Source organism: Anas platyrhynchos, chromosome 3 (assembly GCF_047663525.1).
Source record: "Anas platyrhynchos isolate ZD024472 breed Pekin duck chromosome 3, IASCAAS_PekinDuck_T2T, whole genome shotgun sequence".
Lineage (NCBI taxonomy): Eukaryota > Metazoa > Chordata > Aves > Anseriformes > Anatidae > Anas > Anas platyrhynchos.
The window spans coordinates 1,035,026-1,179,204 of NC_092589.1; the positions used below are offsets into that span (position 1 = coordinate 1,035,026).

Sequence of the window (144,179 nt, forward strand, 5' to 3'; positions counted from 1 at the left end):
TGAGAAAAGTTAGACTTGGAGCACTGTGTTCAGCAGTTCTGGGCTCCCCAGTACAAAAAAGACAGGGGTCTCCTGGAAAGAGTCCAGCGGAGGGCAACAAAGACGATAATGGGGCCTGGAGCATCTCCCCTGTGAGGAAAGGCTGAGAGACCCGGGGCTGTTCAGCCTGGAGAAAAGACTGAGAGGGGATCTCCTCAATGTGTATAAATATCTGAGATGTGGTGGACAGAGGGATTTGGCTAACCTCTTTTCAGTGGTTTGTGGGGACAGGACAAGGGGCAATGGCCACAAAATGGAGCCCAGGAAGCTCCGCACCAACATGTGAAAGAACTTCTTCACGGTGAGGGTGACGGAGCACTGGGACAGGCAGCCCAGGGAGGTTGTGGAGTCCCCTTCTCTGGAGATATTCAAGGCCCATCTGGATGCCTACCTGGGCAACCTGCTCTAAGGAACCTGCTTTGGCAGGGGAGTTGGACCCGATGATCTCTGGAGGTCCCTTCCAACCCCTACAATTCTAACAAAAAGGACTGGTTCATATTCATACTGGTGCCACAGTGGTGGAAGACGCTTATTAGACTGGCCTAGAAACCTGAAGTAATGTGCTCAGGAGTGCTAGCTAGTATCCCAAAAACTCAGCCCTGTAGAATGCAGTCACGGGAGAAAGATGACAATGCACTTACAACAGATTAGGAAAAAAGCTAGGAAGCAGAAATGGATATTTTTATGGTGTACTCTTTTGAGCACCTCAGAAGTTCTTGTCACCTGTCTTGTCTGTGATTCCTCAACTTCATGTTCATTATATAAAGGATTTCTCAAAAAGTCATTTTAGAGAACAAGAAAAGCAAACCATATACACAATCCCATTAAAAATGTCAAGCACAGATAAAAAACATCATACGATGGGTGAACAATGTCTGACAGGTAGGGCTCAGAGGGTTATGTTAAATGGGGCTACATCAGGCTGGTGGCTGGTCACCAGTGGGGTCCCCCAGGGCTCCGTTTTAGGGCCAGTTCTTTTCAATGCTTTTATAAACAATTTGGATGTAGGACTAGAAGGTGTTTTGAGCAAATTTGCTGATGACACTAAACTTGAAGTTGTTGGCTGTTGAGGGTGGAAAGGCCTTGCAGAGAGATCTGGACAGATTTGTTATAAATGGCTCAGGATTCAAATTAGGATTAAATAAAAAAATAGGATTTATTAAAAGAATATAAAGGAATAGAGGTAAGCAAACAGCGCTGGGTGCACCGGGAGTCTCCGCTCCACCAGGACGCACACCAGTTACATCAAGCAGCTGATTTTTATGCACCTAGACTAATACATATTCATTACTACTTCTAAAAAAATAGATTATTATAATTAGCTTCCGGGGTCCAGTCCCTCCTACTGGAGCATGCGCATCAGTCTCCTCTGGGGGTCTCTAGGGGTCTTTCATGCTGAAGGCTCGTAGTCTTCCTCTCACCCTTTGTACTCACTCGGCACCATTCCAAGTTTATGGAACACTCTCTACAGGTCTTGTCTCCCAGCCGTCCTTCAGCTTCTTTTTCCTTCCTCTTAATCTCTTGGCCCCCCTGGCCAGATACCAAAGATCCGCATAGTATCCCATAACAGTCACTAGTTGTTATCAGTTGTTCTGAAACTCCCAGACATCAAACACAAACAGCTTTCTTATTTGACGCTTCACGAGTAATTAAAACTTTCTTCCCCAGCCATTCACAGACACATCTATAGCAGTGTTAAGTTAATCTCGAAGAAGACAGGAAAAAAAGGCTGTAACTGTTAGAAATAGAAGTCCGGAATAACAAAAGCAAACAGGTTCATAAATTTAAGGAGTGTTTTCTGAAGACCTGATAAATTGACTAGAATGAGGGGGAGACTGGGACACACTGCATCTGTGGTTCAAGAATTAAATTGCCAGTGCAGGACCCAGAGGCAGACAGGATTCAAACAGAATTGTTCTTTATGGACACGAATTGTTAACACATTCCTCACAATGCTCATCTTCTGTTGGTGATGTATGAATCTGAGTAACAGGTACTTTTGGCTGCAGGAGCTGTGTTCACAACTCTTACTGCTTGGAGCAGACTGCACAGAGAGTTGCACTAACAGCCTGCTAGTGATATGCAGATCAGAAAGTTGGGAAACTGGGTCATTTATGGGAGCTGTCAATCCATGCCATGATGGTGTTGCAACTTGGATTATTGAGGGCTCTTTTTGTAACAGAGTTACTTACTTCCTTGACACATTAGTGAAAGTCTTCTCTCAAGACTATGGCTCTTGCTAATACATGACACAAATGGAAACAATTTCAAATACTTGCCAGCAGGCTTTGCTTCCTTTTACCTTCATGCGGATTTTTCCTGTAGCCTATGTAGTAGGGAATATTGTGTTCAGATAAATAGGGTTTGGGCAACAGGCTGTTATTTACTTCCAATATTTTACCGCACTTCAAAACTCTTACTTGAAAACTACTGTAGAAGTTGAAATGATGCTTCAGGTCATAGTTTGATCTGTGGAATTATGAAACTCCTTGTGGTATTTGATTAAGGAGGCATTGGGGAGGCATTGGGGAGGCAAGGACAATCCCCAGACAAGGACTGTATATCTCGAAACAAGACGCTGCAACTCATGATAAGGAAGCGGCAGACGGACAGAGAAACAAATGGAAGGACTATAAATCTCAAAACTGGACATTGGAATTTGTTATAAAGGTACAACAAATGGAAGAATTAGCAACAACCAGCGCTTGCAATTAAGAAACATGCCAGCTCAGCAGATTCCTGACCAAAGGTGAAAAGTACACTGTGAGGAAGACTCGGGGTCTTCCTCCCAAAGACCCCTGCCCACATCCCAAAGACCCCTGCCCACAATTCTTGGGAGGCTCTATGCAGGTGCAAGGTGCCAAAAGGCTAATTAGCATGAGAAGCGAGGGAAGGGGGGGATAGGTAAGGAATATGTATAGGCGCTTGTAGAATATTGAGAGATTGATTGTATAAATTCAAGACTGCTTTCCGCCTTGGGTATGCACGATAGGTGGAGAGATCCCCTGTGCATCATCCAGCGCTGCAATAAAGACTATACCACTTAAAGGAATTTCGGCTTCGATCTTTGAATCATATTTGAACACTTTCTTTCTGTGATCAAAAAGCTTCCTTAAACAAAGCCTCAAGCTCAATTACACCAGTGTGTTTTTAATTTTCTACGGCTGGTTATTTCTATAGCAATACAGAATAACACTGCTCATAATTCCTGAGGTGGGGGGAACTATACCAGCCTCTGAAAGGGTGCTAGCAAGCACCTCTAATTAGCTGAAAGCTTTTGAGGTATCAGCCCATTGTTTTTTCAGGGAGGGGGGGAATGGGAGCCATACTTTGAAACTGAAGTGCTAGGTGCTTAATAAAATGGGTCTGCCAGAATTGTAGGTGTGGTGCTAAAATATGAAGCCTGGCATGGTGGTAGGCCTTGGTGAATCACTGGATCCATCTTTAGGTGTTGCAGAAGTGGGATAATTTGATCCTGCTGTAATATGAATAGTATTGAAATGTCCTACCAACTGAATTAGCAATGTTAACAACTATCTGCGACTCAACTAGAAAATAACCTGCAATCTCATGTATTTGCAATTCACTTTATAAACTCATTGCCATCCATGATGATGATGATGATGTAGAAACACCGAATTCAGGAATAAGGTTTTGTAAATTGATATCATGTTGTCACTATAGTATTTCAGTGAATTGGAACAGCAGAATTCCATGGGTAGTACTTGTTAAATGTACTTGTCAGCTGGGCTCTTAATTGCATGCCAACTACGATAAGACAACAAAGGTATACTTACTGGTGTATTTATATTGGTGTATTTATAGACGAAAGAAGGGAGTTTGCAGCCACTTTATGTACCTGTGTAGAGGTTCAGCTACGTGTAATTGTTTTCAGATTGTATGTGCAAAAAGAAGGATTTGGCAGCATTAGCCACTGCTGCCACTGTACAAATAAAGACTGTTGTGCCGTTGTACTGTTTACATTAACTATAAATACACCACAGTAGAGAGAGACTAGAAATTCCAAGCTTTTACTGAAGAGTCATACTATAGTTCTTTTTTTTTTTTTCTTAAGCCAAGCACAGCAGGGAGTCTGCAGACAAAACTTTGAGTGTTGTCTGCTTTAGAGCAACATCCAGCATCATAAGTTCTTGTGGAACATGACTGAGCACTTTTATCTGGTGCTTTTTCTTGCTGTAAAGATGCACCTGTAATCTTTTCTCTGAGCTTCAAGTTTCAACATATTTCGTGTCCAGCTAGTAAGAGCATGAAGTCTCTCAACTTTAACTAATTTCCTCAGCTGGTTAACTATATAGTTATTTAGCATTAAAATATTTGTCAATGTATGCACACGTGTGCATATGTGCACAGTCTTGTCTGCACAAAGATCCAAATGTATCCTGTTCTGTCATTTAAAGAGTGACAAATATGAATTACTTATGATGTAGATATGATTGACCTGTATTTTCTAGATACATAGTTGTGGTCTGATCAGCTAATCTGAATATCAGCATCAAGTAGATTCACAGCTCAATGGCCGTTTTCTCCTAAGATGACCAGCTTCATTTTCTCTTCTTTTGAGAGAAATGGAGTTGAGTAACTTTGTGTGACGAGAATGCTCTTTTCTGTAACCTTTTTGTCTCCTGTAAACTTAAGAGTAGAGCATGGTTCTTTCATCTCTGAAAAGTGAAATGACATATTCCTTTTAAATCATTATTTTGGGGAATGGTCTCTGCCATGCTATTGTTGCATGTTGACATACCTGAGTATATATGGAGCACCTATACAATTTTGGACTGGAGAAATTCTGGAGTTAAGTGGTAAAGAGAGCCTGTGGAAACTTCTGCAGAGTCTCATGTTCTTTTGTAATAGTACTTAATAAGGAACAGATTTGTAGGTTATCTAAGCAGATAACTCAAGAACTTGTTTCAAACTCTAAAGATTCCTTTTGAACAGCAATTTCAAGAAGTATGTATTATCTCACTACACCTCTGTCATAATATGTCAGCATATCTAGATGTCTGTTTTCTATGAAATTTGTAATCAGAGATGGATATCATCACTTTCAATACTCTGCTAATTGACCAAACTCTGCATGGAAAAACTGCAGTTGGACAAACATAGATATACCCAGGATCTATCTTTAATGCTAGGTAAATGATTTGATCTTTAGAATGGTGTCCCAGGGATGTACATGTTGCTTTTAGCTACAGGCAACAACAGAAGGCATAAGTGTTGCTTAGTTCCGTCTCCCCCCAGCGTATCCTCTGTGTCTTGCTGTAAGAACAGGTGAACTTGATGTTTGTGGACGGTACCAGCTGAAATGCTGGGTTCACCTCCCTGTGGAGAAAACTGCTTGCTGAATCTCCAGTGCATTGCAAACAAAATTAAACTTCTTGTAAAAGAAGAGATAAGGCTGCTTACCCCAAACTGGAGCTTGCGTATGTGTATTATCTACTTCATTTTTAAATTGTGTTTGTCAGGCTCTGGGGATGGCATCTGAAATAGTTTTTAAGCACTAAATTATTCTATTCTATTCTATTGTGTCTTTTTCCACCCAGAACATGAAGACCAGCTTCTTTTAGAGCCACCTTTTTTCCACGAAATCTCTCAAGAGCGAATGTATTAGCCTAAAATGTGTTTGGTAGATTGTTGTTGTTTTTTTTTTTTTTTATGTAATTCTTCTTTAGTTACCTAAGGTAATACAGTGTAGTCAGTTACAATATAAATAAATTATACTGTATCTTTTTGATTTCTCCCTCATTCCCCCAATTCCAGCCCTGTCTTATGCTTTTTGAGCCAAAAAAAAAACACTTCTATGGTTTAATGATATGAATTATTGCTTGTTTGATCAAACAATGTTTTCATTCTACCTTCTGTGCTACTTTCCCAGGAAACTGATAATTAAAAGAAGCCAGCTCAGTAGAATTTCAGACATGGCAGTGGAATCTGCTCTAATCAGTTCAGTCCCTACCACTGCATCTCGTTTTGCCTTACTACAACTGGAAAGTGATACTGATTCAGAGCCTGGAAAAGGCAGAAGTGGCCGACGTGCTGGTAAATCTCTAGCTTCAGAGTGTAGATCTACAAATGTGAAGAAAAGAGAGAAAAGAAGAAAAAACAGAGAACAGCAGCAGAGTGAGGCCAATGATGTAAAGGGATTGTATTTTCAACAGTGAGTAAGGTTGTTGTCTCATCAAGAGTTTTTGCTGTCCCTGAAAAGTCATTGGTTTTGGTTTTCCCTGTGAAAGAAGAACTACTTAATCGCAGATTACATCTTTACATTGTCCTGTCTTCTGTTTCTGAGAAGTACTTGCATGCTTTAGGGAACTGAAGCTGGAAATACACCCTTTTGTTTCAGTCATTTCACAGCTTAGCTTTCTAAATGTCTCTTTGTTTATCAAGTCTTTAGGGTGGAGTAAGCTCTGTGCACTTACAAATTGCTAAAGCAGTGTTCCATGTCATGAATGGGACCGACTCGGTCTTATCTGTTGTTTTTCATATACAAATCGGACAGAATCCGTTCGCGTTTTGCTCCTTGAGCTCTGTCGGCATTGTGTCTACAGATGTGTCTGTGTGTGGACGTGTGCCTGGGCACTCCCGGCGGCTGCTGGGCCAGCAGCTGCGAGCAGTTGTGAGCGTGGCTCGCCTACTTGGAGACCGCTTGTGTTTGAGGGAAAACTCAGCCTTTACCGCTGAGCTCCACCGGAGCCGTGAGGAGACGCTCTCCTCCATGACGAGCGCGGCGATGGAAGCCGCATTTCGCACCCCTGCTTTGACCACAAGCAGACGGCCCCCTCCACCCTCCCCAGGACTCGAGGGCGAGCTGTGCGCGTCCGTGGGGGCCGGGGGCTGCCCCCCGGTGTCCCCTCACACCCACCCCTCAACCCCCGCTCCGCCCGCGCCCTCCTGCCGCGGGGGGCCGCTGTGCGCGGCGGGGCGGCGCCGCCGAAGGTTGCGGCCGTTGCCTAGCGAGGCGCTGTCACCAGCAGCGCGGGCGGCCCAGGCGCGGCCCGCCGGCCCCTCAGCCCGCCCGGAGGCTGCCTCCCGCCGCCCGGAGCAGGTTTGGAGCGGGGAGCGACGGGGCCGGGGCCGGGGCTGGGGCTGGGGGGAGCCGCCCCACAGCGCCGCTGAGCCGGCATTTTGCTTGGTGTTTGTTTGAGGAAGTAGGAAATGGGATCTCTCCCCTCCTCCGCCCCTCCCCTCCCGCGACTGGTTTGGGTGTCATTTTGGGAGGGGGGGGGAGTCAGTAAGTTTTCAGTATCTGCTCGTGATTGCCGTGCCCTTTCTGAAATGAGCAGGATTTCAGGCTCTTGCAAAGCCTCCTTGACTGAGAATCAGCAAGAGAAGAGCAGAAGATGTGTTTGGGATCCGGCAGCATTTGATACCCATCGAGGCTTTGGAGTGTTTCTGGTAGACATTTGTAAAGAAATCCTATTCGATGCTTCTTCTTGTGCTTCAGAATTAATCCGTGGGGGGCAGTATAAGGAGCCATGGTTGCTGAAATATATAACTAATAAAAAATAGTTCCATATGGGCATAAACAGACGGATTAAAATCAGAGGAATGCTTGGTGTGTAGTAATCACAACTATTTAAAATCATACCCCCCATGTAAGCAACACGACAGCTTTCTGTGCTTCTGAAATTCTAAATACTTGGCCCTTGTAAGCAGAAGATGGCTTTCAAGCACGTGTGTGTCTATAGGTATTAATTCCGGATAAAAAGGTTTTTTTGAATAATTTCTGTTGCCTATGCATCGGTACTGTAGCAGTGAGAAAATAAGGTTCATTGTAAGTCTATGCTTTATCAAGAGTTCATTAACAAGATCTTACAATATTGTTGCTTCATCCGGCAGTATAACGTCCAAACAGAAAGTCTGACCACTTTCAGACCAAAGGTTAAGTCTGCTAGCTTAGAAGGTAATAGAAGCAAAATTAGTTTCTGCACTGGTTTAACAGTTGTTAACATATCTGCTTTTTTATCACAGTTCCTTTCCAGGGTGTAATGTTGCTTATGTGCATCACTCTTCATGCTGATAAATATTTTAAATTACAAACAAACTTTGATTATCATACTTATCCACTTATCCAAAGCATAGAGAAGCATAACTAGAAACATGGGAAAATGATATGCATAAAAGCAACAGACAAATGCAGCAAGCATAATTTAGGTGATTTAAAATGTAAGGATTTGGACCTAAGAAATATTCTGCCAAAAGTCTGTAAAAGTTGGTTTTATTATTTACTGAACTATAAAATACAAAGTTTAGAAATGTAAATTTTGCACAGTGCAGATGACACACGATGTGAAAGTAAGCAAGTCACTATCACATTCCTTCAGAGACTGATGACGTCTAGTTGCATGATAAATGTGCCTTAGGGAGGCTGTGGTAAGCTCTCATAGGACTAACATGAAGATCAGTGTTTGCCTTGTGGCCAGCAGGTGTTGGAATAATTCGTTAAGTTTTCCTTTAAGAGCACTGTGTAAAAACAATAAGGCTATGCAAAGGAATAGTAAATGTTGTGAAATAAAAGGAAGCTGATTATGCTAGGTGAAAGGCCACAATCTCCTTTAAGCACCTGCAAGAACAACTGCAAAAATGCTGATGTTTATAAAGTAGCCTGCTGGGACTATAATGAAGATGTCAAAACCTCAGGCAGGCAGCCTTTCTTTAGTCCCCTTAAACCATCTGTGGATAATGTGTGGAGGGGGGGATGATCTCAGAAACCATGTAATCACAAATTTCGTGTCTTTTAGTCTCTTAAAACAAATATAAAAACAAAGATCAAAGCCACCATCTAGACTGTGCTGATTGACTTTTTGAAGAACAGCCCAAAGCTAGCATAAGCAAGCACTCAGAGTTCTAAACAATCAGTATCAAAAAAGACTAAACAAGAACATGTTTATCTACCAAATATCTTCTTGTATCCTTTTTCTGTTTAAATCTTCAGCCAGCTGGACATTCAATTTATTGAAAGCATGCCTTCATTTACTAAGAACATGAGTATATTCTTATGGATATGAAAATATATATTTATAGACAAAGTAGAGAGAAAATACATATTAAGCTGTACATAAAATGAGGCAAATGGCTGAGAAAATATGTACTCAGGCAATGCATCAGCTGGTTATCTTTATTTTTTCTTTTTTTTCTTTCTTTTTTTTTTTTTTAAATGGGAAGTTTTTATTACAACTTATTACATAGCTTGTAAAGTAATGTAAAATCTCTGATGTAAAGTCTTATATTTCATATTGAAATGCAAAGAACCTGGAATTAAAACTACCACTTAAAGATGATATTTTTATGGAAACTTGAATCCTATCACTGTTTTTGATTCGAAGTGTTCTGAATCATTATTTCTCATAATTACATGCAAATTAACATCTCATATGAACACATGGATTTCTATTTTATTTCATTAAGAGACAGAAAATAGCAATCACAAACAAAAAGTAACTGAACTCTTTCCAAAGTCTGAAAGTCTACAGACAAAATTTGCTTTGGTCTTTCAATAACCCAAGCACTTGCCCAAATTTTTAATCTTTCTGGATCCTGCTTCTCTGCAAGTCTTCCAATGTTTTTGCTAGACATAGCCTGATTTCATATGGCAATAAATATTTAAAACAAGAACAGACCCAAAAGCACAGATTTCCTGCAACAGACACCGAGATTTAACTCTTAGTTTTTCACTAATCCAGGAGCTCCAATCGTCAAAAATAATTTACAGCCTTTTTTGTCTTGGTCCCTCATTAGCTATGCTAAATGTCCTTGGCATCAAGAAATGAAGTAGCCATTTGCTCACTGTAGTATCCTTTGAATGGCTGTAAACCAGTAACATCAGGAAAGGTACTGCTTTGCCTCATTAGATTTATTGAACTAGCAGGGAACCATTCTGTTGCATGACTGAAGTCACTATTTGACTAAGTAAACATTTAATGTATTTTAACTAATGTTTCATGCCTACTCACAGCTTACAACTATTGCAACTATATATTTCAGCCATTTTCCTTTTTTTTCCATAACTGCCTCTGATTTTCTTCAGTCTAAACAAGACAAACTATAAAAAGGTCTTGCTCTGCCAAACTGCCAACCTGCATTGGTAATTTACATATTAATAATTACATACATAAAAGAGTAAAGCATTACTTAGCACAATTCATTAACAAAAAGAAGTTTGCATGTTGCCAGAGTTGAACATCACACAAGAATTGCAAGACCTGTCGCCTTTACATTAATATGCAATGCAGGACTTCAGCAGGTGCTCTACCTCCTGAAATCATTTTCATGAACAATTCGTCATGAAAAGTACTCTGATGGAAATATAATTTGCAATAGAGACCAGTGAAAAAATCAGATGTTGTCTCTGGCAACTGTACCAAAATTTCCAGTCACTTGTATGGGTCAAAAAAAAACTTAAATCCAGTTCCATACCCTCACGTCAAATAAAAAGATAAACTTATTAAGTACTATCCATAAGGATATGAGTGTTTTTATCTGCTTTTCATGAAAAACAAAGAAAGAAAAACACACGCACCCTATCCCAAAGTATCACCTCTCCTAAGGCTTGAAATTTGCTTTTAATTGAAGTTTTAACACATCTGTGCTCCATTCCTACCTCATCTCTGTGTGCCAATGGTGTCCATACAGAAATACATACTTCATAAGAGAAAAAGAAAGATGATGACAGTTCCCTTGATCAATTTTTAGCAGGCTCCTCTAGGCAGCTGTAGCTTTAATCCCAGAGTCAGAAATTAAGACTAAATCTGTGAAGAAGTGCATTAAACAAATTTCACCCACTATGAGGGTGGTGAGGCAGTGGCACAGGCTGCCCAGAGGAGCTGTGGGTGCCCCATCCCTGGCAGTGCCCAAGGCCAGGCTGGATGGGACTTTGAGCAACCTGGTCTGGTGGGAGGTGTCCCTGCCCATGGCAGAAGGGGTGGAACCAGGTGGTTTTAAGGGCCCTTCCAATCCAAACCATTCTGTGATTCTATGAATTGTTGGAACTGTACTGTAGCATTCCAGCCAAGCTTTGTGTACTGGGTACACATGGTAAAGGTTTGGCTGCAGGGGTGAGCAGAGCCCAGCAGCTGCCTCATGTCAGAGCAGAGCTAGCTCTGGCCGGCTCCAAAAGGTTCTGGCTGCTGGCCAGAGCTGAGCCAGAAAGTTTAAATCACGAATTTAAACTTTCCACTTACCACAGCAAACTTCTATGTATGTCACCTCTTGGTTGCTTAGATCTCTTCCTGATGCACAGTAGCGCAAGGCTCAATTTTAAAAAGTCCCTTATTAGGAAACCAGGATGAATGTGACAAGGAGGGAACAGTTTATCACTTCATTCTTTCTCTAACTATCTCCCATTCTTCACTTCTAGGGCAGGACGCTCAATTCACTATAAGCAGTAAAAAAAAAAAAAAAAGGCAACAGGCTGTAGCCACCAGGAAAAAAACAGCTATGATGGAAAGCCTTCAAGGTAAATCATTAGCTCCTAGGCCTTTTTAAGTCCAGTCAACTGATCTCGTCATAAAATGAAGATGAAAGACATGGTCAATACAAATTCAGAGAATGGTAGAACAATCTGTTTCTTCAGACACAGAACGTCTGCATCCAGCTAGTTTGCAAGTAATCCATTGTGCACAGGAGGATCAGGTGGAGCAGTCAGTTTACTGCAATACCACTTTTCTCAACTTATAACTTTGTAAGTGCCTTGTTTTATCTCTGCTTGTCAAGCCTTTTGTACCAGGTATGTTTTTGTACCGTGCCTTCTGCCTATTCAGGAGAAAGCAGAATGATAAGGACAATATGCTTGCTTGCCTACTGCATGCTACAGTAGACAAATCATGGAAACCTTAAACATGGAAGTTAAAATTTTCATGAACGTCTTAAAAACAATAATAGCAAACTTCTTTAATAGTTGCTATGATCAATCTAAGCACAACTTTTAATTTCCAGACCACTTGTTTTCAATTTTTCATTTCTAGACTATGTCTTTCTAACTGTGGGATGGGAAGTGGACAATAAAATTAAAAAGAATCATGGATGGATTGAAGATAAATTAATACTGATGAAGATATATTTTTATTAACAGGCTGTGAGCTGTGTCTATTTTCAGATTAAAGTTTGCTATAAAAATACGAAGCCAGCATAAGTTTAAAGCCTTCAAATATATTTTGGGTATTTGCATAATTACACTTGCAAATTAAAATTCCACTATTAAATACATATATATACAAGCACACCTTTTTATTACTTTTTTTTTTTTAATGGATTGGCACTGGACATTTTCTGTAACAAATCTTTAAATGACGTTTAGATGTAGAGCTTAGTGATATGGTTTAGTGGAGGACTTGTTAGTGTTAGGTCAGAGGTTGGAATAGGTGATACTGGAGTCCTCTTCCAACCTAGATGATTCTGTGATTTTGTAAAATATGAATGACCGTGATTTTACCACACTTATTACAAACAATTAAATATCATGCCAAGTTTATTACATCAAGGCACATATCTTTGTTGAAGAAGATAACCACAATGCAATTTTAACATTTAAATGATAGTACCCAGCACCTCAATTAACCTAGTGCTCATGGCACTGAAAGGAAAAAAAAAAGACAAAGAACTCCATATGCATCTGCACATTTCTTAGCAAACAGCAAATTAATTCTGAGTGAGCAGTTTTGAAGTTAGATACATCATGCATTTGTGTCTCTTGGTAAGAAGTCAGTTTCTCTCGTATGCACGGTTGAGCTACAAAATAAGGAATTACCAAGCACCTGACCTGTTGTATGTCCACACAGATATGGAAATCAAGCTGAATTGTTTGCAGTTTCTATCTTTTCTAGAAACCCTAACAGAACGCAATGAGGATAACACAGGTTTAATTCCTATTTTCCAGACAAATGGCAGTCCTCCCTCTAACATAGTCTATACTTACGGGTTTAGCTTTAGACAAGTGTACTTCAGAGAACTGAAAGGATTGGCCATCTTAATGGTAACAAAGGAATTTCTCAGAATTACTGACCACAGAGATTCATAGGAGCAAAGAGTAAGAAAAGATTTTGTAAAGGTTTGTGTACTCTAGGAGACCACAATCTCTTTGTCCCCTCGCCCCCCCCACCGCTATAGCCAGAATTGCAAATGGCTCTGTAAATGTTATGGAGAGCTTTTCTGAAATCAATTCTAATAGCTTTGAATATAACTATAATCAGATTTTGTTTAAAGCTCTTGATATGTTCTTTGCACAGGATGGCTATCGGGCACATATAATTGAACATTATATAATAAAGAAAAAATACATTGGCTTTTTGTTCTAGGCACTAGTTTCCATGGACTACTTCTCATTGTATATTACCATTTTCATAAAAGCAGCTCCAAACAGTTGCAAAGACTTATATATGTAGTCATTTTTTTGCAACGCCCACAAGCTTTAACATTTCAGTTGTTCAGAATCTTACTGGCCTATGCCCCTTTCCCCAACAAAGGAAATAAGGGCACAAAAATAATTTCTCTTCTTGTTTTCTAATGTCTTAGAACAACACATATTCTACCTACACCTGAAGAGGCAACAAGTCACCAAATTTCAGGAAGCATAAAGCATTTAAGCAGGGAAGTCATGCATACACTATTTGGCATGTGTGAAAACCATTCAATTTCAAACATTCTTATCTGTATGGAGAATTTAGGCACTTCAGCAATTCCATGCAAATGGTCCAATACTGCTTTCACCATGTTTTCTCTTAAATAATGTTAACCTCATTCATCTCCAGAATCACAAAATTGGTGCAGTTTACTAAAATTTTGAATGAATTCTCCACCTATTTCCAACACTTGCTTGGAAACAGAGCTGAGAGTGACACCTTACCAAATACGTTTCATTTAGAAAAGATTAGAAGACAAAACGTAAGTTTACTGCAAGGAAGTACATAAATTTTAAATTAGTTAGAAATATTAGTACACACAAAAAGCAATATACTATTTTGAATAAATTCCTGGTGCATTACTAAGTAACTTTAGGTAAAATAATGTTTATCTAAGAGAAACACGGAATTGCTTTACAGGCAAGGAGTAACCTAAAGAGGGGAGGCTTAGTTTAGGTATAAAGAAGAAATTATTTGCTCTGAGGGTGGAGAGGTACAGCAACAGGTTGCCCAGAGAAGCTGTGGATGCACTTACCCACAGAGAAGATGTGGAACACTTCCCCACCCCTGGAAGTATTCAAGGCCAGGCTGGATGGGTCCTTGGGCAACCTGGTCCTTGGGCACCAGGGAGGTGTCCCTGCCCTTGTCAGGGGGCTTGGAACTCAATTATCTTTAAGGTACCTTCCAAACCAAACCATTCTATGATTCTGGGATTCTCACATCCTCTTTCCTTACTACCCTTTTGGAAGTCAGTACTCTTCAGACAGCTGCAGGCCCTCTTTCAACTTACATTTCTGGGAACAAAAACAAATTTTCATGTTGAATTTATGTCTCACTTTTGAGTATTTGGGCTCCTCAGTGTTGTATTTGTAAATATTTCATTTCTCTGAGTTTGCCCTTTAAAAACCAAGGGCATTAAAGATCTCTTCCTGTTTACCCATTTAAGTTAAAGCAAATCAATGAAGAATCATAGGATCTAAAGTTCTTTTGTTTTTTCCTAAAATTTTTCTTAATCCTCAATATCAGATTTGTCATGGCAAAGAAATCAATGAAGATACTGGTTGAATGTCAGTACCTAGGCTCTTGGATTATTACTACCATTTTTTTCCCCATAATCCATATTTAGAAAGCTAAAATGTCATATATGACTAGAGTGAACACTCCTATCTACTTTTTTCCCTTTAATACTGTTAGAGAGATCTACAGTTTCCAAAAACTACCTCATCAGAAATTCCTTAGTATCTCTTCCAGACTTCACTGACTCAAGAAACAATGTTATTGACCACACATCTTAGCTTCCTTTCTATTTTCTCTGAACATCATCTTAATTTTTGTAATTACTTTCGTTAGTTAACCTATAGAGCTGGGGTTCAAGCAGATCAAGTTCCTATGTCTAGACATATGTTCCTATGTCTATGAGACTTCCCCCATTCCACACGAACACCTCTATAGTGGCATGCTGACCACAACTAATTAATAATCAAATCCATTCTTCAATGGAGTTACATATCTGGTTATCCCTATTATCAGTATTTATATCTTCCTTTTTCCCTTGCCACTTCTCCTATTACTCTTTTGCTATTTTTACTACATTTGCCATTTTCTTTTTTTAATTCTTCTTAAGTACTAAGTTAGTTTAAAAGAATTCATTACTTCTTCCGAAGTCTCATTTTTGACACTTTCTTTTACTATTTTTCCACTCTCAATTTGAAGATTACACTATTGCAGTGGAATCTATCCATCATGAAGAGCTTGATTTCGTTGAATGTTACCTTGTAGTCAGGTATTCTAAATGAATCTTGAAGTGATTTTTGTTTCTTTTTTAACTTTTATTTATTTATTTATTTATTAAGGGGATTAAAATAATTTCACCCATATAGCCCCAGCACCTTTCCTAATCTTGGGCAATTACTCGTTACAGCAAATAATTGTCATTTGTTCCAAGTACCAGTCTTTGCTAGTAGTGACATTGTTACCAGCTTACCGTCCCCCTCCATACTAGACACCCAAAATTTTCTTTTTAAGTGAAAGAATGTCCTTCTAGAGAATGGAAGTTTTTACCCTGACATCTTTTAAGGCACTGATCCTTTATTTCCGTCTTACTATTCTAATCTTACTAATTACTATTTAACCCCCAAACTACTCTTTCCCATTATGTTTTTGTTTGTTTGTTTGTTTTTTTAACATAATTTGCAAATTGCTTTCAGGAAAGCATTAAAGATAATGTTATTTCATTAATTTAAAATTAGTCAAGGTGATTCTCATGATATTTTCTGTTGTTCTTATGCACAAATTGCAAAACACAACTTTTATTAGCCTCACACTGAATTACTTAATTACAGGATGAAATCATATTCAGTAATAACAACTAAAGCACTTAGCCGTGTTCAAGAATGAAGTGAAAATCATTTAGATTCTTGCAAGTGGGTTCTCAGAGTTCCAATACATTTTTAAAGATACTTTTATATCACATAAAACGCATTCTTTTATATGATAGGACAATCCATAACAGAAGAAAATGAAGATCTTCATCCACTACAGCACTCTTTACTCTGAAAGAGAATGTCATGCTATAACCATTACAAAGAATTTCATTATTCTCTCAACCACAGCAGCCACCCAGTGGCTACTCTTTTTAATACTCAGACACGCATAAAACCAGGAATTTAGGAGATGGTCAGAACCTGCAATTTTCAGTGATAGCCTCTTGCATTAAATATTCCTTTTATGTGAAAGAGGAAATAAAGCCATCAACATTTTTTCTTTGGAAGCAGACTCTACACAAACATTCAGAAGAAGAGGAAGAAGAAAAAAACAAAGATATGGATGTAAATGTTGTGAGGCTCTTTTGTCATTACTGTTTATATATATATATATATATAAACATATATATATATATAGTGTCTGTTTGCTTTTCTTTAAATAAGAGACTGTTAATAAGAAGATATATTGTTAATAAAGTTTTAATAGGAAACTATTTCTGTGTGATAGGCTATTTTTTTTCTTTAAACTATAAATCTAGAGAGAAAAAAAAAAAGTTATTAAATGGAAAAAAAGTTATTAATGGATGTTAAAAGTATCAAGAAATTTAGACCAACAGCACTGACAGATGTTTCTGAACTACATTATAACTCGTTATGAAAGTTTTGCAACAGTTCTCAATCTTGCAGGAACATAAGAGAATTTATTTCATGCCTTATTTAAGTGTCTTTTTGCGTAGGTGCCAGAAAATGGCTTCATATCCAAAAGCTTGCCTGTTTTTTTTTTAACTGTATTGGTCTAGCTAAAAATGTTACTCTCCCTGCCATTTTTGCCTTGAAGATATCCGTAAACCTTCACAGTTTCAATATTAGTGATTATTAGACACTTTAATATTTATAAAGCAATTATATACAGCCAAAGAGGAACTTAAATAATAAAATTCATTTAAGATGACAAGAAGCATGAAGTTCTTCATCCACATTCTTATGATCTTCCAAATACTCTACTTGAAACCACTTCTTTCCATTTTCTAAGTTCCAAGTTTAACAAAATCTGTGTACATAATGTTTCAATAATGAGGAAAACCTCTATAAAATTCAAAAACTATAACAAATATAAATTATTATCAATGAATAATGCATGTTACTACCAGACAAGAAGTGACAGACGATTACAAAGAAAAGAACCAATACACTTTGTTGTAAATGGCATCGGTTTCTGCTGTGCATACCTAAGTATGTTGGAAGATATATACTTATTGTTACAGGAGTTCCCTCCAGCAATCTTAATATTTGGAAACTGCTATAGTGCACTCTCATTTCAATTGAATGAATGCCATTCTTTGATATTCCTGTATAAGAAACAGAATCAGGAATGATTCTTTGAAATATAAACTTGTGTAATAATTTTGCATTCTTTCACGTTATTACTAGCCTCTACAACTGTATTACTTGTGCTTTCAGTAAACTGATAAAAATTTTTGCCATTTCATCTATAATGATAATGATCTCTAGGAAACAAAATACATAATTAAAAAATCATAAGCTGACCTTCAATGTATGTTTGACCAAAGTCTGGAATTTCTCTTTGAACTGAATCTGATAATTGTGTTCTGTGCTAGAGACGATCACGTACAGTCAGGACTATGCTGCAGCTTCCTTGACACAAAGCTACACAGTCAGTGTCACCAGTCTTCCATCCATGTGTAGGACAAGCCCACTTTCTGCATCAAGCTGAGTGAAGGTCTACATGAAGTCTTTTAGCAGCACCTACAGATTCCTGTTTTTTTTTTTGTTTGTTTTGTTTTGTTTTTCTCTCAGAGATAGCCACTTCTTTTTGTCACATTTTCTGCTTACTTAAATTTCTTTTTCTTCTCCATCATTATTAGTCCCCAACTTCAAGATGACCCATTTATTTCTGCCCATTTTTCTTTGTAGAGGGTTCAGAACCTCTAACTGAGAACCCAGGAATCAAACATTTTGACACATCTACTTGTTGGTTTGACACCTGGAATTTGATATATAAGTTCAGGTTGAGGAACTGGTATGTTCTCCAAAGCAGACTGCAGGCAACACACAAAAAGTTAATGGAAATATGTAATTTCTTCATACATCATCCCTTCTCATGGAGGAAAGTAGTTACTAGCTTATCTTTGTTCAACTCCTTAACCTGAAACTATTTGCTCTCAATAATTTATATTTGACTTTAATTACGTTTCAGTTCTAAGTTCCAATGAATTCTGATAGACCATATTACTGAAAACATTTGCTTAGTGTTTGCATCATTTAACCAAGGCTAGGGTCGATAAATATTAGCTAGCAGTAGGCCTACAGTCCTAATTTTTATTTTTTTTTTAATTCCTTCTGCTGGACTACAGTACTACCTGAAGCTATGACTTCAGTTTTTCCACTGCAACATGCTTAGCCACTGACAGACTAGGCTGTTGTATGGATAATACCCTTGCCAGAATTTTAAACCCTGCCCAGTGAGATTCAATTTTTATTGGACATTGGAATTAATAATGAAATCAGTTCTTAACTGAATTTAGCAAATCCCAAAGACCTTAAATTCTCTAATACTTGATTTTTTATTTTCCACTTGGAGTTTCTGAAACAAAATGAGAATAATATTAATAAAGTAGTGGAAGTAAACAAAACCAAGCATTAATATTGGATTAATATTAATGATCCAATTAATGGAGCAGTTTGTCATTCACTGATGGATCATCAGATTAGCCATAAAACATGCAACATGTTACAAAGAAGGGTTCAACATATCCACTATTTAGAATAAACAACTGATGTAGTGTATGCCTCCGTACCTGATGTACGTAGTGTATAAGTGAATGAGAAATTTGGAAGAAGCAATAAAGTAGAGTGAGCCAGAGCACAAGACGGTATGAGAGATGAAGAGGGACAATGTGACTGTGTAAGAAAAAGACTTGGGCAAGCACACAAGACTAAGCATGAAGAAGCACGTGTGAGAAAGACAGAGCAAGAGAGCACGTGCCCATGACTGAACACAAAGGAGCATATAGAAGACTGACGAACAGCAAGTGAAAAGGCAAGAGCCAAGACAATGAGAGACAGCAAGTGAGCCAGAGGTAAAATGAAGAGAGTGCGTAACAGAGGGCACACGGGGGAAGGGGTGCACACCCAATGATGGCATGAGAGCACAACAGAGATACAGAGCACAAGGTCTCTTCTCTGGTATCTCTTTTAAAAATCAGCACATTATAGCATCCAGATATTTTCTCATATTAGGAAAAATCAGGCAATGTTACCCACATGAGTGATCACCACTCAAACACTGTAACTTCACATAGCATTTGGCATGAAAGGCAAATTACTGGTTTGGAAGGTGGGGGGGTTAAATCTGACAGGGAGCTAACACACACACAAGTGAAAGAGGAACTCTTCACACGCTACTTTCGTGTACAAACAAGAATTTCATCACAGTGGAGCAAAAACATATAGTAGCAATAGCACAGGTGTCCTATGATCAGCAATATCAACAATAAAACCACAATCTTACCAAAGACAGGAGAGAATATTTAAGGTTTTAAAAACAGAGTCAAAAGTTAGTAATTATTTAAAAAAAAATGACTCACCCACTCACCTAGTGCATTTTAAATTGGAGAGCAAAGTTAGGAGAAAGACAGCAGCTGTCTCTTTCACCAATTACCTGCCAGTGCTAAAGTACTACATTTGCATCCACAAAATGCAATGCAAAACTAAATTTTACTGCATTAAGAGAACTGCTTAGTCTATCGCTTCACAGTTCAGAGAAAACATAGAAGACCCAGAACAGAATCTTGATGCACTTCTGTTTTAAAATGCAAGTCCTGACAACCTGACAATGTTTCATGTAGCCCCTTTATCTCAAAAAATTTATAATAATAATAAAAATTAAAATTAAAAATCTCTCTCTCATATGAAACTTGAGCTATCCCAGAATGTATTGTTTCATTTCCAGCACACATGAAATGTAACAAGATATTGCACTTTGGTTGCCTTTTAAAAACAAAAGCACAGCAGAACTCAACATTATCCATAATCCTTTCATTCACATATTTCCTCTCACCTCTTTCATTTTTTAATCAGAGAATTGAATTATTATTGGCCTTAAAAGGCTGATACTTTACCACATCTTGCAAAGTACAAAAGCAACTTTACCTTTTCCCTGCTGCAGCCTGCCTTTTGTTCTTCTTAGATTAGTCATTTTTAAAATCTTCTCCACTGTGAAATCAAACAGGTCGCGCAGGCAGGGCGAGCAGGAAGGGAGGAGAGCAACCCCCGCCCACACGAACGCCTCTTAACGACGGTCTTTAGCTAGGCGATAATGGTCTCCACAAGGCACGGAGCGCTCTGCAGGAGGTCGGTACACACCCAGACCGACTGCCCGTTAAAGAATGCAGCGGTTCAGGTCACCGGATGCAGGGAGTGTCAGAGCCTGCTGCTGCCGTCGGCGGGAGGCAGAGACACTGCGTGCGTGAGATGTGAGCAAGTGGATGACCTGATCCGCATGGTGGCGGAGCTCAAGGAGGAGGTGGAGAGGCTGAGGGCCATCAGGGAATGTGAGCGGGAGATAGACTTCTGGAGCAACTCCCTGCAGGGCCTCAAGGAGAGGTACCGGGGTGAGACACCCCAAATGGGGGTGGACCCCCTGCCCTGTCGCCGTCGGACAGAGGGAGGGGATCTGGGAGTTGAGGAGGAGTGGAGACAGGTCCCTGCGCGACATGGCAGGCGATGCCTGTAATACACAATAAATGTTTGTTCATTGTCTTTTGTAAAAACAAGGAGTTCTGTTTGAGGAATGGGAGTTGTGAAAACTCCCTGCTGAAGTAAGGAGCTGTATAATGCTTAGCTAGACACTATGAAAATTCCTTTGCTTAATGTAACAAAAAAGAGAACCCTCTCCCCTTCTCTCCTTCTGCATCTCAGTAGCCTCTTTTGTTCAAAAAACACTGCTGCAAAGTTCATGTAACCGTCTCCTGATAAGTTGTTAAACTAGTGTATCAACACCCTGCCTCCCTGTCTCACGCTGGGCCAACATGACCAAATAAAGAAAGAAGTTGAACCACAACGCCGAGGAAGACTACGGCCTTCATCTTCACGACCACCAGAGGGACAGAGACGACCCCCTAGCAACAGTGCGCGCAGTCGCAGAACATACCCGGACGTGCTGCGTAATCCTGAAATCACCAAGATATAAAAAGGGACCCTGGGGGGGGTGAGGTGCGCGCCGTTGGCGGAGCCGAGACTCCCCGGCCGCCCAGCGCTGTTTTGCTTGCTGTTGCTTACTCAATAAATTCCTTTCTATTATTAAAGCAATGCTCTCTGAAAAATTAATTAAGAGGGAGCTTATAACAAATTTGGTGCCGTGACTCGGATGAAGGCAATCTGATTGAAAGACCTTTGGAGGGGGCGCCCCGCTGATTTCAGCGGCCTTCGCTAGGACTACTTTCATTCAAATCCTTCACCGACGAACCCTAAATTCGGCAGCAAGCAAATAAAGCCGGCAACCCCTAGTAATCTTTGTGCACGAAGACCGAACGAAGACTCAGGAGTGAGTAAGTATAGGCCGGTGATCCGTTCGGTTGGGGTTGGGTATCCTGGAGCGTAGCGTTGTGAGACGTCCAATTGCGGACAAAGCGAGTGCAGACCCCTCGGTAGTGCGGTTCCCACATCCCGCGAGGGACTGGGCCACGAAAAGGGGGAAGCGATTTGTGTGTGTGTGTGTGACGGCGCTCCAGAAGATGGGACAGAAGAAGAGTAAGCCTTCTGGTCCCATGGGCAGGGTAACGTCTGATGTTAGGTTACCCTGGGATTAATGATTAAAAATTGGCAGGATTCCCCTTTTAGGCGGGGAAGCAATAAAGTAAAAATGATACATTATTGTGTTGAAGTTTGGGGTGGTAAACAGATTCGAGGAGACCACCTTTACTGGCCTGTATTTGGGTCCTTTGAAGATTGGGTTTGCCAGGCCCTAAATATTTATGTAAACTCAAAGGAACCTTTTAGTTTGGAAGAAAGTGAATATGGACATTTGTGGATCAGCTTGGAAACTCAAGCCGATTTATATCCTCTAAAAGAAAAAGGAGGGGATGGGAGGCAGAAGAAAAACCGAGAATTAGAGATCCCAGCCCCACTGTCTCCCTATATTTCACCACCACCACCTGCAGCCCCTCCGACTCCCGGGCTTCCTAATCCGCAACCCCAGGGAGACTCTGATAGCGACTCTGACTCTAGCGTTCAGGGACCAGTGACTAGGAATATGTGGCTGTCCCCATTAACTCTGGGGACGTCCGAGATTTTAAGAAAGAGACAGGAGGAGGGTAAGCGAGCTTTAATGGCAACTGGCACAATGTTTCCAGCTGCTGAGGAATAATTCTAACTGGAATAATAATTGTACATTGTATATTGTATATATAAAAGCCGGGGCATTTTTGTTCAAGTGTTCTTTTATACATATGTTAATATGTAAATATGAAAATATAAGAACTGCCATTGAGGTGTATGTTTAAGGGAACAAAATTTTCCCAGGCATATTATCGGTTCATCAGGTTTAAATGTTCCCGGTGTAATTGTCTACAGGCAGTTAATTTCCAGTGGTCTGATTTTACTTGTGTATCTATATATTGTGGATTTTGGAGGGATTGGGATTGACTAGTAAAGAGCTTCTAGGAAAACGGTGGAATATTAACCACTGCAGATTACAATAGGAAAAGTTCAAAGCAAAGAAATCCCGAGGAAAAGCCCCCTAGGATGTATACTAACACATTGAAGGGATATAGTGGGGTAAGAGGGTACAGAGAGTAAAAGAACCCTTATTAAATATTGTAATCAGTGGTGGCCACTTTATAAACTAGAGGATGGAGCGGAGTGGCTCCTAAATGGAAGTATTAATTATAACACCATATTACAGTCAATGTTGTTTTTGTGGAAAGAAGGAAAACAGGATGAAATGTTGTATATTGATGTTGTTTCAGCATCTTGGAGGGAAAAGGTACGGAATTAAGTTGGCCCCTGACTGAGCCTTTGATGTCGGCATTAGAAAAGTAAAGGCTAGAGAAAGATAAAGGAAGTGTTAAAAGGTTTGTTGAAAGTGTTAAAGGTATTCGAAGTTGAATGAGCAGGGAAAGGTGATGTAGGCATTATCTAAGTAACAGTCTAGAAGTTTTGGTATATTTTCATATTTGCTGTGGTGTTTGTTCAGTTTCCCAAGCATCAGGGAGGGGGGAACAGCCTGCTCCACCAGGGGCCTCTCCAGCGGCCGCAGGGGGGCTTCGGCTCCAGCGCCTGGAGCGCCTCCTCCCCCTCCTTCTGCACTGACTTTGGTGTCTGCGGGGGGGGGGTTTCTCGCTCTCCCAACTGCTGTTACTTGTAAAGTATCAGGGATTAAATTAACTAATGAAACCCTAAATGTGATGGGGGTAGAAGGGACTGGGATAACAGTGCCACTTTTGGGGGATACCAAGCTGAGACTAGGGGATAAAATGATCATTGGGCAATTACTGTATGTATCCAAGGCAGGGACTAACTTGTTGGGAAGGGATTTGATGATTAAATTGGGCATTCAACTAGTAAATTGTTAGACTAGAATAACAGTGTTATTAATGGAGTGCTCTCTGGCCCTGAGAGCAAACATACATGTATATTCACCTCTGACTGGAAAGACCCTGAAATGGGTGCGGAAGCAACAATATAGGTGGACAATTTTACCTCAGGGCTATACAGGGCCACCTATCTATTTGGGTAAATTCTAAAAAAGATTTTGGAGCAATTACAACCTCCCAAGGAGGTATTAATGTTACAAATATGTGGATCATTTTAAGGAAAATCGATACTCCCTGATGGGAGAGAAATGCTGAATAAAGTGATAATGAGGCAAATATTAACTGTTTTACATCAGAAGAGTCATTGGGAGGTGCAAGCAATGTGTGATGTTGTTCTAAGAAAGCATGTCTGTGTAGGAATATATACTTTAGGGAAGCACACATGTAGAGGATGTACTACTATATGTCAAAAGGTAAATAAAAAGGCCTTCTGTAACCTATCTAGAGGGGGACGGGAGCCAGGGCTTTGACCTTTCCAAAGTATACAGGTAGACTTTACTGAGTTACTTGTTTGTCCTAATTGACCACGTGACTGAATGGGTGTAAAGCTTTACTGCAAGGATCAAAGCAGGCCTTAGAGATTGAGTGGGATTTTCACAGCCCCTGGCACCCCTCCTCTTCTGGAAAGGAAGAGTGAATGAATGGTGAAATTAAGAAACAACTAACAAAACTTGTGCTGGAAACTAAGGCTTCTTGGGTAAAATGCTTACCCCTTGCACTGTTAAACATATGGACACAGCCCAGAACTGATGTAGGAATTTCTCCTTTTGAAATGCTATATGGTATGCCCTATGACTTGGAACTGCCACTTGATCACCCTCAATTCTAATTAAGACTTGGAAAGAGACTGCTTTAACACCACGATGGGGAAGGCCCCTATGTTGTTTTGCTTACCACAGAAACGGCTATTCGAACTGCGGAGAAAGGATGGACGCATGCCAGCCGTGTGAAAGGACCAATCCGGGAAGGTAAATGGGAGGCAGCTCCAGGCCCTGACGACTTGAAGCTGACACTAAGACGGACTCGATAAGTATTTTATATTATCTGTGTATCGTGGGAAGGGGAGGAGGCCCTGTTTCAAAGGCTCCCTAGTAGGTTCCCCTGAAGAACACTGCTGCTGCCAAGAAGAACCGATACCTTGTAGTTCGCTGCAACCGAACTGACAAGCGAGGCAGAGAAGTGAAAACGGTGGGGGACTGAGGGGCCGACAATTTAGATGGGCTCCAACCACCTCCTACGATACATGGGAGTCAGTATCATCATTTTGGTCAGCTATGGGTCTGCGCATCCCCATCAGCCTTTTAAATGGAGCTTGATCAGATGGAAGGATCAATTCGTCATCCAGCAAACAACGACAGCGGGTGCTCCCAGTTTCCGCATCACATTATGTGACCTGGTGTCAGTGCAGCCATGCTTTAACCGATCAGGATTTTATTTCTGCCCAAGTTCTAACCCAGGAAAGGGGTACTGTAATTACCCGAACATGTATTATTGTGCATACTGGGGGTGTGAAACCATTGCTATGGACTGGACACTCAGGGCTGGTCGGAATAAATTCTTACAAGTGGGATATGGGCCGCAAGGTTGTAACCAACAAGCAGGTCCCCGTTACAGGTGGTGAGGGCATGGTATAGGGTATACAGGAACCTTCCATGGAAATAAAGAAATTTGCAAGGTTCTATATATAAATATAACAAACTTGGATGATACTAGCTGGGTACTAGGAAAAATGTGAGGTGTCAGATTTTACAAACACAGAACAGATAGGGGAGGACTCATACTAATGAAAAGGAGGATGCTGATAGGCCCCAGGCAGTAGGACCAAATGAGGTATTGTCAGAAAATGTCCAGGGAATCCAGCCTGCGGAAAATACTACACTTCCAACCCTCGGCAGCCCTACGAGCTCAGGTAAAGCCGAGAATGATAACATAGCTGAGAATAACATATGGGGGGGTCATGAATGCCAGCTACAAATTATTAAACAAAACAAACCCAAATGTAACAAAACACTGTTGATTATGCTTTAGTATAAGGCCTTCATATTATGATGCTATCGGGAATCCTGGGGAGCCCTCCCGCACAAACGAGAACAGCCCTCTACATTGCAGTTGGGGAAAAGACATAAGGGTAACACTAACACAAGTCACTGGAGGTGGTAGGTGTGTGTGCACGGTTCCTAGTGGGAAGTGTCACCTATGTAATACCATGGAGAATGGAAAACAATCAGCCGAGTGGTTAATCCCAGCCAACAATGCTAGGTGGGTTTGTTTGTGAGTGGGCATAACTCCTTGTCTATCACTAAAACTCTTTAATGTGTCTCGTGATTTCTGTATACAGGTGATAATTATACCAAGGATTCTATACCACCCTGAGGATTATATGTACACCCAGACACAGTGGAAAGTCATCATCTGGAAAGATGGGAACCATTCACGGCTCTAACTTTGGCCACCCTAATAATCCTGGGAGGAGCTAGAGTGGGGACCAGGGTAGCCTCATTGGTTAAACAAAATCAAGAATTTACTTCCTTATGCATTGCTGTGGACGAGGACCTGACCCAAATTGAACAATCCATCTCGGCCCTGGAAAATCTATCAGGTTGCTTTCAGAGGTAGTGTTACAAAATCGTAGGGGATTAGATTTGTTTTTTTTTTTTTTTTTTACAACAGGACGGGCTGTGTGCAGACCCGAAAGAGGAATGCTGTGTGTATGCTGATCACACTGGAGAGGTAAGAGATACAATGGCAAGACCCAGGGAAGGGTTGAAAAAAAAAAAAGGAAACGGGAGAATGAAGCCCGACAGAGCTGGTACGAATCTTGGTTTAATTATTCACCTTGGCCTACTACTTTATTATCAACAATAACAGGACCTTTGTTGTTCTTAATAATAGCACTAACTTTTGGACCATGTATTTTTAATAAATTGATTGCGATTGTAAAGGGACATTTAGAAGCGGCACATTTAATGCTCATACATGCCAGATACGAGCCAATAAGTACCAATGAAGGAATCGAGGAAACATTAGTTCTTAGTAGCCAGGCATTGCAGAGCTTCAATGAACAAAATGAGTAACTAAAAGAAAAAGGAGGGATTGTAATACACAATAAATGTTTGTTCATTGTCTTTTGTAAAAACAAGGAGTTCTGTTTGAGGAATGGGAGTTGTGAAAACTCCCTGCTGAAGTAAGGAGCTGTATAATGCTTAGCTAGACACTATGAAAATTCCTTTGCTTAATGTAACAAAAAAGAGAACCCTCTCCCCTTCTCTCCTTCTGCATCTCAGTAGCCTCTTTTGTTCAAAAAACACTGCTGCAAAGTTCATGTAACCGTCTCCTGATAAGTTGTTAAACTAGTGTATCAACACCCTGCCTCCCTGTCTCACGCTGGGCCAACATGACCAAATAAAGAAAGAAGTTGAACCACAACGCCGAGGAAGACTACGGCCTTCATCTTCACGACCACCAGAGGGACAGAGACGACCCCCTAGCAACAGTGCGCGCAGTCGCAGAACATACCCGGACGTGCTGTGTAATCCTGAAATCACCAAGATATAAAAAGGGACCCTGGGGGGGGTGAGGTGCGCGCCGTTGGCGGAGCCGAGACTCCCCGGCCGCCCAGCGCTGTTTTGCTTGCTGTTGCTTACTCAATAAATTCCTTTCTATTATTAAAGCAATGCTCTCTGAAAAATTAATTAAGAGGGAGCTTATAACAATGCCCTCCCCTTCCGGCCCCACCTTCCCAGGTGCCCTTACAAAACAGGTTTGAGGCCCTGGAGATTGAGAGACCAGCAACTGAGGAAGAGATAGAAAGTGTTCCCAGGAGGATGCCTAGGGTGAGGAGGTCGACTCTACGCATCAGGACTGCCTCCACCAAGAAAGAAAGAAGGGTGATTGTCGTGGGAGACTCTATCCTTAGGGGGACAGAGGGCCCTATTTGTCGGCCTGACCCTACCCGTAGGGAAGTCTGCTGCCTCCCTGGGGCCAGGGTCAGGGACGTTGCCAGGAAGCTCCCCAACCTGGTACGCCCCTCTGATTATTATCCTCTCCTGATAGTCCAGGCGGGCAGTGATGACATTGATGACAGAAGCCTGAAGGCTATCAAAAGAGACTTTAGGGGGCTGGGACGGTTAGTGGACGGAGCAGGAGTGCAGGTAGTATTTTCGTCCATCCCTACGTTGACAGGGAGGGGTACGGAGAGGACAAGGAAAGCCCACCTGTTAAACACATGGCTCCGGGGCTGGTGCCTACGCAGAAATCTTGGGTTTTTCGACCATGGGGCAGTTTACTCAGCACCTGGTCTGATGGCCGTAGACGGGTCCCTATCCTTTAGGGGAAAAAGGATCCTGGGCCAGGAGCTGGCGGGGCTCATTGATAGGGCTTTAAACTAGGTAAGAAGGGGGATGGGGCTGAAGCAAGGACTGTTGGGGCTGTGCCAGGGGGAGCAATGGCAAGGCCGGAGGATAAGGTAAAGGCCCAGCTGAAGTGCATCTACACCAATGCACGCAGCATGGGTAACAAACAGGAGGAGCTGGAAGCCATCGTGCAGCGGGCAGGCTACGACTTGGTTGCCATCACGGAAACGTGGTGGGACCAGTCTCATGACTGGAGTGCTGCGATGCCTGGCTATAGGCTCTTCAGAAGGGACAGGCAGCACAGAAGGGGTGGCGGTGTGGCTCTCTATATTAGAGAGTCTTTCGATGTTGTAGAACTCGAGGCTAGGAATGACAAGATCGAGTCCCTTTGGGTTAGGATCGGCAGGGACAACAAGGCTAGTGTCCTGGTCGGGGTCTGCTATAGACCGCCGAACCAGGATGAGGAGACGGATGAGGAGTTCTACAGGCAGCTGACAGAAGTTGCGAAATCGTCGGCGCTTGTACTCGTGGGGGACTTCAACTTCCCTGACATATCCTGGAAGCACAACACAGCCCAGAGGAAGCAGTCTAGGAGGTTTCTGGAGAAAGTGGAAGATAGCTTCCTGACGCAGCTGATTAGTGAACCTACCAGGGGTGGTGCCCTGCTAGACCTTCTCTTCACAAACAGAGAAGGACTGGTGGAGGATGTGATTGTCGGGAACAGTCTTGGGCAGAGTGACCACGAAATGGTGGAGTTCACTATTCTTGGCGGGGCCAGGAAGGGAACCAGTAAAACCACTGTATTGGACTTTCGGAGGGCTGACTTTGGGCTGCTCAGGACACTAGTTGGTGGAGTCCCATGGGAGGCGGTTCTGAAGGGCAGAGGGGTCCAGAAAGGCTGGGCGCTCTTTAAGAGGCAAATCCTAATGGCGCAGGAGCGGTCTATTCCCATGCGCCCAAAGATGAGCCAGCGGGGAAGAAGACCAGCCTGGCTCAACAGAGAATTGTGGCTTGAGCTTAGGAAAAAAAAGAGGGTTTATAATCTTTGGAAAATTGGGCAGGCCACTAAGGAGGACTATAAGGATGTAGCGAGGCTGTGCAGGGACAAGATTAGGAAGGCCAAAGCTCATCTGGAGCTCAAACTGGCTACTGCCGTTAAAGATAACAAAAAACGCTTTTATAAATACATCAACACCAAAAGGAGGACTAGGGAGAATCTCCATCCTTTACTGGATGCAGGGGGAAACTTAGTTACAAGAGATGAGGAAAAGGCGGAGGTGCTCAATGCCTTCTTTGCCTCAGTCTTTAGCGGCAAAACCGGTTGCTCTCTGGATACCCAGTACCCAGAACTGGTGGAAGGGGACGGGGAGCAGGATGTGGCCCTCACCATCCACGAAGAACTGGTTGGTGACCTGCTACGGCACTTGGATGTCCACAAATCGATGGGGCCGGATGGGATCCACCCAAGGGTACTGAGAGAACTGGCAGAGGAGCTGGCCAAGCCCCTATCCATCATTTATCAGCAGTCCTGGCTATCCGGGGAGGTCCCAGCTGACTGGCAGTTAGCAAATGTGACGCCCATCTACAAGAAGGGCCGGAGGGCAGACCCGGGGAACTACAGGCCGGTCAGTTTGACCTCAGTACCAGGGAAGCTCATGGAGCAGATCCTCTTGGGAGTCATCATGCGGCACTTGAAGGGCAAGCAGGTGATCAGGCCCAGCCAGCATGGGTTTATGGAAGGCAGGTCCTGCTTGACGAACCTGATCTCCTTCTACGACAAAGTGACGCGCTGGGTGGATGAGGGAAAGGCTGTGGATGTGGTCTACCTTGACTTCAGCAAGGCTTTTGACACCGTCTCCCACAGCATTCTCCTCAAGAAACTGGCTGCTCTTGGCTTGGACTGGCGCACGCTTCGTTGGGTTAGAAACTGGCTGGATAGCCGGGCCCAAAGAGTTGTGGTAAATGGAGCCAAGTCCAGTTGGAGGCCAGTCACTAGTGGCGTCCCCCAGGGCTCGGTGCTGGGGCCGGTCCTCTTTAACATCTTCATCAATGATCTGGATGACGGCACTGAGTGCACCCTCAGTAAGTTTGCAGATGACACCAAGCTAGGTGCGTGTGTCGATCTGCTCGAGGGTAGGAAGGCTCTGCAGGAGGATCTGGATAGGCTACACCGATGGGCTGAGGTCAACTGCATGAAGTTCAACAAGGCCAAGTGCCGGGTCCTGCACCTGGGGCGCAATAACCCCAAGCAGAACTACAGGCTGGGAGAGGAATGGTTGGAGAGCTGCCAGGCAGAGAAGGACCTGGGAGTGATGGTGGACAGTCGGCTGAATATGAGCCAGCAGTGTGCTCAGGTGGCCAAGAAGGCCAACGGCATCCTGGCTTGTATCAGAAACACTGTGACCAGCAGGGCTAGGGAGGTGATCGTCCCCCTGTACTCGGCTCTGGTGAGGCCGCACCTCGAGTACTGTGTTCAGTTTTGGGCCCCTCGCTACAAGAAGGACATCGAGGTGCTTGAGCGGGTCCAAAGAAGGGCGACGAAGCTGGTGAGGGGCCTGGAGAGCAAGTCCTATGAGGAGCGGCTGAAGGAGCTGGGCTTGTTCAGCCTAGAGAAGAGGAGGCTCAGGGGTGACCTTATTGCTCTGTATAAGTACATTAAAGGAGGCTGTAGCAATGTGGGGGTTGGCCTGTTCTCCCGTGTGCCTGGTGACAGGACGAGGGGGAATGGGCTAAAGTTACGCCAGGGGAGTTTTAGGTTAGATGTTAGGAAGAATTTCTTTACTGAAAGGGTTGTTAGGCACTGGAACGGGCTGCCCAGGAAGGTGGTGGAGTCACCATCCCTGGAAGTCTTCAAAAGACGTTTAGATGTAGAGCTTAGGGATATGGTTTAGTGGGGACTGTTAGTGTTAGGTTAGAGGTTGGACTCGATGATCTTGAGGTCTCTTCCAACCTAGAAATTCTGTGATTCTGTGAAATACAATTAGATAACATTTCATTTACTGGGGCTAGCATCCTTTATTATATTAACATCATGCTCAAATTTTTATTCTAAAGTTTATTTTAAAAAATCCATTATTTCTAATGATAAAAGAACATAAAGTGAAGGCATCCAGTATCTACCACACTGTGTTGGGTTTATGAGGCAAGGTTTTGGCAGAGATTGCCCTCCAGACTGTGGAGAAGACCACAGTGAAGCAGTCCTCCTGCAGACCACGGAGGCCCCTGCAGCAGTTGGTTGTGCTCTGAAAAATGCTGCTGCCCATGGAGAGCCCACACAGGTGTTTTTTTGGCAGAACTGTGGCCCAAGTTGGGCCCATGCCTGAGCAGTCTGCTGCTGGAGGACTGCACCCCACTGGAGCGTTCTTGAAGAATGGCAGCCAGGGAGAAAGGGGAACTTGTTAGGAGGAAGGAGTGACAGAGGCTACCTGTTACGAAGAGACCACAACCTCCACTGCCAGCCTCTCACACCATTCAGGGCTCAGGGTGCTGAGGTGGAAGAGTTGGGAGTGAAGTTGAGCCTGGGAAGAAGGAGCAGGTGAGGGGCAGCTGTTTTTGTTTTGTTTCTCACCACGCTTCTCTATTTTTACTTTACAATAAACTATAATAAATTTCCCCTAGTCAAGGGTTTTTTGGCCATGATGGTAATTGGTGATTTCCATGTTCTTATCACAGGTTAGGAGCTTTTCCACCCTGCCCTGTCAAGGACAGGGTGTGGGAGGCTGGAGGAGGCTAGGTGGGCACCTGGCAGTTGCCACGGTCAAGCTGTTTTACTGGTAAATAATATTCATGGTGTATTTGGGTGACCCCTGAAGAGACACTCCAGAATACAGACCCAGGTCTGTATTTCCATGAAAAATACATGCCAAAACAAGCTCATTTTAAAAATCTTACCCCCTTTGCAGAAACATACCTGTCTCTAAAGGGAAAGAGGAAAAAAACAAAGAATTAAATGAAGCATTTGCCCTGCCAATAACCATTATTTATTAATGGCAACACCTCACACATAGTCTGAATTAATCATATTGCTTACAGAGTTTGCATTTACTGCAAGGTAAGTTTTAAATTTTTATAGATGGTTAAAATACAAATGTATCCTAAATTCTCAGAAAGTTGCAAGCATAGAGGAGTAATGACTCTAAATTTCTTTACGAGCATTACGTGGGCAAAAATATATGCTGGGTTTTGACTGCGGATTGGATTCTCGTTAGAGAGAATACTTTTCTTCTTCTTTTTTTTTTTTTTTTTTTTTTTTTTTTTTTGAGCAGAATAATAAGGGTGTATTCTTATAGCTCCCTTTCTACCTCTACAATTACTTTAAAATGTTGTGAAGACTCAGCTTCTCAGCACAAGCTAAATAGGCAGTTCTTTGCCAAGATCCCTGTCCATTGTGCATTCATGAAAGCAAACATGAATGCCATTGATCCCAGCAGGAAGGCTTGCAGGCTTGACACACTCTGTGCCAAAGCAAGGGCTCTAATTAGTGATCCTTCCAGCTGGACAGTAAAGGCCTTACCCTTCCTTAGGGAATAATAAGACAGGCCATGTCTGAAGTCCCCAAGTAAGCTTTATAGAATAGGGAGCATGCAGAGAACTGCATTAAAGGCACTAAACCAGCCGACACAGGTGACCGAACAGTGAACTGTGCACTTGGCAATGAACAGAAAAATGCCTGCTACACAAGCATCATCTGGTCTTTGGTTCCTCCTGTTTGCCTGAATTACTGTCAGAATTCAAAGGACTGTAATGGATGGCGCAACTATTTAAAAGAAAGCAATAGATTTGTTGCAACAGTGATAGTTTTGAATATCTTCAAACCTTTTCTTCAAAAACAATGCTTGTTGACAATATAACATACCAATTCATAACATCACCATTCTTTGCAGAATAATGATAAAAAACTCATTAGCAGTAACAGGCTTTGAAAAATAGGCAGCATGTGTAATTTCAGCACTTCAAAACTGTTCGCAATAAAGTCACTTTTAATTATATTTCTTTATAAAGAAAAATTATCTAAAGGATTAAAAATAGAAAGTCCTTTCATAGTAAAGATTACTAGCACTAGACTGCAAACACTGTAACCAGAGAAAAGCACTTGTACATATATGCAAAGTGTACATCTAGGTTTCTGTATATAAAAGATCTTATACAACTTCTTTTATTGCATTGCTGCTTCAGAATTCTGACAACCACAATATTCAAAACGAGAGTTTCACTGAAAAAGCAGGATCTACTGAAAACAGTGGCTTATTTAAACATACTTTACATATAAGCGCATGAAATGTATAAAGAAGCATTGACATCTTGAAAGATTACAATGCCAAAAATTGCGTGAAGCTACAGTAGAAAAAAAATCCAAATGGTATATGCATATCCATTGTATACATCAATTATCTATTAACAAATTCCCAACATAGATAAATTCCTCCTCTGTTCAAAAATAAAAATAAAAAAATCATAAGTTAACACTTTTAAAAATAAACGAGAACGTACAAGTTTACACCCTTCTAATCCAACCACATTTGCTTTTTGAAAGCAAATGCAAATTCTAAAAGTGAAATATTAAAAGTATTTAAAAACGAAAATTTTTCACTTAGAATTATTATCCTACCTTGAGAACTGCAGTTTCTTTAGCCAAGCAAAATGCTTGGTCCTTCTGATGTTTGTTCCATTTTCACATCAAGTGGATATTAATTTTAACTACTAGCTTTCACTGAGAATCTTTCATTCTTGAAGAGAAATAAGAAAATTACTTATTGAAAACAAACAAGTCTCATTTCAAGATAGCAGCTTTTAGCCAATAGTTTTCTGATTTTCTACCTTTTGTTTAATACTGGTTATTCTTACTTGCCTGAAAGACTGCTACGTTTCTCTTATCAGCGACATTATTCTATTTTTTCTAAAAATAAGATTGAAAAAAGAGAGGAAGAAAGGCTGTAAACAAAAAGCTGTAGAATACAAAGGCAGTTAAAAGTTGGCTTCACAGCTCCTCAAAATAAATACTGAAGGATTATGATTCTGTAACCACAATCAGGATCTTTTTTACATCAAAGCTAGAGAAAAAGTAATGATATTAGTGCTTTGGACTCTAAATGGAACATACTGTTATTGCTGGGCAATAACTGTCCTTGTGCTGAGTGACAAAAAAAAAAGGGGAAAAGGCGCACTTCCCCTCCCACATTCCCTGTATATCTCTAAAAATAAAGGACAGGTGAATATTCAAGGTGAAAATCAATATAATTTTTAAGATAGCCAGGAAGCCTTTAAATTACCTGAAGCACATTCTGTGCTCATTTAAAGAACATTCTGTATGCAGGCTGTAGTAAGAAAAGTATCTGTAGAATTAAGCAAAAGATCAATGAACAAATTTTCAGTGTACCACAAACACAAAGAATTCATAATGTAATAGTTATAAAACAATTGACTTTATGATTGTTTAATATTATCACAGGCTCATAGAGATGTATATTCAAGGTATTATAAGGTTGCATTAAAGAAGGTCACATTAAAGTGAGGACAATAGCTCTGAATCTCAAAGGATTTGGTCTAAGAATGTATTGGAAAACGAGAGATTCATAATAGTTTTTTCAGCCTGTTTTAGCATGTTTTCTAATACCATGAAGTCTTATGACATATTTAAAGTCAGTTTAAAGCTTATTTTTCTTCATTAAGACAATAAAGTGTGTTTTTCCTACATTCATGCTATCTCTAGCACTTTGGTTTGCACTTCCGGATGCAGCCCAGCTAGTATGCATTTTCTTCTACATTCACTAATGAGGTGGTACAAAAATAAAAATAAAAATCAGGGAATAAATTAGGAGACTAAAATGCAACCTACAGTGAGATGCAATCTACAGGTGGAAAAACATAAAAATTGAGAAGTATGTCAGCGTAAATTCATAGAATCATAGAATATCCTGAGTTGGAAGGGACCCTTAAGGATCATCAAGTCCAACTCTTGACACCGCACAGGTCTACCCAAAAGTTCAGCCCATGTGACTAAGTGCACAGTCCAATCTCTTCTTAAATTCAGACAGGCTCGGTGCAGTGACCACTTCCCTGGGGAGCCTGTTCCAGTGTGCAACCACCCTCTCTGTGAAGAACCCCCTCCTGATGTCAAGCCTAAACTTCCCCTGCCTCAGCTTAACCCCGTTCCCGCGGGTCCTGTCGCTGGTGTTAATGGAGAAAAGGTCTCCTGCCTCTCGACACCCCCTTACTAGGAAGTTGTAGACTGCGATGAGGTCGATTGTTAATTGATTGTTAAGTGATTGTTATGCTCTGGTAAAAGACGTATTCAAGTGGAGAGAATATCTGTCCAGGCTTGGAGTCAATCATATGCAGTCAGTAGAACCTGGCTCAAATAACAAAACCAGTTTCTGACACTAGGTCCTTACTGCTTCAAAAATGAGCAGCTACGTTCATTTGATGCTAGACACTGCCCCTCTGGTAGTCTACCCAGGGCCTAGAAGGGACATACCTCCAATCTCTAATGACCTAATAGGTGGGCTGGCAGGAAACTGGCCATCCAGAAAATGACAGGTCCAAGTTTGAGGTTTGATAGGAAGGTTTTGAGAGCTCTCACTTTGTCACAGCCTGCCAGTTTTCTATACCCAGGAGAGAGCTCTACTCTTTTTCTTCTCATGGTTTTATTCTCCATCTGAACACATAGAAACTGGCTTCAAAGTCTCAATTCTCCCCACACTGTGATCAAATAAATGAAGTAGTATCGAGGCTCATTCTGATCTCTCCACTCTAATTTATGTACCAGAGCTCTCTAAATGGCATCTGACAGACAAACTCCCTCTGCACCCATGTCTCTGGCTGGACAGCAATTCAAATTCAAATAATAATAATAATAGTAATAATAATAATAATAAAGCTCTCTGTCTTTCCTTCCTTTTTTGAGAACTAAGCAGTTATCACAATGACAAAGAAAAATGACTGCCCTCCTTAAGACATATGCAAACAACAGATGATTGATGATTATAGAATTTGGCTTACAGAACCTTAGTAACCAGTCAGAAGAACTGCCAATGGCATATACATGTATACAATTTTACCACATGGCATCAACTTGTACCCACCTCTGACTGCCACACACCTTAAGTTAGCACCACTCAGTCTGCAGGAAGGGGCTGTTACCTGCCTTTAATGTTAAATGTTTAATGTCTAAAAAACACACTACCGTGTATAGAACTTGTTGGAAGTCTCTCACCAAACATAAGAAACTTAACTAGCTTAGCAAACGAGCCAACCTTTCAGACTTTATGTTTATCCCTACTAATGAGAGCAGTACCACCACGATGAGGCAGAGCTGAGAAGCCTGCATGTGTGGAAAGAAACCTCACTAATGTACTGCACGAGCACTAAGCTTTACATACTGCTCAACATGAGCATTAAAATAATGGTGTGCTTTGCAAGCCCTATAGTTTTTAACAAATAAAAGAATCTGAAAAGCTGAATTAGTAAGTATTTTAGGAAAGACTTAAGTGTTAAATATTCTGTATCACTGAATTAAAGCTGAAAGGTTCCCATGTTATCCACTCTAAAAATATCCACTACCCTGCTTTACAGCCTTTTGGAGGCTGTTTTCAGCTACGATGGGGGAATAGACCCCAGCTAGACCTCACACATATCAGACAAGCCTCAACTCCAATGCAAACGGAGCTGTCTGACCACCAACTAAGGCTCATGAAGTGACTAAACACTTGACAAGTGCCAAATGCTGATCTAAAATTCCAGATATAAACATGTAGGTAACATAGAGCCACCACTGTGGGCTCTTTATACATACAGCAATTACTTTTTTTTTTTTTTTTTTTTTTTTTTTTTACTAATTCACACACCGTAGCAATTACCTAAACTATAAACTTTAACTCTCCCACAATCTATTCCCTTTAGGTTTATTACTAATTTTCATTTGAAATGGAACACCTGAAGCAATAAAACTGCTAAGCATTCATATCTATCTTGAGAACAGTAGTTTCCTAAAACTACTATGAAAGAGCCCACTATATGAACTGCACTGTTCAAACCTTACACTAACCTACAGCTTTTGGGGATTTATAAAACTCCTTGCAGAAGAGAATGTGTGTTGAGGGATTTCTTGAAACAGCAAAAATCCCATGGCTTGCTGTAGCTGAGCAAACCAAGCTACCAGGGCAACTATGAGAAGTTCCCATGACAGTGTTCCCACATCGCCCAATTGAGGGATTCAGAAAAATATTGTTACCAGTAGCTGGCTTCAAGGACAAGGTCTATGTGACTGCTAATCACAAGGGGGTTGTTTTCTTGCAGGTGGGGTTGTTTTCTTGCAGTTGTTTGTCTGAGTGCTTTTGACCAATAATCTTGTGTGAAACACTGTCCACCCCTGTTAAGTTCTCTATAAAAGTTAGGCTATTCGGGCAATAAAATGGAGCATGATCTGACTCTACTGGTGTCTGTCGTGCTTTCGGCCGTGCTTCCTGCAACATATGGCGCCCGAACAGGCTGAGACCTGAACAGGACCTGAACAGACATCGCACTGGAGCAGGACATCGCAGCCGAGCACGGACATCGCAGCGGCGCCGGGGCAAACATCGCAGCGCAGCGGGACACCAGCGGCGCCGGCACATCCGAACGCAGGTAGACCAGGAGACCAGCGGCGCCGGGACCGGCGGCGCCGGGACCAGCGGCGCCGCGATCTCGCCGCGCCGTCGGGACTTCGGAGCGCCCATCCGACCGGCGCTTCAGCAGACCGGACACCGGCCCGGAAACACGGTACACAGGCCTCACGGTGAGACGCGGTACTCCCGCTGAGAGACGCGGAAAACGGTGGGACACGGGGTTTTGCGGCGAGACGTGGAGTTGCGGAGGGCCGCGGGAAACGGAGTCGCGGCGGGACGTGGAATTGCGGAGGGCCGCGGGAAATTGACGTGATCACGGTGCGATGCGGGACATCCGAGATCGAGTTGCTACGGGAGACCAGAGGCATCAGTGGACAACGGCAGCCGACCCTCACCGTGTGGCGAGTCGGCACAGAGCAGAGGGGCGGACATCAGGACCCTGCAGCCTGTCTGACGTAACCATGGAGGCAGCGGCGGCTGTGCTGCTTCTCTTTGGCATTCTTTTTATAAGAGGTTTATCTTGCAATGCAAAAAAGACTATTCGTCCCCAGATCGGTGTTATAACTATGTTTCTGGATAACATTCCGTGGGGTTGCCTCATTCTACGGACTATTAATAACGATTTAGCTCTATTGCAGGGCAGGAGTGCAGAGACGCGGATTACACTGCCAAATGACCACCAGCAGGCTCGTTCACAAACAGCTTCTAGGATTGCAGCTGGCACTGCCTGCAGCCGTATAGCAGACGTTACACTCTCTTTCCTAACTAGTAATAATGTGTCTCATCCATTTGTGGTGAATGGTCAGTGGCAAAAAGAAAAGGGGGAGAGTAAGGGGCGGCAAAGACAGAAACGGTACCAGGAGGATGCCACTGACACTGACAGCACGGGTAATAGGAGTAGTATAAGTGACATAGGTGCAGGGCGGCGGCAGGCACTGCCGCGCTGTGGGGCATTCTGCCTGCTGCTCGCCCTCACCTGCTTGTGCACTGCTGCCGACAGTGCTAGAGCAAAATGTGAAGACTGCTCAGATGGCAGTGATGAGAGTGCTTGTGTGAAGAAGACGTGTGCTGAATCTGACTTTGTGTGCAACAGTGGTCAGTGTGTGCCAAACAGATGGCAGTGTGATGGGGATCCGGACTGTGAAAATGGGTCTGATGAGATTGCTGATCTGTGTTATATGAGAACATGCCAGGTAAATGAAATCAGCTGTGGTCCTCAGTCAACCCAGTGTATCCTGGTGTCCTGGAAATGTGATGGTGAAAAAGACTGTAACAGAGATCCTGATTGCAAGGATGGAAGTGATGAAATTAACTGCCCTTCTCAGACCTGCAGGCCAGACCAGTTCAGATGTGAAGATGGGAACTGTGTCCATGGGAGTAGGCAGTGCAGTGGTGTGAGAGACTGTCTGGATGGCACTGATGAAGCAAACTGTAACGATGTTATTCAGTGCTCAGGACCTGGCAAATTCAAGTGCAGAAGTGGAGAATGCATAGATATCAATAAAGTGTGTAACCAGCAGAGAGACTGCAAGGACTGGGGTGATGAGCCCCTGAAGGAATGCAACATACATGAATGTGACTGTCCAGCTGGGTTTGAGTTTGTAGACAAGAGAAACTGTGGAGATATTGATGAATGTCAAAACCCTGGTATCTGTAGTCAAATCTGTATCAACCTGAAAGGTGGCTACAAATGTGAACGTAGCCGTGGCTATCAGGTGAATCCTGCTACAGGAACCGGGAAAGGGCCATACTGGTACAAAAACACAAATAACACCTGTGATTACAATGATGCTGTTAAGCAGGGTTTAGGGGTTTGTAGCATGGAGACAAGGGGTAACAACTACAGTGTTTGGAACAAGTGTACGGCTTTGGCCTTACCTCCTGATGTGCTTGTGATTTGTGGGGATGGGGCCTGGCAAGGCATCCCTGCAAATGCTATCAGATGTCCATGTTACTTAGATAAACTCATTGTATTTGCTCCTAGCTTGCTACAGTTGCGTGAGATCACCAGACATAAATGGGCATTGCTTGCATCGGATTGCAATGATAATGTTGAATTGTGTGGGGTTGCAGCTAGAGCGGCATTAGCAATTTCAGTGCCTGGAGTGGCATCTGCGGCCGCACGTAACAACTTAGAAAAATTGGAATGCTGGGCCGAGAGGCAAGCCTATGCCACGACAGAGATACTTGAGGAGATGTTACCAGATCAAAATAGTCTGCGACATCTGCTTTTACAGGGTCAAGCTGCTATTGACATCTTGCTTTTGGCTCAAAGGAATGGGTGTGAGGACTTTAAGGGAATGTACTGTTTAAACCTTTCTGATCATAATGAGCCAATTCACAAATCCATTACTTTCCTGAAAGAGCATATGAGAAAGATTCAGTATGGTATCAATCCTTTCAATCAATGGTTCACTGACTTGTTTGAAACAAGGTGTAGATGGTTGCTGGGTTTAGTCACAAGGGGATTAAGGATTTGGTTTATGGTGGTGGTAATCATCGTTGTGTGTTGTAAGTACAGCTATAGAGTCACTTGTAAAACTGCTGTGTCGGGCTTGGTTTGCTCAAAAGAAGAAGGGGGAATTGTTGAGGGATTTCTTGAAACAGCAAAAATCCCATGGCTTGCTGTAGCTGAGCAAACCAAGCTACCAGGGCAACTATGAGAAGTTCCCATGACAGTGTTCCCACATCGCCCAATTGAGGGATTCAGAAAAATATTGTTACCAGTAGCTGGCTTCAAGGACAAGGTCTATGTGACTGCTAATCACAAGGGGGTTGTTTTCTTGCAGGTGGGGTTGTTTTCTTGCAGTTGTTTGTCTGAGTGCTTTTGACCAATAATCTTGTGTGAAACACTGTCCACCCCTGTTAAGTTCTCTATAAAAGTTAGGCTATTCGGGCAATAAAATGGAGCATGATCTGACTCTACTGTGTGTCTGTCGTGCTTTCGGCCGTGCTTCCTGCAACAAATGTGCAGCATTTGTACACTTGGCATGGATTCTGCTATTCATTAGAAAAACTTTATAAACACTGAGTTTTTTCTGACACCACAATGATCATTCATGTACATACACATACACATGCATGCATATAAAATGGGTGAAACCTATAATGCTTAAAAATACAAAAAATTGAATGTACTTATGTGTATTCTTCATGATGTCAGCCAGGTCCTTAGAAGTATACTGACCAGTCAAAAATAACAGTATTTTTTACAGTGCTTATTAACAGTTACATCAGTACAGACTTCTAGAGAAGTTTCATGGTTAAACTTCTGACTTTAAGATCACATTTTGTTTTTTGCTTTTTTGTTTGTTTGAACTGTTCGTCTGTTCATGCTGAAATTTAAGATCTGATTTCACAAATTCAACTTTCCAGATGCCTTAAGAGCCAAGAATTAAATTCTGGATAGCCTTACTGTCCACTATATTATGCATATATTGAAACAGCCCGCCTCTTAATTAGCTGATTATACAGGGAGTTAACATCCCCTTTTTTTGCATGGAGTTACCTCATTTGGATACTCACGTTGCAGTCACATATTCCTCATGTTTCTAGCAGAAATACTTTATAGACTAGTCCATATAGGCAGCTTATAAGAAGGACTACACGAGGACCTACATGAGAAACCAGAAAATAATTTCTCTGCCATGCCATCTTGCAGGACGGAGGGGGAAGGAACCACCACCAAAAAACACTTCAGTTTCATCTCTAAAACACTGCCGCCCCCCAGAGGCAGCGTTTCGCGAGCTGCAGCTCTGTCAGCTAAAATTTGCAAAATTCGAGCAAAATTTGAGCGCCTGAGAAACATTGCTGGGCGTTTTCGCGTTAACCGGTGCAGACAGAGGTAACCGTGATAACATATAATGGAAAACCAGCCTCCGTGAGCAACATCACACCGCAGGTTAGACATGATTTGTTCCCAGGTATTGCTACCTAACCACACACGGATGGGATGGCTGCAGCTGTATTTCTGCCTCTTTGGGCCCCGGTATTAGTTATGGCAATAACGGGGTGTCACGGCGAAGAAACGTGTCCGCCCCGGGACTCGAACCCGCAACCCCCGGGTCTGGAACCGCCCCGCCCCGCCCCACTGCCCTCTGCGTGCGCACCGAGCGGGGCTGCCAGGCGCATGCGCACTGGGAGCCTCCACCCCCCCCCCCCACACCCCCTCATGGCCATGGGCGGTGGCCGCGCATGCGCAGTTGCAGCCGGGGGCAGCGCTCTGGGTGTCTGGTGCCGTGGGTGGTGTTCCCACTGGATCGGTCTGGGCAGATACACACGCAACCCCATTAACTCTTTTAGAGTAGAGCGAGGAGTTAAGCCATCACCTTAAGGCTTATTCTGTCTCGATTCGTAGAGGCTTGTTTTGTCTCTATTTTGAGTTGTAAGTGACTTTGCTACCGGCTCGGTATGCGAAGATACTTCGGAGGACACGCGTCTCTATGTAGCTGCCAGGACCCAAAACAGGCTCCGCCGGTAGGGCGAGGTAGGGGAGAGGGGGGCGTGCGCATGCGCGGTGCGTCCGCGTGAGGCCGGCCAGGCCTGTGAGGGGGGTGCGGGCGCGGCCGCCATGGGGAAGCTGAACGTGGCCGTGCTGCGGTACCTCAGCGGGCAGCAGTTCAGGGTGCTCACCGCGGTGAGACGGGACGGGACGGGGACAGGGGAAGGGAAAAGGGAAGGGAAGGGAAGGGAAGGGAAGGGAAGGGAAGGGAAGGGAAGGGAAGGGAAGGGAAGGCGCAGCTCCCCCCCTCCCCTCCCGTCCCCTCCCCGCTGATGCCGCCGACCGTTCCCTCTCGCCCCCCGGCAGGTGGAGATGGGCATGAAGAACCACGAGATCGTGCCTGGCAGCCTGGTGGCGCCCATCGCCAGCCTGAAGCACGGCGGCTGCAACAAGGTGCTGCGGGAGCTGGCCAAGCACAAGCTCCTGGCCTACGAGCGGACCAAAAGTGAGTGTGGGGCCTGCGCTGGGAGCCTCCTCCCGGCCCTCCCGGTTCTTCAGCGCCACAGAAGTGCGGTAGCTTGGTCATTCGGGTGTCCGGGGCGTTTGTGAGCCCCGTCTCGCCATGGGGCTAGCTGGGGAATGTGAACTCCTTCAGCAACAAATGGTGTTGGTGATTTCTGAAATTCATGGATTCGTTCGTCCAAATTCGTGGATAAAATAAATAATTGTTAGCTAAGGTAGTATTTAAGTTCACATAGGGATCAGCCCAAATGTGTTACAGTCTTACAGCAGACAAACTGGAGCGGACTGCAAAAGCCTTATACCTTCAGCCGGTCAGGAACGATCACTAAAGTAGTATTTATTCTGTCCCATTCTGTTAGTAGCGTTGGATTTCCTTTAGTCTTGCACTTGCATCTGGCTTTGCAAGCACAATGTGGGAGTCTTCATGAAATTCATCTCCTTTTTGTCTCCGTTTTTCAGACCATTAAGGTTTGGTTTAGGTCTTTGAAACAATCCTGAATCCTTGCCGTGTCTCCTAAGTAATCATCTTTCAAAGTAATCCTATGCAATTTGAACCATTGTCACTGCCTGCGTTACCAAGGGGCTAACAAAATGTCTGCTTTTTATCCAGTTAGTTTTCAAAAGGCTTGCACGAATTTAAACTTACTGTCAAGTTGGGTTGATACTAGCCAACAGTGAAAATACTATTTGAGTGTTGTGTACCATAAGCAGGAAAAAAAAAAAAAGAGAGACCAAAATGAAACTTCTTTTAAAAGAAACACATGCATAATATGGAATGAAATGTTGTGTAATTTATTTTTTCCTAGCTGTCCAGGGCTATCGGTTAACTAATGCAGGATATGATTACCTTGCCTTGAGAACTCTGTCTTCCCGGCAAGTCATCAGTTCTGTTGGAAACCAGATGGGTGTTGGCAAAGAATCAGGTAATTTAAAAAAGTGTTTTCAGTATATAATTTTTTTTTTAGAAGAAATGGGTCTGTATTTTTGTTAATTTGTTGGAAACTTGGTGAATTTACCTTTGGATAGTCATATCAGTTAATCTGTCAAACACCAAAATTTATGGTCACTTCAAGTTCTGTGTGAGTCTTGACTACATCTGATTTTTTTCACAAGTGTTGTTCCACTTTGACCATTTTGTACAATTCTTGGATGGTTCCTTAAAAGGTATTTTGCAAACAGGTGACAGTTGTCTTGTGACTTGCAAAGAATTTTGAAGCCTTCTGTCAAAAAGATTAACATCAAATGTTTCATCCCACCTAAAAAAAAAAAAAAGTAATATACAGTCCAAACTATTGGAGTGCTATCTTGGTTTCTCATGCTCATATGTTGATTGTAATTTGGCACAGCATGTCTTTTGTCATTAAAAAATGACGAAAAAAAAAAAAGAGGATTATTGGGGACAAATGGTAAAAATGAAACATAGCCAATTGCTAACACTGTTTTAAAGTAAGAGGTACCTTGAGTTTTCTGTCCAGTCAGGAGAAGTCTTTTCTAGTGTGCCATTAAGTTACTTCTTATCCCCTAGTCTGAAATATGTTTCAGATCAGATGGATGGTTCAACCAGATGATCTTGGAGGTCTTTTCCAACCGTAATGATTCTATGATATTCTACTAGTGGAGCAGCATAATCTCTTCACCAATGACTTGTTCTTGTTCAGATTTGTAATACATAATATACAAATTTGGTTGTCTTTTCTGTTAAAAGAAGTGTAGTAGACTTTGCTATTCCAGAAATAGCAGTTACAAGAAGTCAAGTAACCGATTTCTCACTGCACTGTTGCATTATATACCTGTCAGATACCATTTATTTCTCAGATCTGTGCTGCTGTTTTTTCTCCTAGATATTTATATTGTTGCAAATGAAGACGAGCAGCAGTTTGCAATGAAATTGCACAGGCTTGGAAGAACTTCCTTTCGCAGCCTGAAAAATAAGCGTGACTACCATAAGCACAGGCAAAAAATGTCATGGCTGTATTTATCCCGGCTAGCAGCAATGAAAGAGTTTGCCTACATGAAGGTAGGTGGTTGTTTGCACCATATTAACAACGATGTAATAGTCTGGAATGTACTTCTCAGATTATCTTCTCATCACTTCATATTTGCAGTATATGTTAGGATGTATGCTTTTTATTTGTTTTTTTTTAGTGGACTTAAAGTATACATTTCAGAGAATGACAGTGCTGATGCATTTTGTATACTTTCAAGTGACAAAATCAAACTTTGCCATGGAAGTCGTATGGAACTGAAGCAATTTCCATAAAATTTCAGGTGAAGCTGTCCAGTCATCTGAGTCTTAATAAAGGCAGTGAATAAACTATTGCCATTTCACTTAACCTTGTCTTAGGAAAGACTATATGCTAGGGAAAATTCGTGAAGTATCTACTAGTATTTTAGTCTTGTCAATTTGGATCACTTCCACAAACATAATTACAGAGTATTTGTTAGGTCTGTAAGCGATGAGTTTCAAACTGGGAGGAGAGCACACTGAGAGCAGCCCTGCAGAGAAGGACTTGGATGTTCTGGTGGATGAAAAGCTTGACATAAGCCAGAAGTATTTGTTTGCATCCCTGAAGGCCAGCAGCCTCCTGAGCTGCATCAACAGAGGAGTGGCCAGCAGGTGGAGAGAGGTGAATGTCTCCCTCTGCTCTGCCCTTGTGAGGCCCCACTTGGAGTGCTGCATCCAGGTTTGGGGCCCCCAGCACAAGAAGTATGTGGAGCTGTTAGAGTGGGCCCAGAGGAGGACCACAAAAGGTGATCAGAGGGGTGAAGCACCTCTCCTGTGAAGAAAAGCTGAGAGTCAGGGTTATTTAGCTTGGAGAAGAGAAGGCTTAAGGGAATGCTAATAGCAGCCTGCAGTACTTAAGGGGGCCTACTGGTAAGCTGGGGAGGGACTCTTTCAGGGAGTGTTGTGATAGGACAAGGAGTAACAGTTTTAAATTAAAATAATGGTAGATTGAGATTAGATACTAGGAGGAAATTCTGTGCTCAAGATGGTGAGGCACTGGCATAGGCTGCCCAGAGAAGCTGTGGATGCCCCATCCCTGGAGGTGTTCAAGGCCAGGATGGATGGGGCTTTCAGCAGCCTGGTCTAGTGGAGGTGTCCCTGCCCATGGCAGAAGGGGTGGAACCAGGTGGTCTTTAAGGTTCCTTCCAACCTGAGCCATTCTGTGAATCAAGTGAATGATTTGGTAAATATGGTTAGAGCAAGCTAACAGAGCTACAAAATACTATGGCCTACCTTTAGTTAATCTTTAATGTAGTGTAATACTGGATATTAATATTTAAGAAGAAACTTTTGCCTTACTGAGACTGAGTGTGGATTACCTGACCAGGCCAAACTGTATTTACAAGAACTGTTGAACCTTTTTCTAACACCCTATTCCCAATTATCTGCTGGTGGTTTCTTAAGCTAACAGACCAGGTACGATTCTGCTGTTTTTCTATCCCGTTGTGTTTTCCTGCCACCTGCAGGATAACTAAACTCTGGAAAATACAGAAGCATAGTTAGTAGTGAAAGTTCAGATTGCTCTTCCTCCTTAAGCACATGATTTGACTTTTACAGTTAGCAGTTGAATAATGTGTAGGATGCTGCTTCCGCAATGGTGCTTAACTGCTTATCTTATAGTTGTAGTTTGTCAGGTATGTAATGTTTTCTTAATGGTTATCTTTTATTTTTTCAATATGTTGTCTCTTTCCAGGCTTTGTATGACAGAGGATTTCCTGTTCCAAAACCTGTAGACTACAACAGGCATGCAGTTATTATGGAACTCCTTGATGGCTACCCTTAATAAGTTTGGAAGCTTGAAGTCTGTTTTACAGAAACCCTAGCAACGATAGGTTCAGTAAGACAGCAGGGATGACGTTTTTCCTTATCGTGTGAGTCAGTTCTGATCATGCTGAATAAAGCATGAATAAAGTCAGGCCCAGAACGGCTAGGGTTCTGCTTCATTATATTTGGAGAAATTGGTGAGAGAAGGAAAACTAAAAACATACTCTCTTTGTCCAAAAAGACTGGTGGAAATAGACTTTTTTTTTTTTTTTAAGTACGGAATACATCAGAGGAGCAATGTGATACAGAGGTTAGTGCTACAACCATTTTCTACACAGAAATTTTATGTTCTATATGTTATCTATTCAATGATATTCAATATTGATATATTCAGTATATCAAATATTCAGTATTGAGTTGTGTATCCTCCACGTTCTGAGCTCCAGTTCATGATCCATGTTGTGGTAAAGATTCAGGTAGGATTACAACTTGTACAGTTGCCATTGTAGAACTTCTGTGTTGATTTTTTTGGGGGGTGTTTGTTTTTTGTTTGTTTTATTTTTTATTTTATGTATTTGTGTGCATTGAACGCTGTTTTTTGCTCAAGGAAGATTACTTTTCTTCAGTTTTTCAACATCCAGAAACATGAAAAAATGTTGAATTTTGTATGTGAATGAATGGCTTGTTTTGTTTCCATAGCAGAATGCAAAATAGCTATTTGATACTCTGTATAATGTACAGTAACAAAGGTTCAGTGTAATTAATCCCAAAGTATACAGTTGAAGAGTTACATTGAAGAAGTGCCTTTGAAGACTTTATTCTATCCCGTTTCCCCGCCTTTGTTAAACAGTTCCACATCTGTCCTGTAGACAGAAAGCTTTAAAGTTACATGTGGGCATTGCAGGTGAGGCTTACCATGCTATCCCAGTTCTGCAATTTTAACTAAGCATTTCCTGAAGGAGATGCTGTACTAGATGAGAAATTATTTCAGGTGATCAGCATCTCAGAAGATACCAGTTTAGATGACTTCCAAATTCAAAGAACAAATGATATATTTTATGATACAGACCTCTGGCTATAAGAAATGTCACCAATTAATTTTGCTGTTAATATGAAAATATTCAACAGCAGCCTATTACAGAGCTGCTTGAATTCCATTGTGTTTTGTTTGTATGTGCAACTGATATGTTCTCATAACACTACAGTGTTGCATTCAGGGCAAAATATATCACAAATTAGCTGTAAATGACGGCTTCTTGACAGCTCCTGGTATAATAAGACAGCTGCCTATTTATTCTGCTTGTAAAAATAAGGTGATGTCTATTCTGCGCACTTTTGGGGCAAAACATATACTTTGCTTTTATTCTGGAGTTTATGCTGGAGTATATTCTGGAGTGCTTTAAGCTTTTTTTTTTTTTTTTTTTTTGGCTTTGCCTTATCCCCAGCTTAGTCTTGAAAACACTTTTTTGTGAGACATTTGAATGGCATTTGAATACAAGAAGACCTAAGTTACCTAAAACAATCCAGACATAAAAATTCGCTGATCCATTGTTTAAATTAGGCAGCATAACCATCGTGTTTGATAGGAGTACAAGAGACAAAGGGCTTTAGTTAAAACGAGGGATTTAACCTGGAGATAGGAGAAGCTTTCTCCCCATGAGGGCAGTGTGGTGGAGATTGCACAGTATGTTTCCATCCCTGGAAACTTTCAAGCCCGCATTGGTAGAGCTCTGATTAGTCTCATCTAATCTCAGAATTGACATAGCTATGAGCAGAGTATTGGACTAGTAACCTCTGGAGATCCCTTACGACTCAAATTGTGACCCTGTCATTCTCTCAGATGTAACTCATATGCCTTGTCTATATTTTTAAATTAATTCCTTCAGGGTTCAGGATATTTTCTTTTTTATTTAACTTTCCAGATGCCAAGTACACCACATCGAAGACCCTGCTGCTGTCTACAGTGAATTAATGGATCTAATTGTAAAACTTGGCAATCATGGTTTGATTCATGGGGATTTCAATGAATTTAATCTCATACTGGATAATGATGATCATGTCACTATGATTGATTTCCCTCAGATGATATCAACATCACATCCAAATGCTGAATGGTACGTACAAATGATGTATGCAAAATAAACCAGTTAAGTGCTGATAACAACAAATAGTCAACCATGATTTGTTTTCATAAGCCTGCTTCAAATTCTTTTTCTACTGTTTTCACCATACATTACAAATGCAATTTGTTTCATGAATGAGTAGAAATCTCCTTAGGATAAATGTGTAATTAATTGCTTCTCAGTTAATATTATTTCTTTCAATTAAGAAATGAATAGAAATAATCTGCATTTATGTATGTATACCTACACGTGTACTTTCTCACTTCGAGTCACTGATGGTTATTAATATTCAAATAAAAGGCAAGAAAGTAGAGTAAAAGTTTGTCATACCAGTAGACTTTATTTCCTTGATTATTGCATTTTTACAATTCTGTATTTTTTAAACAGGTATTTTGACAGGGATGTTAACTGCATTAAGGAGTTTTTTAAGAAATGCTTCAACTATGAGAGTGAGCTCTTCCCATCATTCCAAGATATCAGGTAAAAAATGCCAGCTGACTCGTAATTCCCCCATGTTATGGTAGTTACGTTGGTTTTCTGAGAAAAATGGATGCCTCTGAGAGATGATTTTAGAAGTGAACAGGGGGAAAAAGAGCCAATTTGAAATATTTTTGTCATTCTTACAGTAAAAAGGATCCATACTTTCTTCACTGGCAGTTACTAAAAGTGGTTTCCAAAAACTGAAGCACGTCTTAAAATCTGCTGTCTCCTTTGTCTTACCTCTTGCAGCTAGGGGAAGGAGATACATCCAAATGCCGTAAATGTTACGGTGACGCAGAATTAGTTTCTCTGACTCTTAAAACCATATTTAACAGTCCTGGGGGATCAAGTATTAACTTAGTTTTTAATTTTAAATTTAATTTTCAAAATGCTAGTACATGTGGTGACCGCCTCTTCAAATATTATCTTCAAAATTTTCCTACTGTAGCTTGTCCCTTTTGAAAAGCAAACAATTTTCTCACATATTTTAAGAGCAAAGCTGATTCAGTTAAAAGGGTTTTATATCACTCTGAGCCCTTTCTCAAAGGGGAATTGTCTGTGTGTGTGTCAACATGTCCTTCATCGTTCTGTTTGCACAAGCATAATTTAAGTATTATATTTGTTAAAATCAAATTGCTTGCTTTCAGTAAGTGCTGATTATGAAGATGGAATCATCTTGTATGAAAGTCTGGTTCTGTCAGGCTACATTCTGCTAACTACCCAAAGCCCTGCACTGTAATATGTTACCTATGTTCCAATGGAGTATACTCTTTTTGTTAATAGCATGGTAATTATAGTCTAACTGGATAGTATTTTTAATCCAAAATACAGCATAATGATTTGATATATTAAAAGAAAGCTCACTTCTATTTCTTTCAGGAGAGAGAGTTCTCTTGACATAGAGATTGCTGCCAGTGGTTATACAAAGGAAATGCAGGAAGATGATGAGCTGCTTTTCCCAGAGTGCTCTGATGAGGATGATCATACAACAGAGGAGAGGGAATTTGTAGAAGATGCTGAAAGTAACGCCAACTTCCTCAGCCAAGATAAAGAAAACAATGCAGACTTCATATATGAAGTGGTTTCTGAAAGCAGAACCTCTGAAGACTTGTTATCACAGTGAAGATGCTGAAGCCACAGAAAGTAGTGAAAATTCACAAGGACTGAGTATGTCAGAGTTGAGTTCAGCCTTAGAAAAGGTTGAAGGGCAGTCTGTGCTTTCGAAGTCCAGTGAAGATGCAGAGAGTTGTGCACTTGGTTTTTCTGAGCACAAAAGAATACCTGACAATGCTGCTGAAAATCAGACAGAGGGCAGCAGTGGTAAGGACAACGATGAATGCCCTGATCTGGTTGACTTGTCAACTTTAAATAAGGAATTGAGACCTTACAGGTAAATACTTATATTTACTGTCTAGTGGTGTGGTGAAATTTTCTTCTTTTTTCTTTATTTCTAGTAATAATGTGAGTAAAAGTTTTTTTTTATATTAAAACGCTGCTGCTGCTAAGTAGCTTTGACAAGTGAGTTTATAATTAGAGTGCTCTTTCTCAGCCTCTGCCCCTCATTCGGCTGAAATTAGCAAGAACAAGCTCTTTGGAATATATTATTCAAATATATTTTACTGAACGTCATACCATGTGGCTTTTAATGCCTTTACTGACACACTTGGAAATTCCTTCTTACCTTTAAGCTAACCCCTTCTTATATAAAATTCAAACTATTAGTTTGCAAGCTCCCCATGTACCTGAATGCATATATAAAGTTCATATACCCTGTTTTCTTTTTGAATTTTTCCTTTTTCATGAAATTCTACGCCTAGGCAATGTACAGAATCTGAATTAATCTTTTTAGTGTTCTGAAGCTTCTTTTTCTTACACTACTTTGTGTAGTATGTATGTGGCTATTGCACTATAATCCTTCCTGTCATAAAATGTGTTTTTTGAACTAGTGTTAATATTTCAAATGTAAATGTTCTTTCTGTAGTACTCAAATGTTCTGCTAGCACTTTTGATTGTATATCAAAAAACCGACTGAAACATGATGCTCACTGAATGGAATAAAACATTAATTTACATATTTTAGAAATGAAGACAGTATGGTTCATATTGCGGAGCACAGAACAAGAACTAAAAGTACGTCAGCCAGCAGTGTTGGGAGCTGTTCAACCATTCCACCGGTAATTATTACTGCTACTGTCTAGTTTACTCTGATACCATCTTAGGACGTAGCTGTTGAAGATATTTTTACAAATACGTAGTTAGCAGTAACTGTCTTTAAGTGATTACTACTATGTACATCTTTGGTTTGTAGTTCCATGTTCACAGAAAATAGGTCTGATGCTTTCTACATGTTTACAAGTGAATTATATCCAGTGCTGTACTTCATGTGTTGTTCTTTGCTCTTTCACAAAAGCTCTACTCCGGCATTAGCAACTTTAATTTCATTTCTGTTGCTAGAAATCAATTCTGTTGCCCATAATTAATGTTTTTGTATTTTAAATTTGCATGCGTGAGTAAAGATTTAACTTGGCCTTTTTTCATCTGTCTTTTTAACACATCTCTTACCACATTTCTGAAACATAGATATGAATTCATTGTAGTCATGGTGTCTTTGGCAATATGAATTTGACTTTCAGCATTACATAAATCAATACTTTGTGGCAGAATTTTACATCTTTCTTCATCCCTACTCAGTATACTATCCAGTATGGCTACCTCTATCACATTTTAAAGAGTGTGTCTAAATTTTAAATGGAAGAAAGGCCAGTTTTATGCATAAATAAATGTGTTAGGGAACAGCATGTTTGCAAGTTGTGTAAGACTTTTACAGGACTTCGTGTGAAGGAAAGAGAGACTTTTGTTAGTCATCCCTGTTCTTACTGTAGGACATGGCCTTGTGCCTTATTAAGGAGAAAAAGAATTAGCCTTGAATTATGAAATGAAGTAAAGAAGAGCTAGGATAAATGCTAGGAATCGCCTGGCTTCTGATCCATGCGATACATATTTTTTCCCTTTCAGTTTGCTAACGTAAATGTGTAGGATTTCTTTTGGAATCGCCTATAGATCCCTATTTGAAATTATATTTCTGTACACCAGTAGGTGGTAGCAGTGGTCACTCACTGTAGAAACCTTCCTGATTGTTTAGCGAACACATGTTTTTTCTGTAGGCAGACACATCGAACTTGTTAAAATATTCAAATGGCATTTAAGTACCTAATATTCTGTTCTAAAAGAAAGATAAAAGCAGAAGCAGCTTTCAAGAGATTCAGCCACATAAACATCCTGTGTCAATTTACTTTGTGTAATCTTTCCATTTATATGCTCTTACGCTAAGTAAAATGTTTCTGCCCATTGTTAAATCTTATTTGAACTTTTGAATACTAGAACTAAAGAAAGGATATGCATGATGAGCTATTTGTAACATCAGAACGTGATTGCAAAACTAAAAACACAAAAGGCACTGCAGTAAGACCCACTGAGCTGCTTAGAGCCAATGCCTGTTACTGCTTCTAGCACTTCTCTGTTGTTTATATAGCTTTCTCAATGAAGAAACACATTAAAACATAAGCAGGTTTCCAGATTAAACACACAGAAGGAATTCATATGGGCATGTATAAACAATAGCAGTAATAGCAGTAGGTGCAGTCATAGCTGGGTGACTGTGCCAAAAAGAAAGCCTTATGAGTTACAGACAATAAGCTATTCCAGACAAAATAAAATGTCTTGTTGTGCTTGTACAAATCTTTGTAGGGACTGCTGCAATTTAATTATAGGAAATAATGCAAACTATGCAAAAATTTAAATAATAAATGATAGATTTGTTTATTCATTTTGCTTACAGTCAGGCTTAGGATGATGGAGAGACTAGTGAGACTTGCATGCTGTGGTTGAGCAGTAGTATTTTGTGAATTTACATTTTTGCATAGTGAAAATATCTGGTATTTGTATTGCAAAGTTTCTTCTAGCGAGCCTTGTATGAACTGTGAAGGAAGTCATCTGTCCACTGAAGTGGGAGAAGTAGAGAAGCCTTCTTTCAGAGCTCTGCCTATAAGAAGCAGAGGATGACAATTGTCTTACTGACAGAAGAAAAACATCAGTGGCCCAGTTTAAACTAGTTCTTACCAGCTTTCCTCAGGAATTTCTTCTGGAATATTTTTAAAGAGCATTCACAGATTTAATTTCCAAAATGCTCTTGTTTAAATACTGAGTTCTGCTAAGCTTCCGAGGAAAGAAAGACAGATCTTATACTACTCTTTTTATTCACATTTTTGATAGTCAACCTGCATGTGGTAAAGCTTAGGAAACTACTATTCAGGTGAATACTATGTAATTACTACAGCATTCTTACTGAAATCAGCATTGGGTACCTGGATTTATTGACTACCTTGTATTTGCATAATTTAGTTGTATTAGTCACAGCAGTTTTTAAACAGTGCCAAAAGAATTCTTTCTGGTTCCTGACTTAACTACCAACTTACTACTTAATGTGCTGACAGTATCATAAACAAAAAACAAGGCAAGAGAAATTGGGGTAAATGCAAAAGAAATGTTACTAGATTGTGGGGTAATTTTGCACCAGCAGGTACCTCAGCTCCTCCATGCTTCTCTTAGCCCTGTCCTCAGGTGGAAAAAGGGGGAGAAAACATGATGATGTAAAAAATATTCATGGGTTGTGATAAGGACAAGGAGATCTCTCCTTGTGCTGGAGCAAACTCTCTTGGTCCTTTTTCTACTTACAAGATGTTTGTCAAATCTCCAAGCACAGGACATTATCATTTTTGCTGAAGGCATATGTTTTGCACTGAAAAGTACTGGTTCATTATGATTCCTGAATGAAAGGCACCTAAACTCTGCAAGATATCACCTAAGATGCTTTTTATTAGAGCTAACGCTAAAAGAAAAAAAAAATAGCACAGGTGATCGTACACCCCTTCAAATGCTAGAGCCCTGACCCTGACTCCAAACCACATAGCTATACTGTAGACCTTGTCTGTAGCAGAGGTTCTCCCCTTTCACTCAGTTGAGATAATTACATGATTTTCTTACAAAGAAACAACTCTGCTTGCTCAATTTCTGCTGTTGAGAAGAGGTGAAGTTCTTATTATAACTTCTTTCTGCTCTGTTAGATAAAGGCAAGACCACAGAGCAGTGGTAATCACTGGAACCAGGCGGAAGCTGCCTGCAGGCTCCTCTGTCCCAAGAAGCTGGCTGAGTTTGCCCCAGGCCAAGGGATTTGTGCAGCCCCACAGGGGGTTCTGGGGCCACACAGTATGGGCAGCACAGCACAGGGCAGGCCTGGGCAAACTCGAGTTAACCCTGGTGTGGATCACCAGCTGCTCAGCGCATGGTGGTCTTCTCGACAGGTTCACTACCACATGTTCATGTTAGTACTGAGAATACAGTATCATTATGGTAATGTTAGTACTAAATGATGTTCAAAAACTTCTGATACTGAATTGTTTATTTATTTGTAGGAACTGGTGAAAAGGAAGATAAAACGTCAGCTGACAAAACAGCAGAAGTCTGCTCTGAGGCGACGACTACAGAAAGGAGAGGCAAACGTTTATACCAAACAACGTCGAGAAAATATGCACAACATTAAGTCAAGCTTGGATGCAGCTAGTTTCTGGGGATAATTTATCATAGCTGCCACCGAACATGAGAAAACTCACAGTACATACAGCTAAAACAGTTACCTAATAACCAAGCATCCTTTTATACAGTGGAGGAAAAAGTTCTTAACGATACCGTGTATTTTTGGAAACTAATAAACATCATGCTGGTTCCTCTGGTTTTGTTTGCATGATTTTATTTTGTGTTCCTAGTTAAAAATATCGACTGTGATTTAAAATAAATTAGTAGTACTAGGTACGATCATTTAAGTACAGTATTTCCAACAGTATCTTGTTTTAGGTCAATTTTACAGTTTTTGTATAGATTAAGAATCTTCTGATGTGCAGAGGATTCCTCTTTAAAAATTTTCCTTTGTTCCTACAACATAAAATTTAAATGTGAAATTCTACCCTCAGGTTACAAACAGATATTTGTTTGATTTAATTAAAAATCAAAAGGAAATAAAAACTGATAGCTTTTAACACTCTAAAATTTCTTTTGAACCTGTACAAGGATCATCAAACAACATGATAATGTACATTCTTTGAACCAAGCAATTCTTACTTGTTTTTCCTTTCACTCCAGGATCTTGTATAGATCTTGAAAAGATCTATAGATAAGAGAAAAGGAATAAATCAGTGCTGTAGAGATCTGGCAGTCACTCAGGTTTTGAATTTGGCTGTGCAGTTACCAATAAATCTAATTCATTTAACAATTTACATAAAGTGGTGAGCATTCTGAACTTCTCTTTTTAAAAAATATTACCATGGTTTTTTTTATGTTATTTTGGGTCTCTGAAGACCTAGAAAAACAAGTATCTTGATGTATCTGTGATTTAGGTGAAGAGCCTTCCTAGAGACGTATGACATGGTAAAGCTTGTCATCAACCCATAGTTTGCAACGTTTTAAATCTTTTACTTGGCTGGGGAAATGAGGAAGTTTGGATTTGAGGTTGATTTTTTACTCACACCTGATACTATCTATATTCTACTTTACCCTAACTGAAAATCAGCTTTTAGTCTATTGAGAATTACAGCCTCTGTCCTGTCTTGCAGCATGCTCTGCTTTGAAAGTTTTCAACTTCTGTCTTTTTGCTCTTACAATAAAAAACCTAGTCTTAGCTAGCAGCGGTATACATTCTTAAAAGCATGGCAGGCCGGAGCAGAGATGTAATAGATAAGTGTTTCTTTTAGCATCAAAGCTGCAGGAAGGTCTGGTGACAGAAGTAAGGAAGTCCAATTAAATCTTAAATGTGATTGTTATCAAGGTATGTAGGGCTGTTTCCTGATGCAAATAGCTCTTTTTAGCACGGGCAGAAAAGCAGCCTAATTGAATTTAATTTTATTTCCATTTTAAATGTAAAGGGAAAAAACATATTTTTATGTTTCTACACTCTTATCTGTTAAGGGGTTGTTTCAGTGACTGCTTAATAAGATTTCAGTTGAAGCTCTTTGCATAAGATGTGCACACACTTTTTGGCTTCTAATTTAGAGCTTTTCACAGTGGGTGAGTTCTTTCTGGTGCATGACCTGAAGTCTGTCTTGGTAATGGGTTCCAAAAATATACAAAGCCTGTCCCGTTTGATTGTGCTCCATGAGAATAGAAAGGATGGAATGATGGAAATCCATGCTGTTTATTTTCAAAATGTTCCTTTAAAGCATCCATTAACTCTTTTAAAGGTATTCTAATGGATGGCTGTAAGTTATCATTTTCATTTACTCTGCCAGACGAGACTTTTCAGAGAGTAGAGTAAGTGAGGGAGTTACAGCTTAATATATCTTTATTAAGCCTTTTTTTTTTTTTTTTTTTTTTTTTTTTCAAAGCAGCAGAATTCCTGAAATATCTGAAGTCATCAAAGGTCGCCACAAAGTTTACACATGGGATGAAGTTTAGAGTTCTCTTAGAGTGAACTTGGGAAAATGCAGAGGTTAAGACAATAGCATTATTGATTATCTTAGCGAATTCACCTAGCAAGGAATGTGCGGGTAATAACAAAATGGGTTTTAAATGTTTTAGTAAACAAACACAATGTTAGTTCATTAATTTGTAAACAAAACATGAAGATAAAGAGTAGATACACCTTGTGCAATGCACACTCTATAAATGAAACAGTATGTACTGAAACTTGCAAGTGATGGAGATAAAAGGTTGCCCAGCAGTTTTCCACTGCTGCATCTTTAAAAAGAAAAAAAGAAAAAAATAATTTTTCGTTGGGAAAGACTGTACAGTAATTAAAGAACACACATCCTTACTTTGGGATTTTTTCCAAATCAAAAAGAAGACTTTACTGGAATTGAAATAAAAGTAAGCTGAACAAAGCAACTATTTTGTACAGTTTATGACTCTTACACAAATGTGTGTGACAGCAATGTATTTACATTCGTGCTTCAAGCTTTTGCCACTGCATCTGTGTTTGCCTTGATTGGAGTGCCTCTTCAGACCTCTGCATATCCCACAGGTCCTTTTAGATGTAAACAGTTTAATTCACTGGTATTTTAATACATTTATTGTATAGGGAGTAAGGAAACTGCTTTTCAGGAAACCAGATTCAAATTGGGTTAACCTAATATATCACAAGTTTAATTTTGCTAATCGGATTAATTTTCTATTTGCCATTAATATCCTTCTTCTCCAGTTACATAGTTACAGGAAGAAAAAAAAAAAAACACCATACTTTTTATCGAATTTGTTGTTTTTAAACAAGAGCCTGCATGCTGCTTTCAGGCTATCACGTTTAGTATAGCTTTACATAAGTATTTCCTTATATTTGCAATCTTTTCCATAATTTGAGGGTTTGGGTGAGCAAGAGAGTCTCTTTATTCATTTGGTATGAACCAGAGAGGTCTTTGCCTCAGCACATCGCCAATAAACCGATGAAACAAACTTCTTTCTGGTGATTAGCTTCTCTCCCTGGCCTGTAGGTGGGTGTGTTTAACAGAAGGAAGGAGTAGGAATGCGCCTGTCAGCCTGCCTTTGCAGCTAATTAGCTCAGCATACAGCAAAGATAAGCAGTCCGGGGAGGTGGACCCTGCGGAGGGTCGTGGGGTTTGAGGCAATGCCTGATTGGGAGACGTGGGGAGATTCCTCAGGAATCCAGAGTTGGTACAGGACTTGCCTGACTCAGGCATGAGGGCAGCTTGTGGCTGCTTTCTGGAAAAGCAGAGCAGAGATGGACAGAACCTTGGAGTCTCTGCAACTTGTAATTGCCCAAGTTCTGCCTCATCGAGACCCTGCCCTGGTTTTTAAAGACTGTAAGTACCAAAGATAATGATTTTATTTCCCTGATAGTGAGTGTATTTAATTCAAATGTCTGTTGTACCCAACAAATTAAGAGAGAGAAGTAATTAACATGCTTGTACATGTATTCGTGTGCATACCACAAACTATCATTATTTTATCTTGCCTATTTGAAGGCAGTGTTGCTGCTTATTTTTTAAGTTTGCATTTCAGAAAACTGATTCACAACTTTTACCTAGGATATTTAATTACATTCTAATAACATGGTAAAAACTTTACTGCTTGACAATTTTGGAAAACTTTATGCCAATTCTCTTTCTGTGGTTAGTTTGTCCTATAAATTACCTTTCTTGACTGTAGTACTGCAAAATATCAAATATTGCAATCTTAAAACATAAGATGTTTTCCTGCAAGTATATGGAATGTGATTTCCCTCCCCCCCCCCCATATCAGACTTGACTATGGATGCACTTTTTAAACCTGGCCAAAACACTTTATTCTCTCTTTCTCTCTCATTTTACAAACTATCCCTTGTGAAATGTTCTGAAGTACCTTTCAGTAGATGGCACATAATAAACTGGCCTGATGCATCCCTTGAAACAGAGTTCAATGCAACTCACATCACGGAAATAAGAGTATTTAAATTTGAATTTATGATTTGAGTGGGGCTATGCATGGAACAAAGTGCTATTTAATTAGTAATTTCTTAGAAAATACATCCACAGATTTCATACAATGGAAAAAACCCTCTTCAACAGATCAAATGAAACAATAGTTAAATTCCATTGTTCTCAGTTTTCTTCACAGGTGAATGAGATCTCTTGATGTCATGCCCCCAAATCTGGTCCTACATAAACAATTTGATTGTAAAATTAGTATTTTGCTGGGTGTCATTTCAGTCTGAATCACCTAGTCAATCATTTAACATGCAAACAATGCTGGAACAATGTTAGATTTTTAGAAGGGAGTTTTATTTATTTATTTATTTAACATTCACTTCTAATCATAATCTCCCGTGTGACCTGAGGCACACTGCAGAGACATTTATTTAATCTCCACTTCATTCTTTTGTCAACAGCTCTGTTAGAGTTAATAAAATCAGTCTCATACAGTCAACTGTTGCCTTCTAAACTTGCTGTAAAAGGAATAAAGACTTAAAGACATGGCTAGTGATGGACCTAGGGGAAAAACCCATGTACATCTGCATTAAACAACTCCACTTGCCAGATTCTTATGCTCATAGCCACACTGAAAAGTCAGAGGCTGACCCAGTAGTTCCCTGGGACTAAGTTGGATTTACTCTTGTAGAAGGATGCTACTCTTGTGTGAATGTAGCATAAGGATCTGTCCCAGAGCTTAGGAGTCTGACATCTGTTTCTCAGGCCACCCTGCAGGAGGTTTGTATGCTGCTGGGTAGGTTTGTATTACTGTTGCAGTCTTGGGACCTCGTGGAGCAGTCTGTGAATGTACACACATCACAGGAACAAAGAATTTGATCGGGGTGCAGTGTGGGGGGTGGGCTCGAGGAGAGGGGCATTCCCTTTCATAAGTTTCCACTGGTAACCAGTTCCTGCAGGTCTACTGACAAGGCTTTTATTGAAAGTGTATGTACAAGCTGCTTGGACAATGCATTTGTGACCACCCACAGATCTAAGGGAGGGAGAGATGATTAAATAGAAACAAAAGTGCGAGTGGATTCGAGTAGTTTTGTTTTTTTTTTTTCTACTTTAGATTTTCTGAGGTATGACAAGAATTTTGAAGGCATTCTAATATAAATTTAACCTATACAGGCTTGAAGTTGCTGTGAGTGTGTGCCACTAATTCTGACTGGTGACAGACATTCATAGTGCTTTGTCTGTAAGTCAGATGAGAATTTACATGCATTCTTTTTATCTTCAGCAAAAAGTCATCTTTAGATCTAGGTGGTGTCCATCTCTGACTTTTAATCAGATTTAAATACAGCAAGCAAGTATTAGACTAGAAAGAACATAGTGTCTCATGTTTCCCCATGGGACCACGTCCACATCTCTTACAAACGCATTACTTTCAGACCTTATTGGAAAGAACAAAGTAAGAATGAAGTCCATTCAGGATCTACTTTGTTGCAGCAGCATCTACCCTTTTCACAATGTGGTGTGACTCAGTATGTCAACAGGACTGAGTTTTGCTAGAGCAAGATGTCAGAGCAAGTCTGCTCATCACTGCTCAGCACCACATACACTTTTTGTTCCCATTCCAACCTAGAGGTCTTGGCTTGCACTGTCCCAACACTTTGTTCTGTTGGGAATGTCTCACAGAGGGCTTTCTTCAACAGCAGCAGGGAGAGACAAGATGTTCAAAAGTCCCTGCCCTCCTGGGTGCAGCTTGCAGGAGCAAATACAGTGAGTGGTGCTGTGCCTGCTGCAGCAGTGCTCCTTCTGGGCTAGCATCTGCCCAGCAGAGGCAGAGATGATGGGATTTGGGAAAGATGCAAGATCATGGCTGGGTGCCCTGGCAACAAGACAGCAGGGATAATTTGTTTCTCACAAGTTCCTCCCTGCCATGAGAATGCTTTATCCTTATAGTGGTAGACAATCTTTGGCAGAGAGCAGGGGTCTGAGCAAGGCCCCGTGGTGCAGGCCTGTCACCAGCCCACCGATGGGGGACGGGGAACAGTGGGCTGCAGAGGGGCTGGCAGCTCCAGCAAGAATGGGACAGGCAAAGACATGGAGGAGGAAGGCAAGAAGAAGGAGCCCAGTGCTCAACCCATGCTACTGCAAGAGTTGTGTTTGCTTTTTGGTGTGTGTGTTTCCCTGAACTGTGCGCTGTATGTAGCTTCCATCCCAGATAACATGATAAAAAGATAATGCTTTCTACCATGCAGACCTAATTAACCCCAGCACTGGTCTAATCCATATGCTGACCTTATTACGACTTCGTTTTCATATCAAAAAATATTATGGTATCAGGTAGGAGTTACGATAAAGCTTGGAAAAAAGCTAAGTACTTCCAGAAAGTCTTTTTAAGCCCTGACTTGAATTCATGGTTCCTAGATGGATTGCTACTTGGTTGGTTTGTGAACATTTAGCAAAGTGATTTTACATCAGCTGAACAGCACTGTCTCCATTTCTTTTTACTGGTAGCAACAAATCGCACGTTTTCCTTTGCACGTTTTGCCAGCAAAGATTTCAGGTCAGCAATAGATGGACAGGTTAGACTGTAGAGTTTTTAATAAGAAAGTATGTTAACTTATGGGGATCTGCCCATAATTTTTGGTAGAATCAGCCCAGCTCACTTTTCTTCATTTAACATTGAAATAGATTTGTCAGTGGGTACCATACTAGCTCTCTGATACAAGCCTTTAAATTGAAGTGCACTATAGCCAGAGTAAGTCAGTTGCCTTGGAGAAATATTACAAGATTAAAAGTTTTATCAAACAAACAGTCTTTTCCTTTCTAGATTAATGTTATTATTACTATACTATTCCTATGCGAATCAGTTATACTTCTGATTATCACAGGAGATTGACCAATTTATAATTCTTTATTGCTATATTCAGATGCTGAAATTATACCAAGGTTCTTATCATTTTCCCATGTAATGCTACATAAGAATGTAGACCAAGCCAAGCTGTTCGGCAATGATTAACAGTTGTCTTCAGACTATCAGCTTAAAAACACCTGACTTTAGTATGTCTACTCATTCTGTTCCAAGTGATAACCTGCTTACTCAATTCATAACGCTGCAGGGATTGACTTTTTGCCTCAGTCCAACGGTGGTGTCAGTGAAACCCTCCCAGTCTCTACCCTTCCTTTCCCTAGCTGCATCTAAATCTGCTGTGACTACAAACATACCAATGGTTCACAAAGCCTACACCATTCTCTGAGCTGCTTGCCTCCAACATCTTCTTCTTTCTTCCTTTACTTGGTAACATGTTCAGAATGGCTCTTGAGGAGGCCATCCAGTTCATTTATTTAATTTTATTTTGTTCTTTTTCCAAATCCTTGAAGTCTAGGAACTGTCAGTCAGTGCTGGATTTAAGGTAGCCATTGCCAATTAAAGATGTTGCTTCTCACAAGTGGAATCTCACCCCACAATCAGATCTTCTTTTCCTGAAACAACATCTTGCTACTTTTTGTGCTTTTTAAGGGTTTTAGACAGAATCACCTAGTAGTCCACTGCTAGATCAGCTCCCTCATATAGCATCCAAATCCATCATGGAGAAGGAAAAATGCCCCTGAAGTCCTCTCAGCATATTGTTGGTGTCCCAGTACATGATACTTGATAATATTTTTATATATATTTAACAATATACCTAATTTCATTAGGTTTAGTAAGGATATGGGGCTTTTTATTTTTGTACATATACATGGAGAACAGAATAGTATAGCATATGGACCAGAATATCCTAACAAAATCACTGCTAACATGCTAATACATAACATAATATATATGATAAATGCATAGTAAGATCATGGGAAAATTAATTGATATTGCCTACTCACATTTGTACCTTTTTTTTCCTAAAGCTATTATTTATATGTTTAAAAATATGCAAAATAAATCAAAAGAGAAGCAATAAAACCTTCCCTCAAAACAGCTGGATCCCACTCCAGTTGCTGCCTTTTTTTTTTTTTTTTTTCTAGAGATTTAAACAGTATCTCTTTGCTAGCCTGAGCCCAATTTAACAGCTTCCCTAAGATGTATGCATTAAGTTACAAGCCTTAATAGGCTGCAGCTGGGGAAGGGTGCACTTGTAACTTATGAACTTTGTTTAAACGATATAGTTTTACTGATTATGTGCCATGGCTTGATTTAAGACATGTAAGGGAACTTTACTAGCCTCTCACTGAAGAATCTTCTTTAATAGATTTCATATTACATATTTCTTTCATTCAAAAAGCTTGTACTTTTCTTCTGCATTCACGTATTAAATTAAATCCACGAAGGCAGTTAAAAGGACTTTTAGAAACAGCTGTTTTAAGTTTTAAAATGACAAAGTAGGTGGTTATCTTGTGTGTGTGTTCTTTATACTCCACTCTCTCGGCAGTGAGACGTTGTCAAGTATATGACTCCATTCCACTTCAGTGGCAGAGTCACTTGGCTCCCACTCCGATTTGCCCTTCCAGTCTTGGCCAAAACACCCCCCTCCCAGTTGGCCAGCCTCCTGTTTATGGCATTGTTTGTTTGCCTTGGTTGAGGTGAATGCCTAGCCAGTATTTTTAGCAGTAATTCACAGAAACCTGGAGCTATTTTTTTTCTGGCATCAATGCAGTGCAAACTTACTGACATAATCCAAGTTGGAGAGTTCTGTTTCCCACTTAGAATGATATTTAATTTGACTCACAGACTTCCTTGAGCAGAGGCAAGACAGTTGCTACTGAAAGGTGAGAAATTGTCTGGAAAACAATGTTGTGTTATAATAAATGTGTTATCATTTAATCCTCTTTCAAACACAGTTCACATCAAACTGTATTTCTGAACTCTCAAAAGAGCTCAGGGTTCATTTAGGGTAAATGCAGCTGTATAACCCACATATTTGTTGTTCCACAGAACTCGCAGCCTGTCCTAAATTCAAATATATATATATATATAAATAAATAAATAATAAAAAGTCCTTAGAGTCTAGGAAAACTTCAAGAACTCTACCAGGATTTGCACTTGGGGACAGCTTCATTTGGTACAATGCTCAGCCCCTGGGCAAGAGGCTTTTCCAGCTGAGTAAAAAGCAAAGTAGAGAAGAAAAATCATCTTCTCACCTCGTAACTAGGCATTACAGCCAGCTTCAAATAGACTGTTGTGGAACCATTAATATTCACAGATGGGAGAGTACTAAAGGAGGGTATATGGAATTCTTGCTCTTGAACTTGGTGATGCACGTACTACTATGAAACTCTAACTGAGAAAGATGTGAGGTATAAAGTGGATAAAATATTGTCTGAATGGGGTCTTGGCATTGCCTACAACAAAATCAATACTGTTAACTAATTCAGCAACTGACAGTGTACAAAATAAATTGTTTTAAAGCATGGATGATTTAATCCTGAAGAAAATTGTTTGTCATTGCATACAAATACTATAAGCATTATCTTAAAAACTCAACCACATCATAGGCATCTTTCAAAATACGAAAGTCAATTACAATAAGAATGTCCTTTCAAAATGAGACGTAAATTACAGTATTTTGCTGCATTAAACCATGAATCTTGTTGTTTCATTTATGTACTTCTGAAAATTCTCATTGTTTTCCATACTGCATTTTTAGACTTAAGCCAGTTGGATGCCAAATACTGATATACAGCATAGAGACTGAACAACATTCTGCCTGGAATGTTTAGAAATGAAGGCAAACAATGCATGTGATTGCAGGAAAAATGAATATTGAGATAATACAACATTAGTAATCATCATATTAGTAATCATTAGTTACTATCTTAGAATAGTAACTTAGTATATTTGATTGTGCATCTGATCATATGTATACATTTTTCACATCTTCCTAAACTACTACAAATCCATGTGATACATAATGAAGGAAAAAAAAATAATAGTGGCTGTTAGGCATAAATAAAATCTTTTTTTTTTTTTTTTTTTTTTTAGTAGAGAACTGTTTTCACACACACCGAATTTTTACAAGTTTAGCTGAAATTGTTTTAATTATATATTTGAAATTGATATGCTGTTTTAATTTAATGATGATAAACATACTGATTCAAGCTAAACAGTTGAGTAAAATAAAATTAATTAAATCAAAACATAAAGAATTCTTGGGGAAAAAAAAGTTTGAGGCTTTGATATCATGGCTGCATTCTGTAGTTTAACCTGATGCATCTTCATGTTCATCACTGTTTTGAGGTGCTAGTTTTGGCTAGGATTGAAAAAATCACAGCAAAAACTGCAGTGATAATTTGATGCTGCCACTACATATATACCACCAAGTATTTCCTGCTACCATCCTCACAGCTAAGCCAGGTTTTATGTTTATCCAATTCAGTACAAACCCAGGCACTTTTAATTACTTAATTACAGAGATATCCAGCTGCACTGTGGGATAGGCACATAGCTTTCATTTGACAGAAATTCTAAACAGAATAAAAATGATGCTGCTCAGCTACTGTTTCTGTGTTAGTCATACACGTATTAGTTTAATCTGTAGCAGCTACTCACTGCTTACTAGTCCTCTGGTAAAATATTGCTTTATCTGTAAAATTTGAGACAGCTTAAAGCATGTTTCAGGATTTCAGGAAAAGAAGGGAAATATATTTCTGTTGGTGTATTGCAGTGAAAGTAGATACCTCTCTATAGCTCTAAAAAGTCTTTTGAATATTAGTTTTCAGAGTGGAAACTTTCAGCCAAGTGAGAGATGCAGGCTGTCTAAATGCTGAATTACCATCGAAAGGACTCATGAACAAGAATGGAAATTAAAACAGAAATTTTACACTCTGAACTCTTAATTTCTGTAAAACTAACAACAGAAGAGAAGCAAGGATCAGACACACAGCAATTTAGGTCACTTATTGCTATCATTGGTACTAAACAGTTTAAATACCTGTTTCTTTTATAGACCACTATACCAGTATAATTTCCTCTTGGTAAGCAAAAGCACGCATGATATTTATGGGTAGTTTCCCCTCCATCAATGAGGGGCTTAGGATACTAAAATCTAGGGACTTGGACTGGACAAAAAATGATCATGCTTGGGATTTCCCTGTGCAGCTTTGCCAATTGCATTGTACATCTTCTTAGAAGACTCAGCAGTTTATTACCTACAGAATAATCGATCTCATCATGATGTGGGAGAAATCAAGCTTGATTAAAATTTATTTATTTATTGTTTTACCAAAAGTTGTATCATACAGGCTGAATGATGAGACCAGAAAGAGTACTGTGGGTTACCTACACCACCAAATTCATTATTCCTGTGGACTTTGCATTATTGTTTTTAAGGACTGCACTCTTGGACAACAGTTGTTTCAAAAACCAAAGCACTTTATGGAAACATCCTAAATCAGTGATATTCTTAAAGCTGATACTTTCTGTTGCTATCTATTTCAATACCAGTAAAGGACTGAATGTCACCAATACCATTCTCACACTGAAGCAACAGCTCCTACTGAATTGTCGTGTTTAAACTTGGAAATTTTACATTCATGAATTTTATGTTCAAATATCAGTTTTCACTTAATGGGTTTAAAATTAGATTGTTACCCAATGTGTGCATGCTCTGTGGAGCAGAAGGTCTCATAAAAAAGAAAAAAAAGAAGGAAAAAAAAAACACTCAGATGTTTACATCAGTGAGGTATTCAGCCAGAGACCAGTTTCTGAAGGTGGATTACCATTTGGAGTCCGTACTGGTAGCAGTTTCCCTGGCTAGTAGACCAGTTTTTCTCCCACATTCACCATCATTTAGAAAAGCAGAAGTCAGTTTCTGTGGTTAAGAGTTCCTCAATATTTCAGTTTTTTCTCACAGCTGCACTGAGACAGTGGTTATCCCAACGTGTTTCCTGTTACAAATACAAAATTTATTCAGATAGCTTTCTTCTTTACGGTGAAGCAATATTCCAATGCCATGAGAGTTCTGCAGCTTTAAATGCCCAAAATGCCAGAACTGGTAGGAGCCAACACTGCTGCTGCATCCGTGACACCATCCAGTGGCAGACAGCAGTGTGCTCCAAACACCCTGCCTCGCCTCCCCAGAGCTCAGACCACGCCACCCGCACTTCCTCATGGCTTGAGCACAGCAAAAAGGGAACTGGTGATGACCACACTCTGTGTGTCTGCCCTTGTCATGGCTAAATGCCAAGAAAAGCTGTTGTCTGTGAGAGCAGTGCAGCTGCCAGAAGTCAGGAAACAGGCGGTGACAATATTGGAGCTCACATTGCTCACCCTGCAGCAAACAGAGCAATGCCCTGTCCATAGATTGCATGTGAGCTACCACCAGGGTGACACTGTCTCAAAATGGATCACTTCTACATTATTCCACTACTAACAAGGTCAGACGAGATGAAGAAAGAGGAAAATTATACATGTATGAGGAAAATTATCTCTGCCACTGATTCCTGTATGCACTAATACTTGATACTGAACCAGTATCAGTACTCTGAAGGACCCATACTGCTGCCTAGGGCTTCCATATTTCCACTGGAAGGTCCAAATTAAGAAACATACTTCTTACCTTCTGAATTTAAATTTTCAAGTGAGAAATGATGAACATCATACACAGCTGTTTTTTTTTTGTTTGTTTGTTCATTTGTTTGTTTTTGCATAGTGTTGTGGTTTAACCTATTAGGCAGCTAAGCACCACGCAGCCATTTGCTTACCCTCCTCCCTCCCTCTGTGGGATGGGGGAGAGAATCAGGAAAAAGAAAAAGAAAAAAAAAAAAAAAAAGGAAAGAAAGCCTGTAGGTTGAGATAAAGACAGTTTATTTGGAGAGAGGAAAAAAAAAAAAAAAAAAAAAAGAAGAAGAAAAAAAAGGAAAATAATAATAATGATGATAAGAGTATTAATACCACTAATGTGTACAAAACAAGTGATGCACAATGCAATTGCTCACCACCTGCTGAACGATGCCCAGAAAGAAAGAAAATTATCTCTAAGCTACACATGGCTCTGTAAAAGGAGTCTAGATAAACTATACTAAAATTCTTTTTGAGTCCAAGCCGAAAAGTGTTGAGAAAACCCCAACACAGAATGTAAAACTTTGGAGTACTGGCTCAATAGTCATGATGTCAATTGGATTTCTGGTTTTCACATTTCTATTTTCACATTAGCCTGCAACTATTATCATCATAATATACAACACCTTTTTTTCCAGCTACTTCATAAAGTTTTGCAGCTGCTTTCCTTGCATGACCATGTGTTTTTGTTTTTGTTTTTGTTTTTTTTTTTTTGAGAATGGAAAAGAGGAATCTGAGTATAACATTTTCTCATGTTTGAAAGTGAGCAGCTTAATGGCTGCTGTGATATCAAAGTTCCAACACATTGACTTAATAGTACAATATTGCTGACCTGCAATTTATGTACTACAGTAGCCTGCAATCCCAGAAAGTCCAAAATTGCCACAAAATCATATTTTTCACACCAGCAGAAATAATCACAGACATTTTATTATCAATAATAAATGTATCAAGCTCATATGTCTGCATTTCTTGTGTAACACAGAAAACACTAAGATCAAGGACATGTATGCATCCTACATTCAGCATTTTTATGTCTTTGACAGTGAATGTCGTAGCAATATTGCAGGAGTTCTGGGAAAGCAAACAGAAGCAGAAGGCCGTATTCCCAAGCGAAGGCATCATTGTGTATGAATCACTGAGCTCCCTGGGCCCACCATTTGTGAGCTATGTTACCTTGCCGGGAGGAAGTTGCTTTGGTAACTTTCAGGTAAGTGTCAGCTTCCAATCTTTGCCAGGGGAATTTTATCTATTTATTTATATATTTATTCAGGAAAATTCTTTTGCCATAGAAGATACAGGACAACTACTTCTGTAACAATGAATACTACACTTGACTTTTCCAATCTCATTCTGTCCCAGCCCTCACCGACTTGAGAGACAAGGTACCTGAAGGAAAACAACACAGAGTTCTAGGAATGATTTTACCAGTCTTGTCTCTGGTTTCCAGTCATATCTACAATGAAGTGAAACATTATGAGTAACTCAAGTCAGGCCAGATATGTCCCTTCTACGTCAATAACCAAACCTGTCAAGTTAAGAACATGGAATTAATGAAAAGGAAATCCTTCTATTTTGATCTGAGTTCACTTTTTTTTTTTTTTTCTAGACCAAGAAGAACCAGCAAAAGTCGGGTGAAAAATGAAATGAAAAATGTTAAGGCCAGGCAGCTTGCTCACTGCAAGTGCTAATCTGAAAGCAGATGGAGTGCATCTTCATACACTCCATCCTGAGACACTCCACTCAACGGGCCAGACCAGCTGATGAAGTGCATTGCTGTCCTGAAGTTTCATGTGATGGGCTACTTTTAAGTCTCTTGTTTATGCTGTAGTACTCGAGGTCTATGGCAGGACCACAGCACACTCTTATTTGTCTACCCTTCTTTCTTGATCGTGTGTGGGAAAGAGAGAACGTGCAGAGGCCCTCAGCCACATGGTGCACCTGTCACTCTGTGCAGCTACATCCCTGAGCCAAAGTACCAAACTTCATGCTTGTGAAAGGACTTTACACAAACTACAGAAATCTAAAATGAAGCATCCAAACACTTACAGAAGGGTGGGCCCTCTCGATGCACCTCAACGTGGGATCCACAAGTCCTCACGTGGTTTCATCCAGCACACTTCTCTGTCCCTCCTCGCTCAACTTGCTCAGAGGCAGCTGTTACCAAGGTGCCACAGTGACATCATTCAATTCTGTTTCTGAAGTCATCACCGTAGGCCCCTGGCAGCGGCAACACAACACTCTCTCTTGCTAATGCGAATGTCTCAGAAACAAGTAGAGAAGTCCCACTCTCCCCAAGCTGACTTTAATTGGAGTAGTTCCAAAATTATTCTCTGCCCCCCTACAGCTGGGGAAGGTGTGTGAGAAATCTTTTCCTTAAGAAAGGATTACAAGCCAAAAAAAGCTTGCTTCTGATACGTTCCCCTTCCTTTTAGAGCTGTTCACCTTTGATTTCCAAGGAAGAAAAAAGAAGGTGAAATCAACAATTCTCCTCCTCCGAGTTGGGAATATGAAATAAGCCCAATTATTTAGGAAGCCTGAAAAAGGAAACTATACATTTCCTTGTTAAACACCTTGTTGCTTCTGAAAACTTTTCCAGTACTTTGCAGCTGCAGTGCTTTTCGGTGGGTGGGCAGCCGAGCTCCATCACGGCCACTCTCTCCCTCCCCCTCCTCAAAGAGAAAGGGAGAGAAAATACGAGGCAAAGGGCTCAAGGGTTGAGACAAGGACAGGGAGATCGCTCAACAAGGATCGTGATGGGCAAAGCAGACTCAGCATAGGGACACAGTAAGATTTCCTGCCTAACTACTACTACTACCAGGCTAGACAAGTGAGAACCAAAGGAAAGAAACCAAAAACACCTTCCTTCCCCCCATCTGAGCTCTTCCAGCTCCTCCCCCCGTGCAGCGCAGGGGAACAGGGGGACTGGACTGGGGGTTGTGCTCAGTCTGTAGCACTTCATCTCCACCACTCCTCGGTCCCTCTTTGCCCCTGCTCCACGTGGGCTCCTCTCCACGGGCTGCAGCTCCGGCCCGGGGCCTGCTCCTGCGGGGGCTCTCCATGGGCCGCAGCCTCCTCCAGGCCACATCCACCTGCTCCACCGGGGGCTCCTCCACCCATGGGGGGGCTGCAGTGTGGAGATCTGCTCCATGGGGGACCCATGGGCTGCAGGGGGACAGCCTGCTCCACCAGGGGCCTCTCCCTGCACAGCCCGCAGGGGAACTGCTGCTGCCTGCCTGCAGCACCTCCTGCCCTCCTGCGGCGCTCACCTGGGGGGCTGCAGGGCTGCTTCTCTCACGCTTTCACAATCCTCTCTCCCAGCTGCTGTTGCACAGCAGTATTTTCCCCCCTTCCTTAAATCTGCTCCCCCGAAGCCCACCCAGCAGCACTCCCTGCCTCAGCTCTGGCCAGCAGCAGCTCCTTTTTGGAGCCATCTGGAGCTGGCTCTGCTCTGATGCTGACAAGATGGGGCTGCATTCATTTCCAAACTGGCTGTCATAAAGGCCTTCACCTTTGCATTACATTGAGGCAGCGGTGATCTCAGCCTTATTGTATTGCTCTGCGTAATGTAGCTCCCAAAAGAGATCCCAAGGTCCAGAACAGACATGGAAATAACTGGGGGGTTGTAAGGAAAACAATTGCATTCCATCTACATGCTTGGGTGTTATTAACAGAGCTTTGTATACTGAGCTGGTGCTTGGTAGGAGAAAAACCATAAATCTTCCCTAGGAAAGTAGGACCCCCTCAGCTACATACTGCTGTGAGGAAACTCAGATGTAAGAACACACTTAAATAACACATCAGCAGAGCTGTTGTGCTCCTGACCACCAAAGGCACCTTTTTCCAACACCGTCGTACTGGAAGTTGATGCAGCTGGTTCCATCCTTAACGTGGGACTGTACAGTGCTTTAAAAGAAATATTTTTTCACAGCTTTGGAGAAAGTGAAGCAGAGAAAACCCCACCTAACCACTGATACCTGGACCCCAAACTGCCACAGACTGACAGCGATGCCCACTGGATATCTCCTGCTGCCTTCTGACTGCTCCAGCAGAAGTCCCGTTTGAATTAGCCAGCAGGTCCCTCTGAGTGGCTTTGCTGAAACTCCTGCCGTAGGAAGTATCCTACGGGAGCCAAGTTGCTAAACTGATGTGTGGTTTTCCCTTAACCCCCTCAGCCCTGACTTTCCAGCTCCTGACGACACTGCCAACGTGTGCAGTGTCACCGTGTGCCAATTAGGTGCCAGCTGCCATGTTTTATAGATTGTAAAATGAGTGATTTGGGACTCGTGAGCACTGAGAACAGGTTAGCAATTGCTTAAGAGCTTTACTTGTGTCGCTCTTGGGCAGGGAGATGGGTGAAACATCTTAGGCTTGAAAGTGATTCCCTGCAGAGGGACGTGCTCAGATCTGTACAACAGATCTGTCGTTCTGGTCACCTTATCAGATCCCTGCTTGAGAGGTTGCTTGCAAGAATCGATTCCTCTTCACCTTGATGTGTCAAGCTAAAGACAAATCTGTGCCAAAGCACTGTCTGATCAGACGAGTGCCTCAGTTCAGGATTGTTCTTTGACAGCTGCAGAAACACCAGGACGATCAGCGCCTTCAGGAACAGATTAATTGGATCTCGAGGCTGTCATAAAACAGGTCCCTGAAGTTTGAAGACTCTTCCAATAGTTTGGGCCAGCAAGGAGCAGCTGTACCTGGCGGCTGCGGTAACTCGGGGCTCAGAGTCTCAGAGAGCGTGCTGAAAGGTGACCCCCAGCTGGCTGCTGGAGGAAGCTGAGGCAGCGTTCAGCTCTAACCTTTGCCTTCTTGGCTGGCATCTTTGCACTCCTGCTGTCAGTGGGTGTTGAGTGTCCTTCCCCCCAGCCTCAGCACGTGCCCTCAGATGTAGGCAGCGTTTAGCAGCTAGAATTCACTCCAATATAAAGAGTACAAATCATGCGTTTTCTGCTTTTGCTTTGGAACTCTTAGCTTGAGGTTTTCCTGCAGGCCATGAGGTTTCTTGCAGCAGCAGGGATGAGTTCTGTTAGCAAGAGGCTGTTCTGTGCTTCGACTGTGGGAAGATGAATGGTTACCTGTGCACCGTGAAATAGAACTTGACACCTAGCACACCGCACTTGCAGCCTGTGGGGTGCTTTAACAAGCAGGTAAATCAGCAGAGGCTGTTTTGCAGCCGGGGTGATGCTGGGTGATTAAAAAGCAGGGGCAGAACAAGGAGTTTCTAGTGTTTGTTCTTGCTTGTCATCCGACTCTCCACTTCCACTGTTCGTTAGAAAAAAAACAAAAACAAAAACAAAAAACAAAAAACAAGGGGTAAGCATCTTAATATCTTTATTATAAATGGAAGGCACAAAACAGACCAGCTACAGAGACTGTCCAAGAGAAATACTTGGTGCTTTATAAACAAACAAGGAAGTACCCTTAGGCGGGTGTGATAATCCTCCTCTAATGCGTTTTTGGAGTGCAAAAATAGATTTGTTCCTTTCTTGCTCTTCTCTCCAGGACAAAGGCAGAATAGGCAACTGCAAAGTTAGACCAGGGAGGTCAGTTTGTTCCATACTGAGAAAGACAAGCCTGTAAAACAAACTAGACAGATTTTCTTGGTACTATTCATCTTCCTTCAGCAAAGGCAAAGCTTATGACACTTGTTGGTGTGTATTTCCAGACCCCCAGCTACTGGCACTGTAGCGCATCTCTAATTCTTTGGTACAAAAGGTTCAAAATCTCTTAATGCAAACATTTTACCAGCACCCTGGAGCAAAAAAAAGAAATCTAAAAATCTTACCAACTTCTATTACAGACCTGCTGAGTGCACCAGAGTTACTCATTTTTATTCAGGCTTTCAGGGGCAACTTCAGTTGGTTTAGCGCCCGGATTGCCGTGTTAGCAGGTGTCAGTTTAAAAAAAAAAAAGCTTTTGAGGTCCTTTTTAAAATGAGACTGCTTTTTTGGAATTTAGGGCTGCGAGGTATGCTTGGTTTTGCTTTCTTCCCATTCCTTAGACCAGATCCATTCAGATTCTGAACAGCGTTCCCGGTCTGTTCAGGAAACTGGAAGGCAACAAGCAAAATGATGAGCTCCTTGGGCAGTCAAAAGAGCTAAATCTGGAGAGTGTTTTGAGTCAAACTTCCATGCTAAGGAGCACCAGTAATTGTTAGAAGTAGATGCAGAGGAACCTGCATGGCACTGGGTGTGTTTCTGAAGGTGCTAAAGGTCCGAAGTGACGATTCCTATCCATAGTAAAGAAGAGAAGGAAAGCTTGCACTTAACTACTGTTTTTATTCCCTTTGCCCAGCAGTCAAAAGCAGTAACTAATATGAGAAGCCAACTTTTCCTCTCTTTATTTTAGATTTGGGAAAATTCCCTGCCAAAAAAATATTTCCTGGAAAATTCACTAGTGTTTGTGTGAGTAAAAGGTTCCAACCTTTGATTATTAATTTGTAAGAACTATTTCATCCACTTTTGTCCAGAAGAGTCAGAAATAATTTGCACAGAAATGTGCAGCGTTTTAATGAAAGGTTTCAGAATCACTCTAATTTGAACTTTATCTGGTCTGGTTGCAGGTTTTGTGTTTAGTGTCTTTAAAAAAAATAATAATTAAAATTTCTGACTTCATCTCAGAAAAAAGAAAAAAAAAAATGCTTGTGGCTAAATAAAATCTGTTGCAGCTCTGCTCATCGAAAAATCATTGGCTGTTAAATTGGACCTAAGTCGTCTTCTCTAACCTTTCATGATCCTGCAGCAATGGATGAGGATGGATATATGGATTAGGGAACAGCACGTGGTGGCAAACCTGTGGTATTTGCTACAGCGCAGAAAGAAAAACCCAATTGCTTCCAAAAAATCCAACTAATTCAAAATCCTTGGCATCATGCAGTCATGCCACTGGCAAAGTGAGCATTCCCCTGCCTCTCAAAGCTTGCTGTACCCTTGATCTGCTGTCTTCCTGCTGTTAATTGATTGCAACTCTACGTGTCTGATCAGGGCTACGAGTTGTTCTCGCTATGGAGATCATACAACATATACTGTGCACGCTTGTGTGTATAGATCTGTTTATCCTGTATGCATGTACATACGTCTGCATATTTGTGTGCTGGCCCCCAGATCACTCATGTTACAAAGCATCGGCCTCAAAGGCATACTCATCAAAATCTTTTGTAGAGCCTCCATTTTTTTCTAGTTCCCTCAAAATGAGAGAATTTTTACGCGCTCTCTGTGTCGAAAAGGCAAAAATTCTGATTTTCACTGTCGCTCTCGCTAACTTTCTCTCACTCCCTCCTCGTGTGTGTATAAACACAGATGTGTGTATGCGTATGCACATCTGTGGATTTATATGCACTGGTATGTTTTTTGCTGTACAGGTAATAAAGACGGGGAAAGGTTTTTGTGTTTTCTTAATAGGTGAAGAAATCTTGAAGACCAGAGATTGGAACATACTGAATTTTAAATTAAAAAAAAAAAAAAAAGTTAAATTGTCTGGCTGTGGAAGATGGAGCCTCATTTTTGCAGCCACTTTGAATCACGAGTTCATCTCTAAATGCGCTGGGTTTTTTGTTTTTGTTTTGTTTTGTTTTTTGGTTTTTATTTTTTTGAAGAGCTAACTATCCCTGGCTGTCTCCAGTCTGAGAGAGCATTCAAATGGACTTGCTTCCTCTATTAGTTATAAGCCGTTTAAAAGCACATCCTATGTTTGAATTGTGGATGAGAGGTTCCCTTGGCAAAGTGAGGAGGAAAATTCTTCCTACCCCTTTATTTTTAATTCACGGATTCAGTCTTGGTTTGGCCTACAGGAGAAGTTAACTGGAAGTCTTTGAAGATTGATAACTTTGCTGAGGTTGTCCAGGTAGGTGAAATGGAAGACCCACAGTGCCTGGAACGTGCTGTTTAATGCGTCCTAACTGTGTTCTAGAGAAGTTATTTGTAGCCAGAGTTTATTATTGACTTGCATGTATGATCAGGTGGTTTTTTAAGGAGTGACTCCGTTTTCAGGCTTCCAGATGTGCTCCAAGTCATCTTATTGAGGATGTGGAAGAGAACGCTTGCTGACAAAGCTCCTGGCAGCTTTACGGAACTTTCATATTTAGTTAGTTCATGTAACAGCTGATTTCAAGGCTTTGCTCTCTTCGAGAGACTGATAACTTGATTTGATGAACTGAAGAAAGCTGGAAAAATGTTGGTTCCTCATTATTTTTCACTTGTTACTTTCTTTAGGGTTACTTTTAAAAAGAAGATTTCCCTGCTCACAAGCCAGTAGAAGACTTTCAGCCCAAGCAAGGGTGAAGACAGCTCTCTCCAAGAGCAGAGGAAGGCCCTGTGGAGAGAAGCCGAGCTTGTTAGCAGAACTCGTCGGCATGTCTAAACAAGGAGACGATTGCTACTTCTATTTCTATTCTACCTGTACCAAGGTATGGCTGGCTTTCCTTTGCTTTGCTTTTTTTTTCCCATTTTTTTTCAGGAAGGAGTAGATTAGGAGGAGGAAGCACGCTGGTCTTTGGTTAACTTGAGAACCAGATAGATTCTGAATTCAGTTGTAGCAACATTAGGCAGCAGCATGGCCATTTTTGAGGCTGTACTCTATTTTCCTCGTTGGTTTCCTTTTGGTTCCAGGGAGACAAATGTGCCTACCGCCACTGCGAAGCTGCTCTGGGCAATGAGACGGTCTGCAAGCTGTGGCAGGAGGGTCGTTGTTTCAGGAACGTCTGCCGATTCAGACACATGGAAATTGATGTGAGTGCCTAACGATGTGTTCTCAAAATCAATCAACAAAAGCATTTTTCAGTGCCGTAGGTGTACTGATTGTGCTTTTGCAGGATAGATTTGTTTGCTTCAAAATCATACTTGTTTCTGTTACCAAGAGAGGGGGTGGGAGGAAGCAGAGGAAAATAAAATCAATGCCTTAGGTATGTCTTAGCAAGATATATATATATTTTTATTAGATGCTGACAGTTTTCTCAACAGATGCAGAATAGCTGTTAAATAGACTGCTAAAACCTGCTGGAGCAGGGGGGTAATAAACAGGCTGTTCTATCGTCATGGGAGCAGGCTTGATAATGAACTCTCAGGTCTCTTCTGACCCACAGTCCTTCCGATAACGCTGTTCTAGCTGCCTGGGGTAGGAAGTGGGGAAAGTTAAAGGTGCAGAAGAACTAAGTCTCCAAGAAGTAGTTCTAGACAGGGTTAACCTAGGCAATTTCAGATGTTCTTTTTCCCTCTGAATAATGCTAGTATAATCCTAGGTGTATTAGTTTAACCCACCCTCAACTGGCGTCTGAGAGTGCCTGTCTTCTCTAACTGAATGATGACAAATCTAAATGTGCATAGTGGTTCCAGCTTATGCAAACTTTGTGAATATGCCCAGAAATACTCCACTTAACTGAGAAACTGACCTTTGGAATGATGTTTCAGCACTGTGTTGTGACAGCTGTCATGATCTGGAGCTGCGCATCTCTTTGCAAGCCTCAGGTGCGTGTTATCACGAGCTTTTCTTTCTTTCTGTCTTCAGAAAAAGCGCAGTGAGGTTCCTTGCTACTGGGAGAAGCAGCCGGGAGGCTGTCAGAAAGCCAACTGTGCTTTTCATCATGCAAAGGGACGTTACATCGATGGACAATTCTTCCCACCAAGCAAGAGTGAGTTTAGGTCCTTTTTCTTGAAGTGCTGAAGACTTAATTTGGAGTATTACTTAGTGGGTGCCAATCCTGTAGGGGGCATCAGGTAACTGTTCATTTGTGAGTACAGGAAAAGGTCTGCAGTCATAGGTGTACTGCACCGAGTGTACTGCTGGTGTTTGTTTTCTGCTTTCGTGCTCAGCTTCTCTTGGCTTTGTGTGATGTTTGCCTTGCAGTTTGCTTCCTGTTGTTTCATCTTTTGCTGGGTGGTAGGGAGATGTGTTGTTGTTCGAAGGGAAGTCTTTGTTGACGGTGTAAACAGTGATGGGATGGGCAAAAGGAGATGATGAATTCATTGTCTGTGCGGGTTATCTGCCTTTCCTACCACCTCTTTGCTAAATTGTGGTCAAAGTTTTAAACTGCCATATTACCGATGATCCTCCTCTTCCTCTAGCTACACTGCCAAGTCCGCCTGAGTCCGCGGACGATGATTTGAAAGTGGCTCAGATGTCACTGCAGCAAAACAAACTTTCTGTCCAGTCAAATCCCTCTCCACAGCTAAGGGGGTGATGAAAGTGGAAAACTCTGAAAATGTCCCAAGCCCTACACACCCTTCAGTTGTAATCAATGCTGCAGATGATGATGAAGATGATGATGGTGAGCATGTTTTGGTTCTTGGAAGGAATCTGTGCTGTAAATGATTGTGTAAATCTTTGGTTCTTGAAGGAATCTGTGCTGTAAAGGAATGTAGAAATCACAGATGACCTGAGGTCTGACTAGCGATAGGGCAGGCAGTGTGGCCAGGTCACTGGTGGCTTTGTCCGGCAGTCAGTGGACAGAACCTGAAATGTTGGAGGAAAGCTTAGAACCACTCCTGGCTTTAGCTGGTCTGTTGTGTAAAGTTCTATGTGAAACTAGGAAGGAAATTTCTTTTTTCTGTCTGAAGAGCAATGTGTTGTGTAGTAGTTAAAGCTGCAGAGAGAATCTAGAGTCCTAGATGTTTTGTCCTAGTGTATTCTACTTAGGAGTTCATCAGGTCAATGTAGCTCTTTAAAAAACAAAACAAAACAAAAGAGCAACAAAGTTTTTTATATGAAGCATGGGCTGAAGTGTCACTGCATGAGCTACGTAATCATGAACAATCTGGTCTATGCATAACTGAATAGATTTTTCCCCTTCAGACCAACTTTCTGAGGAAGAAGAAACTAAAACTCCTGTCCAGCAACCAGCTGTGGAAGGCAAAAATGGATTACGGGTGATTTCCACTCGCAAAGGCAGTTCTACTGCTACTAAACAAGGTATTCCAGCACCTTAGTAGGATAAATCAGAAGAACTTGACAGTTAACTCAAAAGCAGTGTGGTGTAAAAACACAACAAAATGTAGGGATGCTGAATGGACTCGGTTATTTCCATGATCTCATTTCTGCCATGAATACCATCATGTGCCAATTGGGTCAGAAAGGTGAACTCCTGTTCTTTATTTTTGGAGAACAAAACAGGGCCACAGCATGGAGTTGAAATGGCTGCACGTGCAGCCTTGCAACCACTGTTGATAAGCCATATCTAACGATAGAGGGATCTAATATCGTGTAAATGGATTAAAATTAAAACTACATTTTTAAGCCTGAAGGATGAAAGGAGGGGCAAAATGCCCTTGGTTCTCTGGCTCTTTCACTTGTGAGGAGTGTTGACAGGCTTTATTCTAAATACTTCAGAAAGTTGCTGAGCGCTAAGAAGCCTGAGGAGCTGTGGTCCTCAGTGAGTGCCTCTAAGCCAGTCTCATGAACTGTTTCCTATTTTCAGAGGGCAATCTGAATTTTGGAATAAAAACACTTGAGGAAATCAAATCTCAGAAGATGAAGGAAAAAAATAAGAGACACAGTGGTGAGTTAGTACAGTCAGTACTTTAGGTGTTAGCTGAGCACGTGTTTCGATGATAGATGGTGGCAAATAAGCATGTTAGTAATAGACACAAGGAGACAGCGTGTGGGAAGATGCTCTTTTCAAAGTTCTTGGAAATCTGTGGCTTTATTAGTTTAGTTGAAGATGGAAGTGGTTCAAGAGGAACTGAGTTGTGTTTTTGGGCTATTCAGCGTATTTTCCTTGAAACAGTAGATCACCGTATTTAAAGCTATGTGGTTATTCCACAAATGCTTGAAAGTCTGCTCCTAACGTCAGCCTAGAGTCCTAAATTGTGATGTGCTGCTCATTTCTTTGTGGTGTTTGAACATTTGCCAGTTAACTGTAAATTCATGCATGTATACAAAGTTGTACGCAGACCAGGAAGCTGCTGATGCTCCAACTGAGTTTCTGGGTGTGCATTACGCTCCTCTTAACATGTGTGTTGGGGGCTTACAGCAGTGCTTACAGTAGAGCTATTTGACCTGCAGTGTGGGTTAAGGTGGGTAACATAGAAAAGGGATTCGGTGTTACTGAAACACTGGATATGTTACTTTTATCATAGTTAGCTTTGTTACATCATGTCTAAAACTAGACTGAAGCTCTTCAGGGCATTGTCCTGTCTTCTGTTTCTGAGAAGTACTTAAATGCTTTAGGGAACTGAAGCTAGAAATACACCCTTTTGTTTCAGTCATTTCACAGTTTAGCTTTCTAAATGTCTCTTTGTTTATCAAGTCTTTAGGGTGGAGTAAGCTCTGTGTACTTACAAATTGCTGCATCAGACATGCTAAAGCAGTGTTCCATGTCATTAGTAGGACCGACTTGGTCTTATCTGTTGTTTTAATATAAAAATCTGAAATAATCCATTCACGTATGCTGACATGGTTTGTAGAAAAGCATGACCTACAAATGAGTAAAGCACTAAATAAATAAATAAATAAATAAATAAAATACTACTTGCTAGAAATAACCATTGCTATAATGTTGCCTTAAAATTATATGGTACATGTATATAATGCTCATCTTCTGTTGGTGATGCATGAATCTGAGTAACAGGTACTTTTGGCTGCAGGAGCTGTGTTCACAACTCTTACTGCTTGGAGCAGACTGCACAGAGAGTTGCACTAACAGCCTGCTAGTGATATGCAGATCAGAACGTTTGGGAACTGGGTCATTTATGGGAGCTGTCAATCCATGCCATGATGGTGTTGCAAGTTGGATTATTGAGGGCTCTTTTTGTAACGGGGTTACTTACTTCCTTGACACATTAGTGAAAGCCTTCTCTCAAGACTATGGCTCTTGCTAATACATGACACAAATGGAAACAATTTCAAATACTTGCCAGCAGGCTTTGCTTCCTTTTACCTTCATGCGGATTTTTCCTGTAGCCTATGTAGTAGGGAATATTGTGTTCAGATAAATAGGGTTTGGGCAACAGGCTGTTATTTACTTCCAATATTTTACCACACTTCAAAACTCTTACTTGAAAACTACTGTAGAAGTTGAAATGATGCTTCAGGTCATAGTTTGATCTGTGGAATTATGAAACTCCTTGTGGTATTTGATTAAGGAGGCATTGGGGAGGCATTGGGGAGGCAAGGACAATCCCCAGACATGGACTGTATATCTCGAAACAAGACACTGCAACTCATGATAAGGAAGCGGTAGACAGACAGAGAAACAAATGGAAGGACTATAAATCTCAAAACTGGACATTGGAATTCATTATAAAGATACAACAAATGGAAGAATTAGCAACAACCAGCGCTTGCAATTAAGAAACATGCCAACTCAGCAAATTCCTGACCAAAGGTGAAAAGTACACTGTGAGGAAGACTCGGGGTCTTCCTCCCAAAGACCCCTGCCCACGTCCCAAAGACCCCTGCCCACAATTCTTGGGAGGCTCTACGCAGGCGCAAGGTGCCAAAAGGCTAATTAGCATGAGAAGCGAGGGAAGGCGGGGATAGGTAATGCATATGTATAGGCGCTTGTAGAATATTGATAGATTGATTGTATAAATTCAAGACTGCTTTCCGCCTTGGGTATGCACGATAGGTGGAGAGATCCCCTGTGCATCATCCAGCGCTGCAATAAAGACTATACCACTTCAAGGAATTTCGGCTTCGATCTTTGAATCATATTTGAACACTTTCTTTCTGTGATCAAAAAGCTTCCTTAAACACAGCCTCAAGCTCAATTACACCAGTGTGTTTTTAATTTTCTACGGCTGGTTATTTCTATAGCAATACAGAATAACACTGCTCATAATTCCTGAGGTGGGGGGAACTATACCAGCCTCTGAAAGGGTGCTAGCAAGCACTTCTAATTAGCTGAAAGCTTTTGAGGTATCAGCCCATTGTTTTTTCAGGGAAGGGGGAATGGGAGCCATACTTTGAAACTGAAGTGCTAGGTGCTTAATAAAATGGGTCTGCCAGAATTGTAGGTGTGGTGCTAAAATATGAAGCCTGGCATGGTGGTAGGCCTTGGTGAATCACTGGATCCATCTTTAGGTGTTGCAGAAGTGGGATAATTTGATCCTGCTGTAATATGAATAGTATTGAAATGTCCTACCAACTGAATTAGCAATGTTAACAACTATCTGCGACTCAACTAGAAAATAACCTGCAATCTCATGTATTTGCAATTCACTTTATAAACTCATTGCCATCCATTATGATGATGATGATGTAGAAACACCGAATTCAGGAATAAGGTTTTGTAAATTGATATCATGTTGTCACTATAGTATTTCAGTGAATTGGAACAGCAGAATTCCATGGGTAGTACTTGTTAAATGTACTTGTCAGCTGGGCTCTTAATTGCATGCCAACTACGATAAGACAGCAAAGGTATACTTATTGGTGTATTTATATTGGTGTATTTATAGACGAAAGAAGGGAGTTTGCAGCCACTTTATGTACCTGTGTAGAGGTTCAGCTATGTGTAATTGTTTTCAGATTGTATGTGCAAAAAGAAGGATTTGGCAGCATTAGCCACTGCTGCCACTGTACAAATAAAGACTGTTGTGCCGTTGTACTGTTTACATTAACTATAAATACACCACAGTAGAGAGAGACTAGAAATTCCAAGCTTTTACTGAAGAGTCATACTATAGTTCTTTTTTTTTTCTTAAGCCAAGCACAGCAGGGAGTCTGCAGACAAAACTTTGAGTGTTGTCTGCTTTAGAGCAACATCCAGCATCATAAGTTCTTGTGGAACATGACTGAGCACTTTTATCTGGTGCTTTTTCTTGCTGTAAAGATGCACCTGTAATCTTTTCTCTGAGCTTCAAGTTTCAACATATTTCGTGTCCAGCTAGTAAGAGCATGAAGTCTCTCAACTTTAACTAATTTCCTCAGCTGGTTAACTATATAGTTATTTAGCATTAAAATATTTGTCAATGTATGCACACGTGTGCATATGTGCACAGTCTTGTCTGCACAAAAATCCAAATGTATCCTGTTCTGTCATTTAAAGAGTGACAAATATGAATTACTTATGATGTAGATATGATTGACCTGTATTTTCTAGATACATAGTTGTGGTCTGATCAGCTAATCTGAATATCAGCATCAAGTAGATTCACAGCTCAATGGCCGTTTTCTCCTAAGATGACCAGCTTCATTTTCTCTTCTTTTGAGAGAAATGGAGTTGAGTAACTTTGTGTGACGAGAATGCTCTTTTCTGTAACCTTTTTGTCTCCTGTAAACTTAAGAGTAGAGCATGGTTCTTTCATCTCTGAAAAGTGAAATGACATATTCCTTTTAAATCATTATTTTGGGGAATGGTCTCTGCCATGCTATTGTTGCATGTTGACATACCTGAGTATATATGGAGCACCTATACAATTTTGGACTGGAGAAATTCTGGAGTTAAGTGGTAAAGAGAGCCTGTGGAAACTTCTGCAGAGTCTCATGTTCTTTTGTAATAGTACTTAATAAGGAACAGATTTGTAGGTTATCTAAGCAGATAACTCAAGAACTTGTTTCAAAATCTAAAGATCCCTTTTGAACAGTAATTTCAAGAAGTATGTATTATCTCACTACACCGCTGTCATAATATGTCAGCATATCTAGATGTCTGTTTTCTATGAAATTTGTAATCAGAGATGGATATCATCACTTTCAATACTCTGCTAATTGACCAAACTCTGCATGGAAAAATTGCAGTTGGACAAACATAGATATACCCAGGATCTATCTTTAATGCTAGGTAAATGATTTGATCTTTAGAATGGTGTCCCAGGGATGTACATGTTGCTTTTAGCTACAGGCAACAACAGAAGGCATAAGTGTTGCTTAGTTCCGTCTCCCCCCAGCGTATCCTCTGTGTCTTGCTGTAAGAACAGGTGAACTTGATGTTTGTGGACGGTACCAGCTGAAATGCTGGGTTCACCTCCCTGTGGAGAAAACTGCTTGCTGAATCTCCAGTGCATTGCAAACAAAATTAAACTTCTTGTAAAAGAAGAGATAAGGCTGCTTACCCCAAACTGGAGCTTGCGTATGTGTATTATCTACTTCATTTTTAAATTGTGTTTGTCAGGCTCTGGGGATGGCATCTGAAATAGTTTTTAAGCACTAAATTATTCTATTCTATTCTATTCTATTCTATTCTATTCTATTCTATTCTATTCTATTCTATTCTATTCTATTCTATTCTATTCTATTCTATTCTATTCTATTCTAATTGTGTCTATTTCCACCCAGAACATGAAGACCAGCTTCTTGTAGAGCCACCTTTTTTCCACGAAATCTCTCAAGAGCGAATGTATTAGCCTAAAATGTGTTTGGTAGATTGTTGTTTTTTTTTTTTTTTTATGTAATTCTTCTTTAGTTACCTAAGGTAATACAGTGTAGTCGGCTAAAATATAAATAAATTATACTGTATCTTTTTGATTTCTCCCTCATTCCCCCAATTCCAGCCCTGTCTTATGCTTTCTGAGCCAAAAAAAACCACTTCTGTGGTTTAATGATATGAATTATTGCTTGTTTGATCAAACAATGTTTTCATTATACCTTCTGTGCTACTTTCCCAGGAAACTGATAATTAAAAGAAGCCAGCTCCCTAGAATTTCAGACATGGCAATGGAATCTGCTCTAATCAGTTCAGTCCCTACCATTGCGTCTCGTTTTGCCTTACTACAACTGGAAAGTGATACTGATTTAGAGCCTGGAAAAGGCAGAAGTGGCCGACGTGCTGGTAAATCTCTAGCTTCAGGGTGTAGATCTATAAATGTGAAGAAAGGAGAGAAAAGAAGAAAAAGGAGAGAACAGCAGCAGAGTGAGGCCAATGATGTAAAGGGATTGTATTTTCAACAGTGAGTAAGGTTGTTGTCTCATCAAGAGTTTTTGCTGTCCCTGAAAAGTCATTGGTTTTGGTTTTCCCTGTGAAAGAAGAACTACTTAATCGCAGATTACATCTTTACATTGTCCTGTCTTATGTTTCTGAGAAGTACTTACACGCTTTAGGGAACTGAAGCTGGAAATACACCTTTTTGTTTCAGTCATTTCACAGCTTAGCTTTCTAAATGTCTCTTTGTTTATCAAGTCTTTAGGGTGGAGTAAGCTCTGTGCACTTACAAATTGCTAAAGCAGTGTTCCATGTCATGAATCGGACCGACTTGGTCTTATCTGTTGTTTTTCATATACAAATCGGACAGAATCCGTTCGCGTTTTGCTCCTTGAGCTCTGTCGGCATTGTGTCTACAGATGTGTCTGTGTGTGGACGTGTGCCTGGGCACTCCCGGCGGCTGCTGGGCCAGCAGCTGCGAGCAGTTGTGAGCGTGGCTCGCCTACTTGGAGACCACTTGTGTTTGAGGGAAAACTCAGCCTTTACCGCTGAGCTCCACCGGAGCCGTGAGGAGACGCTCTCCTCCATGACGAGCGCGGCGATGGAAGCCGCATTTCGCACCCCTGCTTTGACCACAAGCAGACGGCCCCCTCCACCCTCCCCAGGACTCGAGGGCGAGCTGTGCGCGTCCGTGGGGGCCGGGGGCTGCCCCCCGGTGTCCCCTCACACCCACCCCTCAACCCCCGCTCCGCCTGCGCCCTCCTGCCGCGGGGGGCCGCTGTGCGCACGGGGCGGCGCCGCCGAAGGTTGCGGCCGTTGCCTAGCGAGGCGCTGTCACCAGCAGCGCGGGCGGCCCAGGCGCGGCCCGCCGGCCCCTCAGCCCGCCCGGAGGCTGCCTCCCGCCGCCCGGAGCAGGTTTGGAGCGGGGAGTGACGGGGCCGGGGCTGGGGCTGGGGGGAGCCGCCCCACAGCGCCGCTGAGCCGGCATTTTGCTTGGTGTTTGTTTGAGGAAGTAGGAAATGGGATCTCTCCCCTCCTCCGCCCCTCCCCTCCCGCGACTGGTTTGGGTGTCATTTTGGGAGGGGGGGGCGGGGGAGGGGGAGTCAGTAAGTTTTCAGTATGTGCTCGTGATTGCCGTGCCCTTTCTGAAATGAGCAGGATTTCAGGCTCTTGCTTCTCTTTCTTGGCTTCCCTTTGCTCTGTTCTGTACAACAAGGCTTTTTGTCAGCTTCCAAAGTTTCTCAGCTCTGAATGGACAAGCCCTCAATGCAAATGGGTGTGAGTGAAATGCCAAAACTCTTCTCTTTGCAACCACAGAAGACTTGTGTTTCAATCTGGTTGCATTTTCATGCAGGCTGAATTTGATGTGCTTAGCTGGTGAGTTCTGCCAGTTGGGTAACAGAGCAAAAAGGCTGCGTGGGAGTTGAGCAAGAAGGAAGTTCAGCAAACTGTCCTTTGCATGGCAAAGCCTCCTTGACTGAGAATCAGCAAGAGCAGAAGATGTGTTTGGGATCCGGCAGCATTTGATACCCATCGAGGCTTTGGAGTGTTTCTGGTAGACATTTGTAAAGAAATCCTATTCGATGCTTCTTCTTGTGCTTCAGAATTAATAGATGGGGGGCAGTATAAGGAACCATGGTTGCTGAAATATATAACTAATAAAAAATAGTTCCATATGGGCATAAAGAGACGGATTAAAATCAGAGGAATGCTTGGTGTGTAGTAATCACAACTATTTAAAATCATACCCCCCATGTAAGCAACACGACAGCTTTCTGTGCTTCTGAAATTCTAAATACTTGGCCCTTGTAAGCAGAAGATGGCTTTCAAGCACGTGTGTGTCTATAGGTATAAATTCAGGATAAAAAGGTTTTGTTTGAATAATTTCTGTTGCCTATGCATCGGTACTGTAGCAGTGAGAAAATAAGGTTCATTGTAAGTCTATGCTTTATCAAGAATTCATTAACAAGATCTTACAATATTGTTGCTTCATCCGGCAGTATAACATCCAAACAGAAAGTCTGACCACTTTCAGACCAAAGGTTAAGTCTGCTAGCTTAGAAGGTAATAGAAGCAAAATTAGTTTCTGCACTGGTTTAACAGTTGTTAACATATCTGCTTTTTTATCACAGTTCCTTTCCAGGGTGTAATGATGCTTATGTATTCTTTGGGAAACTCTTCAACATTCTGTTTCAGCAGGGAGTTAATTCTTTATTATTTAACTCGGAGAACATTTTTTCTTAGGTGCAGAAAATTGCAAATGAGGTGAACAGAGGAATTGTAACAGATCTCGTAATGACTTCCTGAATACTGAGTGGGGAGCACAGAGATGGAGGCCGGCATGGAGGAGATCCTGGTTAAAGTTGCAGTAAGGGTCAGACCTCTGCTTTCCAAGGAAGTACTTCATAACCACCAAGTATGCGTGAGATTAGTCCCAAATACACAACAAATAATCATTGGGAAAGACCGTGTCTTCACTTTTGATGTTGTATTTGGCAAAAACTCAACCCAAGAAGAAGTTTATCCAGTTTGCATTAAACCTCTTCTAGTGTCTTTGGCTGAGGGATATAATGCTACAGTATTTGCATACGGACAGACAGGTTCTGGGAAGACTTACACCATTGGAGGTGGTCACATTGGTACGTTGTAAAAAGTCTTTTTTTGTGTGTGTGTGAACAATGTAGTTCTGCAAATTAAGTATTTAATACATAACAGATGATGCTTGAGAATTTTTAAGAGATAATGAAAAAATGTATAGCAAAAAAAGACATATATATTCCAAAGTTTATGTGATGGTTGTGTTCTAAACACAAATTCTGTGTCCGGTAGGCTATACCAAAAGTATGAGAGAAAAAAAAATAAAAAAAAATTAAAGTGCTCTTTCCCATTCTCTATTCTAACAGGCAACTTACCCTACTTTCTGAAACACAGTGCTTTAGAAATTTTGGCTCCATTTATCCTACTTAGAAAGTATCTGCTTTAGGTAATTGTATGAAGCAAACTCACTCTTGGACTTTTTTCAGAGTCTGACAAAGAGATTTCATAGATAAATTTCATGGAATAGAATCCTAGAATGGTTTGGGTTGGAAGGGACCTTAAAGATCACCCAGTTGCAACCCCCCGCCACGGGCAAAGATGTCACCCACTAGACCGGGTTGCCCAGGGCCCCATCCAGCCTGGCCTTGAACACCCCCAGGGATGGGGCATCCACAGCTTCTTTGGGCAACCTGTGCCAGTGCCTTGCCACCCTCTGAGTAAAGAATTTCTTCTGAATATCTAATCCAAATCAACCCTCTTTTAGTTGGAAAGCCATTCCTCCTTGTCCTATCATTACACCACCTGCCAAAGAGTCCCTCCAGAGTCCCTCCCCAGCTTTCCTGTAGGCCCCCTTTAGGCACTGGCAGGCTGCTGTGCCTAAAGCCTCTTCTCCAGGCTGCACAACTCCAACTCCCTCAGCCTGTCTTTGTAAGAGAGGTGCTCCATCTCTCTAAGTATCCCTGTGGCCCTCCTGGACTCTCTCAAATACTTCCACGTCCTCGTGCTGGGGGACCCAGAGCTCCAGGTGGGGTCTCACGAGAGCAGAGCAGAGGGGGACAATCACTTCCCTCCCCCTGCTGGCCATGCTGCTTTTGATGCAGCCCAGGATATGGTTGGCTTTCTGGGCTGGAAGCACACATTGCTGGCTCAGGTGGAGATTCTCATCATCCAACACCGCCAGGTCCTTCTCCTCAAGGCTGCTCTCAATCTGTTTTCTGTCCAGACTGTAGTTGTGCTTGGAACTGTTCCAGCACAAGTGCAGAACCTTGCATATTGGCCTTGTTGAACTTTATGTGGAATTCAAATTTTGCTTTTTTAAAGGCAGATATCTGAAACTCTACTATTCGACTTACTTGGTATTTCCAAGTCAGTGTTTCTCAAACACCTGAGACTGGAAACTACTATTTTTCTGTATTAGTTCGCAGAAGAATTCTTCAGCTTCTGCATGTATACAATTTTGCTTTCTGACTTTCCCTGAAATCGTGTATCACCAGCTCTGGTTATCTTCCCTTCCGTATCGAGAAGTCACAATTTGTTTGTCTGTTCTGCTGAATAAGAGAGAAGAAGTGGAGTAGCAGGAATTAGAAGACTATCTGGATTTTTCTTGGTCCTTGATTCTGAATTTGAAACCCTGAAAATTATGTATTCGTTCTTTTTGCATAAAGGATTTGAAGTTTTATCATTAATTCATTAGCAAGTTCAAAATATTTTTTTCTTCTAGCGTGATTTTTTACTAATTTAATTTTCTTGTAGTCTCGTACCCGCAGAAAGTAGTAAAGTTCTGTATCATTTCCATGCATTTCTGATCAACAGAAAAGCAAATCTTTACATGAAAACTTGGGAAAACTGAGCTCTTCCTATTCCTTATTATATTGAGTGATAAACCTCGCAGACTTCTCTTTAGTTTTAGTCTTTGTAATTTGTGTGACAGAATGACTGCAAGTGTCTGTGACATCTGTGTTTCTATTTTAGCATCATTTTCAGAGGATGAAAAAGGCATAATCCCACGGGCTATTCAGGAGTTATTTCAGCATATTTCTGAAAACCATAACATCAATTTCCGAGTGAAGGTATCTTATATAGAGGTTTACGAGGAAGAACTTCGAGATTTATTGGAGTTGGAGACCTCTGTGAAAGATTTACATATCTGAGAAGATGAAAACGGAAATACAGGTAGGATTTCAGCTCTAGAACTTCGTGCATTTGATTTCTGTTGTGTGCACAAATTATTGTTTCCATCTCTTGAAAAGAGAGCTTACCGATGACTAATACTAGACGAAGTCATGTTTTCAAAATATCAATTCAGTTTAGCTGATCTGAAGCAGCCTTCATTTGAGATTCCTATGAACAATATCAATGTTCCTCCAGAAGCAGCATCAGGTGGTAAGGTAGTACTGTTACTGTTTCTGCAAATTCAGCATAGAAACACAATTGTGCATGATTATTCAGTTGAATGAATGCTTTAACATTAAGCCTTTGCTTCTCACTTCAAAGTTATATTTGTTAAGCTACTTATGCTGTAAATATCTGCTTCCATTCCACTAAGAACTATGTTCTTAACATAGGGTGGGAGTCACTTTTACTACAAACTTTCAAAATTTCTGTCTTTTTTTTTTTTTTTTAACTGACAAAGTAAGCTTTGAGCTAGGTTTGCTCATACTTTTTTTCTAGATAGCACTAGGTTGCAAATTGCATAAGACGATGTGTAAACACCTAAGTGTATTCTGTGTATTCTGTTTACAATACTGTTTCAAATGGTGTGACAAAATACACCCATATATTCTATTTCTGCAAGTTTCAGATGTGCTGTACTTCATGCTTTCCACATACTGTTTTATTTTATTTAGCTATGTGCTACGACCTTATAATAATGCAGGCTTGTATGCTTCTGTGATTTGTGTTTATAGATTGACTTTTCATAATTGCAGTAAGCTTTTACTGAAAAGTTTAAAATTAATGTAATTATTCTGATTTTCTTTTGGTGTTTGAAGTGATTGTTGGTGCTAAGGAATTCCAAGTAGAATGTGCAGATGAAGTGATGAGCCTGTTGGAAAGTGGCAATGCAGCTCGTCACGCAGGCACAACACAAATGAACGAACACTCTAGTCGATCACATGCCATTTTTACTATCGGTATTTGTCAGAAACAATCTGCAGAGTCTCAAAAAAAATAGTGATCCACAGGATTCATCTTGGAAATCAGTCCAGATGATTGCTTCAAAGTTCCATTTTGTGGATTTGGCAGGATCAGAGAGGGTGACAAAGACTGGAAATACCAGTGAAGGATTCAAAGAATCAATTCAAATCAATAGTGGTTTGTTGGCCTTGGGAAATGTTATCAGTGCTCTTGGAGACCCAAAAAGGAAAAGCATACATATTCCATACAGGGATGCTAAAATCACTCGCATTCTGAAAGACTCCCTAGGAGGGAACGCCAAGACTGTCATGATAACATGTATAAGTCCATCCTCATCAGACTTTGATGAATCTTTAAATTCGCTCAAATATGCAAACAGAGCCAAAAACATTAGAAATAAACCAGTTGTCAACTACAACCCTGATCAAGACCGGATTGATGAAATGGAACTTGAAATCAGATTGCTCCGAGAAGCTTTGCAGAACCAACAAGTTGGTCATCAGTGTTGACATGACTTAAATCAAGAAAGAACCCGAATCAGTTTGCTAGAAGAACAGCTCACCCAGCTTCAAGTTCAGTGCTTCAGCTACAGAAACTGTTTGGACGAAGCCTTCCCATTCCTGGTTGATTTGAATGATGATGTTAGCTTAAAAAGCAGGAAGCTCTCACCGTGCAGCAAATTGTCACTGGAACTGGCACCATGCAAGAGCCCCATCATATCACAATTCTTCAGCTGAGGAGAGAACTAAAGAACTGCCAGGTATTTCATTCTAAGTTGATTGTTTAGGTACCTATGAACAAATCAGGAAAGCTAATGTGTCTGTCTTGTAGGAGGAGGAGATAGAGTTCCAACAAGTTAGAATTTTATAAAATCAACCTATTTTCATTTTTCACACTGAATTCTGGTAAGCCTGTAGATTGTTACCTTGCAATCGCATACACAAATTCTGGCTTTTCTTGGTTCTCATCATCCTAAATTACAGCTCTATTATTTATTCTTCATTTTTTTTCTCTGGCTTATTGTAAAGCTCTGCTTCCCAGGTTCAAAACAGTGTAAGAGCTGGGTTTAAACTGAAAGATACCCAGGTAAGCATGCCATCCACAGCTCGGAGGAGATGGTTAGGGAGATGCTAAAATAAACAGGGCAATAAAGGCTCTTGAGCAGCTCTTAAGAGTTGTATTTACTTGAAAGATATAGGTTGTACAGAAAAGATACAGTTGTACAGAAGTATCTGTCTTTAGAATGGTAAGACATAGTGTGTCTATACTTTGCATTTGGCTCCTAAAGGTTTTCTGGAAGGCCAACTACATTTGGAAGTAACCTTCAATCACTATTGGATCACTTACCCAGAAAAACATCTGAAAAAAAATAACATTATAATTTCTTTAATCTTTAGGCTCTTCTTTGAGATGAAAAATGAGGAGGGCCATCCTTATTTTTTTGTTTGAGAAGTGTATTAATATTATGATTGATGCTGAGATTTTACAGCCAAATCTCACAGCACACCGAAGAAAGTAATTGGATTTAAATACCCACTTTGTAAGGTAGTGTTGGTTATGGGTCCATTATTTCCTTTGGGAGAAAGAAACTTGTCAAAACAAAATCAATAGATGAGAAACAGAAGTAAAGAAACAACTGGTGGAAACCACTTTTGAAGGGAGCAGCTGATTCCCCAGAGGGCCATGCTGCCATAGCCACAGGGACCTTGACAGCCTAGAAAGGTGGGCTGACAAGAACCTCATGAAGTTCAGCAAGGGCAAGTTCCGAGTCCTGCACCTGAAGAGGAACAACTGCAGGCACTAGTGCATGCCGGGGGCCACCCTGCTGGAAAGCAGCCCTGCAGAAAAGGAGCTGGGCGTCCTGGTGGCCACCAAGTTGAACATGAGTCAGCCATGTGCCCTTCCTCCTAAGAAGGCTAGTGGTTTTGTTGGCTGCACTAGGCAAAGTGTCACTAACAGGTCAACAGATGTGATCCTTCCGCTCAGTGAGGCCACAGCTGGAGTAGTGTGTCCAGTTGCAGTTGCAAACTGTATTTTGTGGTGCGTTATACACAGCATAGGCAGCCAGTCAAAAGAGGAGTCTCCCACCATATTTAGCATTGATGTGGCCTCACCTTGAGTATCGTGTGCTCAGGGGCACCCCAGTTGAAAAAGGATGTGAAGATAATTGAAAGTGTGAAGAGGAAGGCAACAAAGCTGGTAGAAGGGCTGGAAGGCAGGTCCTATGAGGAGAGACTGAGAACACTTGTGTTGTCCAGTCTGAAGAATAGGAGGCCAAGAGGCGACCTCATGGCTCTCAGCAACTTGCTGAGGAGGGAAGGTGCTGGTCTGTGCTGCTGGTAACTGAGGGAAGAATGCATGGGAATGGCACAAAGCTGTGGGGGATGTCCAGTTCACGCTGGACATCAGGGAAAATTTCTGTACCATGAGGATGGTCAGACACTGGCACCGGCTTCCTAGCGAGCTGTTTGGTGCCCCATGCCTGTCAGTATTCAGGAGGCGTTTGGGCACTGCCCGCAATAACATGCTGTAACTTTAGGTTAGTCCTGAAGTGGTCAGCCAGTTGGACTTGATGATCTTTGTAGGTCCTTTCCAACTTCTCTACTGCATTCTGCTTGATTCTGTTCAGTTCCGGGCTCCCCCATGCAAGAGATTCAGGGACATAATGGAAAAAGTGCAGCAGAGGGCCACAAAGATGCTTAAGGGACTGGAGCACCTCTCCAATGAGGAAAGGCTGAGAGAGATGGGACTGTTCAGTTTGGAGAAGAGGAGGCTCAGTGGGGGATTTTAGCAATGTCTTACAAATACCTGAAGGGAAGGTGCAGTGAACGTGCAGCCAGGACAAAAGGCAGTGGGCACAAGAGCTTCTAGGCTAACATCTGGAAGCACTTGTGTACTGTGTGGTGGCCGTGGCTGTGCATTGGAACAAGTTGCCCAAAGAGGTGGAGTCATCCTCTGAGACCATCAAAAGCCACCTGGACATGGTCCTGGGCATCCTGCTCAAGGTGGCCTTGCTTGAGCCAGGGGTTAAACCAGGTGACCTCCAGAGGTCCTTTCCAGCCTCAGCTGTTCTGTGATTCTATGGTGGGAGAATTTGCCATATATACGTCCCAACTTTGCAGTTCCAATCACATCTTTGAACAACAAATAAATATATGTATGTATTTAATTTTCCAACTTCAAGAATAACAATGCCTGCTTTTCCACTGGCTGAATTTTCCTTTTATTATCTAGCAGGCTCTAGCTATGGATGAGGAAGTATTCATCCAGAAGGATCATGAATTGAAGATATTGCAGAATCAGATAAAGACATTAATACAGGAAAATGAAGAGCAACTGGAATCTTTAAAGAAGGCTGAAGAAACACATAGATTACAGGTATTTTTCCTCTGGCATATATTACATGTATCTATATCGAACCATCCATCCACTATAGGAATGTACTCATGATTTCAAGACAGATCCTTCAGAATTTTTTTGGATGTAAACACCTACCAGTCTTACAAGCACCTTGTTTGAATTAGAGCTGTATTCCCTAATGAGCTGAGATCATCTAGTGGGTGAATCACAGTACTGTGATTCCTGAAGTTTGTGTATCAGCCTAACTGCCACAGCCTTCCTGTATGATATTAAGTGATTCATTCACCCTCTCTTTGCTTCCTGCCTTCCTCCAGATCTGTGTTGTTGCTAAGTTGTTTCAGGACGATTCATGATTTAGGACTTGAAAGGCTTTAAAAGATTGTTTAGAATCTCAAAAAGACCATCAAGTTCCTACAGAATGCTTTAATTGAAAGGCTGTGTAGAAACATGCTTTGTTATATCTTTATTCAGTGTGAGAGTAAAGTATTGTTGCCTTTTGACTTTTTAAGACAGAATTTCATCCTAGTATTCTGAGAGTTTACTATTACAAGAAGCTGAGTGACACAGTGGAAACACTGCTTGCCTCCTTCCCTCTCTAGATCTTGTATATGCTAATGAAATTGTAATGGGTAGTAAGTGAATAGCATTTCAAGATCCAGGAGACCATATATAGGATAGTTGATAGATCTGACTTTATAGGATGATAGATCTGACCTTTTTTAAAGGGAACAGCATAAACATGGCTAGTTAGTACTCTTCTCCTTTTTCTCCTTTTTTTCCTTATTCTCCTTATTCTCCTTATTCTCCTTTTCCTCCTTATTCTCCTTTTTCTCCTTTTCCTCCTTTTTCCTCTTCTTTGCTGATGGCTTGGGGAGAGTCAATGAATGAAAGGTAAGTACACTGGTCACCATCTTTTCCTTCCCTCTGTAACTTTTTTTCTGTTCTGTCATCTCTGGATAGGCTTTTTTTGTGTGTTTTCCTTTTTTAACCCATACTGCATATTGTCAGCTTATTAGACTGAAACAATCCATGCTTCTAATACACATAGATGCTTATATACGATTATGCTTATAATTGTATCCTATGGAGGATACGAGGCAGATGTTATGAACAGAAACAGTTGTACTGTAGGCAAAAGATCGCAGCTCTCACTTTTACTTAAAAACAGAAAAATCAGTATAATAATTAAATCAAATGCTTGTGTCAAATGGCTTAAAGTTGTATGCACAGGAAAGTGTCGTTTCAATGATACATGACAGAATAAGAACTGTAAAAGTAGCATGTAAATGTTTGTACCCATGTATTTATGTAACAGGTTATGCACTATGGGGTTGTATGTACAAGGGCATAAGGGACAGAGTCTTACAGGGATTAAAAAAAAAAAAAAGTTGCAAGGTGGAGTTGCCCATTACTACTTCCACAATCATAAAATGTATGGTATTGACATATATATTCTTTTTGCTATGACACAGAAATATTATGAATTGTATTCCAACAAAATGTCAATTTGTGGGGCATTGTCTATGTATGGGGAAAGGACTTGCAGTCTAAGAAGATGAGAAAAAAAGAATAAATAAAAAATATATGATTCAAAGTAGGAGAATGCATACTTTAGTTAACTATCTCTAGCTGTTATTCAAATTTCCTGTTGGTAGGCAAGATTTTCGATGTATTCTGAAAGGAACAGAGAAGACTGAAAATTGTATGGTCTTGGCCTTATGGATAAATCAGTTCAGTGAAGATATGTAATTTTGAACAATGCACAGAGATTGCTGTAGGAAAGGCAAGTAAGTTCTTCAAACTAGCATTACCGACAAATTTGAGGCTGGGTAGAAAAGAAAGTAACGGTTGATACAGGGGATCCTGGGGTCACGTCCAATTTTATGAATGTTAATTAATAAAAATAATCTTTCAAGTTGGACCACTCCAAGAGGAAGAGGAAGCCTACATGTATGTACATTTCATTCTTTAAACTCAGACCATGTGCTTCATTTGAACATTTTTCTTGAATTACCATTTTATTTATCCATGAACACACAAATAAGGCAAGCAAGGGCTGATAAATATGTCATCTACTTCTCACTAGATGTCTAAATCTAGCTGACATAATTTATATAGGACAGGTCCTTTAGAGACAAAAATGTCTCAAAAAAATGATTGGAGTTTGGGGAGAGGTAAGATTCTACCTGTCATGCCAGAGAATTTTCAGTTTGTTGCAGAATTTGCCTGTGCACTGCAGAAGAATTTAGAGTTAGTGAATGATATACAAGAAGACTGACCTTTATAATGAATTTAGAAAGGTATGATGCAAATCTGATGATCAGCAACCGTTTTTGTTTTTGTTTTTTTCATATGAGAATGAAAAAATGGTGGAACAGCAAATCCTTATTGATCAGCTAAAAGAAAAATTAGAGAAGTTTATGGTTGTGAAAACTTGGGACTTCTCAAGTGCTTGTGGAGATGGGCCTGCTGTTACGGCATCTGCAAGAAGGCCATACAGTGTCCCACTCACAAAGAGTCTGCTACACTCGCTTTACCCATCTTCAGGGACAGAGACACGAAAGGTAAGGTCTACCTAAGCATTACATTTTTTTTAACAGTTATTGTTCAATAATTCTATTGGGCATGACAAATTATGGTGACCTCTTGTCAGCTGCTGTTTAGCTTTGAAGCATTTTAGCATTGAAGACTGAAAAAGTACTTTTGAATGTCTTGCAACACACGCTATGTCCCAGTTGTCCAAAATCTATGGGCTTACATTTTGAATCCCAGAATGGCTGGAGTTTGAAGGGACCTTTAAAAATCATCTAGTCCAACTCTGCCATGGACAGAGACACCTTTCACTAGATCAGGTTGCTCAAAGCCCCATACAAATTGACTTAAAACACAGAATTTATCACAGTCATAAAGCTGTAGTCTTTAGTGATCTTTTTGTGCAATGTTTAACAGTTCAGATAGGAAGCATTCCCAAAATGAATGATTATTCTGTACTGATAAACTGAACATTTTGGGTAATAAGTTGGTAACAGTACCTTCTTTTGCACTTGGGACAAGTGTTCTAAGCAGAACCTTCTCTTGCAAAACCTTCTGGTACACAGGTACTCAGAAATATTATTTAAACACCTGCAATTCTGCATACAAGGTCAGGTAGTGATAGACTTTTAAACTGAAATACTATTGGAATATCAATGAAGAATTACTGAACTATTCCAAGTGTTTTTTTGGTGCTTTTTGGCAGGTGTATACCAGTCCCCCTGCTTTTTCCCTGGCTCGGATGATGGCAGGATTCCGTGCTCGTAGCCAGATGATACTGAGCTACATAGAAGATCAAGATGAAGTCCTTCACTGCCACCTCTCTATCAGAGTGATGAAGAGAAAGAAAATACAGACAGTCAAAAGTAATTTATTTTTTTTTCTCATTTAGGTAATTTTTTCTTTAACTTTTGTTACAGATAAATATATAGCAAATATAATATTACTGCCTAATCCTACTGTAATGTGAGGCCATTTGTGATACTACTTAAAATAAATTTGCAGGACCAACTAGGCATATTATGAAACTAGTTTAAAAACCACATTTTTTTGATGCGATAAAGATTGCATGATCTTTGTTTTGGGGACATCATCCAACAAGATCAAGCATGGGAAGAAGAAGGTGCAAATGCTTATGTAAGCTTTCTCAGTTTGGCACTCTTCTCTTTAATATCATGTACTTTATATAAAGTTAAAAGAAAAAAAAATCCCTTTGTGTTTAGAATGTATCATGTTTTCCATTCTTTCTTAGGCATTCAATAAACAAAAAATGGACACGAAAACAGGCTTCTCTGTGCTTTCCCTTTGAGCAAAGTGACATGAAATGTCAAGTTGACAAGTCCAGCTTATGTGACAAATCTGTGCCACAGACTGATACAGCCACAGGTAAAATGGAAGTCATGAGAGTAAATTGTGTTAGATATAATACTAGAATATGCAATAATGTCTTTATCACATGTAATTATTTTTCTCATCAAAATGTCTTTATTTGCTACAAATACTTTTTTCATTATAGCTCAACATAAATTTATTTTTTAATTATTTTCCTTTTCCCTTTTCTGAAATTGACATCAGTGACCTTAATGTTTGAGTACTACTTACTAGCGAGAAAGCACTTGACCTACAAATCTAGTACTAGTTCAAGAAAAGGAAACATGCTATTATTTCATCAGAGATGCACTGAAAATGCTTAAATTAAATATGTTTTTTCTCTCTCAGATTAGCATTCATTAGCATTCTTGAAATGCTAATGCATACTGTCATTTCCATATTTAGACGGCAGGGAAAAGACTCTTTGCAATACTCTCTCCTTTTGGCTCTTTCGCTTCATTTGTAAGAATTCTATACATACTATATTTCAGATCACTGTCTTTTGGCTAAAGAGTGTATTCCTTTTATTCCTTTTTTATTCCTTTTTTTTTTGGTCTCCACATTGTTTTGTTTTCTTTCAAGGTGAAGAAATCAACTGCCTCCAGAAAAGTCATGTTTTTAACATGCAGAAGTTAAAGAATTCAGAGTTGAGACTCACTGAGGCCAAGCAAAAAATGGGAGAACTTGCACTTAACATCAAAATGAAAGAAGAACTTATTAAGGAATTAGTAAGAACAGGTAAGTGACTGAAAAATTGAAATGAAGACATTCAGAAATAAGCAAGAAAAAAGACACAAAACTTCTGAAGACCTGCATATCTTAGTTTTTGGGTAATTTTCTTCTGCGGGAATACTTCTGGTAACTTACAATTTCCTAACTTCTATGAATTACTTGCTATGAGTGCATTGAAGGCTGCAAATTTTTATTGTGTCCTACTCAGCTGTGATCTGCAGATTTGTTTGTTAAATATTTTTTTGTGTTTTGTAGCTTATTGTGTTTGTCCACCTATAGTGTAATTTTTCATGTATGCTTAGTGCAACTGATCTCTTCATGGACATGTGTTTGTCACCCAGTGTCTGGGATAGGAGAGAAGATACGACACTGTGCTGGGAATGCTTGCATTGCCATCATAGCAGTAGAGAAGCAGGAGTCAGAAGTGGATGAGGGAAAAGGTCAGTGTCCCTGTTAGCCTATATCATTACACACCTGTCCTGATATATATATGCTTGCCAGAAACTTATCATTGTGATGACCCTAAAGATCTGTGCTTACCTGTTTCAATCACACTCTTCTAGTGTGTACATATTCTCCTGAGGCAGTCTTTTGGCATTGAGAAACATTGTGCGCCCCCAGTAACAGTACTTACGGAATCCCAAACAGAGCAAATCAGATTGCCCGAACAGGGCAAATCAGTAGAAACACAATCGAGAGTTTTTTGCTGATTACCAAGTTGAAAGCTGAGAAATATGTAGCATATTCTTCTGGGGAACAAACAAACAAACATACAAACAAACAACAAAAAACATAATAATACAGGCAAGCTATTTTGTCAAGGACTGCAGTAGGCAGAAAATTTTCACTTGATGTGGCACTCAGGTGTTACTTTCTTTGGTGACATCAGATGATTTATGAAGAGTTCAGATTTAAGATTCCTTTGTTCATCTATATTTCAGTGTTATAAGGGAGCTGTTTGTTTAGGTTTGGAAAATGTCTCAGAAATTTTTGGTTTAATCAGGATGAAGTAAGTAACGATTCAATTACAGGTTTAAGTGATACATTGCAAATTATTAGCTTGCTGTTTTAAAACTATTTGGATATGATGTCTTTAAGGTAAGGATGCAGAGTCTGTAAGCAGGCAATATTCTTTGAAGATAACTAAACCGGAGCAAGAATCCGAGCAGGCCAAAATGGAACTGGCCGAAACTCAAAAGCAGCTTCAGGAGCTGGAGAATAAGGAGCTGAGAAAGCCAAGCTGCAAAGAGAGTTCCGAAAGAAGATGGATGCAGCTAAGCTGAAAGTGCAGGTATTTCCAATATGACCATTAGGATTTGCAAATTCCTGTCTCAGCATCACCTTTGAAATCCGTACACTCTGCTTGTGAAACTCTCACCAGCTTCACACAATTGAAGCTAGTTGGATTGAAGTAGCCAATGAGAACCTTCACACAGTTATACCCACTACTATTTAACAACTAAGTAGTTAGATAGTTCTGTCTTTGATGATTTTACGAAGGCTCAGAGACCTTAGAGATAATGTGTGATTGTTGTGGCAAAATGTAGCAAGTCTTGCTCACTGTCCTAACTCAGTGAAATAGAGAATTAACCTGAGTCGGGTTTTAGTTTTAAGTTTTCCTGTTGTTAAGCTGAAATTTTCCATGAACATTCAGGCCTTACAGAAGAAGAAGCAAGACACTAAGAATCTGGCTTCTCTATCTAACCAAAGTGAAAAACGAGCAATAGAACTTGAACAGAACGTGGCTCAGATGAAGCATCAGCAGACCCTGCTAGAGAAAAGACTGCGTGAGGAGAGTGAAAAAAAAGAAGCAACTAGAAGCAGAGCTTCAGCGGGACCAGCTACAAATTAAAGTAGGATTCTTTCTGTTTCCTTATGACAAAGAATAAGATCAACCAGTTTGACCTTTGTTTTCCCAAAGGCAATGTACTATACTACCAGATTTTGTCCTTTTAAGTAATTGCTTACTTGACACTGAAGAAATTGTGTATAAGTATTTTCACAGAAATCTTCATTCTTCCTTTCTCTTCAGCTATTTTTTTGAATGTTATTATGTGATGTCTAGCCCTGAGTTGCAATTTTGCATGTAAATTAGTTCAATATTTCTGATTTCATGATTGTGTAGATTCTGTCATTAAATGTGTTTGAAAAACACACTGACTGAGGCAGAAAGAAAGTTTTGTTTGTTTGTTTTTGTTTAGAGGAACTTCAGCTTAAGATGGAACAGCAACAGAAGATTCTTAAAGACAGAGAGATTGCTGCATTTAAAAAGAAGAAAAATAACTCGGTGTGGACTTTACAGAAATCAGAGGTAGCTAATCTATTCCAAATCTGTGTGGACACTGAAAAGAAAGGTGTCTTTATTCACCCCGTGTCATCTTTGTAAAGCGTTTGGAAGAAGAGTATTCCGTCCTCCCTCCCCTGTTTTTTTTTTAAATTGTTTTTTTTTTTTTTTTTTTGTAGCAAAAACTGAGACAAGTCAAGAAGCTCTTTAACTGGTTTTGAATGAACGAAAGGAGAGGGCTGTAATGTCTTTGTTTTTTCTATGACTTGTCAAAGGTAGTAATTCAGATAGCTGGAAATTCAACGAGTTTGGTTGTCTGGTAGGCTTGAAGGTGATTCTGATGAGCTCTGTTATAAATGTTGCACGGTTTGTTTGTTTATTTCTTTTCCCATCTGACAAATATGACAGACGGCTATGGTTTTGGTTGTTCATGACAGTGTTAGAATAGTAGGTTTCCTGTGCAACAGTGCTACCTGCATGATTTCAGAACTAGACATTGGAACATGAGAGTTTCATGAGTTAACCAAAGTCTTTAGAGGTGAAAATCAATTTAAAAAATGAAATAAAAGCAACTTCTTAGCCATACCAGCAATATGCCCACTGATAAACCATTGCTTCAGAAGAGACTTATAATAGACTCTGCTAGCAGGATCAGAACTCCCATTTTTTCTTTCTTTCAGCATCGCAGTTTCTCATCACGATGTGTTTTTCCACAAATCTTGGTCTTGGGCAAGAATCATGCAATGAGGATGGGCTAGCTGATTTCTTGTGGTACCTTTCAAACTTAGTTGTTGTCATTCTATATATGACATCTATTTCTATAACTGTTTTTAGGAAAATAATACATTTCCTTAAAAGCATCTGATAAAATTGTTTGCATAAGATGTAGTAATATAACATTGCTGAGCCTCTCCTTAAGTCAGTCCTATTTCTGTATTATCCTGAATCAGGATTCTGTTGATCACTTAATGTTAAGAATTGAAATGTTGATTTCTCACGTTTTATCAGTTACTCTAAAAGAGGAAAAACATAGTCATAAAATTCTGACCCAAATAGTCCTCGTTAATGCTCTCTGGATCTCTGTTTAAATTGTAGAAGTTAGAAGAGCAAAAGAAATGGCTGGATGAAGAAATGGAAAGAATTCTTCAACAGCACCAACAGTTAGCGGAACTAGAAGAAGATTTAAAGAAAAGAGAAGCCATTGTAGCTAAAAAAGAAGCATTATTGCAAGAGAAGAGCCTCCTAGAAATCAAGAAACTGAGATCTAGCCAGGTGATTTAAGAAAAAAAAGAAAGAAAGAAAGAAAGAAAGAAATTTAACACAATTGTAGAGCTGCCTGAAAAGACTATGGGAGGAGGGCAGCCGGATAACAGAAGAGGTTTAAGCCATGCGACTTGTATCTCTAGCGCTGCCATTACATTATTGTGTGGCTTGATCAAATGAACATTTTAAACATGAATAATAGAATGTAATAACCTTTATTTACATGATATCCCCGAAATTCTAACAACAAAACAAAATCTGACTTCCAAAGTTCTGTTATTGCAGCACATTAAATAACGATATCTAAAAAATTGCTCAATGCCTGCAAAGTAGAGAACATGGCAGAGAAACATTCTGTATTATTTACTTTGGCTACTGAGAAACAGAAATTGAAATGTCATTGTCACCGTAATGACTAACTCATGTAAGATATGTAGAAAACTGCACATTGCTTTTCTTTGTTTTCTTTCATCTTTTGATTAAATAGTAAATTTTATGGTAGCTGTCTACTTAGCCTAAATGGCATCCCTTTACAAGAAGTAGACAGGTCTTCCACTTTAGGATGCGACAGTCTCATGTACATGTTTATGGGGAAGGAGTTTTATATTTACTGTTTCTTTCATTCTTCCTCTTATTTCTTTCTCTCTCTCTCTCTCTTTTTTTTTCTTTTTTTAAAGGCTTTAAACAAAGATAGTATGAAATTGTCTACTCGCTTAAGTATGCTGGACCAGGAATTGTGTGATAAAGGTATGCAGCTTCAGGACAGCACTACTGAAGATAAGACAGACATTCTGGAAAAAATTCAGGTTCTTCAGAAGGAAAGGGATCAGCTACTCAGAAGAAGAAATAGTGTGGATGAGAAACTGAAAGAGGGTAACTGAAAAGTGTTGTCAGCTGAAGTAAGTAACTATCTCTGAGATACATCAAAGTTTTAGGCAATGTTGTATAATAAAGTATTCCAATCATGACCTAAAATGTCTCCCAGTATTAGACAGTAGAGAATTGAGCGGCTGAAGGAGCTGGGCTTGTTCAGCCTAGAGAAGAGGAGGCTCAGGGGTGACCTTATTGCTCTGTATAAGTACATTAAAGGAGGCTGTAGAGAGGTGGGGGTTGGCCTGTTCTCCCATGTGCCTGGTGACAGGACGAGGGGGAATGGGCTAAAGTTACGCCAGGGGAGTTTTAGGTTAGATGTTAGGAAGAATTTCTTTACTGAAAGGGTTGTGAGGCACTGGAACGGGCTGCCCAGGGAGGTGGTGGAGTCACCATCCCTGGAAGTCTTCAAAAGACGTTTAGATGTAGAGCTTAGGGATATGGTTTAGTGGGGACTGTTAGTGTTAGGTTAGAGGTTGGACTCGATGATCTTGAGGTCTCTTCCAACCTAGAAATTCTGTGATTCTGTGAATCAAGGAACTGAGGTTGGGTGTTTTTGTTAACAGCCGACATGAAAATACTGCTATAATGGCACTACTTCCATAACAGTGAACAACATATACTTTCAGAGGAACTTACTTACTTTAGCTAGAGTCCGGACAAATGTCGCTGGCCTAACAATTCTATAATTAGAAATAATGAAACAGGATGTCCATCAATTTATCTTAGGCAGCTATTTTCCTATCAGGACATAGAACAAGGTGAAGTACTCTAATAGTGATGTCCCTTGATTTTTTTTTTCATAGGCTTTTGTGAAAGACCAAACCTCACCTGAAGGCCTCCATATAGTTACAATGAAAATAAGCCATATTGTGGATGTTACACACTTGAATTGATCAGTATAATTAAGTTGAAGATTGAATAAATTGATGTAAAATACACAGATTTGTTTTAGGTCTTGAGAAGCAGCAGTTGGGGCCTATTACTGAGCTGATAGCATGCCAGAAAGAATCCTATTTGCTTCACTCCACAGAATCTTCTGCAATACTTCAGGGCATGAATTTCTGCCACCTTCCTGCACAGATAATGGTCACCAAACTGCTTACAGATCTGATTGGTTCATTAATCGCTAATTAGAAAACTAGTTCAACTGAAAAAGTAATAGAAGTCATCAAATTGTGGGGAGGGGAAAATGGAGGAAGAATAGAATGTAGGCTTTTGTGGTGATGAACCATTTGTTTGAACTCTGGTCTGTGGAAGGGATATCAAGACATTTCCTGCTTGCTCCAAGCAGGTTCTAGATTTGTACTCTTCCTCTTATTTTTCCCATTCCATTCTCTGTACTACTACTAGTTAGTCTTGCTCTTCAATTTAGATTCACCTTTGAGAATGAAGTTAATGTCTTATGCACACAAAGGTTTGTTTTGTACTTTTTTTACAATCTCACTCCTGTGTTTCTGTGTAGGAAGAACATGTCCTTTTGCAGCTGGAAGAAGGAATTGAAGCCCTGGAGGCTGCTATTAATTACAAGAATGAAAGTATTCAGAGTCGCCAGTACTTGCTTAGATCCTCTTCACAGATCCTTTCACAGAGTGAGGATAATGCAATAGGAAAACTAGTTTCCTTGTCTGCTGATGAGCTCAGAGCTATCCTCTTCAAATACTTTAACAAGGTTTGCTTTGGCTAATGATCAATATTTTATCCTATTACCTGTTATTGCACTAAATAGTTAAATGAAATAGTGTCAAGAAGTAAAGTCAATTTAATCCACTTTCCTTGAAAGCCTGCTTAGGTTACTCACATCTGTTGTTAATTTGGATATTTTGCATCTTGACATCAACATAAAAAAGGATGCTTTTCTATTACTTGTTTGTATCTTGTTTTGGTGTCATTAGCTTAAAAGGTGTTGCAACTCTGGAAATTTCCTTGCTCCTTTCCACTGCTTTATGCTGCTAACTTCTCAAGTAGCAACATATTTAAACAGTGGTGTCGTATTGAAATTCTTCCCACCTGCAGTCTTTATTAACCTCAGGATAGTATTTCTTTTTTCCAAATCCATTATAAAATCTTTCTGCAAACAAGCGCTTACCACCATATACTGAAGAATCATAATGACACCTGGAAACATAAAAAAGAAATGCATTAGGACTTGGTGTCTCTCTTTGCCCATGGGTGAACCTTGGGTGATTTTGTGAACAAGTTGTCTGTGGTACACAAATTGGCAGTTTTCCAGAAACAGGAAAAAAATTCTTGTATCAGTTTAAGTTCTGCACAGGGCATTAAAAAATCCACTAGTCCATGTGATCAAAATCTACAGAGCTCAATTCTGAAGTGTGAACTCGTGTCAGCAGGCAAATCTGTTTCCAGTATAAGCTTACAGCTTATACAGACAATTGCTTTTGTATCCATTCATCTATTAAGCAGAACTGTAAAAGCATTTGTTGAAATGGTTTGATAGAAGTGTATTAGATTGTCTTAGATTGTTGGCCTGCGAGAGTCTGAACATAAATTACAACTGCAGACTGAAGAACAGGAGATGAAGGTCATAGACCAGGAAAATATAAAACGTGAATTGGAATCTGCACTTGAGCACATCAAGTTGCAGTGTGACAGGCAGCTGATGCTACAACACAGAGAACATGAGAAAAAACTACAGTTGATACTGCATCATTTCAAGGGTGCTTGTTTGTTTTCCAAGGGGAATTGTACAGCAGATATTATCTTTAGTCACTGTTGAGAAATACTGTGTTTCATATGAAAGAAAAAAGAAGATATGAGGTAGAAAGATAACATTTTGGCTGTTACTAATTCTGATGTCGTGTAGGATGCTGATGAACAGACACAAGGTGCTTGTATAAAAGAAAAAAGCTGACCATTTTTAAAAAACGGTCAGAATTGTCACATTTTTATATTCAATTTGTTGACATTGGAAAGGTGAAAGATAGCAATCCCCTTGATCTTTATCCTCTAAATGCTCCTATTAAAATGGAGAATTGGGGTTGGCATGGGCTTTTTGCTCCTCTGTCATACTAGTTTAAATGTACACCCTGAAAGCAGAGTGTCAGCAAAATACAGGACATTCTCTAGCTGGGCATCTTGATTTTGGCACAGAGAAGTGAAGTGAAGATTTGATTCTCATACTAGTTTTACTTGCCCTAGAACAAGATGGTGAAGGTATTGCAGAAACCTTGAAAGAGTATGAAGTAAAAGTCCAGCAACTGGAAAAAGACTTCTTTTATTCTAGAGAAAACCAGCAGACAGCTGAAGAAGAAATTGAAGGGCTTTTTTGGAGAGTCACCCCATCAACTAATGGCACCTACTAAATGTAAGTACATGATCTTAAAATGCTTTTGTGTTTGTCAGTAGATCATTTGAGAGGTAGCAAACAGACAGAAGTATATCAGATAGACATAAAACTCATATTTTTACTGAACTAACTCTTATCCAGGAAGGTACTACATCTCCCCACACTTGCAAAGGAGAGACAACATCAGTTTGTAATAGAGGCAGTGGTATAACACTGTTCTAAATTCGTGTTTGGTTTTCTGTGGATTCGAGCATAATTTCAGAAGCTACAGTCTCACACTGTTGTGGTTGAGAAAACGGTATTTTATGATCTGAAAGACTCTGAATGGCATTATAATTAACAAATGTGTAATATGCTATGCTTTTAGATGCCAGTATTTTAAACAATCAACTTGATTTTGCTGCCAGCACTTGATTTCATAGAAGTTATTTCTTGGAAGATTGTCAATGAGGAGGTCCATACTTCCAGTTAACTAAAATCATTCTTTATTAAGGTTAAAAGACCTAGATATTTGTAGTAAGAAGACAAACTTCCTAATGTGATCTATGCTTTGACCAAAAAAAAAAAAAAAAAAAAAGGACCAACAAACAACTATGAAAAGTTTTTTTGATTGTTCCAGGTCCTACTAACCACAACTCAAACTTAAAATGAAGTAGTTCTAGTGTAGAAGCAAAAATGGTTTAATCATTGTCATTATCTTGGTTGTCTTACACCTCACACTGCCACCACCACCACTTCACACGCACAGTGCAGCCTTCTTGGCCCCGTGTTTCGTCTTAAGGCTCAGTGTGACTCATTCTTCCTCTTAACTGATGGTTCTATTTCGTCACACTTGAGGTAGTGCCATGTCTTTGTAACACGTAGATGCTGGTCACATATGCATCTGTTGCTACCAGAGTGAATTGAGGTTTAGCTCTCCAGGCAGGATAATAAGCCTAGAGGTTCATTACTCGAAAGTATGCTGTGACGGTGTGAACATGAATATTGCACAGGTTGGACTGTAAATGAGCATGGGGAAGATTATTCTGTGTCTAATACACAAAGAAGCATGTAGTCCAGGACATGTTTTGCTGTGAGGAAACATCCATCGCAGCCAAACTGTAGCGAAATGTAGAAGGATGAATGTCCCTGTGAATTTCTAACTTTTTCAAATCCATATGTTTGTAACGTTTGTAAGAAGCGCTCAGTATTTTTGTATAATTACCTTTAGTTATCTTTCCTCTGAATATATTTTGGGGCATAATACAATGTAATAAAAAAGTGATGAGCTTTAAAAATAACAAAAATCCCTGTGTACATTAAAGTCACATTCAAAGACTATGTTTTGTGTGTTCTGCTAATGAAATTGCAGACTACTTTTGAAAATACGAAGAATTTCATATTTTACTGTCATGGTTCAGTTGTTTTAAGATTGCCTAAATTGCAAGTTAGAATGGTGAAGCTTGTATTACAAGCAAAGAGCCAGCGGAAAGTAAAAGACACAGTCTTTTACTTCCTTGTCTTTCGGGTCCTTAACATACAATGGTGCTAGCTCAGACCTAGGAATCACCAGTCTTTATCTTGTTCCCTGTCTCAAGTCCCCCCTTTTCTTGAGCCTAAGCAAATTCTTTGGCTTATTACAATCCTTCTTGATTAAAAGTTTTCATTCAATTCTTACCAGTTTTGACTTGGTGCTTGTTTCAGTTACACTTCCAGGTATCATAATCTAGTCCTTCATACAGCACCAAAATGCACATTGTACCACTACACAAGTCAAGACTACTACTCTTAAAAAGAAGATCAGGATTCCTCTAAACGATTGCTTAAGCCAAGAAAAGTTGGGTAACCAAAAAGGTGATTTTGTTGCATAATTCTCGAAAACCCCAGGAGGTGTCATCTTGAATTACCTTATGTAATCACCTTAGACTAATCACCTTATTACCGTAGTCTTTCCCCAAATGTTTTCGTACTCAGTCTCAATTCCTCCTGCCTCATTTACACACATACAGCAACTAATATTGATTAAAGTGCATCCTTCCCCTTGGGAGGCAAATAAAAGGTCTAGTGCCTAAAACATTGATTTGTTCTAGTTGCTTGCACCAAACTGTAAGATGTTGTTGCAAATATTGGTTTCCGAAATGGGTTAGATCTTCTCCTTTGTCCGGCATTTGGTAAGGCCTGCCATCCAATATCTCCAAAGGGGCTTAGTTTGACCAAGTTTGCTCCTGGGGGATGGATGGAGCCCGTGGTAGGGAGCCATGTGGGAGCAGTGCTTGAGGAGCTGCTGCCTTTGGCAGCCCCTGCAGGCTCACTTCGGGAATCCCGTGTGAGGGATGAAGTTCTGTGTTTTTTGTTTTGTTTTTGTTTTGTTTTGTTTTGTTTTGTTTTTCTGAAGAAACTGGGTGTTTAAGAAGGAAATGCAGAGTTGCCTTTGTTTGGCACTCGATGGTCTTGAGGTCTCTTCCAACGTAGACATTCTGTGATTCTGTGAAGTCACAAACGCCAAGGCATCACACTGGCTGGCTCTGCAGCACAGATGCCAGGAGTGCTGCTTGACATGGCGGCGGCGGCGCGGTGCCCCAGCCCCAGGCCCATCCCAGCCCCAGCGCACGTCGCCCTCCGCTCCCCCACGGAGCCCCCCGCCGCCTCAGCAGCCCCGTGGCGGACGCCCCATGGCAGAGCCGCCCCCGAGGAGAAGGAGCCCGCAGCCCTCTGCCCGCAACGCACCACACTGCACCAAGCGCCGCGCAACGGCTGCCACCACCGCGGGGGCTCCTGGTGTGAGCGGCAAGCGGTGGCAAGGGGGGGCTGTGCTTCCTGAGTCAAGCTGCTGGACTCCGGCTTGCCTGGGCAATTGCCCATGTTGCTGAGGAGGCAACAGAGCCAAAGCCCTTCGGGCTGAAGATCCAGCACAGCTGGGGAGGCTTTGGCATTTCTGCACAATGCTGCTCAATCCTGCTTGGGAGCCCAGCCTCAGGTGCGGAATGAAGCCAAGCAAGCTCGAGGGAAACTGTGTGCTGGTAAGTTGTCAGTTCTTGCTTTCTTTTTCATTCCTCACGCCTAAGAAAACCTAACTCTTTCAAGCACCTGTTTGAAGACACGGTTTGATGGACTTGATTCTGGGTGTGCTCCTTAAGCTTGTTCGGCAGCTGTTGAACCCCGCTACACTTGCAGGAGACCTATGCTCGAGTTGATGCTTGCTGTGATCAAGCGGTGTTCTTTTGCTCTTCTTTGCTTTGGGGATGGTGGGTGAGGTTGCAAAGAGTTTTCAGGAGGATTCTTCTTTTCCTTTGCAGAATCCCAGACTGCGTATTAGAGCTGCTCTTCATCTCTGCTCGGAAAAGCTTCACGGGCCAAAAGAGAATGGAGATGAGGAAGGCAATGGAGAATGATGAGGACTATTTGCAGTCAGCACGCGTAAGCTTTGTGAAAGAATCAGGTGCATTTCTGTAGTGGTAGAAAGCGTAGCTGGAAAGACTTCCTAAGAACGTCAAGTCCAATTCATTGTTCTCAGTTAGAGCAATCCCGTAGTTTAGACTCCTGATAAGGTATTTGTCTGTAGGCAGCTGCCAACTTGTCCAGCTAATCCAATTCAGCCTGGAAAACAAGCAAGCAAGCAAGCCAAAAGCACAGAAACCTGCAGTTTATGGAGTGCAACTGTCTCCTTTCTAATCTCATGGGTTTCACCAAGTTTTGGGTGACTCCAGGGCTGGCTTGCCAGGGAGACTTTCTTGAATTGCTGGCAGATCAGCCAGAAGGGCAATACAAGGCCCTGGCTAAACACAATCTGTAGGCTGCTTCTAGATCAACAGTTTCCTTGGTTACTCCACAACCTCCACAATCTCCACTTGCTTCGAAGCTGTGAAGATTGCAAGTCCACTTTGTGTTTTTCAGCCACTCTGTGTCAAACGCTAAGAGTTTTCACTGGCTGTTAAAACAGAAAGGACAAAGAGCCCCTCCTCTGGGTCTTCAGAAGGCTCCTAAGATCCCCCAGACTGGCTAAGTAGCGACGCTCTAGTATAGATGCATCTAGATGCAGTAGAGCTAGATGGTGGGAGAGAGGCTCTAGCATGGACGTGACACGCTTTGACAGCATCTTTTCTCTGACAGCAACTTCTGCCTTGGCTCTTCCCATCAAGCCAGAGCAGTTTCTTGGCCTGCACAACCTGCAGACTGACCTCTCGTGTGTATCCGTGCTGGACTGAGGGTAATGTTTGGAACACACACTGATGCTGTATTCACTAGAACTTTGAGAAGAGAGCGCAAGAAGCTAACCTGCATACGAGTTTCTTAGGTTTCTGTAGAGAGAGAGAGATGTACATGCATACATATTTACTTCTGTCTTTACTTCTTTCAAGATATCTTTTGTTCTCCAAAATGAATCCTCTGACTGTTACTAACGTATGGGACACACCTTGACACTCTAATGGCATAGAAATACTTTTCAGCTCATCCTTGCTATTGTTTCTGGATTGAAAAAATAATTGTGAATATGATTACCTGCTTGGAATCTTTTTTTTTTTTTTTTTTTATTTTTAGTATATTCTATTATGAAATCCTATAAAAAGGAGTGAACTCAAGAGGAAAAAAAAAAAAGAAAACAATTTTATATCCACTTCTAAATTAGCTCAACAAATGAAACAGTAAAAAATGCACATAATATTTCTTCTATCCCAAGATTTCATGGTACAATAGTTCTTTGCCTAACCCTGCAATAGCCCCATAGGCATTGCAGTTGCTTACTTGTGTTCTTCTCCTTTGCTTGTGTTTAGTGTTTGCTTTTCTAATGTTACAACATTGGATTGATTTACCTCTTTAGGTATCAAGAGAAGAAGGCATTTGCTTCAGAGGACAGTACTTTGATGCTTTCCAGGGCTAATGGCCAAAGTTCTCAAAGCACTTTTTTTTCTTTTTTTTTTTTTTCCCCATCAGTGATTTATACATTTGTCAATCTTTCCATCTTCATTTACAACTCCGAATTTAGGTTTTAGGTGAACAAGAACCCTGAAACCAGCTGAAGCCATATCAGACATGAAGCCATATCAGACATAGTAAGGACATGTGTCTGTGAGGAAGTAATTCAGAGTGATTCTCTGGTGTCCTTTGGACAGCTTTCCTCTGGTCCTCTGCACTAAGCATCCCCAAGGGATATTTCAAAGCTCTCGGAATGATCTGTCATTCTCTCTTCCACTAGAGTCTCCATTAGAAAAGCGTGACTATTCCTTGCCCATGTGGAAAAGAAGTCCTCCTTGAGTTGTTTCTAAGCAAAACCTCTTTCTTGTGTTCTATGGACAGAAACCACTTGGCTAGACAAACTCAATCATTGCAAATGGAAGGAGTGGAACTACTTCAGCACCGTGCTTCGGCTTCTAAGCAGAACTGTAATGTAGGTGGGGACGTAGCAAGAGGACATGGCCAAGCCAGGGTGGACTTGAAAGTGCCGTGTCCGAGCCACAGCAAGAAGTCCGTGATTGCCCCTTGGAGACTGCTGCTCACCTAGTAGCACAGCAGCTGGAACGCTTCTGGATACTGCTGATGGATTGCCACGAATCAGGCAGTGACACAAGCTACGAGAACGACGGAAGTGACTGGAAGTGATGCTTCTCCCTGTTCTCCATTGCAATTTGTGAAAGAAAGGAGAAGAGAGGAGAAGAAGAAAGGAGAAGACGGGAGGGAAGGGGAGGGAATGAAGAGAACGGGAGGGAGGGGAGGGAAGGGTAAAAACGAGAATGGGAGGGGAGGGAAGGGCAGGGGAGGGCAGGGGAGTTCTGGGGAGGGCAGGGGAGGGCACGGGAGGGCAGGGGAGGGCAGGGGAGCAGAGTGTAGTGGAGTGTAGGGTAGTGTATGGCAGTGTAGGGTAGTGTAGGGGAGGGGATTGTTTGGTGAGGAGAGTGTAGGGGAGCGTAGGGGAGGAGAGTATAGGGGAGTGTAGGAGAGGAGAGTGGAGGGGAGTGTAGGGAAGGGGAGTGTAGGGGAACAGAGTGAAGGGGAAGGTAGGGGAGGTGTGTGTAGGGGAGTGTAGGGGAACTGAGTGAAGAAGAGGGTAGGGGAGCAGAATGTAGGGGAGGGTAGGGGAGCAGAGTGTAGGGGAGTGTAGGGGAACTGGGTGAAGAAGAGGGTAGGGGAGCAGAGTGTAGAGGAGTGTAGGGGAGCAGTGTGTAGGGGAGGTGTGTGTAGGGGAGTGTAGGTGAGGAGAGTGTAGGGGAGTGTGTGTGGGGGGAATGTACGGGAGTATAGGGGAGGAGAGAGTCGGGGAAGGAAGTGGAGGGGAGGAGAGGGAAGGGGAAGGAGGGAATATTGCCTTATTTGTTACCTTTTTACTGTCTTCGTGTAGAGCCGTGACAGGCAAAATAAACTATGTTGGTGAAAAGGACGTCTTTGTCTGGTGTGATTCCCGCTCCCCCAGTTTAAATTAATCAAGAATAATCTGCTCCTGATTGAGGTCTTCCCTTACTAGTGCAGTGCTAGGACCTACGTGCTCAATGTGCTGAGGATGTGCAAGAGTCTTAGAAAACAGTCAAGTTTTCCTCCCTCCTTGCTTCTTTATGAAATAAACATGATATCATACAGCACCGGGCTGTTTTTCATGACGGAAATTCACTTCTACCCTGCACAACAAAGCTTATGATATATCCAGACCAGAGCTAAGCCGTCAGCTTGGGCAGCCACTGTCAGGCGTTCGCTTCTGTCCAGTCGCCCCTTGGGGAAGCCACTTGCACTGGTTGCTTTCCTCACAAGTTTACCAAGTTTGCGTAAAGCTCCAAAGCTCAGGCCTATGCAGACACAGACCTGCTGCTCCTTTAACACACAAGAGGGGGCTATTGTTCACAACAGCTTTTCCAGTGCTTCTCTCCGTTTTTTGTTGGAAATCCAGTCCTTGCTTGCAGATTGGCTTTTTCAATTCAGTGATTAGTGGGTACTGGAAAGTTCAAAAACAACACCTGACAATCTTGTCCATACGTAGGTAAGGAGAGATCTAAGGAAGGAACAGGTTGCAATACCTAAGGCTTATGCATCGCTCAAGCTTCCAGTTGAGCTGTGAAATCCACGCCTCAGGTCACTTGAGGTACCAGGAGTCCCTGTAGAACATACAGGGGTCTCCAGCAGTGAGGTTCCCTGAGCAGAGGGCTTCAAGAGCTCCACAGGGAATGAAAAGAAGACTTGTGATATCCATGAGGAATGTGGCTTGCTCTCGGCAATAGAGACAAATTCCTTTCTCATTAATGCTCCACCCTGCTCCACTCCAGGGACAGATGCCTATGGCAACCTGGTCCCAGTACGTAGTACTAGGATGAGGTGGCAGGGACTGTCCCCATTCATTTTCTTTCTTCAGGGTGGCCATGCCTCCTCTCTGGCTGAAGGTGGGCTTCATGGACCGTGTGAAGGGGAGAGGTCTGGGGAAGGACTGAAAAACTTGAGAAATACTCCGAGGATAAATCAAAAGTTGGTTGCACTGAAGTAGATAGGAAGTGCAAATGATAGCCTGGGTAGATTTGCTGCAAAGAATCTGAAGAATCTGGGTCTGCTTGCCAGAGCACTCATCCCAGTGGCTCATGATTTCTTTTGCACAGTTTTGGTTTGTTGTTCCCCAAGTCAGGACGGAATTTTGGTAATGCTCTTACACTTACCTCATGAAAGAAAGACATGTTCTTTACTAAGTATGATTTTACCTGCTTAGATTTAGGGTACTTAGGCTATGCTATACAACTCTTCTTCACAAGAATAGTCTTCTCTATACAACTCTGTATAGTTGGTCTAATGAAATGAAAGGAACAGTGTCAATTTACAGGAACAGTGTCAATTCCAGCATTTGAAGCAGTGCTGTGGCTTCATAATTAATAGACAGCTTTTAGAAGAACAGACAAAAATGATTCTATCTATCTTTATTTCCTGTGTAGATTTACTTAAGTGGTTCTTTCCCATTCACACTAATCCAGCTATTCACATACAGACCGGAGTTATGCACTAAAAAATTATGTCACTCTGTCACTATCTGTCATGATGTAATTATTGCTTACAAGCAGCAGTCAATTGAACAAAGCCTTTCACATGACTGGCTGTCTAACAACTATGCTGCTGTTGTATTTCCCAGGTGAACCACTTCAGAATTTCATAGAAGTGAAGAAGGATGCCTATATGGTATGCTATCTGGCTACCCAGGTGTAGTCTGTTGGTTCCAAAACTGCCTGTCTTCACCTTGGGCAAAAGAACACAAGGTACTCAATATTGAAAAGATACCAGATAAGCATTAGTATCTTGAGTGTCGTAAGTACTCCAAGCCCGAAGGGAATTGCCACATTTCCTCTTGGCCAGCACAGCCGTGGTGTTTTTAATATCTTGGAAAACAAAATGATCAGGTATGCTGTGAATCAGCTGGCAATTTGCTTTGTGGCTTTTCTCATGAATTCTGCATGCTTCCTTTCTTTGGAGATACTTGACTTGTACATCCAGGTCTTTCTTCTTTAAGAAAGTAGAAGCATCTCAAAAAGCAAAAAGTTACCAAGGTGTTTGAAAACAGGAGTCCAAATCTAACAGATGTAGGGATTTATAACAGAGGAAGTGGAGACAAAGATCAGCCATGAAACAGATCTGAGAAAAACACAGGTAGCAGTGTCACGTGCGGATAAAGGAAAAGAGATAACCAAATGTCTTTCTTGAAGTGGAAAAATAATGGGGAAAACAAGACTCATGGGAAAAGCAAGCATCTTAGCTGGGTGGGAAAAGCAAGCATCTTAGCTGGGATTGACAATAAGTAAAAAGCTACTACGCAGAAGTCTGTAGCTGTTGTAAAGTTGCCATGCCATTTTGCAGAGCAGAACGCAAACACATCAACGTGCATTCTGGGCTTAGAGGAAGAAGCTCGTGAATTCTTGGTAGTTCTCATTCTGAAGTGAAGGGTCTGTAATGTGCATATTGAAGCAAAAGTCACACTTGTACAATATGTATAGAATTCCCTGGAGCATTTAACAAAAACGCCTGACTGGTAAGGTAGGACTGGTTAGAAATGCTCGCAAGTTGGGTGACAGCTGATGACTAGGTTACAGTGCAGAGTAACCTTGGATTTCAGATGACAACATTGCGGTTGTGCCAGAAGATAAGCTGTAGATCACCTTACATGAGCATGACATTTATTTCACCCATTCTTGTAGAAAAAGGGAAGGATTCATTCATTAGGAGGAAAGAGGCACAAGAATACAGTGTGCCTCTTTGATTTGTTCCGTACCTAGTTGACATCAAGAAATACAGACCTAGAAACCCAATGACAATCTTATCTACAACTATGTCCAAAACCTAATTTGATGGAAATCTCAGAGCATGTGCTACTACAAGACTAACAATGAAGATCCTCTGCCCAGAAGAGTCTTTCAGAAAATGCTTCTCTCTACTCCAAATCGTCTCAGAGCAGAAGCCCCTGAAAGAAAAAAGAGCCTTGCTGCAGAAACACATAGCTTTCCCAGTGAAGATTGCTCAAGACTTAGTGCTGGAAGCCTGTTGTCCGAACTGAGCAAATGACTGCTTGAACAAGAATTTGTTTCCAGCAGCCTCTGCTCCACAGTGGCAACATCTGGCCAGAGGAAGACAGGAAGCCAAGAGGAGACTTGCCTTTGTATGTGTGCCAGCCTCAGTCAATCCTTCTGCACACAATTCAGCTGTCACCCCCATGGAAGACAAACACCTGCGAGGAAGTACAGAAACTGCTGGGATTGGAGGTGGTGGTATTGCAACCAGCTTTGGCAGCATTCTTCGACAAGTCCGGCTGTTCTACTGGATGGAAATGGGAATGCAAATTCTGGCATGACAACTAACACCCTGGGATGAAAGAGGACATCCAACAGGAGACTGCAAGACAAACTTTCTTTCAAAGGAGGAAAGAACAAGGACAAGATCATATTTTTACAGATTTGTTGTTGCATTGCTTCACTCTCTCCAGCACAATAAAATGGTGACACTGATGGACAGATTTTCAGTCTTCTTCCATGCCGGTAAGGGCTATATTTAGGCTTGTTGTGAAAGAGTGAACCCGGAAGGTCCAGTTGCATGTGGGGCTGCATAAAGGCTCTCCTGGGGAGTTCACTTATACACAATGATTTATTTGAAGCACATTTGGATGGGCAAAAGGGGCTCGCAACGCGTTTCCTGGGGCCCAATTTTTCAGACGTCTTCTATGCCGGCTAGGGCTATATAAAGGCTTGCTCGGAAACAACGAACCCGGAGGGTCCAGTTGCATGTGGGGCTGTGTAAAGGCTCCCCTGGGGAGTTCACTTGTACCCAAAGCCTTCCTTTGGGGGCACTTTTGGATGGGCGAAAGGGGCTCGCAACGCGTTTCCTGGGGCCCGATTTTTCAGTCGTCTTCTATGCCGGCTAGGGCTATATTAATGCTTGCTCGGAAACAACGAACCCGGAGGGTCCAGTTGCATGTGGGGCTGCGTAAAGGCTCCCCTGGGGAGTTCACTTGTACCCAAAGCCTTCCTTTGCGGGCACTTTTGGATGGGCGAAATGGGCTCGCAACGCGTTTCCTGGGGCCCAATTTTTAAGATGTCTTCTATGCCGGCTAGGGATACATTAAGGCTTGCTCGGAAACAATGAACTCGGAGGGTCCAGTTGCATGTGGGGCTGCGTAAAGGCTCCCCTGGGGAGTTCACTTGTACCCAAAGCCTTCCTTTGGGGGCACTTTTGGATGGGCGAAAGGGGCTCGCAACGCGTTTTCTGGGGCCCAATTTTTCAGATGTGTTCTATGACAGCTAGGGCTATATGAAGGTTTGCTCGGAAAGAACGAACCCGGAGGGTCCAGTTGCATGTGGGGCTGCGTAAAGGCTCCCCTGGGGAGTTCACTTGTACCCAAAGCCTTCCTTTGGGGGCACTTTTGAATGGGCGAAAGGGTCTTGCAACGTGTTTTCTCGGGCCCAATTTTTCAGCCGTCTTCAATGCCAGCTAGGGATATATTTAGGGTTGGTCGGAAACAGTGAACCCAAATGGTCCAGTTGCATGTGGGGCTGCGTAAAGGCTCCCCTGGGGAGTTCAGATATACGCATAGCCTTCCTTTGGGGGCACTTTTGGATGGGGAAAAGGGGCTCGCAACGCGTTTCCTGGGGCCCGGTTTTTCAGTCTTGACCCACGACGGCTAAGGATATATTTAGGTTTGCTCGGAAAGTGCGAACCCAGAGGGTCCTGTTGCATGTGGGGCTGCGTAAGGGCTCCCCTGGGGAGTTCACTTGTACCCAAAACCTTCGTTTCCGGGCAATTTTAGATGGGCGAAAGTGGCATGAAACTCGTTTCCTGGGGCCCGATTTTTCAGTCGTCTTCTATGCCGGTAAGGGATATATTAACTCTTACTCGGAAAGAGCGAACCCGGAGGGTCCAGTTGCATGTGGGGCTGCGTAAAGGCTCCCCTGGGGAGTTCACTTGTACCCAAAGCCTTCCTTTGGGGGCACTTTTGGATGGGCGAAAGGGGCTCGGAACGCGTTTTCTGGGGCCGAATTTTTCAGATGTGTTCTATGCCAGCTAGGGCTATATGAAGGTTTGCTCGGAAACAACGAACCCGGAGGGTCCAGTTGCATGTGGGGCTGCGTAAAGGCTCCCCTGGGGAGTTCACTTCTACCCAAAGCCTTGCTTTGGGGGCACTTTTGGATGGGCGAAAGGGGCTCGCAACGCGTTTCCTGGGGCCCAGATTTTCAGTCTTCTCCCACGCCGGCTAGGGCTATATTTAGGGTTGCTCGGAAACAACGAACCCGGCAGGTCCAGTTGCATGTAGGGCTGCGTAAAGGCTCCCCTGGGGAGTTCACTTGTACCCAAAACCTTCCTTTGGGGGCACCTTTGGATGTGCGAAAGGGGCTCGCAACGCTTTTCCTGTGGCCCGGTTTTTCAGTTTTCCCCCAATCCGGCTAGGGCTGTATTTAGGTTTGCTCGGAAAGAGCGAACCCGGAGGGTCCAGTTGCATGTGGGGCTGCGTAAAGGCTCCCCTGGGGAGTTCACTTGTACCCAAAACCTTCCTTTGCGGGCACTTCTGGATGGGTGTAAGGGCCTCGCAACGCGTTTTCTGGGGCCCGATTTTTCAGTCATCTCTGATGCTGGCCAGGGATATGTTTCGGGTTGCTCGGGATGAGTGAACTCAGAGGGTCCAGTGTCATGTGGGGCTGCGTAAAGGTTCCCCTGGGGAGTTCACTTGTACCCAAAGCCTTCCTATGGGGGCACTTTTGGATGGGCGAAAGGGGCTCGCAATTCTTTTTCTGGGGCCCAGTTTTTCAATCGTCTCTGATGACGGCTAGGGTTATATATTTGGGTTGCTCGGAATGAGTGACCCTGGAGTATCCAGTTGCATGTGGGGCTGCGTATAGGCTCCCCTGGGGAGTTCACTTGTACCCAAAGCCTTCCTTTGCGGGAATTTTTGGATGGGTGAAAGGGGCTAGGAATGCGTTTCCTGGGGCTCAGATTTTCAGTCTTCTCCCATGCCGGTAAGGGCTATATTTAGGCTTGTTGTGAAAGAGTGAACCCGGAGGGTCCAGTTGCATGTGGGGCTGCATAAAGTCTCCCCTGGGGAGTTCACCTGTACCCAAAGCCTTCCTTTGCGGACACTTTTGGATGGTCCAAAGGGGCTTGCAACGCGTTTTCTGGGGCCCAATTTTTCAGTCGTCTCTGATGCCGGCCAGGGATATATTTCGGGTTTCTCGGGATGAGTGAACTCAGAGGGTCCAGTTGCATGTGGGGCTGCCTATAGGCTCCCCTGGGGAGTTCACTTGTACTTAAAGCCTTCCTCTGGGGGCACTTTTGGATGGGCGAAAGGGGCTCGCAACGCTTTTTCTGGGGCAAGGTTTTTCAATCTTATCCCACGCCCGCCAGGGATATACTTAGGCTTGCTGTGAAAGAGTGAACCCGGAGGGTCCAGTTGCATGTGGGGCTGCGAAAGGCTCCCCTGGGGAGTTCAGTTGTACCCACAGCCTTCCTTTGGGGGCACTTTTGGATTGGCAAAAGGGGCTCGCAACGCGTTTTCTGGGGCCCAATTTTTCAGTCGTCTTTGATGCCAGCTAGGGATATATTTAGGGTTGCTCGGAAACAGTGAACCCGGAGGGTCCAGTTGCATGTGGGGCTGCGTAAAGGCTCCCCTGGGGAGTTCAGATACACGCATAGCCTTCCTTTAGGGGCACTTTTGGATGGGGAAAAGGGTTCGCAACGCATTTTCTGGGGCCCGGTTTTTCAGTCTTGACCCAAGACGGCTAAGGATATATTTAGGTTTGCTCGGAAAGTGTGAACCCAGAGGGTCCCGTTGTATGTGGGGCTGCGTAAAGCCTCCCCTGGGGAGTTCACTTGTACCCAAAGCCTTCCTTTGCGGGCAATTTTAGATGGGCGAAAGTGGCACGAAACGCATTTCTTGGGGCCCGATTTCTCAGTCGTCTTCTATGCCGGTAAGGGATATATTAACTCTTGCTCGGAAACAGCGAACCTGGAGGGTCCAGTTGCATGTGGGGCTGCGTAAAGGCTCCCCTGGGGAGTTCACTTGTACCCAAAGCCTTCCTTTGCGGGCACTTTTGGATGGACGAAATGGGCTCGCAACGCTTTTCCTGGGGCCCAATTTTTAAGATGTCTTCTATGCCGGTTAGGGATACATTAAGGCTTGCTCGGAAACAATGAACTCGGAGGGTCCAGTTGCATGTGGGGCTGCGTAAAGCCTCCCCTGGGGAGCTGACTTGTACCCAAAGCCTTCCTTTGGGGGCACTTTTGGATGGGCGAAAGGGGCTCACAACGCGTTTCCTGGGGCCCGATTTTTCAGTCGTCTTCTATGCTGGCTAGGGCTATATTAAGGCTTGCTCGGAAACAACGAACCCGGAGGGTCCAGTTGCATGTGGGGCTGCGTAAAGGCTCCCCTGGGGAGGTCACTTGTACCCAAAACCTTCCTTTGCGGGCACTTTTTGGTGGGTGAAAGGGGCTCGCAACGCGCTTCCTAGGGCCCGATTTTTCAGTCGTCTTCGATGCCTGCTAGGGATATATTTTGGGTTGCTCAGAAAGAGAGAACCCGGAGGATCCCGTTGCATGTGGGGCTGCGTAAAGGCTCCCCTGGGGAGTTCACTTGTACCCAAATCCTTCCTTTGGGGGCACTTTTGGATGGGCGAAAGGGGCTCGGAATGCGTTTTCTGGGGCCCGATTTTTCAGTCGTCTTCTATGACGGCTATGGATATATTCAGGCTTGCTGTGAAATAGTGAACCCGGAGGGTCCAGTTGCATGTGGGGCTGCGTAAAGGCTCCCCTGGGGATTTCACTTGTACCCAAAGCCTTCCTTTGCGGGCACTTTTGGATGGGCGAAAGGGGATCGGAATGCTTTTCCTAGGGCCCGATTTTTCAGTCGTCTTTTATGCCGGCTATGGATATATATACGCTTGCTGTGAAAGAGTGAAACCGGAGGGTCCAGTTGCATGTGGGGCTGCGTAAAGGCTCCCCTGGGGAGTTCACTTGTACCCAAAGCCTTCCTTTGCGGACACTTTTGGATGGGCGAAAGGGGCTCGCAACGCGTTTCCTGGGGCCCAGATTTTCAGTCTTCTCCCACGCCGGCTAGGGCTATATTTAGGGTTGCTCGGAAACAACGAACCCGGAGGGTCCAGTTGCATGTAGGGCTGCGTAAAGGCTCCCCTGGGGAGTTCACTTGTACCCAAAGCCTTCCTTTGCAGGCACTTTTGGATGGGCGAAAGGGGCTCGCAACGCTTTTTCTAGGGACCGGATTTTCAGTCGTCTCTGATGCCAGCTAGGGATATATTTAGGGTTGCTCGGATTGAGTGACCCTGGAAGGTCCAGTTGCATGTGGGGCTGCGTGAAGTCTCCCCTGGGGAGTTCACTTGTACCCAATGCCTTCCTTTGGTGACACTTTTGGATGGGAGAAAAAGGCTCGCAACACGTTTTCTGGGGCCAGATTTTTCAGTTGTCTCTGATGCCGGCCAGGGATATCTTTTTGGGTTGCTCGGAATGAGTGACCCTGGAAGGTCCAGTTGCATGTGGGGCTGCGTGAAGGCTCCCCTGGGGAGTTCACTTGTACCCAAAGCCTTCCTTTGCGGGCACTTTTGGATGGGCGAAAGGGGCTAGGAATGCGTTTCCTGGGTCCCGGATTTTCAGTCTTCTCCTATGCCGGTAAGGGATATATTTTGGCTTGTTGTGAAAGAGTGAACCCGGAGGGTCCAGTTGCATGTGGGGCTGCGTAAAGTCTCCCCTAGGGAGAACACTTGTACCCAAAGCCTTCCTTTGGGGGCACTTTTGGATGGGCGAAAGGGGCTCGCAACGCGTTTTTCGGGCTTGGTTTTTCAGTCTCCTCCCACGCCGGCTAGGGATATATTTAGGATTGCTGTGAAAGAGTGAACCCGGAGGGTCCAGTTGCATGTGGGGCTGCGTATAGGCTCCCCTGGGGGGTTCACTTGTACCCAAAGCCTTCCTTTGCGGGCACTTTTTGATGGGCGAAAGGGGCTCACAACGATTTTTCTGTGGCCTGATTTTTCAGTCGTCCCTGATGGCGGCTAGAGATATATTTAGGGTTGCTTGGAATGAGTGAACTCCGAGGGTCCAGTTGCATGTGTGGCTGCGTAAAGGCTCCCCTGGGGAGTTCACTTGTACCCAAAGCCTTCCTTTGGGGGCATTTTGGATGGGCGACACGGGCACGGAATGCGTTTCCTGGCGCCCGGATTTTCAGTCTTCTCCCATGCCGGTAAGGGATATATTTAGGCTTGTTGTGAAAGAGTGAACCTGGAGGGTCCAGTTGCATGTGGGGCTGCGTAAAGGCTCCCCTAGGGAGTTCACTTGTACCCAAAGCCTTCCTTTGGGGACACTTTTGGATGGGGGAAAAGGGCTCGCAACGCGTTTTCTGGAGCCCAATTTTTCAGACATGTTCTATGCCAGCTAGGGATATATGAAGGCTTGCTCGGAAACAACGAACCCGGAGGGTCCAGTTGCACGTGGGGCTGTGTAAAGGCTCCCCTTGGGAGTTCACTTGTACCCAAAGCCTTCCTTTGGGGGCACTTTTGGATGGGCGAAAGGGGCTCACAACGCGTATACTGGGGCCCAGATTTTCAGTCTTCTCCCACGCCGGCTAGGGCTATATTTAGGGTTGCTCGGAAACAACGAACCCGGAGGGTCCAGTTGCATGTGGGGCTGCGTAAAGGCTCCCCTGGGGAGTTCACTTGTACCCAAAGCCTTCCTTTGGGGCCACATTTGGATGGGCGAAAGGGGCTCGAAACGCGTTTCCTGGGTCCCGGTTTTTCAGTCTTCTCCCATGCCGGTAAGGGCTATATTTAGGCTTGTTGTGAAAGAGTGAACCCGGAGGGTCCAGTTGCATGTGGGGCTGCGTAAAGGCTCCCCTGGGGAGTTCACTTGTACCCAAAGCCTTCCTTTGGGGGCACTTTTGGATGGGTGAAAGGGGCTCGGAATGCGTTTCCTCGGGTCGGGATTTTCAGTCTTAGTTGCATGTAAGGGATATATTTAGGCTTGCTATGAAAGAGTGAACCCGGAGGGTCCCGTTGCATGTGGGGCTACGTAAAGGCTCCCCTGGGGAGATCACTTGTACCCAAAGCCTTCCTTTGGGGGCACTTTTGAATGGGCGAAAGGGTCTTGCAACGTGTTTTCTCGGGCCCAATTTTTCAGCCGTCTTCAATGCCAGCTAGGGATATATTTAGGGTTGGTCGGAAACAGTGAACCCAAATGGTCCAGTTGCATGTGGGGCTGCGTAAAGGCTCCCCTGGGGAGTTCAGATATACGTATAGCCTTCCTTTGGGGGCACTTTTGGATGGGGAAAAGGGGCTCGCAACGCGTTTCCTGGGGCCCGGTTTTTCAGTCTTGACCCACGACGGCTAAGGATATATTTAGGTTTGCTCGGAAAGTGCGAACCCAGAGGGTCCCGTTGCATGTGGGGCTGCGTAAGGGCTCCCCTGGGGAGTTCACTTGTACCCAAAACCTTCGTTTCCGGGCAATTTTAGATGGGCGAAAGTGGCATGAAACTCGTTTCCTGGGGCCCGATTTTTCAGTCGTCTTCTATGCCGGTAAGGGATATATTAACTCTTACTCGGAAAGAGCGAACCCGGAGGGTCCAGTTGCATGTGGGGCTGCGTAAAGGCTCCCCTGGGGAGTTCACTTGTACCCAAAGCCTTCCTTTGCGGGCACTTTTGGATGGGCGAAAGGGGCTCGGAACGCGTTTTCTGGGGCCGAATTTTTCAGATGTGTTCTATGCCAGATAGGGCTATATGAAGGTTTGCTCGGAAACAACGAACCCGGAGGGTCCAGTTGCATGTGGGGCTGCGTAAAGGCTCCCCTGGGGAGTTCACTTGTACCCAAAGCCTTCCTTTGGGGGCACTTTTGGATGGGCGAAAGGGGCTCGCAACGCGTTTCCTGGGGCCCAGATTTTCAGTCTTCTCCCACGCCGGCTAGGGATATATTTAGGGTTGCTCGGAAACAACGAACCCGGCAGGTCCAGTTGCATGTAGGGCTGCGTAAAGGCTCCCCTGGGGAGTTCACTTGTACCCAAAGCCTTCCTTTGGGGGCACTTTTGGATGGGAGAAAAAGGCTCGCAACACGTTTTCTGGGGCCAGATTTTTCAGTTGTCTCTGATGCTGGCCAGGGATATCTTTTTGGGTTGCTCGGAATGAGTGACCCTGGAAGGTCCAGTTGCATGTGGGGCTGCGTGAAGGCTCCCCTGGGGAGTTCACTTGTACCCGAAACCTTCCTTTGCGGGCACTTTTGGATGGGCGAAAGGGGCTAGGAATGCATTTCCAGGGTCCCGGATTTTCAGTCTTCTCCTATGCCGGTAAGGGATATATTTTGGCTTGTTGTGAAAGAGTGAACCCGGAGGGTCCAGTTGCATGTGGGGCTGCGTAAAGTCTCCCCTAGGGAGAACACTTGTACCCAAAGCCTTCCTTTGCGGGCACTTTTGGATGGGCGAAAGGGGCTCGCAACGCGTTTTTCGGGCTTGGTTTTTCAGTCTCCTCCCACGCCGGCTAGGGATATATTTAGGATTGCTGTGAAAGAGTGAACCCGGAGGGTCCAGTTGCATGTGGGGCTGCGTATAGGCTCCCCTGGGGAGTTCACTTGTACCCAAAGCCTTCCTTTGCGGGCACTTTTTGATGGGCGAAAGGGGCTCACAACGATTTTTCTGTGGCCTGATTTTTCAGTCGTCCCTGATGGCGGCTAGAGATTTATTTAGGGTTGCTTGGAATGAGTGAACTCCGAGGGTCCAGTTGCATGTGGGGCTGCGTAAAGGCTCCCCTGGGGAGTTCACTTGTACCCAAAGCCTTCCTTTGGGGGCATTTTGGATGGGCGACACGGGCACGGAATGCGTTTCCTGGCGCCCGGATTTTCAGTCTTCTCCCATGCCGGTAAGGGATATATTTAGGCTTGTTGTGAAAGAGTGAACCTGGAGGGTCCAGTTGCATGTGGGGCTGCGTAAAGGCTCCCCTGGGGAGTTCACTTGTACCCAAAGCCTTCCTTTGGGGACACTTTTGGATGGGGGAAAAGGGCTCGCAACGCGTTTTCTGGAGCCCAATTTTTCAGACGTGTTCTATGCCAGCTAGGGATATATGAAGGCTTGCTCGGAAACAACGAACCCGGAGGGTCCAGTTGCACGTGGGGCTGTGTAAAGGCTCCCCTTGGGAGTTCACTTGTACCCAAAGCCTTCCTTTGGGGGCACTTTTGGATGGGCGAAAGGGGCTCACAACGCGTATACTGGGGCCCAGATTTTCAGTCTTCTCCCACGCCGGCTAGGGCTATATTTAGGGTTGCTCGGAAACAACGAACCCGGAGGGTCCAGTTGCATGTGGGGCTGCGTAAAGGCTCCCCTGGGGAGTTCACTTGTACCCAAAGCCTTCCTTTGGGGCCACATTTGGATGGGCGAAAGGGGCTCGAAACGCGTTTCCTGGGTCCCGGTTTTTCAGTCTTCTCCCACGCCGGCTAGGGCTATATTTAGGGTTGCTCGGAAACAACGAACCCGGAGGGTCCAGTTGCATGTGGGGCTGCGTAAAGGCTCCCCTGGGGAGTTCACTTGTACCCAAAGCCTTCCTTTGGGGGCACTTTTGGATGGGTGAAAGGGGCTCGGAATGCGTTTCCTCGGGTCGGGATTTTCAGTCTTAGTTGCATGTAAGGGATATATTTAGGCTTGCTATGAAAGAGTGAACCCGGAGGGTCCCGTTGCATGTGGGGCTACGTAAAGGCTCCCCTGGGGAGATCACTTGTACCCAAAGCCTTCCTTTGGGGGCACTTTTGAATGGGCGAAAGGGTCTTGCAACGTGTTTTCTCGGGCCCAATTTTTCAGCCGTCTTCAATGCCAGCTAGGGATATATTTAGGGTTGGTCGGAAACAGTGAACCCAAATGGTCCAGTTGCATGTGGGGCTGCGTAAAGGCTCCCCTGGGGAGTTCAGATATACGCATAGCCTTCCTTTGGGGGCACTTTTGGATGGGGAAAAGGGGCTCGCAACGCGTTTCCTGGGGCCCGGTTTTTCAGTCTTGACCCACGACGGCTAAGGATATATTTAGGTTTGCTCGGAAAGTGCGAACCCAGAGGGTCCCGTTGCATGTGGGGCTGCGTAAGGGCTCCCCTGGGGAGTTCACTTGTACCCAAAACCTTCGTTTCTGGGCAATTTTAGATGGGCGAAAGTGGCATGAAACTCGTTTCCTGGGGCCCGATTTTTCAGTCGTCTTCTATGCCGGTAAGGGATATATTAACTCTTACTCGGAAAGAGCGAACCCGGAGGGTCCAGTTGCATGTGGGGCTGCGTAAAGGCTCCCCTGGGGAGTTCACTTGTACCCAAAGCCTTCCTTTGGGGGCACTTTTGGATGGGCGAAAGGGGCTCAGAACGCGTTTTCTGGGGCCGAATTTTTCAGATGTGTTCTATGCCAGCTAGGGCTATATGAAGGTTTGCTCGGAAACAACGAACCCGGAGGGTCCAGTTGCATGTGGGGCTGCGTAAAGGCTCCCCTGGGGGGTTCACTTGTACCCAAAGCCTTGCTTTGGGGGCACTTTTGGATGGGCGAAAGGGGCTCGGAACGCGTTTCTTGGGGCCCAGATTTTCAGTCTTCTCCCACGCCGGCTAGGGCTATATTTAGGGTTGCTCGGAAACAACGAACCCGGCAGGTCCAGTTGCATGTAGGGCTGCGTAAAGGCTCCCCTGGGGAGTTCACTTGTACCCAAAGCCTTCCTTTGGGGGCACCTTTGGATGGGCGAAAGGGGCTCGCAACGCGTTTCCTGTGGCCCGGTTTTTCAGTTTTCCCCCAATCCGGCTAGGGCTGTATTTAGGTTTGCTCGGAAAGAGCGAACCCGGAGGGTCCAGTTGCATGTGGGGCTGCGTAAAGGCTCCCCTGGGGAGATCACTTGTACCCAAAACCTTCCTTTGCGGGCACTTCTGGATGGGTGTAAGGGCCTCGCAACGCGTTTTCTGGGGCCCGATTTTTCAGTCATCTCTGATGCTGGCCAGGGATATGTTTCGGGTTGCTCGGGATGAGTGAACTCAGAGGGTCCAGTTGCATGTGGGGCTGCGTAAAGGCTCCCCTGGGGAGTTCACTTGTACCCAAAGCCTTCCTATGGGGGCACTTTTGGATGGGCGAAAGGGGCTCGCAATTCTTTTTCTGGGGCCCGGTTTTTCAATCGTCTCTGATGACGGCTAGGGTTATATATTTGGGTTGCTCCGAATGAGTGACCCTGGAGTATCCAGTTGCATGTGGGGCTGCGTAAAGGCTCCCCTGGGGAGTTCACTTGTACCCAAAGCCTTCCTTTGGTGACACTTTGGGATGGGCGAAAAGGGCTTGCAACACGTTTTCTGGGGCCCGGGTTTTCAGTCTTCTCCCATGCCGGCTATGGATATATTTAGGGTTGCTCAGAAAAATCGAACCCGGAGGGTCCAGTTGCATGTGGGGCTGCGTAAAGGCTCCCCTGGGGAGTTCACTTGTACCCAAAGCCTTCCTATGGGGGCACTTTTGGATGGGCGAAAGGGGCTCGCAATTCTTTTTCTGGGGCCCGGTTTTTCAATCGTCTCTGATGACGGCTAGGGTTATATATTTGGGTTGCTCGGAATGAGTGACCCTGGAGTATCCAGTTGCATGTGGGGCTGCGTAAAGGCTCCCCTGGGGAGTTCACTTGTACCCAAAGCCTTCCTTTGCGGGAATTTTTGGATGGGTGAAAGGGGCTAGGAATGCGTTTCCTGGTGCCCAGATTTTCAGTCTTCTCCCATGCCGGTAAGGGCTATATTTAGGCTTGTTGTGAAAGAGTGAACCCGGAGGGTCCAGTTGCATGTGGGGCTGCATAAAGTCTCCCCTGGGGAGTTCACCTGTACCCAAAGCCTTCCTTTGCGGACACTTTTGGATGGTCCAAAGGGGCTTGCAACGCGTTTTCTGGGGCCCGATTTTTCAGTCGTCTCTGATGCCGGCCAGGGATATATTTCGGGTTTCTCGGGATGAGTGAACTCAGAGGGTCCAGTTGCATGTGGGGCTGCCTATAGGCTCCCCTGGGGAGTTCACTTGTACTTAAAGCCTTCCTCTGGGGGCACTTTTGGATGGGCGAAAGGGGCTCGCAACGCTTTTTCTGGGGCAAGGTTTTTCAATCTTATCCCACGCCCGCCAGGGATATATTTAGGCTTGCTGTGAAAGAGTGAACCCGGAGGGTCCAGTTGCATGTGGTGCTGCGAAAGGCTCCCCTGGGGAGTTCACTTGTACCCAAAGCCTTCCTTTGGGGGCACTTTTGGATTGGCAAAAGGGGCTCGCAACGCGTTTTCTGGGGCCCAATTTTTCAGTCGTCTTCGATGCCAGCCAGTTATATATTTAGGGTTGCTCGGAAACAGTGAACCCGGAGGGTCCAGTTGCATGTGGGGCTGCGTAAAGGCTCCCCTGGGGAGTTCAGATACACGCATAGCCTTCCTTTAGGGGCACTTTTGGATGGGGAAAAGGGTTCGCAACGCATTTTCTGGGGCCCGGTTTTTCAGTCTTGACCCAAGACGGCTAAGGATATATTTAGGTTTGCTCGGAAAGTGCGAACCCAGAGGGTCCCGTTGTATGTGGGGCTGCGTAAAGGCTCCCCTGGGGAGTTCACTTGTACCCAAAGCCTTCCTTTGCGGGCAATTTTTGATGGGCGAAAGTGGCACGAAATGCGTTTCCTGGGGCCCGATTTTTCAGTCGTCTTCTATGCCGGTAAGGGATATATTAACTCTTGCTCGGAAACAGCGAACCTGGAGGGTCCAGTTGCATGTGGGGCTGCGTAAAGGCTCCCCTGGGGAGTTCACTTGTACCCAAAGCCTTCCTTTGCGGGCACTTTTGGATGGGCGAAAGGGGCTCACAACGATTTTTCTGTGGCTTGATTTTTCAGTTGTCTCTGAAGATGGCTAGAGATATATTTAGGGTTGCTTGGAATGAGTGAACTCCGAGGGTCCAGTTGCATGTGTGGCTGCGTAAAGGCTCCCCTGGGGAGTTCACTTGTACCCAAAGCCTTCCTTTGCGGGCACTTTTGGATGGGCGAAAGGGGCTCACAAAGAGTTTTCTCGGGCTTGGTTTTTCAGTCTTCTCCCACCCCAGCTTGGGATATATTTAGGCTTGCTGTGAAAGAGTGAACCCGGAGGGTCCCGTTGCATGTGGGGCTGCGTATAGGCTCCCCTGGGGAGTTCACTTGTACCCAAAGCCTTCCTTTGCGGGCACTTTTGGATGGGCGAATGGGGCTCACAACGATTTTTCTGTGGCTTGATTTTTCAGTTGTCTCTGAAGATGGCTAGAGATATATTTAGGGTTGCTTGGAATGAGTGAACTCCGAGGGTCCAGTTGCATGTGTGGCTGCGTAAAGGCTCCCCTGGGGAGTTCACTTGTACCAAAAGCCTTCCTTTGCGGGCACTTTTGGATGGGCGAAAGGGGCTCGCAATGCGTTTCCTGGGATCCGATTTTTCAGTCGTCTTCTATGCCGGCTAGGGCTATATTAATTCTTGCACGGAAACAGCGAACCCGGAGGGTCCAGTTGCATGTGGGGCTGGGTAAAGGCTCCCCTGGGGAGTTCACTTGTACCCAAAGCCTTCCTTTGGGGGCACTTTTGGATGGGTGTAAGGGCCTCGAATCGCGTTTTCTGGGGCCCGATTTTTCAGTCGTCTCTGATGCTGGCCAGGGATATGTTTCGGGTTGCTCGGGATGAGTGAACTCAGAGGGTCCAGTTGCATGTGGGTCTGCGTAAAGCCTCCCCTGGGGAGTTCACTTGTACCCAAAGCCTTCCTTTGTGGGCACTTTTGGATGGGTGAAAGGGGCTAGGAATGAGTTTCCTAGTGCCCAGATTTTCAGTCTTCTCCCATGCCGGTAAGGGATATATTTAGGCTTTTTGTGAAAGAGTGAACCCGGAGGGTCCAGTTGCATGTGGGGCTGCGTAAAGCCTCCCCTGGGGAGTTCACTTGTACCCAAAGCCTTCCTTTGCGGACACTTTTGGATGGGCGAAAGGGGCTCGCAATTCTTTTTCTGGGGCCTGGATTTCAATCGTCTCTGATGACGGCTAGGGTTATATTTTTGGTTGCTCGGAGTGAGTGACCCCGGAGGGTCCAGTTGCATGTGGGGCTGCGTAAAGGCTCCCCTGGGGAGTTCACTTGTACCCAAAGCCTTCCTTTGCGGGAATTTTTGGATGGGTGAAAGGGGCAAGGAATGCGTTTCCTGGTGCCCAGATTTTCAGTCTTCTCCCATGCTGGTAAGGGATATATTTAGGCTTGTTGTGAAAGAGTGAACCCGGAGGGTCCAGTTGCATGTGGGGCTGCGTAAAGTCTCCCCTAGGGAGTTCACTTGTACCCAAAGCCTTCCTTTGCGGACACTTCTGGATGGGCGAAAGGGGCTCACAACGATTTTTCTGTGGCCTGATTTTTCAGTCGTCTCTGATGACGGCTAGAGATATATTTAGGGTTGCTTTTTAATGAGTGAACTCAGAGGGTCCAGTTGCATGTGGGTCTGCGTAAAGCCTCCCCTGGGGAGTTCACTTGTACGCAAAGCCTTCCTTTGCGGGCAGTTTTGGATGGGTGAAAGGGGCTCGCAACGCGTTTCCTGGGGCCCCATTTTTCAGTCGTCTTCGATGCCGGCTAGGGATATATTAATTCTTGCACGGAAACAGCGTATCCGGAGGGTCCAGTTGCATGTGGGGCTGCGTAAAGGCTCCCCTGGGGAGTTCACTTGTACCCAAAGCCTTCCTTTGGGGGCAGTTTTGGGTGGGCGAAAGGGGCTCGCAACGCGTTTCCTGGGTCCCGATTTTTCAGTCGTCTTCTATGCCGGCTAGGGGTATATTAAGGCTTGTTCGGAAACAACGAACCTGGAGGGTCCAGTTGCATGTGGGGTTGCGTAAAGGCTCCCCTAGGGAGTTCACTTGTACCCAAAGCCTTCCTTTGCGGACACTTTTGGATGGGCGAAAGGGGCTCGCAACGCGTTTCCTGGGGCCCGATTTTTAGTCGTCTTCTATGTCGGCTAGGGCTATATTAAGGCTTGCTCGGAAACAACGAACCCGGAGGGTACAGTTGCATGTGGGGCTGGGTAAAGGCTCCCCTGGGGAGGTCACTTGTACCCAAAGCCTTCCTTTGGGGGCATTTTGGATGGGCGACAGGGGCTCTGAATGCGTTTCCTGGGGCCCAGATTTTCAGTCTTCTCCCATGTCGGCAAGGGATATATTTAGGCTTGTTGTGAAAGAGTGAACCCGGAGGGTCCAGGTGCATGTGGGGCTGCATAAAGGCTCCCCTGGGGAGTTCACTTTTACCCAAAGCCTTCCTTTGCGGGATCTTTTGGATGGGCGAAAGCGGCTCGCAACGCATTTCCTCGGGCCCAGATTTTCAGGCTTCTCCCACGCCAGCTAGGGCTATATTTACGGTTGCTCGGAAACAGGGAACCCAAAGGGTCCAGCTGCATGTGGGGCTGCGTGAAGGCTCCCCTGAGGAGTTCACTTGTACCCAAAGCCTTCCTTTGCGGGCACTTTTGGATGGGTGAAAGTGGCTCGCAACGCGTTTTCTATTGCCATATTTTTCAGTTGTCTTCGATGCCAGCTAGGGGTATATTTAGGCTTGGTCGGAAACAGTGAACTCTGAGGGTCCAGTTGCATGTGGGGCTGCGTAAAGGCTCCCCTGGGGAGATCACTTATACCCAAAGCCTTCCTTTGGGGGCACTTTTGGATGGGCGAAAACGGCTAGCAACGCGTTTTCTGGGGCCAGATTTTTCAGTCGTCTCTGTTGCCGGCCAGGGATATGTTTTTGGGTTGCTCGGAATGAGTGACCCCGGAGGGTCCCGTTGCATGTGGGGCTGCGTGAAGGCTCCCCTGGGGAGTTCACTTGTACCCAAAGCCTTCCTTTGCGGGCACTTTTGGATGGGCGAAAGGGGCTCGCAACGCGTTTTGTGGGGCCCGATTTTTCAATGGTCTTCTATGCCGTCTAGGGCTATATAAAGGCTTGCTCGGAAACAACGAACTCGGAGGGGCCAGTTGCATGTGGGGCTGCGTAAAGCCTCCCCTGGGGAGTTCACTTGTACGCAAAGCCTTCCTTTGCGGGCACTTTTGGATGGGCGAAAGGGGCTCGCAACGCGTTTCCTGGGGCTGAATTTTAAGTCGTCTTCGATGTTAGCTTGGGCTATATTTAGGGTTGCTCGGAGTGAGCGAACCCGGAGGGTCCAGTTGCATGTGGGGCTGCGTAAAGGCTCTCCTGGGGAGTTCACTTGTACCCAAAGCCTTCCTTTGGGGGCACTTTTGGATGGGTGAAAGGGGCTCGCAACGCGTTTCCTAGGGCCCGATTTTTCAGACTTCTTCTATGCCGGCTATGGATATATTTAGGCTTACTGTGAAATAGTGAACCCGGAGGGTCCAGTTGCATGTGGGGCTGGGTAAAGGCTCCCCTGGGGAGGTCACTTGCACCCAAAGCCTTCCTTTGCGGGCACTTTTGGATGGGCGAAAGAGGCTCGCAACGTGTTTTCTGGGGCCGGTTTTTCACTTTTCTCCCAGTCCGGCCAGGGCTTTATTTAGGTTTGCTAGGAAAGAGCGAACCCGGTAGGTCCAGTTGCATGTGGGTCTGCGGAAAGCCTCCCCTGGGGAGTTCACTTGTACCCAAAGCCTTCCTTTGGGGGCACTTTTGGATGGGTGAAAGGGGCTCGCAACGCGTTTCCTGGGGCCCAGATTTTCAGTCTTCTCCCACGCCGGCTAGGGCTATATTTAGGGTTGCTCGGAAACAACGAACCCGGAGGGTCCAGTTGCATGTAGGGCTGCGTAAAGGCTCCCCTGGGGAGTTCACTTGTACCCAAAGCCTTCCTTTGCAGGCACTTTTGGATGGGCGAAAGGGGCTCGCAACGTGTTTTCTGGGGCCGGTTTTTCACTTTTCTCCCAGTCCGGCCAGGGCTTTATTTAGGTTTGCTAGGAAAGAGCGAACCCGGTAGGTCCAGTTGCTCCCCGCTTTTTCTAGGGACCGGATTTTCAGTCTCCTCTCATCCCGGTAAGGCATATATTTAGGCTTGTTTTGAAAGAGTGAACCCGGAGGGTCCAGTTGCATGTGGGGCTGCGTAAAGGCTCCCCTGGGGAGTTCACTTGTACCCAAAGCCTTCCTTTGGGGGCACTTTTGGATGGGTGAAAGGAGCTCGCAACGCGTTTTCTGGGGCCCAATTTTTCAGTCGTTTCTGATGCCAGCTAGGGACATATTTAGGGTTGCTCGGAAACATTGAACGCAGAGCGTTCAGTTGCATGTGGGGCTGCATAAAGGCTCCCCTGGGGAGATCACTTGTACCCAATGCCTTCCTTTGGTGACACTTTTGGATGGGAGAAAAAGGCTCGCAACATGTTTTCTGGGGCCAGATTTTTCAGTTGTCTCTGATGCCGGACAGGGATATCTTTTTGGGTTGCTCGGAATGAGTGACCCTGGAAGGTCCAGTTGCATGTGGGGCTGCGTGAAGGCTCCCCTGGGGAGTTCACTTGTACCCAAAGCCTTCCTTTGCGGGCACTTTTGGATGGGCGAAAGGGGCTAGGAATGCATTTCCTGGGTCCCGGATTTTCAGTCTTCTCCTATGCCGGTAAGGGATATATTTTGGCTTGTTGTGAAAGAGTGAACCCGGAGGGTCCAGTTGCATGTGGGGCTGCGTAAAGTCTCCCCTAGGGAGAACACTTGTACTCAAAGCCTTCCTTTGCGGGCACTTTTTGATGGGCGAAAGGGGCTCACAACGATTTTTCTGTGGCCTGATTTTTCAGTCGTCCCTGATGGCGGCTAGAGATATATTTAGGGTTGCTTGGAATGAGTGAACTCTGAGGGTCCAGTTGCATGTGTGGCTGCGTAAAGGCTCCCCTGGGGAGTTCACTTGTACCCAAAGCCTTCCTTTGGGGGCATTTTGGATGGGCGACACGGGCACGGAATGCGTTTCCTGGCGCCCGGATTTTCAGTCTTCTCCCATGCCGGTAAGGGATATATTTAGGCTTGTTGTGAAAGAGTGAACCTGGAGGGTCCAGTTGCATGTGGGGCTGCGTAAAGGCTCCCCTAGGGAGTTCACTTGTACCCAAAGCCTTCCTTTGGGGACACTTTTGGATGGGCGAAAAGGGCTCGCAACGCGTTTTCTGGAGCCCAATTTTTCAGACGTGTTCTATGCCAGCTAGGGATATATGAAGGCTTGCTCGGAAACAACGAACCCGGAGGGTCCAGTTGCACGTGGGGCTGTGTAAAGGCTCCCCTTGGGAGTTCACTTGTACCCAAAGCCTTCCTTTGGGGGCACTTTTGGATGGGCGAAAGGGGCTCACAACGCGTATACTGGGGCCCAGATTTTCAGTCTTCTCCCACGCCGGCTAGGGCTATATTTAGGGTTGCTCGGAAACAACGAACCCGGAGGGTCCAGTTGCATGTGGGGCTGCGTAAAGGCTCCCCTGGGGAGTTCACTTGTACCCAAAGCCTTCCTTTGGGGCCACATTTGGATGGGCGAAAGGGGCTCGAAACGCGTTTCCTGGGTCCCGGTTTTTCAGTCTTCTCCCATGCCGGTAAGGGCTATATTTAGGCTTGTTGTGAAAGAGTGAACCCGGAGGGTCCAGTTGCATGTGGGGCTGCGTAAAGGCTCCCCTGGGGAGTTCACTTGTACCCAAAGCCTTCCTTTGGGGGCACTTTTGGATGGGTGAAAGGGGCTCGGAATGCGTTTCCTCGGGTCGGGATTTTCAGTCTTAGTTGCATGTAAGGGATATATTTAGGCTTGCTATGAAAGAGTGAACCCGGAGGGTCCCGTTGCATGTGGGGCTACGTAAAGGCTCCCCTGGGGAGATCACTTGTACCCAAAGCCTTCCTTTGGGGGCACTTTTGAATGGGCGAAAGGGTCTTGCAACGTGTTTTCTCGGGCCCAATTTTTCAGCCGTCTTCAATGCCAGCTAGGGATATATTTAGGGTTGGTCGGAAACAGTGAACCCAAATGGTCCAGTTGCATGTGGGGTTGCGTAAAGGCTCCCCTGGGGAGTTCAGATATACGCATAGCCTTCCTTTGGGGGCACTTTTGGATGGGGAAAAGGGGCTCGCAACGCGTTTCCTGGGGCCCGGTTTTTCAGTCTTGACCCACGACGGCTAAGGATATATTTAGGTTTGCTCGGAAAGTGCGAACCCAGAGGGTCCCGTTGCATGTGGGGCTGCGTAAGGGCTCCCCTGGGGAGTTCACTTGTACCCAAAACCTTCGTTTCCGGGCAATTTTAGATGGGCGAAAGTGGCATGAAACTCGTTTCCTGGGGCCCGATTTTTCAGTCGTCTTCTATGCCGGTAAGGGATATATTAACTCTTACTCGGAAAGAGCGAACCCGGAGGGTCCAGTTGCATGTGGGGCTGCGTAAAGGCTCCCCTGGGGAGTTCACTTGTACCCAAAGCCTTCCTTTGCGGGCACTTTTGGATGGGCGAAAGGGGCTCGCAACGCGTTTCCTGGGGCCCAGATTTTCAGTCTTCTCCCACGCCGGCTAGGGCTATATTTAGGGTTGCTCGGAAACAACGAACCCGGAGGGTCCAGTTGCATGTAGGGCTGCGTAAAGGCTCCCCTGGGGAGTTCACTTGTACCCAAAGCCTTCCTTTGCAGGCACTTTTGGATGGGCGAAAGGGGCTCGCAACGCTTTTTCTAGGGACCGGATTTTCAGTCTCCTCTCATCCCGGTAAGGCATATATTTAGGCTTGTTTTGAAAGAGTGAACCCGGAGGGTCCAGTTGCATGTGGGGCTGCGTAAAGGCTCCCCTGGGGAGTTCACTTGTACCCAAAGCCTTCCTTTGGGGGCACTTTTGGATGGGTGAAAGGGGCTTGCAACGCGTTTTCTGGGGCCCAATTTTTCAGTCGTCTCTGATGCCAGCTAGGGATATATTTAGGGTTGCTCGGAAACATTGAACGCGGAGCGTTCAGTTGCATGTGGGGCTGCATAAAGGCTCCCCTGGGGAGATCACTTGTACCCAATGCCTTCCTTTGGTGACACTTTTGGATGGGAGAAAAAGGCTCGCAACACGTTTTCTGGGGCCAGATTTTTCAGTTGTCTCTGATGCCGGACAGGGATATCTTTTTGGGTTGCTCGGAATGAGTGACCCTGGAAGGTCCAGTTGCATGTGGGGCTGCGTGAAGGCTCCCCTGGGGAGTTCATTGTACCCAAAGCCTTCCTTTGCGGGCACTTTTGGATGGGCGAAAGGGGCTAGGAATGCGTTTCCTGGGTCCCGGATTTTCAGTCTTCTCCTATGCCGGTAAGGGATATATTTTGGCTTGTTGTGAAAGAGTGAACCCGGAGGGTCCAGTTGCATGTGGGGCTGCGTAAAGTCTCCCCTAGGGAGAACACTTGTACCCAAAGCCTTCCTTTGGGGGCACTTTTGGATGGGCGAAAGGGTCTCGCAACGCGTTTTTCGGGCTTGGTTTTTCAGTCTCCTCCCACGCCGGCTAGGGATATATTTAGGATTGCTGTGAAAGAGTGAACCCGGAGGGTCCAGTTGCATGTGGGGCTGCGTATAGGCTCCCCTGGGGAGTTCACTTGTACCCAAAGCCTTCCTCTGGGGGCACTTTTGGATGGGCGAATGGGGATCACAACGATTTTTCTGTGGCCTGATTTTTCAGTCGTCCCTGATGGCGGCTAGAGATATATTTAGGGTTGCTTGGAATGAGTGAACTCCGAGGGTCCAGTTGCATGTGTGGCTGCGTAAAGGCTCCCCTGGGGAGTTCACTTGTACCCAAAGCCTTCCTTTGGGGGCATTTTGGATGGGCGACACGGGCACGGAATGCGTTTCCTGGCGCCCGGATTTTCAGTCTTCTCCCATGCCGGTAAGGGATATATTTAGGCTTGTTGTGAAAGAGTGAACCTGGAGGGTCCAGTTGCATGTGGGGCTGCGTAAAGGCTCCCCTAGGGAGTTCACTTGTACCCAAAGCCTTCCTTTGGGGACACTTTTGGATGGGCGAAAAGGGCTCGCAACGCGTTTTCTGGAGCCCAATTTTTCAGACGTGTTCTATGCCAGCTAGGGATATATGAAGGCTTGCTCGGAAACAACGAACCCGGAGGGTCCAGTTGCACGTGGGGCTGTGTAAAGGCTCCCCTGGGGAGTTCACTTGTACCCAAAGCCTTCCTTTGGGGGCACTTTTGGATGGGCGAAAGGGGCTCACAACGCGTATACTGGGGCCCAGATTTTCAGTCTTCTCCCACGCCGGCTAGGGCTATATTTAGGGTTGCTCGGAAACAACGAACCCGGAGGGTCCAGTTGCATGTGGGGCTGCGTAAAGGCTCCCCTGGGGAGTTCACTTGTACCCAAAGCCTTCCTTTGGGGCCACATTTGGATGGGCGAAAGGGGCTCGAAACGCGTTTCCTGGGTCCCGGTTTTTCAGTCTTCTCCCATGCCGGTAAGGGCTATATTTAGGCTTGTTGTGAAAGAGTGAACCCGGAGGGTCCAGTTGCATGTGGGGCTGCGTAAAGGCTCCCCTGGGGAGTTCACTTGTACCCAAAGCCTTCCTTTGGGGGCACTTTTGGATGGGTGAAAGGGGCTCGGAATGCGTTTCCTCGGGTCGGGATTTTCAGTCTTAGTTGCATGTAAGGGATATATTTAGGCTTGCTATGAAAGAGTGAACCCGGAGGGTCCCGTTGCATGTGGGGCTACGTAAAGGCTCCCCTGGGGAGATCACTTGTACCCAAAGCCTTCCTTTGGGGGCACTTTTGAATGGGCGAAAGGGTCTTGCAACGTGTTTTCTCGGGCCCAATTTTTCAGCCGTCTTCAATGCCAGCTAGGGATATATTTAGGGTTGGTCGGAAACAGTGAACCCAAATGGTCCAGTTGCATGTGGGGTTGCGTAAAGGCTCCCCTGGGGAGTTCAGATATACGCATAGCCTTCCTTTGGGGGCACTTTTGGATGGGGAAAAGGGGCTCGCAACGCGTTTCCTGGGGCCCGGTTTTTCAGTCTTGACCCACGACGGCTAAGGATATATTTAGGTTTGCTCGGAAAGTGCGAACCCAGAGGGTCCCGTTGCATGTGGGGCTGCGTAAGGGCTCCCCTGGGGAGTTCACTTGTACCCAAAACCTTCGTTTCCGGGCAATTTTAGATGGGCGAAAGTGGCATGAAACTCGTTTCCTGGGGCCCGATTTTTCAGTCGTCTTCTATGCCGGTAAGGGATATATTAACTCTTACTCGGAAAGAGCGAACCCGGAGGGTCCAGTTGCATGTGGGGCTGCGTAAAGGCTCCCCTGGGGAGTTCACTTGTACCCAAAGCCTTCCTTTGCGGGCACTTTTGGATGGGCGAAAGGGGCTCGGAACGCGTTTTCTGGGGCCGAATTTTTCAGATGTGTTCTATGCCAGCTAGGGCTATCTGAAGGTTTGCTCGGAAACAACGAACCCGGAGGGTCCAGTTGCATGTGGGGCTGCGTAAAGGCTCCCCTGGGGAGTTCACTTGTACCCAAAGCCTTGCTTTGGGGGCACTTTTGGATGGGCGAAAGGGGCTCGCAACGCGTTTCCTGGGGCCCAGATTTTCAGTCTTCTCCCACGCCGGCTAGGGCTATATTTAGGGTTGCTCGGAAACAACGAACCCGGAGGGTCCAGTTGCATGTAGGGCTGCGTAAAGGCTCCCCTGGGGAGTTCACTTGTACCCAAAGCCTTCCTTTGCAGGCACTTTTGGATGGGCGAAAGGGGCTCGCAACGCTTTTTCTAGGGACCGGATTTTCAGTCTCCTCTCATCCCGGTAAGGCATATATTTAGGCTTGTTTTGAAAGAGTGAACCCGGAGGGTCCAGTTGCATGTGGGGCTGCGTAAAGGCTCCCCTGGGGAGTTCACTTGTACCCAAAGCCTTCCTTTGGGGGCACTTTTGGATGGGTGAAAGGAGCTCGCAACGCGTTTTCTGGGGCCCAATTTTTCAGTCGTTTCTGATGCCAGCTAGGGACATATTTAGGGTTGCTCGGAAACATTGAACGCAGAGCGTTCAGTTGCATGTGGGGCTGCATAAAGGCTCCCCTGGGGAGATCACTTGTACCCAATGCCTTCCTTTGGTGACACTTTTGGATGGGAGAAAAAGGCTCGCAACATGTTTTCTGGGGCCAGATTTTTCAGTTGTCTCTGATGCCGGACAGGGATATCTTTTTGGGTTGCTCGGAATGAGTGACCCTGGAAGGTCCAGTTGCATGTGGGGCTGCGTGAAGGCTCCCCTGGGGAGTTCACTTGTACCCAAAGCCTTCCTTTGCGGGCACTTTTGGATGGGCGAAAGGGGCTAGGAATGCATTTCCTGGGTCCCGGATTTTCAGTCTTCTCCTATGCCGGTAAGGGATATATTTTGGCTTGTTGTGAAAGAGTGAACCCGGAGGGTCCAGTTGCATGTGGGGCTGCGTAAAGTCTCCCCTAGGGAGAACACTTGTACTCAAAGCCTTCCTTTGCGGGCACTTTTTGATGGGCGAAAGGGGCTCACAACGATTTTTCTGTGGCCTGATTTTTCAGTCGTCCCTGATGGCGGCTAGAGATATATTTAGGGTTGCTTGGAATGAGTGAACTCTGAGGGTCCAGTTGCATGTGTGGCTGCGTAAAGGCTCCCCTGGGGAGTTCACTTGTACCCAAAGCCTTCCTTTGGGGGCATTTTGGATGGGCGACACGGGCACGGAATGCGTTTCCTGGCGCCCGGATTTTCAGTCTTCTCCCATGCCGGTAAGGGATATATTTAGGCTTGTTGTGAAAGAGTGAACCTGGAGGGTCCAGTTGCATGTGGGGCTGCGTAAAGGCTCCCCTAGGGAGTTCACTTGTACCCAAAGCCTTCCTTTGGGGACACTTTTGGATGGGCGAAAAGGGCTCGCAACGCGTTTTCTGGAGCCCAATTTTTCAGACGTGTTCTATGCCAGCTAGGGATATATGAAGGCTTGCTCGGAAACAACGAACCCGGAGGGTCCAGTTGCACGTGGGGCTGTGTAAAGGCTCCCCTTGGGAGTTCACTTGTACCCAAAGCCTTCCTTTGGGGGCACTTTTGGATGGGCGAAAGGGGCTCACAACGCGTATACTGGGGCCCAGATTTTCAGTCTTCTCCCACGCCGGCTAGGGCTATATTTAGGGTTGCTCGGAAACAACGAACCCGGAGGGTCCAGTTGCATGTGGGGCTGCGTAAAGGCTCCCCTGGGGAGTTCACTTGTACCCAAAGCCTTCCTTTGGGGCCACATTTGGATGGGCGAAAGGGGCTCGAAACGCGTTTCCTGGGTCCCGGTTTTTCAGTCTTCTCCCATGCCGGTAAGGGCTATATTTAGGCTTGTTGTGAAAGAGTGAACCCGGAGGGTCCAGTTGCATGTGGGGCTGCGTAAAGGCTCCCCTGGGGAGTTCACTTGTACCCAAAGCCTTCCTTTGGGGGCACTTTTGGATGGGTGAAAGGGGCTCGGAATGCGTTTCCTCGGGTCGGGATTTTCAGTCTTAGTTGCATGTAAGGGATATATTTAGGCTTGCTATGAAAGAGTGAACCCGGAGGGTCCCGTTGCATGTGGGGCTACGTAAAGGCTCCCCTGGGGAGATCACTTGTACCCAAAGCCTTCCTTTGGGGGCACTTTTGAATGGGCGAAAGGGTCTTGCAACGTGTTTTCTCGGGCCCAATTTTTCAGCCGTCTTCAATGCCAGCTAGGGATATATTTAGGGTTGGTCGGAAACAGTGAACCCAAATGGTCCAGTTGCATGTGGGGTTGCGTAAAGGCTCCCCTGGGGAGTTCAGATATACGCATAGCCTTCCTTTGGGGGCACTTTTGGATGGGGAAAAGGGGCTCGCAACGCGTTTCCTGGGGCCCGGTTTTTCAGTCTTGACCCACGACGGCTAAGGATATATTTAGGTTTGCTCGGAAAGTGCGAACCCAGAGGGTCCCGTTGCATGTGGGGCTGCGTAAGGGCTCCCCTGGGGAGTTCACTTGTACCCAAAACCTTCGTTTCCGGGCAATTTTAGATGGGCGAAAGTGGCATGAAACTCGTTTCCTGGGGCCCGATTTTTCAGTCGTCTTCTATGCCGGTAAGGGATATATTAACTCTTACTCGGAAAGAGCGAACCCGGAGGGTCCAGTTGCATGTGGGGCTGCGTAAAGGCTCCCCTGGGGAGTTCACTTGTACCCAAAGCCTTCCTTTGCGGGCACTTTTGGATGGGCGAAAGGGGCTCGGAACGCGTTTTCTGGGGCCGAATTTTTCAGATGTGTTCTATGCCAGCTAGGGCTATATGAAGGTTTGCTCGGAAACAACGAACCCGGAGGGTCCAGTTGCATGTGGGGCTGCGTAAAGGCTCCCCTGGGGAGTTCACTTGTACCCAAAGCCTTGCTTTGGGGGCACTTTTGGATGGGCGAAAGGGGCTCGCAACGCGTTTCCTGGGGCCCAGATTTTCAGTCTTCTCCCACGCCGGCTAGGGCTATATTTAGGGTTGCTCGGAAACAACGAACCCGGCAGGTCCAGTTGCATGTAGGGCTGCGTAAAGGCTCCCCTGGGGAGTTCACTTGTACCCAAAGCCTTCCTTTGGGGCCACATTTGGATGGGCGAAAGGGGCTCGCAACGCGTTTCCTGTGGCCCGGTTTTTCAGTTTTCCCCCAATCCGGCTAGGGCTGTATTTAGGTTTGCTCGGAAAGAGCGAACCCGGAGGGTCCAGTTGCATGTGGGGCTGCGTAAAGGCTCCCCTGGGGAGATCACTTGTACCCAAAACCTTCCTTTGCGGGCACTTCTGGATGGGTGTAAGGGCCTCGCAACGCGTTTTCTGGGGCCCGATTTTTCAGTCATCTCTGATGCCGGCAAGGGATATGTTTCGGGTTGCTCGGGATGAGTGAACTCAGAGGGTCCAGTGTCATGTGGGGCTGCGTAAAGGCTCCCCTGGGGAGTTCACTTGTACCCAAAGCCTTCCTATGGGGGCACTTTTGGATGGGCGAAAGGGGCTCGCAATTCTTTTTCTGGGGCCCGGTTTTTCAATCGTCTCTGATGACGGCTAGGGTTATATATTTGGGTTGCTCGGAATGAGTGACCCTGGAGTATCCAGTTGCATGTGGGGCTGCGTAAAGGCTCCCCTGGGGAGTTCACTTGTACCCAAAGCCTTCCTTTGCGGGAATTTTTGGATGGGTGAAAGGGGCTAGGAATGCGTTTCCTGGGGCTCAGATTTTCAGTCTTCTCCCATGCCGGTAAGGGCTATATTTAGGCTTGTTGTGAAAGAGTGAACCCGGAGGGTCCAGTTGCATGTGGGGCTGCATAAAGTCTCCCCTGGGGAGTTCACCTGTACCCAAAGCCTTCCTTTGCGGACACTTTTTGATGGTCCAAAGGGGCTTGCAACGCGTTTTCTGGGGCCCGATTTTTCAGTCGTCTCTGATGCCGGCCAGGGATATATTTCGGGTTTCTCGGGATGAGTGAACTCAGAGGGTCCAGTTGCATGTGGGGCTGCCTATAGGCTCCCCTGGGGAGTTCACTTGTACTTAAAGCCTTCCTCTGTGGGCACTTTTGGATGGGCGAAAGGGGCTCGCAACGCTTTTTCTGGGGCAAGGTTTTTCAATCTTATCCCACGCCCGCCAGGGATATATTTAGGCTTGCTGTGAAAGAGTGAACCCGGAGGGTCCAGTTGCATGTGGTGCTGCGAAAGGCTCCCCTGGGGATTTCACTTGTACCCAAAGCCTTCCTTTGGGGGCACTTTTGGATTGGCAAAAGGGGCTCGCAACGCGTTTTCTGGGGCCCAATTTTTCAGTCGTCTTCGATGCCAGCTAGGGATATATTTAGGGTTGCTTGGAAACAGTGAACCCGGAGGGTCCAGTTGCATGTGGGGCTGCGTAAAGGCTCCCCTGGGGAGTTCAGATACACGCATAGCCTTCCTTTAGGGGCACTTTTGGATGGGGAAAAGGGTTCGCAACGCATTTTCTGGGGCCCGGTTTTTCAGTCTTGACCCAAGACGGCTAAGGATATATTTAGGTTTGCTCGGAAAGTGCGAACCCAGAGGGTCCCGTTGTATGTGGGGCTGCGTAAAGGCTCCCCTGGGGAGTTCACTTGTACCCAAAGCCTTCCTTTGCGGGCAATTTTAGATGGGCGAAAGTGGCACGAAATGCGTTTCCTGGGGCCCGATTTTTCAGTCGTCTTCTATGCCGGTAAGGGATATATTAACTCTTGCTCGGAAACAGCGAACCTGGAGGGTCCAGTTGCATGTGGGGCTGCGTAAAGGCTCCCCTGGGGAGTTCACTTGTACCCAAAGCCTTCCTTTGCGGGCACTTTTGGATGGGCGAATGGGGCTCACAACGATTTTTCTGTGGCTTGATTTTTCACTTGTCTCTGAAGATGGCTAGAGATATATTTAGGGTTGCTTGGAATGAGTGAACTCCGAGGGTCCAGTTGCATGTGTGGCTGCGTAAAGGCTCCCCTGGGGAGTTCACCTGTACCGAAAGCCTTCCTTTGCGGGCACTTTTGGATGGGCGAAAGGGGCTCGCAATGCGTTTCCTGGGATCCGATTTTTCAGTCGTCTTCTATGCCGGCTAGGGCTATATTAATTCTTGCACGGAAACAGCGAACCCGGAGGGTACAGTTGTATGTGGGGCTGGGTAAAGGCTCCCCTGGGGAGTTCACTTGTACCCAAAGCCTTCCTTTGGGGGCACTTTTGGATGGGTGTAAGGGCCTCGAATCGCGTTTTCTGGGGCCCGATTTTTCAGTCGTCTCTGATGCTGGCCAGGGATATGTTTCGGGTTGCTCGGGATGAGTGAACTCAGAGGGTCCAGTTGTATGTGGGTCTGCGTAAAGCCTCCCCTGGGGAGTTCACTTGTACCCAAAGCCTTCCTTTGCGGGCACTTTTGGATGGGTGAAAGGGGCTAGGAATGTGTTTCCTGGTGCCCAGATTTTCAGTCTTCTCCCATGTCGGTAAGGGATATATTTAGGCTTTTTGTGAAAGAGTGAACCCGGAGGGTCCAGTTGCATGTGGGGCTGCGTAAAGCCTCCCCTGGGGAGTTCACTTGTACCCAAAGCCTTCCTTTGCGGACACTTTTGGATGGGCGAAAGGGGCTTGCAATTCTTTTTCTGGGGCCCGGATTTCAATCGTCTCTGATGACGGCTAGGGTTATATTTTTGGGTTGCTCGGAGTGAGTGACCCCGGAGGGTCCAGTTGCATGTGGGGCTGCGTAAAGGCTCCCCTGGGGAGTTCACTTGTACCCAAAGCCTTCCTTTGCGGGAATTTTTGGATGGGTGAAAGGGGCTAGGAATGCGTTTCCTGGTGCCCAGATTTTCAGTCTTCTCCCATGCTGGTAAGGGATATATTTAGGCTTGTTGTGAAAGAGTGAACCCGGAGGGTCCAGTTGCATGTGGGGCTGCGTAAAGGCTCCCCTGGGGAGTTCACTTGTACCCAAAGCCTTCCTTTGCGGACACTTCTGGATGGGCGAAAGGGGCTCACAACGATTTTTCTGTGGCCTGATTTTTCAGTCGTCTCTGATGACGGCTAGAGATATATTTAGGGTTGCTTTTTAATGAGTGAACTCAGAGGGTCCAGTTGCATGTGGGTCTGCGTAAAGCCTCCCCTGGGGAGTTCACTTGTACGCAAAGCCTTCCTTTGCGGGCAATTTTGGATGGGTGAAAGTGGCTCGCAACGCGTTTCCTGGGGCCCCATTTTTCAGTCGTCTTCGATGCCGGCTAGGGATATATTAATTCTTGCTAGAAAACAGCGTATCCGGAGGGTCCAGTTGCATGTGGGGCTGCGTAAAGGCTCCCCTGGGGAGTTCACTTGTACCCAAAGCCTTCCTTTGGGGGCAGTTTTGGGTGGGCGAAAGGGGCTCGCAACGCGTTTCCTGGGTCCCGATTTTTCAGTCGTCTTCTATGCCGGCTAGGGGTATATTAAGGCTTGTTCGGAAACAACGAACCTGGAGGGTCCAGTTGCATGTGGGGTTGCGTAAAGGCTCCCCTGGGGAGTTCACTTGTACCCAAAGCCTTCCTTTGCGGACACTTTTGGATGGGCGAAAGGGGCTCGCAACGCGTTTCCTGGGGCCCGATTTTTAGTCGTCTTCTATGTCGGCTAGGGCTATATTAAGGCTTGCTCGGAAACAACGAACCCGGAGGGTCCAGTTGCATGTGGGGCTGCGTAAAGGCTCCCCTGGGGAGGTCACTTGTACCCAAAGCCTTCCTTTGGGGGCATTTTGGATGGGCGACAGGGGCTCTGAATGCGTTTCCTGGGGCCCAGATTTTCAGTCTTCTCCCATGCCGGCAAGGGATATATTTAGGCTTGTTGTGAAAGAGTGAACCCGGAGGGTCCAGTTGCATGTGGGGCTGCGTAAGGGCTCCCCTGGGGAGTTCACTTTTACCCAAAGCCTTCCTTTGCGGGATCTTTTGGATGGGCGAAAGCGGCTCGCAACGCATTTCCTCGGGCCCAGATTTTCAGGCTTCTCCCACGCCAGCTAGGGCTATATTTACGGTTGCTCGGAAACAGGGAACCCAAAGGGTCCAGCTGCATGTGGGGCTGCGTGAAGGCTCCCCTGAGGAGTTCACTTGTACCCAAAGCCTTCCTTTGGGGGCACTTTTGGATGGGTGAAAGTGGCTCGCAACGCGTTTTCTAGTGCCAAATTTTTCAGTTGTCTTCGATGCCAGCTAGGGGTATAT

The 144,179-nt window shown here is 43.5% G+C and overlaps 3 long non-coding RNA genes and 2 pseudogenes across 3 annotated transcripts; 4 read left to right on the top strand and 1 right to left on the bottom strand.

Moving 5' to 3' along the window:
* The first annotated feature begins 6,556 nt into the window (after window positions 1–6,556).
* On the top strand, window positions 6,557–12,721 carry LOC140002064 (uncharacterized). The gene is made up of 2 exons (XR_011807910.1): window positions 6,557–7,102; window positions 7,341–12,721. It is a non-coding gene; the product is annotated as an uncharacterized lncRNA (long non-coding RNA).
* An 8,108-nt stretch (window positions 12,722–20,829) lies between these two features.
* On the top strand, window positions 20,830–27,446 carry LOC140002063 (uncharacterized). Its single transcript, XR_011807909.1, has 2 exons — window positions 20,830–21,726; window positions 26,443–27,446. It is a non-coding gene; the product is annotated as an uncharacterized lncRNA (long non-coding RNA).
* Window positions 27,447–33,606: 6,160 nt separating this feature from the next.
* Window positions 33,607–41,868, bottom strand: LOC140002065 (uncharacterized). The gene is made up of 3 exons (XR_011807912.1): window positions 41,252–41,868; window positions 34,394–34,456; window positions 33,607–33,850 (listed from the first exon to the last, which is right to left on the bottom strand). It is a non-coding gene; the product is annotated as an uncharacterized lncRNA (long non-coding RNA).
* A 358-nt stretch (window positions 41,869–42,226) lies between these two features.
* On the top strand, window positions 42,227–54,854 carry LOC140002066 (serine/threonine-protein kinase RIO2-like; annotated as a pseudogene).
* A 2,581-nt stretch (window positions 54,855–57,435) lies between these two features.
* Window positions 57,436–110,932, top strand: LOC119713060 (kinesin-like protein KIF27; annotated as a pseudogene).
* Window positions 110,933–144,179: the final 33,247 nt, after the last annotated feature.